The sequence below is a fragment of the Python bivittatus genome, unplaced genomic scaffold, assembly GCF_059951505.1.
Source record: "Python bivittatus isolate LINGU-HERP-01145 unplaced genomic scaffold, Pbiv_v1 ctg000320_np1212, whole genome shotgun sequence".
Lineage (NCBI taxonomy): Eukaryota > Metazoa > Chordata > Lepidosauria > Squamata > Pythonidae > Python > Python bivittatus.
Genome location: NW_028277052.1, coordinates 12,093,657 through 12,237,835, shown reverse-complemented (window position 1 = coordinate 12,237,835; position 144,179 = coordinate 12,093,657). Strand labels below are relative to the sequence as shown.

General features: G+C 39.8%; 2 protein-coding genes and 1 long non-coding RNA gene across 6 annotated transcripts; 1 reads left to right on the top strand and 2 right to left on the bottom strand.

Annotated features, from left to right (window-relative positions):
* Positions 1-21,197: 21,197 nt before the first annotated feature.
* On the bottom strand, positions 21,198-27,288 carry LOC148216202 (uncharacterized). Its single transcript, XR_015795863.1, has 3 exons — positions 27,199-27,288; positions 26,937-27,013; positions 21,198-22,096 (listed from the first exon to the last, which is right to left on the bottom strand). It is a non-coding gene; the product is annotated as an uncharacterized LOC148216202 (long non-coding RNA).
* A 41,335-nt stretch (positions 27,289-68,623) lies between these two features.
* CDON (cell adhesion associated, oncogene regulated) lies at positions 68,624-121,532 on the top strand. Of its 4 annotated transcripts, none has more exons than XM_007427414.3 (20): positions 68,624-68,709; positions 89,032-89,162; positions 89,288-89,560; positions 92,140-92,286; positions 92,467-92,610; positions 93,656-93,943; positions 94,042-94,311; positions 95,026-95,382; positions 96,847-97,136; positions 99,685-99,850; positions 100,552-100,683; positions 103,035-103,241; positions 103,843-104,024; positions 104,593-104,698; positions 105,849-105,971; positions 106,378-106,605; positions 107,507-107,793; positions 110,924-111,003; positions 116,203-116,456; positions 116,953-121,532. In XM_007427414.3, the coding sequence occupies exons 2-20, from the start codon at positions 89,093-89,095 to the stop codon at positions 117,114-117,116; spliced, it is 3,768 nt and encodes a 1,255-aa protein (XP_007427476.1). In that variant the 5' UTR covers positions 68,624-68,709; positions 89,032-89,092; the 3' UTR covers positions 117,117-121,532. The 4 variants fall into 4 exon arrangements, 3 of the variants coding, with proteins under 3 accessions (XP_007427476.1, XP_087995245.1, XP_087995243.1); XM_088139119.1 differs by lacking the exon at positions 68,624-68,709 and adding an exon at positions 70,481-70,779 and having other exon boundaries at positions 89,332-89,560; XR_015795853.1 differs by lacking the exon at positions 68,624-68,709 and adding an exon at positions 70,643-70,779 and having other exon boundaries at positions 116,340-116,456; positions 116,953-117,088.
* A 3,126-nt stretch (positions 121,533-124,658) lies between these two features.
* On the bottom strand, positions 124,659-141,834 carry VSIG10L2 (V-set and immunoglobulin domain containing 10 like 2). The gene is made up of 12 exons (XM_025166191.1): positions 141,756-141,834; positions 139,806-140,153; positions 136,497-136,772; positions 134,458-134,733; positions 132,629-132,889; positions 131,774-132,034; positions 130,566-130,856; positions 129,847-130,152; positions 127,282-127,404; positions 126,669-126,693; positions 125,779-125,924; positions 124,659-124,801 (listed from the first exon to the last, which is right to left on the bottom strand). Exons 1-12 carry the CDS (start codon positions 141,832-141,834, stop codon positions 124,659-124,661), a joined length of 2,535 nt encoding a protein of 844 aa, XP_025021959.1.
* Positions 141,835-144,179: the final 2,345 nt, after the last annotated feature.

The window sequence follows — 144,179 nt, the reverse complement described above, 5'->3', positions numbered from 1 at the left end:
AAACTTGATCTTTGATGAGCGGCATGCCAGGCCTTGGAAAGTTTCTCTGGCTATGAATAATTCTCAGTGTTAAGCCTCTCCCAGACAAGAGAAAAGACTTAAGGAGAAGGCATTTAGGGCTATAAGAACTTCAGAGGGAGATGCACTGAAGAAAAACTAAAGAAGCCATTACGAAAGAACTCCAGTGACTGCTGTGTATCATATGAGAGCCTTATTTATAGTGAAGCCAAGGTTCAATTTCTGGCATCTTTTTCTCTCGCCTGTGCAGTGTAACAGGGTGGAAACCTCTCTTTTGGGCAGCAGTTTCCACCTGTATAGATTTGGTTAACCAGATGTTCTTATAGTAGGCAGTTTGCTTGGGACCTTGTAAGAACTGGCTTTCACACTCTGGCTCCAGCGTAGCCCTGCTGCAAAAGGTTAGCTATTTGACCTTCCCAACAAGGGGTGGCTATTGAAGCTTTTCTTCTGCTTGGATCAGGACTATGCTTGGGCAGCAACAATTTCCTTGGCACAGATATATTTCAGTACATTCCTTGGCTTTGTGCATTCTGAGCACTAAATCCTAGTTCCTGACAGTGGCTCAACCTTAAGAGATTGATTCCCAGCATTTCTACTATGTCTAGTGGCTTTCCAGTGGTTGCCACCTGCAAGTGACGATCTTGCAGAATCAGGGGAGAACCAGGTTCTGAAGTGGTATACCTTTAGAAGCTGACCATGTTGTAAAATCAACGGAGTCCTCAAATTTATGTTGCAGGCTGGACCTAATCAACCTCTTCCAACACATGTGTGCTTCTTCTGTGCCAAGTTTCCTCTGAGGGACAGTCTGTTATATCCTGATGGGTGGTAGAATGGAAATGTTGGAATAGATATTTGAAGAATTTAACATACTCCTTAACTGCATAAGCCAGAAGGAAGATGCCCTGCAGTCAAAAGAAGAAGGAAGATCTAGTTAAGCAGAATAGATTGAATCTGAGTGATTTAGTACCAGCTACATCTGACAAATTACAGTAGCACTGACAGCTTTACAATTTTGTCAACAGGAGGCTCCACCTCATTCCAGCTGTCAAGCAAGAGTGCATGGGAGTCTCCAGGCACAGTGGACTAGTTCTGGCTGTAAAAAATAAATCCAAACTGATGCATTGTGAACCTTCAAGAATACCAGAGACCACTGCACAGACTTTCTGCCAGGATCTTGAGGATTGTTCATATAATTATCATTTCATGTAACTGAGAATTGTTTCTGGTCTGTTCTATAGGTCACCAGGAACAGAAGCGGCTAATCAGATGCACCAGAAACATTTCATAACAGAGGCGTCTGCAAAGGTACCTGGGGGTTAATCACCTTGAAGCAACTATTTAAATTGACTTGACTTGTTGAATTGACCTGAAAATTCAGATCAGATTTAGGTTTGCCCAGAAGCCCCTATTAGCCCTTCCAAACAAAAGAATCTTATATTGCTGCTCTTTTCAAAATAGTTTCAGGAATTTATGCTTCTGATTTCCTTTCTCTGTAGCTGTTGTGCATCCCACTCTCACACAGCCACTATGAAATTCACATCTACAATAAGCAGTGGTTTTCTAATGTAAACACTGGCACTCTCCCATATGGCATCTATCTTCTTGCAAAACCAAATGTCAGAATTCTTACACTGTGCAACACTGTGCAACTTCACCAATGCGGCCAAGTGAATAGCCACTCCCTGAATCTGTGAACTCATGATCCCAAGAAGATGGTCCCAAGAAGATACAGGACAAGCTTGCCTTTAAAGAAAGAGATGTTTATTCCCTGGTTAGTTAAGAAGCAGGTGGGTGTAGATCATGAGCTGTGAGGAATGCTTATTATTATGATATCCTTTGCATCCAAATATAAAGGCAAGCCTTTTCCATAGCAGCATTTTGGCAAAGGAAACAATTATGGTATTTCTTGGAGACATTGTGGGAGGAGAGGCATGTTAGTCTATGGTAGCCAGAAAGCAGAAGGAGTCTGGTAGAACCTTTTCTGACTAACAGATTCTATTAAAAGGCATCAACATTCATGAACTATTGCTCACTTCACCAGAGACATGGAATGGGTACCCAGTTTACCAAGCGCCAGACGAAGTAAGCTGTAGTTCATGTTACTCTGAAAAGGTGCTACCAGACTCTTTCTGGAATTAACTGAGCTAGACCTATCTGTTCTGCTAACCTACTGAATTAACACTTCTGCTATAATTCCACTGTTCCCTCTTCAGTTCTTTTCTTGTGTTCATCTGGTGGCCTGGCCACCTAGGTGTTCTGAATTAACAGCCTTCACTTCTTGGTGTGCTTCAAGCCATTCAGCCATGCAGGGTTATACTTGGACGCCTCTTGGCCTTCTGATATTCAACCACGCAGCAGTGTTCTTCATAGGGCTGGGTGGATGCACTGATGAAATCCCAGCTGATTTATGGTAGTGTATATATTTCATAAATGCATAAATCAAGTGTATAGAGAAATAAATGCAGATCAGAGAGCTGGGGAGGGAGTTCTTAGTTAGTAGGAGCTGATTCTGATTCATCCTGTACAAGGCTGAACTGGTGCAAAGAGCATTGTTTTGCACTTATTGTAGTCCACTTGCATGCCTAATTGCATAGATAGATAGATAGATAGATAGATAGATAGATAGATAGATAGATAGATAGATAGATAGATAGATAGATAGATAATCTCAGATTTGGATGCTTCTTCTGTACATATAGGATACTAAGCGTGATTCGCTTCACTCTTGTGATTCTTCTACCTTCAGAGAGGTGATTCAGTATGCATACAGAATATACTTGTTTTCTGGGGAGTGGGGGGAACCTTATGAGAGAGCTGGAGACTTGTTTTGATATCCCACCAGGTGTGACATCTATTCAATGGGATAGACATGGACATGGTGGCATGTAATCCAGCACTGGTTTCTGCTTCATATAATAGGTGAGGTTTGCTCTGTTTCTTGAAGTCCTGGGCCTGCACATGTTCCCCCGCCTGTGGTTGCTTTGCCTTGTTCTCCAGGGTGTCTGATCTCAGCAGGAGAGAGGAATTCTTTTGCCTGGTCCAGATGGTTCCATTTTTGTTCTCCATCTTCATTACCAAATTCCTTTTCTTTAACGTTTCTTGAAAGCAACTCAGGAATGACTATGACTATTCATCCAGAAATGCTTGGTTGGTTTTGGTTTAGTTTCCTAGAAAAATGATCTCTGGAGAAATGGGGAAGCCCCATTCCATCCTCATCCCCACTTTACCACTTCTTTATTCTCCAGTGGCTTCTCCCTAGGTCTTTTCCTTTAAAATAAATGACTCGATAAATTTGGTAATTTTCTTTCTCCCTCTGTATTTTCCATGATTGTATGCAAATCTATCCACTAATCCTAGTAGTCACAGTGCTGCCTCAGCTCTTCAAGTTTTCTCCCAAACCATATATTTTTCTACCTATGTACACCTATTGGTATATATTTTGAAATTGCTCACAATATTTGGGAAGGTTTGGATGTCAAAGGTTAGTTCCATCCCAAACTGAATATTAGTATTCAGGATTCCTGCCCATCCTTACAAAAATCCTAATATGCTCATTAGTACAAATCCAATTCGAGATAAGACAGCAACTATCAGCAATATATTTCTATATAAATGATGATAATTAATAGTATCTTGCCTTGGTTAGAAGATCTTATGTGTCTTTCAAAGACTTCTTTACTTCCTGTTCATTTCCTCCCTCACTTTTTTAACCTTATCAATATTAGTCTTTTCTTCTTTGTCTCTTTTCAAGAAAGGATAGGCATGTCTGTGTCTGTGTGTTTGTGTATGGCATAGGACCAGTCATCAGACATGTGGTTCCTCTACAACAAGAGTCCCCAAACTTTTCAGCTCATTGACCCCTTCATGAAGTTTCAGATTGTTCGATGGCTGGTGTGGGTCTTCCGGGCTGTGTGGCCGTGTTCTGGAAGTTTTGTTTCCTAACGTTTCAGCATCTGTGACTGGCATCTTCAGAGTGCAGGAGCACAGACAGGAGCAATTCTCTCTGTGCCCAGGATGATGTGACCCTTTTGTGGGTATTTATAGAGATCTGAAGGGAGGGGGAAGGGGGATTGGGGGTTGGGGGGTTGGGGGGCTAGGGGGTTGGGGGGTGGGGGGTTAGGGGGTTAGGGGGGGTGGGGGGGTTGGGTTAACAAGTGGCTCCTTGTTTTGGTGTCAGAATGTGTGTGTATCTTCCTGGGGGTTAGGCAGGGTTTTTTCTTCTATTGAGTTGTTAACAAGTGGCTGCTGAGGGTGATTAGCATGTTCATTGTGTGAACCATTCACACGTCCTGGTTGTTGTTTCAGATTGTTCATCGACCCCCCAGACATTTATTATATGGAAATAATAAATACTACTTTAACTAATAGTACTATGAATAATAATAACAACAACAACAACAACCCCTTGGATAGTCCCATTGACCCTTGGGGGTCAATAATGACCTCTTTAGAGAACCCTGCTCTACAACCACTGAACCACATGAACGAAATCTAAATTCAGTGATCTATGTGGGAAGGGGACTATATTTTTGAGTATGGAAGCACTGGAAAATCAAGGCACTCTTTGCATCAGATGCCTAAAGCAGTACTGTACAGAATAGAAGTACTGTACGTAAATTCACCTGTAGGCCAAAAGAGTTGATCTGCCAGGTTAACAGACTGGGCAAGGTCTGACTGGGCAAGGTCAGGAGCCTCTAGCCCAATGAAGGATGCAGGTTAAGCATCCTTCATTGGGCTAGAGGCTCCTGCCCCAGCTTTCCGGGTCCTGCTTAATACTTTTCTTTTGATCATGCTGGTTTAGAATACTGAAGTGTAACTTTCTGAAAAACAATACCACTGGCTTGAGATCTGAGCATGTGGATTTCTTAAAATCCCACTTTCTTTTTATCAGACTCTTGAGAAGATTATTTCATTTGCTTTCCCCCGACTGGGCACAGCTGTTGCCTGGACAGGATTCCCTCCCCACACATTACATTTGTTTGTTTTTTGTTTTTAACAGAGAAGCTGATGAGGGCTCTTTCCACTTTAGCTTCCATCAACTTTGCTTGATCCATCTTTTGTGAAATCTAAACCTTGGGTTAGCCTCAAATTTCAACCCTACTGCTAAAGTCTTCAAGGCTTGTTGGGCCTGACTGGAATTCCATTGTAACCATATCTTTTGCCTTCATCTGTGGGCAGGCTGAATAAATGCTGGGAACTTAGCAGCACTGAAAGTACTGCAATCAACAAGTACCAGGCAGAGATCCAGTAAAACAATGGCTATATTTGTCTAGGGACCTTGGATATAATATTCTGAATTTACCAAACTATTGAAATCCTTGCCCAGAAGAAGAAAAAATAGCTGAATCAAACTTTCCTAGGATATTTTGAATCCCTGCTGTTCATTTTCTTCTTTTACTGCATATTAAGATCACTCATAAATATTATAATAATATTATGAGACAGTTTTCCAATTATGGCTCTTTATTTTATTCATTTATTTATCGTATTTATATAACTGCCCATCTCACACAAAGCGACTCTTGCTTATTTATGCTCTTTATGCAGAGCTCCTATTTTAATTATGGTTTCTAGAATAAGCCTTAATAGATGTCTGAACCCATCACACTAAGCCTGGTTTATTAAGCAGTCCGAACAGATGACATTTAAACAATGTGTAAACCCAATTATGGACAGATATTAAGTAATTATTTATTGACTAAGTCATAGTTGGCTTATTAATCATAAGCCGTGGCTTAAAAACTCTGTGACTGGGTCCATACTTTGTGTAAAGCTGAAAATAGGCAAGCCCACCTTATGGTTTAAACCATGTTGTGTAAACTCAGCCACTCACTAAATGGAAGGAAATTAGGTTTGCACCCACTGGCTCTGATCCCAACCCCCATGTGTTCAATATCGGTGTGAATAGATTCTACATAGTTGCACACATAGGAGCCGTGTGATCAAGAGCCTTATAAAAGCAGGCCTGGCAAACACTTGCTTGGAGCCTATTCCTATAGAATGACATCTGCTTAAACTCTGTTCCGATTTTTGTCCGACCATGCAGAGATTGAGAACAAGGGAAACTAGGTCAGCTGGCAAATCAGCAGAAAAGAGCCACTTCTAAGCTGAATTAGTTATGAACTGGATTAAAGATTAAGGTGAGTTGTCTTCAAAAAAGGAGGGGGGGAGTTGATTGTAAATCCCACTCTCTATTCTGAATCCTGACACCGTCTATCCCAAGTCACTTCCATTGGAGGCTAAGTGTCAATAAAGTGGCTGTGAAAGATTCATAGCAGTTATGAGATCCCAAATCCTTTTGCCAAGTACAGTGGAACCTCAGGTTATGAATTTAATTCGTTCCGTGACTCTGGTCGCACCCCGAATTGGTCGCACCCCGAAGGAAATTTCCCCAATGTAATTACCGTTAATCCGTTCTGGCGTGGAGGACAGGGAGGTGGCTATTGCTTGGAGGGAGAGTCCCCTCCCTATGACCACGTGTCAGGGGCAGAAAATGGCCGCGGACCACGTGTCAGGGGCGGAAAAATGGCCGCGGACCGTGTCACGGGAGGGAAAATGGCCACGTATCCTGTTCATACCCCAAGGCAGAGTTCGCAAACGGAGGTAAATTTTTGTGGCCGGAGCTGGTCGTAACCCGAAAAGTTCGTTAGCAGAGGCATTCGTAACCCAAGGTACCACTGTATTTCAAGAAAGTAAATTCTATTTTAATTTAACTTCAAAAAGTTAAACTCATACACACAGATGCCCAACACCTATTACATTCTGCCTAAGCATATCATATCTGGACTGCAAAAATCCAGATGGCAGAAAAGAGTAATGTTTCATCTATCTATCTATCTATCTATCTATCTATCTATCTATCTATCTATCTATCTATCTATCTATCTCCCTTCTAAATTCCTTTATTAAGCAAAATGGATCTTCTTGCCCAAGATTACAGCAAAGCTACAAATTCTGATTGGTTAAAGATGAAACATATGGTGATATGTGACAAGTATCTAAAAAATAGATCAAAGCAAGAAAACAGTCTATTCGAGCCATGTCAAGTTATGGGTTAGTGAGTTATGTAAATCTAGACAGAGTAATTTGCAAACTATAACTTATGGTTTAGTGTATTATGGAAACCTAGCTGTGATATATAACTGTGTAATGTACACACACAAACACACACACACAAACACACACACACAAACATATACACACTATATTAGAGGTAGTTATTTACAACATTTAAACGACTCTAAGATCACTTGGCTAGCCAGATTTCTTCAAAGTTCCAGTACCAGTGATTGCTGAAAATCTCCTTAAAAGTCTAATGCAAGTATAGGAGAGTCTGGTTCAGGGACGGTTCTGTATTCCTTCAAGAACAAATTAAGCTTTCTAAAGTCCTTACATGGAGGCAGGGCCCTTCGCTGGAATTTGGCAGAGACTCACATTTTTAACATCAGTTTCAGGATTTTTATATCTTCTCTGTTCTCCTCTGATTTATACTTGAAGTTTTATCTAAGCCACTGGATCTCTCTCCTCCCCCCCCACCCCATGATTTATTTTACCTTCTGTGGCTCAGCAAATAAACGCATTTCATGTTCAGCCCTGCCAAGCAAGTTCTCCTCCCAATGGATTAACCTCTTCACTCAAAAAAAAAAAAAAGAGTATACTTTCTCCTGAGTGCTATAAATATTTGTTTCCCCCCCCCTCCCCATTTTGGTGCTAAAACTGGGATGACTAATTACAAACCATTGAAAAAGAAGAACTGTTTCAATCCTAGACAGAAAGGAAACAGACTTAGATGGAACACGCATGTACTGGTGGATAGAAATGTGTGTGTGTGTTTACTTAACCTGTGCATCATACCTGCAAAAATCTAACTTAGCCCTCTTTATGAGACATGACAGCATCACCCTCTCTACCCTCTCTCCTGTGGCCCCCCACTAATGAAATTACTCCCCAAATATGCTTTTAAATACTTCTAGTACTTTTGGTTTTTTGTAGCTTTTTTTTTGCAGTGGTGAAGAATGACTCTTTCTTATGATGAGAATAGTCCTTATTTATTCACTTTGCTCTCGCTTGTTCATAGGGTTGCCATCCTGGGGTCAAATCCAATTGGCTGTCTAGTCTTATGATGTCATTGTGTCATTCTCAATTGGATGAATCCTTCATGGGAGTTGACATTTCTAAGTAGTTTTGACAGTGAAAGGATTGGCTTCTATTGAATTTGCTTGTTTCTTCCTGAAAATGAAATCTGGTAAATATTCAGCATAGCTCTAAGAATTAAATATTTCTTTCTGGATTGAAAAGTCTCATCGCAACGATCTGACTTATCTGTATTGTGCCATGTGTTATTGCTAGTTTCAACAACATGCCATTTGTAATTAGTACCATCTTTTACTGGGGTTAATTAAACTTGAAGAGAATGATCCAACTTTTGTGGTTCAACAGTTTTGGCTGCTATATTTTAACAATTTTATGATCCTTGAAGAGAGACCTTTGGGGGACATCTGTTCCTAATAACTCTCTATTCATATTTATTTAAGTTATGTTCCATTATTTATTTAGCATCATAATTAAATGCACATATACACATACACAAACACATACATACTTTTAAAAAATGATGGCTATCCAGGAATAAGAGGCAGATGAGAAATCTAGTGGAATATTCAACTTTTGGGGATGTTTCATCCATTTAAAAGATATTTCTTGCCCAGATAAATGAATGCAGTGAATAAAAAATGTATAGAATACTACGGCAAGTTAGCTGTTATATGTAATCAAAAGTTAGCTGCTACAGAATAATCAATCTGGATGTCAAATGCTAAATGCTTATGCAAATAATTTATTTAAATATCATCACCGAATAACAAGATAATATTTTAAAGTTGCTGAGTGGTGTTTTGGTGTGTTTGGCCTCTGTCTCTAATCTGATGCTGTCTAAATGTGTTAGACTACATTTCCATCATCCCCAGACAACATGTCACTGGCCAAGATGTCTGCAGATCCTGGAAGATGCAATCCAATATATTGGGAAAGCACCATACTAGAAAGGCTAAATTAGAGGCTTTTCAGATTAGCCTGTGGGCTGCAACCTGTCGAACTGGAGAAGATACGTTGGGTTGTCCTTTGTCAATATTTACTTAATTAAAGAGAAAAACAGAATGACCAAGGGTGGGGAAAAAAGTAGTGGGAGTGGGAGCAACTTCTGACTTTCTGCCAGCTTCCCCATTGACTTTGCTTGTAGGAAGCTGGCAGGGAGCATCAGAAATCACAATCATGGCCACAACTTTTCCAATACAACTGATCTGAAGATCCTTGAAATTTCAATTTCAAGGGAGTCATGGGTCACAGATTTTGGACACATTCTTTAAGTTAGCCCATTTGAGGTACCTTGCTTCAAAAATTGTTGCCTTATGATGCACCTTTTCAGTCAACTGAAAGTTACAAACAGACAAACAGGAGAGTTTTAGTAGTAGATAGATAGGACAACCAGTGATACAGTCTAAAAGACAAGGCACAGCTAAACCAGGAATTGGCAAGCAGGAGCAAGGAACAAGAAATATGGCAAGGTAAAAGACCAAGCAAGGATACAAACAGAACACAGAGGTTCTTCTTGCTCTGAGAAGATAAACTGGCATCCATATATAGTCTGACCTTCTCCAACTCAGCTCCTTTTAAATATGTGGACTTCAGCTCTCAGTAAATGAAGTCCGCAAATCCAAAGAACTGTTTATTGTCCTTCCCGTCCAAAAGGATCCAGTCGTTCACCCTGGTGAGCAGGATGAATCTTAAGCCAGAGAGTACTTATTGAGAAGCCTGCCATCAGCACATAAGGAAGGAAGTTAAATACAGATCCTGTACTGAACTAGGGCCTAGAAGATCCATAGTCTAATCTGCCAGGGAGCTCTCTTGATAACTGTGGATCAGCTACTATCTCATAGCCTAATCTACATCACAGAGTCGTAACGGTAAAACTGGAAGAAGCTATAATTGCCTTTTATCCAAAGGAGGAATAATATAATATAGGTAGTCCTTGCTTAACAATAGTAATTGGGACCAGAATTTCTGTTGCTAAGCAATGCAGTCATAAAGGGCAATGTCACATGACCACACAGCTTAGTAACAGCAGTTCTGGCAGCTCCCAGTTACTATACTTAAGCAAGGACCTCATGTGATCGCAACTTCCACCTTCCTGTTGGCTCCCCCATTGACTTTACTTGTGGGAAGCCAGCAGGGAAGGTCGCAAATCACAATCACGTGACTGTGGGATGCTGCGATGATTGGAAGTTCAAGAACCGGTTGTAAGTACCACTTGTTCAGCACCATCGCAAGTTTGAACGGTCGCTGAATGAGTGGTTGTTAAACAAGGACCACCTGTACAAACGAGCATATTCACCATCAGAAATCGGCCAAGATATGGTTTCAGGATACATTCATCTTGCTTACATCTCTGTCTTCCTGGCCACTTGACCACAGCTATGAAGACAATAATCTCTAGGGCCTTTCATTGCTCATTCGCACTGTGGCAGCATCTTTTTCAGCTGTACCACCAATGAGGTTGCCTTCATCTGATCAATAGCCCATAAGTTAAATAGTTGTAAGTCATCCTTAGCTGAACTGGTGTTAGAGTAGAACGTTCCCCTTTCTTCCAATATCATCCAAGGATAACCATAAGGTGTACAAACTCTGTTAAACTTTGTCACCTGAGTTTGCAGGGAGGTCAGCTGACTGGAGTGACTTAACATGTAATGGAGACAGGATAGGGATGGCAAAGGGGAAAGCAGATTTCATGCCAGTATAGTATTCTGCTGACTTAGGCACAGCACTTTAATTCAACAGCTGGGAAAGGCCCTCTGTTATACCTCTGTGATAGTGCCACCTCCCTCACCCTAGGCCCCACAATTTAAAGGAAGTAGCTATTTACTCACACATTCTTGAGATCTTTATTTGCTCCATGATCAGAGCCATTATTGACGTCAATAGGGTGTATCACCAAGCTCCAGAGGAACATTTACAGGGCAATTATAATGATCTCTTCCCAACGACTTTTGCTTTTACTGGTGATAAGCATGCACATGTGTATTAAGTTACCCAAATGAATTCCTTAAAAGGAACCTCCCCCCCCAAAAAAAGAAATCTATGGGATGAATGGAACCTTGTCTACACAAGGCTTAAAACCATACTGAGACGCATTGCTGGAAAGATTTCTGCAGTAACACCTAATTTGCAGAACAGGCTGTCTTGCTTTTCTTGTTTTATCTTCCAGATCCAAGGCTTGCCAGATGGCCGACTGACAGGAAACAGATCCCGCTTTCTTACTGATAATAGCAGCACAAGCCTTGCAGTCTTCTTCTCACTGACCAGTTGATTGCATTGCTCAGTTAACCATCAAAACAAAAACAAAAGCAAATACAAAATCAGGGAATCCCCCGCGTCTAAGAACTGCACTTTTTGCAGCAGAAGGTAGCACATGGCTTCTGAGCCATGACTTTATCCATTTCTGAGATGAATCATTAGTACTGATATTTTTAAAAGAGCGAGAGACAGCAGGGGTTGCACCTCTTTCAAGTTATACCCATGGCAGGTGTTCCCATCTCCAGAGTTATACCACACTGTTCAGCTCAAAATATCTCTGTATGGATACTTTTACACTAATACTATATATCTTTTTCTCCTTAAGACCTTTGGAAAGTCAATACAAGTTCTACCACACTGCCACTACGTACTCTGGAGAAAGAGTTGCTGGTTTTCTTCCTCCCTTTGGTTTATTGTTCCTCTTGGTGTTTTTAAACTATCTGGGATTTCACGTCTCTGCTGATGACCAATTCCTCCACATCCTATTCGGACTTCTGGGAACGGAGGGCTGGGACATATTTCATCAGAGTCTGGGAAGGTTATCAGGCAAACAGATGCATTTTAATCTCATGTGCCAGGAGGTACCTGGGTCATTTGTAAACTGACAGCCCTGGAGGAGGGTAAATTTCAGTCAGGAAGAGCCAGAACATTCTTGGCTAAAGTTTGTAGCTCCATGATGGAAATATTGGAAGATCCGCTTAATGCAGACCATCTGGGAGACTCATTGGAGTTACAAAAAATATGGGAAGAAGCATCTGAACAACAACAAAGCATTCATTCCTGGCTGGATTGGTGGTCTTGCCAATGTAGAGGTTTGTGTGCAGATGAGAGCTATTCAGAAATTTGGTATGATATTGCTGTCATTGCTCGTATGACACACCTGTTCATTTTCCCTGTTTTAACACTTTTTTGTAACACTGCAAACAGCACCTAGGAAAAAGCCAACAGCAGCATTAATCCATAACTAGCAGTGTTGCCACAGTCAGTTTATGGTAGTCATGAGGACCTATTGGAAAGTACCAGTGGCATCATGCTTTCCTCCTTACATACATGGTTTATAAACTTTTCTCAATTGCGGTAAACAATACAGCCATCTATAGAGATGTGTATGAATGTTTGCTCAATCCTTTAAAACATGTTTTTAATCCAAAGATAACCACTTTCAAACAGTGCACTTCCAGTGGGATAATCTTTTCTTGTTCATATTTGTGCTTTTGGATGCTCCTTTTCTCAAGGCTAAGATTTTATTTTCTTTCCCTCAAGAAATGAAACTGACTGGCTATAGCTTGACAGCCAGTCTAATAGCTTGAGATCCAGTCCTTAATCTCTCAAGGCATAGACAAATCTAACCACAATTTCTACTGGGAAATGTGATATTATGGACCAAGCTAAATCCAAAAATGCTAGGGAATTCCTGGAAGCTTGACATTTGGGCAGATCAGTCAACAGCAGATGCACAGAGTTAAACCTCACTGACATACAATTTAAAACATACAACCAAAATTTGAAAGATGGAAACAAACAGCCCAGAACACATCCTCCCTACTACCCAACATCCAGATGTGCAAAAAACAGTACCAAGTAAACTACCAGGAAAAAAACAATACCCTAATCAAGGAACCGTCAAAGAAGAAACCACACCTCAACCAAGACTGGCAAGGTAAGCTACTGTATATAAACAGCTGGCAAACCCTATTCCCCTAAGCCTGATCGTGTTACTTTGCCTGGTAATGAAACATCTGCATGGAAACCACCAAGCACAGAGAACCCCAAGAACACAACAGTCTAATAAAGAATCTTATCACCCCATTCTGATCACAGAATTAGGAAAAGCTAGCTTTATCCCTATAAAGGAGACATCAAAAGGAGACAATATTAGAGTTTTTGAGGGGTGATGGTGGTGGCTTTCTTAGAAGGCATTTTACTTCTATATTGTCCATGTTCCAGAGATATCATACAAGCTATATTTAACCACAGGTTTAGGAGCAAGCTCATTACTTTCCACGTAAAGATCAGGACAAAATACAGAGATGTAAACAACTTCTTCTGCTTCTTCTGTTTTCTAACTTTTCTGTATTTTTATGCTTTATTGCCAGATCTCTGATATGTCACTTGAGTGCATGGAGAGAGAATAAATAATAAACCAATCAACCTCTCACCCCTGCCATGGAGATGGCTCATACGGTTTTCCCATTGCCAGATAAGCAGAAATTTAATTGGAGAAAGAGCCCCTGTATCTAACTCAACAAAAATCCAACCTTCTGAGGAGCAATAGTGAAATTAAGTTGTAAGACACTAAAAATGTTCCTTCCGCTTTCTCAGCTTCCTCCTAGCTTCATGGAATTATTTTTCAAAGCTGTAAACCTTTAGTAGCAATTCTCCTCCTCCTCCCTCTGGGGCTTTGGATTTTTACAAATACACCTAAGCTCTGGGACTGAATGTTCACTGGAGCCCAGATTTTTCTCTCGGCATCCCAGGACAATGGTGCTGGAGAAGACTCCTTAGAATACCATGGACAGCCAGGGAAACAAACAAATGGATCATCAAAAAATCAACCTAGGGTTCTCACCTGAGGCACAAATAACTAGGCTCAAATTATCCTACTTCAGATACATTATGAGAAGACCCAGCTCTCTAGAGAATGTAATGTAATGCTGGGAAAGGTAGAAGGAAAGGGAAGATGACGACAATCAGCAGCAAGGTGGATAAACTGAGTTACAGTGGTAATGAGTGGGCAGTTGACAGACCTGAAAGACTGGGTTAGGGACAGATTGTCATGGAGAAAATCTATGTAGTCACTAAGAGTCAACAGTGACTTGATGGCAAATAATCATACTCTGTCCCACCATTCTCCTTCTCTTCCTTCTAGGTCTACTGTTCTTTCAAAAAAGCGCTTAACCCATGTTTTCAAGAAGCCACATAAGACCTGGGAAGTGCTTTGGAAAACACTGGTCAGGCTTTATTCAGGCAGATTCCTGTGTGGAAGTCAGGCAGCTGATCTTTTCTGCACCCCAAGCCAAAATGGCATGAGGGACCGTTCCCAGCAACTGGGAAGCATGTGCAATGAGCTGAAAGTGGCCAATACAAAATGGGCAGATCCCACCCCTGGCTACTCCAGCAACACACTATCGATGAGGCATGTCAGATCATCTCCAGTTCCAATATTGCATTGGGTGAAGAGGAAAAACACTACTTGAAATTTGGAACAGCTAGCTATGACTTCATCTGTGGGCTGGCGATGAAAGTATGTGGATGTGGCATTAAAAACAAAGAATTATTAAGGCATCTCCATGCTGCAGTCAGGGGAGCATCAGAATGAGCCCCAGTGATAGGAGTCATTCCACTACAAAGACCAGGCCAATTCCACAACCTTCTATGGCAGTGTTGTCCAAACTTGGCCACTTTAAGATGAGTGGCTGGCTGGGGAATTCTGGGAGTTGAAGTCCACTCATCTTAAAGTGGCTAAGTTTGGACAACACTGTTCTATGGTTATGGATGGCACAGGGCATCTCTAAAGCACACCAACAAACAAAAAAGAGAGTTTCAAAAGTATGCACAACTCCGCTCTACCCCTCAACAGGTTGAAATCCTTATGCCCAGATGTTAAAATTTAAAAAACCTGGCAAAAAATTGCTGAAGCAGAAATTTGCCTGTAAAGTAGGCACAAAGATCCTCCATCCCATCCAAGAAATGTTCACTCAAAAGTTCTTCTGCTTTAGAGAGAGGAAAAAAAGCAATCTGAAGCTCTTCCTTCTCCAAAAGCTTGAAGGCGAATGAGCACTCTGATCCCAAATGCAGAGCAACGTTCTGTCCATCTTCCCACAAAAAAATAAAAAATCCCAGCTGAAGCTTCAGAAAGTTTGCGCTTTTGCCCCCCTGCCTTCATTATAAACTCTTTTCTCTGACTCAGAGCCTCCCCACTGGGTTTGATGAAGGCTGACATCCATCCTGAGAGGCAGGGAAAGCAAAACCAAGCCTTAACTAAATAACTCCCTGAGATGGAGAGCTTTGGCCCTCTTCCACCACGACTCAGCCTGGCTGCTAATCTGTTATGTCTTTTTCGGTAATTTAGCACATTAGGACTGTCCTGGTTATGTTCTGTTTATTTTTTCTGATCCTCACAAAAACCATATTATAGCTGTAGGCCAGGGTAGGAGGACGAAATGGGAGAGAGATGCCTTGGGCTTAATACTTTTAAGTGGGCTGGGAGAAGAGTAAGGGAAGGTACTATGATTGTGTTTTTGGCCCCACATCTGCTGTACAGCTGTTAAAATTAATGTCCCCATTTAATGAAATAGCTGTTGATGTTGCAGCCCCAGGCCCTGGTATTTAAAAAGATTCGTGAAATCATTTATTCTTTTTTTTTAAGCCCCCCCCCCCATACAACCTGTCTGAAGTTCTCCACCAGCCTTTTTTTTGGGAGGGGGCTTCCTTCTTTCCTCCTTCCACCTTTCCATCATCATTACTCTGTGGTCTGGTTTATAGCAGATGCTGAATCATCCTGTGGTATGTTGGGCTATGGTTTAGTGCCATACATGCTGCTGCCGCTTGCAAACTGTAGTTTATGGTGTGGGCATGAGAAATGTGGCCTGGGAGGCCACATGGAATCTTGCCAGCATCCTCCTTGTGTCCTCCAGAGGACTCCAGAATCACTAGCGCCCAAAACTTAATCTCTTCCTTTTGCTTTGGGGGGAGGGTTGGGGGGCTTAAGGGACAAAATGTAAGCCTTGAAAATGCTTTAGGCACCCATTTATCCTCTTAAATTCCTGAAAGCTTCACCATCTTTGGTCCCGCCCACTTTTGGATGCTATCTTTTGACATGTCACCCAAACCCTCACCCTCAAGTTGATGGGATTTGTTTTGCCTTAGTCTGTGGCTTAATATATTGTGTGAATGAATGCAACCAAATGTACTTTATTCAGTAAGCTACATTAAGCATGTTTTGGCTTAGTGTGATATGTGAACCCACCTTAAAAATCCTGGACATGTTAATTTTCTGCACGCAGGGATGATTGTAAATCAACAGATTGTCAAGCTGTTGTCTATTTCATTTATGCTTTTCTTTTTCTCTCTCTTTTCTTTTTGTTTCTGATTTGCTTCTGCTTTTTGTTTTTCCTTTTAAAATGATCAATAGAGAAAACAAGAAAAAAGTGCATGGGATAGGAAATACCCTTCAAATAAAACTCTTTATCAAGGTTCCCTGCCCCAAACAAGAATGCATATATTCTGTGTTGCAATCAAGCCTCAATTCACACAGGCCTTCTTTCTTCCACTTTCAGAGCAACATTGACTTTTGGAATGGGGAAGTGTGTTTACATTAAAGATTAATGTCAAATAAACAGGAGAGTTAATCTGCTTCCCTAATGTTCTCTTCCCCATTCTGCCCACTCTTGTCCCCTTTGGCATGTTCCGATCAGACATGGAGGAAAGACACTTCTCAGAATGTAGCCACTTCCTCTCTCCATGCTTCAGTTTGTCAGTAGGTCTTGGAGATCAGAGAGGAACTAGGAGTTCTGTTACAAAAAGAAAGAGTAAAAAAGAAATAATAACAACCTCCAGCTTTTGGAAGAAAAAGTATTGATTCAGGGGACCACATAATGTTCTATCACATGGATACTCTTTCACTGGTTCTTCTCTTTGCAACACAGATGATGGAAGGCCCATATTGTTAATGGTAAAGAAGGAAAGGTGTTTTTAACCCTCACCTCTTGTATAGTTTAATTTTCTTACTGAAAATTCAACCCTACCAATTTTCTCCTCTTGAAAAGCCAAGCTGGAATTTCACGAGAGAAGGTTTTCTTCCACCTTCTGCAGAGGCCAGTGGCTTTTTCCAACATTGTTTGTTTGATTATCAAATTTGTACGCCACCCAACTCCCAACAACTCTGGGCAGCTTACAACAACTAAAACAAGAGAAATACAATGAACAAGTGAAAAATAAAAGATGGCAGAACAAATCAGACAGGAATGAAGCAAAGGGTACATTGTGTTATAATCTTAAAGAGAACTTTTATAAAATGATGTATCATTGGTACTTGTTGCCAGAAAAATTATCTAAAATGTACAAAGGTACTTCAAATGTATGTTGGAAATGTGAACAACAGGAAGGGACATTTTATCATCTCTGGTGGACTTGTAAAAAAGCAAAAACATTTGGAATCAGATACATATTTTAATACAGAAGATTATAAAGATTAATATTCAATCATAACCAGAGACTTTCCTTTTGGGCTTGATGGATAAACAGTTGGAAAACACTTACAAAATTTTGTTGTTATATATGATAACAGCAGCGAGGCTTTTATATGCACAGAGGTGGAAAGATATCACCTACAATGGAAGAATGGATGGTGAAGTTGATGGAGTTGGCCAAGATGGTGAAATTGATGGCTTTGATTCGAGATAAGACATTGTATAATTTTAATGCTATCTGGAAATCTTTTTTGGACTTTTTGCAGGAATCAGAAGAAAAATGAAATTATGGTGTATGGATTTGATGATTAGAAATAATATGGGTTAACAGAAATAATGGAAGTTATGTTGTAAACTTAGAGGAAGAGTTTGCTGTTTATTGTTACTTATATCTGTTGCAAGGAGGATTGGAAGTCAATTGTTGGGGGGCTTGTCTCTTCTTTTTTGCACTCTTGATCTTTACTATCCCTTTTTTCCTAATCTTTTTCTTTTTCTTAATATTAGTTCTTGTTAGTTTTTACTGTTCTTCTTTTAAAATTTAATAAAGTTATTATAAAAAAAAGGAATGAAGCAAAGGGGCTTCATTCTCCCTCGCCAAAGGGTTTAACATTTCCCACAATGTCCTCATTGTACTGTCTGTTCAGCAATCTGGAAAGTTTAAAATGGTGCTCCAGAGGTTACAGGGATGGAATTGAAGGAAATTTAATATGATGGATCCTAAATTAAAGTGAAGCAACACTATCAGTGCGCATTCTCTCCACACAGCTGTTTAGGAATAATGGTTGGTGATGCTGAGCTTGCTTTCATTGGTATGGAGTAGGAATATTCACATCTTCAAAAGTGATTCTTGGTGTAGCAATAAATGTGGGCCATGTTTCATGTGCAAAAATCAGAAGGAATGCATAGCCAACACCACTATAGACATTTCAAGATGTTTTAAAGGTAGCAATGGGTGATACAAACTAGTTCATACGTTTGGGGTTACAGGTCCCATTGTCTCTGAATACTGATCACACCAGTTGTGCTTTATGGGAACTTTAATCCAAAACATCTAGCAAACCATATTTGCCTACCCATGTTTTAGGGGTCAACAGTCCAAGGAGAATGTCTGGCCATGGGTCACCATATGGTCACAGTTGAACTCCAGCAAGATTATTGTTTTCATGTGGTACTTGCACCCCATTTTCCTTCTCCCTGTCCCAGAGATCTGCTTCATGGTCACGGTAATCCAAAAGTGAAAAATGTCATCTGGCAAACTTGCGGGAGATGGAATTCTGAGTCACTCCATCATTCTGTCTTTGGGAGTTAATGTTCTCCCTTGGAAGAGAAAACACACTTTGAGATGTTGTCTGTCTTGGCTGGGCTGCCAAACTAAATGCAGCTCTGCTCTGAAGAGTTATTCCTTTCTTTCTCTGGAGAGACTTCTGTCAGTTCTAGAAGGGTGGTGGCTTCCTCCTCCCGCATCCCTTCCAAATCTCGTTTTTGCAAGGGAGGAGGGGAGCGAGGTGGCTGGACTCTCTTGCCCTTATTATTCCAGGGCTAATACTTTCAGCCTGTGTTTATTTAAAGGGAACGGCAAGTCGTCTCCCTTGCATCCCGCACATCCCGCGTGGGTACAAGGGAAGGCGGCCATCGCGGGTATGCGCAAACTGCATGCAACGGCAGTGCGTATAGGGGAAGGGTGTTTGTTTTAGAAGTGTTGCTAGACGGGGGATTGGATGGTTGAGATTGGCAGCAGAGCAGCTTGTGAACAGGCCAAGTGCTGGGTTTGTTTACTTAGCTGAGTGGATCGTTGGAGAGTGGGAGGGAACGAGTTAGAGAGAGCCGTGCAAACCTGACAAGGCAGCTCTCTCAATCAGAACTAAAATAAACCCACAGAAAAGAAGCAATGGCTTCTGGATGGGAAGCACCTTCCACTGCAGAAGAGATTTGGGCTGAGGAGAGGGATGGAAGAGACACTTCCTGTCTTTTGCATCCAGGCACAGTCTTGTCTGGTTATTATTTGTTTGTTTTCAACAAAGCACAAACCGAATCTCGGTCACCTTTCGATATGCACCCGTCTCTGAACGTTGCCAAAAAGCTGGCCAGTTCAGCAACAACAGTGACCTTGGGAGAAAGAAACGCACAGAAATCTGTACCTTTGTGAACGTGGGGCACAAAATAATGCGGGGAAATGCCCATCGGACTCAATCACATAGCGTAATGCAAGGTCCGGAGAGGCGTGCAGAAAACCGCATGCCCGTTTTACTGCAACCGTTTTTCAAAAAACGTTCAGAACAGGAATGGGCCAAGCAGGAAATGAAGAACTGAGAGAAGCCCGAACGGATATTCACAGCAATAAGAAATGGAGAGAAATTCAGATTAGTAAATCTGCCCACCTGTAGCTGAGAACACAGAATCTCCCACTTTTTCATGGGTGAAATCAGGAATAGTCTTCTGATACATCTAAATAACATCTTTATTTGTATACTGACACCTTTACTGCACAGGTTAAAGGACCTCTTTGTCCCAGCTGTTCATTATGAGAACTTCCATGTCCCAGCCAGGGAAATAATCCTGAGCTGGAAAGGAGGTGATATAGCTGGTAGTTTAGCCAGGATTCAACTTGGGGGTGAAATCCAAGGCCCCTTAATCAAGATGAGGTGATTTGTCAATGCCAAGAAAGCTTAGCATCAATGCAGAGACTACTTCTTGCTGTAGCATTCTTTCTTATTTTTAAAGTATTTTATAGTGAGGGTAAGGTCAGATGTGTGTGGGTGTGTGCATATTTTTATTTCAATAATGTTCTTTTCTGTAGCACAACCAATCTGTTCTTCAAGTGCCCTAATTCAAAAACTGGGTTCATATAAACCCAATTTTGACATAGTGTTATGTGTGAACCTTTATACTACAGTTTGTAAACCAACTTTTGTAACTTGGCATGTTGTGCAAACCCAGCCATACCCATCACCCTAAATAAAACAAATAAGTTCAGGCTTTAATTATTGATCATTGGTTGTGATGGGAGAACATTTTATCCTTCTCTTTGGAACCTGTTTTTAGCAAAACAGCAAAAATCTCCAGCTGAGATATCCAACCTAAATGTTGAACATTTAACATACGGTGAGCAGTGAACCCTATGTCCTCACAGTGGTAATGTCCAACAGTCTGTTTTTCATGCTTCAAGCTCATCCCAACTGAATTCTTGTCTTCACTGATTTGGTGTGATTCAAGGCTCACTTTCCCCTGCTGGTTCACACTTAGGCAAGGATGCAGCCCTTCCTATGTTCAACTGGTTTTGCAGATCAAAGAACCGGAGAGGCCAGGTGGCCTTGCTGGATTCTCGGGCATTTGCTGCAAGCTAAGCAGGAAGGTAAGTGGCAGCTAAGATCCTCCCTTCCCTCCCATTTTTTTTTTCCTTTGGAGGGTAAAAGGGAATTAAACAAATTTCTTTCTAATGTGGGAATTATTTCAACAGGTGCTTTGGATTGCATGAAAAGCAGCTGGAGTCCAGGTGCTCTCCTGACTTTAATCAACAACAAAGAGAAAGCTTGGATTCTAAGAAACATGGCTTTCAACCTGCCTGCCCACCGTTGCAATCATTTACCAAGGGGTTATTTACAAGCCAGAATCACAACAGAAGCCAGGGGTGGATAATGGGATATCAGAGCCATATCCAGTACCTTCCATATGCAAGATGCAATGGCTTTTGCTTCGTTTTCGGTTGATGGATTTGATTTAAGCTTCAATTTCTGTTCTAGCAAGCACTCCAGGCCCCACTTTCCACAGCCCAAACAATCTATGGTCCCCAGCCACAAAAGATTGACCCACATGTGTGAGCCCACTGCTGGAAAAGGGGGTTCATCACCTTTTATTCTCTCCAGGGTCTTCTTCAATGTAGAACTGATTCTGAGCTGAGATACCTTTGTCCTTATTACTGATCATACAGTCACTATTCCAGGGGGGTAGAAGAGTCTGAAAGTAAAAGTAATGACACAGTAGATAGTCTGGCATGTATAAAACCTAAGGATTCCTATACTCAATCTGAATGAACATGCCTGGCTGCTGGAATAAGACTAGGACAGTTGCTGCAACCTTTAATGAAGACCTCAGGAATGTATTATAGCATTGGCCAGATAAGCAAGAACATCGCTTCTTACAGTGTCATTGCTAAATATCCATATCCTCTTCTTACCTGTCAGAAATGAATTTCTGAATTCTTGCACATGTTTTCTTTATATCTGTAATTGACTTGGGCTGATTAGGATAACTACTTGGCTACACAATGGGCAGCTTTGTGATTTGGGCTAGAATATGGCTTTCCCAGACTTGCTTTGCAGGGAGTGAAGGGAGGGTGAGTTTCACCCTCTGACTCTTTGATCCAGCCCATTGCTCATGGCATCTAATCGGAGACATCTGAAAATGCATCTTGCGTTTTGCAGAGTTATGGCTCTCCACTTTTTCATCAGCCCTTTGGCTCCTAGCCAGAAGAGATGTTCCGACTTCTTTGCTTGCCAGATGTGATGAGGAAAAGTGGGGGGAGGATGTGTCTGTTGATGCTTGAAAAGAAAAAAAAAAATCCTCGGTTAAATCAAAAAGAAATGTTTGCAATGAGTAAGTGAGGCCTGCCGAAGTTGATCTGTCTTTATAAAGCTAACTTATCCCAGGAGAGAAGTGGTGAGACTGATCCACTCATCTATGTTCTCCTATGGCTGCTGACGGCTTTCATCTGAAACTAATGGTCTGTTTTCTGGAACCTCTTTTCTCCATAGTTTAAATCTCTCTTGCCTTCTTTTTTTTGCATGTGTTTTCACACACATCGCACCCCTATATTCAGTGTTGAGAGTACTTTTTTAAAACTTCACAAAAAGAAAAAAATGATAAACTATTCCTTTAAATTATAAAGCCCCCAGACATGAAAATAGTATCCCCTGAATGAAAACATTGACCTATCCCAGAATGTTGGGCACATGACATGCTTCTCATGAGCTTACTACTTTCTTTTAAGTTTCAGCAACCACAAAACCCTGGATCCCAAATTTTTCAGCCAGTCCTACAGAAATCCCCCTCACACCTTTAAACTTTCTCCAAGGCAGCTCAGAATTGCTCTAGTGGCTCCAAATCAAAGCAACTCATTATTTGCTGATTTATGTAGCACTTCTCTTTACAATTGTATTATTCAGTAGTTTGAATGTTGATTTTCATGGTTGAGATCACGGTTCAACTTATCCTAGAAGGACACATCCAATAGCCATGTCATATCCACCAAAATGCCAGTTTGGTCTAGTGGTGAAGGCACCAGGCTAGAAAGCAGCAGACGGTGAGTTCTAGTCCCACCTTAGGCATGAAAGCCGGCTGGGTGACTCTGGGCCAGTCACTCTCTCTCAGCCCCCCTTCCCCTTTGTTGTTGTGGGGAAAATAGGAGGAGGAAGGATATTAGGTGTGTTCACTGCCTTGAGTTATTTATAAAAATAAGAAAGGCAGGATAAAAAATCTTTTTAAAAAATGGATCTAAGTGATTCCTCTCCCAGGAGCTCCACTTTGTATCATCCTGGGGTCAGTACTCTGCCTGTACGGCCAACCTTTTCTTCCCTATTCAAGGCCTGCCCGGATGGTTTGAGTTACCCTGAGGATTTAAGAACGGATTGTTGCTAGACCAAGTACAAAGGATATATTTATCCCATGGCTTTGCAAAAGACCAGGTGTTATCCTCTTTAATCTTCCAGGTCAAAGGTCAGCATTTCTGACACTGAAGTTATCAAGCAGAAGATGGAATTGGGGTGATTCCCAGGGTGATATGTAGCCTTGGCTCAAAAGGATCTTTTTCTTTCTTTCTTTCTTTCTTTCTTTCTTTCTTTCTTTCTTTCTTTCTTTCTTTCTTTCTTTCTTTCTTATCATCCTTATTTGAGCTATTGATATTCCTCACAGTGGTACAACTCCTCATTAGTACTTAAAATAGTGATAATATGATTGTCAGTCAATGCAAATCTAACATGTAAGAATGTGTTTGAACAGACATACTCTAAGATTAGCTGCCATAGCATTTCCTGCATTTTCTGAAAAAATTCCCAGGGAAAACAAATCCTTGTGATTTCCTTCCTGTTTGTTTTCTGATAGTTAAAAAGATGGAGTTGAATGCTGTGGCCTTGAATTGGGGTATTAGATGGATTATTGACTTATTGTTACTCAGTTGTTCAGATGTTCAGCGTGAAGTATGGTACTAGTGCTGGCCTTAAAGATGACAAGGAATATCGATGTTTTCTATTGTGAGGCTTCTCCAGTGGATTTCTCTTCTGAAATACTTTTCTGTCTCTACACAGGAAATTGGCTTATCAGCCCTAGTGAGGTTTACGCTAACTATTTTTACACATTGTAAACCATTATATAGATTATTTAATCTGGCTTAACGTGTTGTGGCTTATATATAATGATTTGCGGCATAACACAATGTGTGAACCAGTTGTGATTTATTCAGTAAACCATTTTTAAGGCATCATGGCTTAGCATGATGTTCAAAGTAAGCCACTAAACAACAGCATTTCAGTCATGGGTGAGCCCCTACAATGTTTCATACAGAGATATTGGCGGGATCAGAATCAAAATGAGAAAAAAAGCATTGTGTCATCATGACACAAATTCCAGCCCTTTCACAGACATGTGTGATCTCACAACACGCATACAAAAGGAGTAGAGTTTGTGTCACAACAGTGTAACGTTGTTTTAATCATTTGCCCTCCCTTGACCACCCTGCAAGTGCTTCTGGTCAAAGGCATCATAACATTATTATGCAAATGACCCAGATTATATAATTTGCATTTTTGCATGATGGTACATCTGATTTGCTTGTCCTATAGATGCCCATGAACTTAGTGGTCTTTCTCAGATTGAGCAGGGGAGGCTGAGTATTGACTCAGCACTTTCTGCATGTTAAATATACAGGTAGTCCTTCTTTAGTGACCACAACTGGGACCGGCAACAAAGTCATTAAGCGAAGTGGTTGCTACATGAAACCACAACTGTGCTTATGATCTTACTTCAGCTTTCCTTGCTTTACAGACCTGCAAAGGTTATAAATGTGACGATTGGTCACATAGTTACTTTTTCATCACCATCGTAACTGCAAACAGTCGCTAAATGAGGCAGTTGCTAAATGAGGACTACCTCTACATTCTACCACTAAACTATGCTTGCTCCCAGGGCCTTTGCTCAATGCTGCTCTGAGTTTTGTGGCTAGAGATTCTCTTTTATTGTTTGCTTTACTTTATTCTTAGTTTTAAAATAGTTTTTTGGTAGAATCCTATTACTTCTTTGAAAAATAATGGCAAAAATAGTATTTAAGGAGGAAAATGCTGGATGCAAGTTTTTAACTTCTATCAGGAGTATCCTGAGAGTATGTTTAAAAAAAAAAATCAAGATGTTGGCCATATTGTGATAGAAGTTCAGTTTTTTATGTGCATCATAGACTCCCTGAATTCTATGTCCTCGATTTTGCTGGGTGGGTGAGGAGCAGAAGTCTCAGTTTCGTCTGCATACAAAAATTGGTTTGTGGAAGGGCTATTTTGTTGCTGTATTTTAATCTCCAGGGATCCTAAAATCCAAATTGCTTCATGACAATACCATTGACAAAGCACAGCTACGCCTGAAGAAATTTGGAAGGAGAAGCACTTTGCCCTCTGCAGTGGTCCGCATCCTACAAAATGAGTTCCTGGAAGAAATGCAAACATCTGGATATGTTCCCCTCCCTATCCCTTTGCAAAGTGGCTAGCAAAGAATGAAGAACATCTAGGGCAGATACAGAAGAGCACAATTCCTTGGCATTAGCTTGACTGAGAGGCATCAGATGTAAACATTTCATTAGCTATCTCATTCCAATGCTCCATTATAATGAGTGAGTCATTTTAGCTCTCTAGTCAGAGACACTTGCTTCAAAAATCATGTGAGGGAGAACAGATGCGAGTTTGCTAGTTCTCCTCTACTCTGGCACCAACTTGGACTGGACTGGTAGGGGATAGCTCCTATCCACTTTGTTTCCAATATTTAAAACCTGCTACTGCCTAAGATTCCGGAGGCAGTAAATATCCATCAGTATTAGTATCCATTGACAGCTTGATCCTTGTGACCACTGACCAGAAACCTGTCCAATCCACTTTGAAAACAATCAATTGCCAGTAGCAGTGAATCCTGCAATTTAACTGGACAGTGTGAAAAATGTATCTTCTTCCATCAGTCCTGAATCTCCCTGCATTTAGTTCCAGTGGATAACCTTCAGTTCTAGCATGGGAGAAATGCCATGCCATGGATCAGTTTATCTGCCTCTATCATCTCAGGACTTACTCTGCATTATTCCATTCTGAAAAGCCCCAATTGCTGTAGTTTTTCCTTGCAAAGAAGTTGCTCCAGCCTGTAATCATTTTGGTTGGCCTGTTTTGTACATCTAGTTCTACTTTTTAAGTTGTACTGAGTGTGTGTGTGTGTGTGTGTGTATATATATATATATATGTATATACAGTGGTACCTCGGGATACGAACTTAATCCGTTCCGTGACTCTGGTTGCAACTCGAGTTGGTCTCAAGTCGAGGTAAAGTTTCCCATAGGGTTCAATGTAAATCCGGTTAATCCGTTCTGCCCTCCGAATTTGGTCGCAACCCGAGGCAAATTTCCCCATAGGGTTCAATGTAAATCCGGTTAATCCGTTCCGCCCTCCGCCCGAATTTGGTCGCAACCTGAGGCAATTTTCTCTTCAGAGCCTTACTCCTGCCAAGCCTGCTCTGCATTTTCTTTGGAGCCATGCTAACACGCACAGCAAAAACCTTCGCAAAACACCGCAAAACACACCACAAGCCTCACCAAACGTCTCCTTGCTACCGCGACCTCGCCCACAGGAAGCCGCGACCGCGTGGCAGCAGGGAAAACGGCCGCGGATCTGGTTCGTAACTAGAGGCGAGTTCATAACCCGAGGTAAATTTTTCCTGCCGAAGCTGGTCGTAACCCGAAACGTCCGTTAGTAGAGGCGTTCGTATCCCGAGGTACCACTGTATATATATATATATACACATACACATACACACACTCAGTATTGTACAGAATTTGTATAAAGATTTATACAAATTTGTATAAGGTCTTTATTATATCAGTAGTCTTTGTTCCCTTTCAGGTGTAGACCCCAAATGGGGGGAGGGGGGAACACCATGGTTTGCTAATACATGGAACAGTGATGGGGAACCTACCATCTTTGATGGCCGCCAAGTGGCTTCTAGTCCTTTCCCATTGCCCCCCAAATATTCCCAAGATTGTGCCATCAGAACAGGCTGCCACATTTCCATGCTGTCTTCCAAACTGCTGCAGGATGAAAAAAAACACCAGGATTGAGTGTGGCACCTCCAGTAAGCTTAACATACCTTTTCTTCAAAATAAAACATAACTTAACTCCAGCCTCACTCCTCTGCTGATGTCAGTCCCACGCAAAATTCTGCTCCTGAAATAAAAAAGGTGGAAATCAGTAGCTTTCAGGGTCCAAAACTCCCCATTCTTGTCATAGTGTGTTCACATGTGCAGGTAAGCTTTGATTCAGCACAACAGTTACAGCAGGCATTGGCACATTTACAGTATGCTCTGGTCTGTAAGCTCCGACTGGATACACTGTGTGAAGATGATCCATACCTTTCCTTCCCACCATACCAGGAGAATATGGCAAAATTGTGTGCGTCCCACCAGGCGTATCTAACAGCCATAGTTCCTGCTCAACTTTCAGAGTTCCCAGCTGTGCTAAAATATACTCTGTTGCAAGCCGATATGTGGAATTTAAATACATTCCAGCTACGGAACTTCCCCACCAGAGAATTTGTTCCAATGGTTAGTTAACCTCATCTTTCATATAATGTAAGCCAAATCTTGAATTCTCTAGCTTTCGTTCCAGACATCAGATCATGTTCTGTCTTTTGTCCTCTTCAAACTTCCTCAAGCATTTCTCATCTGCCTTCACTGCATGCCCTCCTTAACTCTTTCTGGACATATCTCATCAGCTGCTATCTAGGATGAGATCTGAACATTTTAAAAAATGGGACTCATCTTTTTGTGCGTTAAAAGATCTGTAAACTCTTCTAGTTAAATCTGTACTTACATCTGTAAATAGCATATGGGGATTATGGGGAATGGAGGTGGTTTGTGATTTAAAAAAAAAATGACCACATTGTCTCTTTCTCTGGAGCATATCACAGTAACTATTTCACAAGTTTATTCTTTTCACTTTCTCTCTTAGTTTTGTTTTCGGAAAGGAAAAAATATCTTTTTAAAAGCATATGGTGTGAATTAAAAGGCAGCAGGCGTCATCTGCAATGCAGGTGTCATTTTGTATATTAGCCTCAAGGAGAAACTCCCTTCTGATTTCTTTTTAATAATACCTAAGCTGAAAAGCAACTGGGGTGGTGGCAACTATACCAGTCGCAGTGGGAAGTAGCTTTGGGTTATCAAAAGCACCTCTCAGATCTCTACCTAGAAAGATGGCAAAATTTTAGGTGGCAGAAAGGCTCATAGCTATGGTAAGTTAACATTTCCCAGCCCCACAATAAGAAATTTGATAGGAGGGAATGAGGAATCTAACACGGCAGAGAAATGTGCCAAAATGTTCCCAAGCCTGATGCCTCCTGGGAATATAGGATTATAAAATCCATCCTGCACAGTTGTCAGCCATATTGGCTGGATTGATGGGAACTTTAGTTGAACATTGGAACTAAAACATTTTAAAGTGGGGGGGAAGGAAGGAAGGAAGGAAGGAAGGAAGGAAGGAAGGAAGGAAGGAAGGAAGGAAGGAAGGAAGGAAGGAAGGAAGGAGGGAGAGGGAAGAGGGAGGAAATATTTTAAAAGTACAGATTTGTGCTCTTAAAACCAAAATAAACATCTGTCAGCTATAGCATTTGTGCCAACCATCCGTTAAAAGTGCATTCTTTAAAATCTCTCCCTCACTTAAAAAAATCAGGGGCAACTTAGAGGAGTTTGTGGTTTTAGCTGGGGACAGATTTCTGAAAATGTATATTGTTAGAGATGTACATACGTTAAGGTCAAGATGGCAGCTGCGACAAGCCAACCAAAGCTCCACCTGTGCACCCATGATGCACATAAAATCTTGCCTTAGGATGTGGGGGAAACACATTTTTTAAAAAAATCAAAAGCTACATACAATTCTTTGCAGAGGTATCAAGGGACTGCTTTCCCTGAGGTAAATTTACAGACAGGGTTTTAACTAGCATTGTAAATAAGGAGAGGGGAAAAATGTCAGCCAAAGAATTTGAGGGGAAAAGTTTAACATGGATAGCTAAATTGTTATTATTTCTTTTTTTAAAAATCAACACAGCCAGGTGAAGTCCAGCTGTGGTGGACTTTTTTTTTCCTTGGAAAAACAAAGAAAACTAGCAAATAAGGGTGGGAACAGACCTCACCTTGCATCAAACTATATCCTCATGCAGCACACTAAGCTATAAGATAATTTGCTTTGCTCTGGATGAGGGTGTTGGCTGACTCAGTCACTTAGTTTCTCAACGATAGTTTAATGGCTTAGTGCAGGGTTTCTTAAGCTTTTTTCTCTCAGGACCCCTTCCCACTTTTAAAAATGACGAAGGACCCAAAAAGAGCTTCTGTTAGTATAGGTTACATTTGTCAATATTTACAGTATTAAAAATTAGAATTGATGCATTCACTGCCGCTACTGCTTCTCACTATGGTTTGACGGGATTTTAATATTGTATTGTTTTTCAGCACAAACTGGCAAATAGTTTTGATTTCATGGAGCCCTGAGAGGGTCTTGGTGGACCCCCAGTGGTCCTAGAACACTGGCTGAGTGTATTGCATGAGTCTAGACACGTTGGCTTACTGAATAAAGCACAGTTAAATAAAAAGTGGTTTAATACAATGATGTCTATCTGAACTGCCTGCTGGAGTTGAGTTGTGTGGAGGCTTGGCTCACTGTTTCCCAAGCGAAAGCCCTCCAGAGTGTTTTACTTCAATACTTATAATCCTTGGGGAAGGCTGGTCTAGTTGTAGAAAGGCTGTGTTTACCATTTTGGAGTTTGCATAATGCATGGAGGCCAAAACTAACTAACTGAATGGCCTAGGTCCCCCAAAATCTAATCAAGGTTAAAATTAACCAAACTTAGCATGTTTAGTGAACACAGATGCTAAGTTTGTAGTAGACTTACTTAAGCATCTTATGTAAAAGTGCCTTATTCCCTAATGATGAACACTCGAGTAATTATGCTCTTGTGCCATTGTTTGTTGTTGAACAGCTAATGTGCATGGTGCTTTCATAGAAGTGACAGAGTCCTGTCCAAGTTTGCTTACAGTATAAACGTCAGACTTGGAGGTGGGGGCAGTTGAGGAAGGCATCAGAAAGGAAAAATGAAGGAAGAATACCAGTCCAGTTCTGTTATGGGTATTTAAGCTCAGGAGTACGGAATGAAGATTAGGAGTTCTATCCCAGACATCGTGGTAAAGGCAGGCATGTGAGGAACTGGAAGAAAAGACCTAAAAGTAAGAGAGATTATTTAAGATGGGAAACAAATATCTGAAATTAACTTTATAGAACGATTGAATATGGTGCAAAACTTTCAGCCATCTCAAGGGGAATTGAGGAAGGATTTAGGCGTCCTCCAGATATGGTGTTCTCCAGATGTCTTGGGACTGTAACTCTTGTAGGCTGAGATTTCTGGAAATTTCAGCCCCATCTGGAAGACAAAGGGTTGGGTGACACTGGATTAGGACACCAGATTGGGGAATGCACTGTGAGAACTGCGGCCTTGCAAGCATGCCTCTGATTTCATCAATGAAATGTTGGAAGTTATAAGTTAATTCGTGGCTGTCATTACTCTCAGGGCAATTCTGCTAAGCTGCTTGTCCCCCATGCTGGTCCCATCTGTTTCTTCAGTGAACTTCAGAAATTTCAGCCTGGATGGCAGTAGGTTGGCCAGAGAGCTGGATTGGTGCTAAGTCTCACCACAAGACAGAGCTGACTGCTCATTCTCCTGCTTCTTGACCTTCTCATCCATGCAGGGAAAGCAAGTCTCACTAGCTGACTCCTGCGTAGACGCTTCTATTGTGGCCTGCCTCTTCCTTTTAGGTTTCATGTAGGCTATATCAATTGGAAACATAAATAAATAAACAAACAAACAAATAAAAACAGTTCCCTCCTACTAGTTCCCATGCCTTTCCGTTGCTTTTTCCAAAGTTTGTACACATAGAGGCCCTTACACAACTTCCCACATTATCTCTTTTCACACTAACAGAGACATTTTCGTCTTTTTTTTTTTCTTTTTCTCCATTATGGTACCACTGTAGCTCCAATACCACAATAATCAAGTCAGTAGGTTGTACTTTCACTCCTTTGTTTCTCTGTGAACCATAAACACTTTGCAGCAAGGAAGAACGGATTGTTCAACCTCGTAGAAACAAAGTAGCAGAGAACATAGCTGCCCAACAGCTGAGGACAGTGACCAGCCACTAAGGGGAAGGAGATGCCAGGCACTGCAGAGAGTTGGAGCTGAGCTGCTACTGGACCAGAATGAAGCACTGGAGACCACCCACTCTGAAGGGCTTAAGACAGCTCGTGTCAGAAAATAGCAGTTTTCAATCAAAGCTGGAAAACATGAGTGCGGGCTGCTTTTGCAATGGGCTGGGAGTAAGAAGAGGACACCATCATCCGTTCCTGCACTGAGGAAGTGGTGAGTGACCTGTAACTGCAATGGGCCAAGCAGAAAATGTGGATCTTCCCTCAGAGATGCTGTAAAGGTATGTGGGAATGAGCTTGCGAGACAGACAGAAGAGCTGCAGCCTAGACAACGGTCTGATAAATGAAATCTGAGTCCAAAGGAGGGTAGGGAGTGCAGAAAGCATCCCAGGAGGGACCTCCCTAGTTTTTTGGGAGAGTAGAAAGAAGGGAGGGGAGAGGTACTTTCAGACTTGCAAGATTCTGTTACTGTAACTTACAGTAAAGGTAGGCGCTTCTTGTCAGGACTTCCTCAAAGGGCTGACAGGTGCTGGATAGAAGACATACTTGTGTTAACTGAAAAACCCAGTAGAAGACTAAATCTATATTTCCTGACTTTGGGAAACAGATCAACAAGGAGAATGTACTGCTCCAATAGCTAGAATAGAAATCTCTATTGGCCAAGTTCAGATGCTGTAATCACTGATAGGAGCATCAGCCACTAACTTTAAAAGAGTGATTCTGGAATGGAAACTTCAAATTGGAGTGGAATAATGTAGTCTTGTCCAAACTGGATGCCTTGAAGATCATCCCTATAATTCCTAATCAACGCAACTAAAACAGTCCGAAATAACTGCAGGATATCAGAATATTAAAACTGGAATAAAGCAAAATGGATCAGTATTTAGCTGCTCTCTATTGGCGACAAAGATTTTTTGCAGACAGACCTTGCCTGCAACATTCCCCCTGCATGCCTGTTTTTAAAGGGGTGTCATCACTTCAGCATCTAAATCATGCTTTATTGAAGCAAGCATCCATGGTTTCTGCCAAAGAATGTTGCTGGGTTGTGCTTGATCAAAGGCATGAGGATTGGGCTCCAGATCAATGAAAAGAGCTTCAATGATGCCATCTGATAAACATTAGCTACAGGTGGAGGTTCTCCCTAACCCCTCTTCCTTTGGCCCATAATGGTGTTGCTATCATCATACCCAGCAAGGAAGCAAGTGGTTTTATCTAAGGGGGGGAAAAGCAGAGAAATGTGGACTTATTGTCTTGGTAGTCCATTTTCTTTTTTCTTCTGCATGGGAATTACTCATATCTGCTAACTGGGATTTTGCCATTTGTATGATACTTGTTTATTAAACATATTTTTGTGCTGCTCCAATCAAAGGCTCTTGGCAACTTACACAGAAAAGGTTTGACCTGCAACATCCACAGTACAAAATAAAAACATAACAATAAACACTGCAGTAAAATCACAAAAAAATAAAAACAAAATGGTGACATCAAATCAGGGGAAGGGTCTCCAAAACAGCTCAGTCTTCAAAAGTTTCCAAAAAAACAACAGAGGGGGAATTAGCCTGTTTTCCACAGGGAGGCTGTTCCACAGCATTGGCACCATCACATAAAAGTAGTGCCTCCTTACATCAGCCCTCTGAACCTCCCCAAAGTATGGGTTTTATAGCAGTTTCTCCTGGTAAATTTAATTGGTTGGGTTAATGATAACTGGAGTAGATGGTCCTATGGGTCTTGAGCTGCCAATCTTTGAAGGGCTTTATAGGTCGAAACCAGCATCTTAAAATGGGCCTGGAAACCAACTGGTGAACAATGCAGGGTCTTCAAAAATGGTGTTATATGCTTCTGATGCCAGGAGCCAGAAGGTATGTGGGCAGCTGCATGTTGGACGAGTTTCCCAATACTCTTTAAGGGCAGCCCCAAGTAGAATGCATTGCAATAGTCTCATTGAGTGGTGGTGAGGGTGTGAATTCCTGTAGCCAAGTCCTCCTGCCCCAGATAAAGCATTATGAAGATACACATGGAAGAGTGTGTTGGGAATAGCTATAGGATGAACATAGGACCCAAGGGGAGAAGGAGAAGGCTAAGTTGGACCTGAGGACTCTTTTGAAATGATAACTCTTCAGCAGAAGCCCTTCACACTTGCAAACTGAGAGTTTTCCAGAGTTTTGAGGCATAGCCTACCTGTAAGGTTCTTGCCACCCACCCTCAAACAGAACGCTGTTTCTGATCCTTGTGGAGATGCTTGTATTTTTACTTGGGAAGGGGATGCAAATATGGAACAGGCAGGAGAGAGAATGAAAGCCCTTGGTCCCCAATCAAACATTTTGTAATAATCAGTATTTCTGTTTATAGTCAGTTGGGCTGGACCACGGCCAACCATGTGGATTTTTAATGCAGTTAAATTCACAAACACCAGAAACGCACTCAGGAATTAGTTGCATACCTACTTATATGCTTTGTTTGTTTATGGTTATTAAACAGCTGTTTGGTGTGGCTTTTATCATACTTGTTTGTTGTGTAAACAGTAAATGTGTAACAGATGGATTTTAAAAAAAAAACTTATTACAGTTGCAGGTCTTTCAGTGAGCTCTCAGTGGTTTCCCACCCGTGTCATTGACCAGACTTTGGTTGGTTTTGCTTCAGTAATATCGCAACATTAAGCCATTCCTCTGGACCAAGTTTGTAGAATTTATGTGAATACTTAAGACTAGCAGGAGAGAACCCAGCAAAGTCTTATTTGGGGCTAAAATAGAAAGAACTGAGAGAGAAGAAGGAAACACAGTACTAAAGTTGTCTGATCCTTATGCAACCGTCTGAGAGAATGAATATGTGGGTAAGTAATAAATATTTAAATATTTGCATCTGGAAACTAATTTCCATTCTGTTGTTCTTTCCATGAGATTTTTCTTTCAAAATTGGGAAGAAGAAAAATTCACCAAACCGAATTCACTAGATAGAGGTTATATTGTACAGGCTGGTGAAGGATGGAGGTTTTCTTTTTTTAACAACTAAAACGTTGCAGTGCTCCTGCTCATTTGCTAATATGGGGTCTCTCTCACAGAATTTCATTGACATCTTTCATAGCAAAATTGATTGAAGTGCATGGGATTTTTTCTGAGTAAATAGTTTTTAAATTATTCTGTACCTATAGCAAACATACTCTTTCTTTAACAATTAATTAATAGCCTCTGCAAGGAATGGCCAGTCAATGGTCTATGCCATCAGTCCTATAGAAAAGATCTGAAAGAATCTTTCTTTGGTTCCTGGTGTCTCATCAGTCTGAAATGGCAATAAAGTGGTAAGATACCTTCACAGTTTCATCTGCAGTGAGAAGAAAGAACAGGTTATCATGCTGTTTCATATAATTGTTATTGGAATCACACAGTCCTCAGATGATACAGTTCTATCATAAAGGTTGGGGGAAAAAAAGGTTTCAGCAGGCAATCCAGTCAGTTTTTGTGGATATAAGAGGCAGGTTTGGCATCTCACTTTCCTCAGGCCATGGAAAAACTATCATGGAGGATTCAGATTGTTCTACTACTGAAGACCATAAAGACTATCCAAAATACCAGCTTAGCTTATCCCAATTTTCTATTTGATAATGATTAACTTCCTCTATCTCTTCTTCGAGAACAATTGACATTCCCATACACAATTCACCCATGATCATTCTGGATTCTAAAACTGAACTCAAGCTTGGCCAACATAGGCCAGAAAAGATCAGCATCTCTAGTTCTCTGTGAAGGGGCAGAAGAATTCTGTTGAAAGTTTGAAGCATCTTTGTCCAATTTTATCCAAAGACAGGGGCTCCAGGAAAAAAGAAAAAGAAAAAACACCTCCCTCTTCTCTCACATTCTTTCTCTCTCATATTTCCTTTTTCCTCCCCTGGAGAAAAAAAATGGGTCTCATCTTCTGAGTTGCAGCAAGAATTGGCCTCTGACCCCTTTCAGACACAAGAAAGGTGTCTGCCCTGAAAGACAAGCTTGTGCTGAGCAGCCCAAATGAATAAAGCATGGGAGAAGGGAGGGGGAAGGTTGTTTTATCCAAAACACATGTTTTTGCCACTATTCTAGTTATCTGGAATATTTCCTGCATGTTTGTTGCCATGGCAACTGGCCCCGCATGAAAGACCTATTTACTAGGCTATAGGATAAGAAACAGCCATGTGTTGCCAATTTTTGTCTCTCTCTCTTCCCCCCCCCCTCCCCATTATACGGTCCCCTTCTGCTACATTCCTGGATGGTATAGAGCCTAAAACCCCAATATGAGAGCCATCCCTCCCTTTCGCATCATTCTCCAGTAATTTTGTTTTCTCCTTGAGTGAGGTTTTCTTGGCTCCACATGGAAAGGAACTGGGCAAGAAGCCACACTGGGATGGGGTGGGTGGGTTTTGCTTTGGAGGAAATGTTAAGAAGTGTCTGGTGCCGTAGAGGCGTGATTTGAACAGAGAAAGCTCCAAGAGCAGAGAGGAGTTTACCGATTGAGCTGGAGGTAAGTGATCACTTGCACTCTTGCATGGGGCAAATCTTCTCCCTTAGTTTTTTTCTCCAATGGTCTTTACTCAAGGATGCCTGGGTACTTTGACCCAAGTTTTGCATCTTTCCCTTAGCTGCTTCCCCACTTTCCTTGTGAAGTGAGCAGCCTGTCGACAACCAAGTCTTTAGGAAAACATTTGCTCTGAGAATCGCACATGAGCGAATGAGACAGCCAAACCCAACTGGCTCCTATGCTTCAATGGAGGAGGGAACATATTTGTAAGAGTATCCAAATCTTATTATTAGGTCTTTTTTTCTATGGAGGCCGAAGGAGATGGAAAACCATGGCGGGACTCTTTCAGAAGGCCCCAGAAATGGAGATTTGATCATGGCCTGTTGTTATATTCTAAGCATCCTCATAGCCATTCTCTGAGGAAGTCCTGGAGACTGACTAGGAAGTCCTCAAAAGACTCCCTACCTGCAAAATAAATGAAGTGATACATAGTAGACAGAGCAGAGTTCTGTCTGCTGCCTTTTGGATTCAAAGAGCTGTTCCTCGGTGAATCCAAACCCTCAAGGAGACATCTGCAGCCTAAAATCAGCAGGTGTAAACCTGCTGGGGTATTGTAGTAATTAAAAACAGCCCAGGTAATTTGCCTGGATTAATTATCCTAATAAAAGTCAAATGTTTTTTCCACCTCCGCACCCCACCCAATTTCCCTTCATTGAGTGAATTAGAATAAGTTTGGAGATAAAGGAGTATTGAGGGGTGTAATTTATTCCTGAATAGGTGTGGCACAATCATTGCTGAAACTGTGTTGAGACTGACTCACAGGTTTTGCAGAAAGAGTTTGGTGTTTTTCAGAAGATAGAAGGCAATATCAGCTTTGTTAAGTGACATAATTAAAAATAATGGGTAAAGTTGGCTTGGGCTGTGTGATCACAATTACAGAAATAACCTGTATACAAAGAAACAGAAAGAAAAATGGATGTATGTTAGTGGAAACTATCTGTGAATTCAGCTATTTGCAACAATTCAATCCAAACTTTTACTGCATGTGGGTCTGTAGCAATCCAAACAAATGGGGTTGAGTGAGTTTTAAAGCAATGACTGTGAAAGAAAGCAACTCTAGAATGGACCACCTATCATAATATATGGGGAGTACGATTGTGTAATGGGTTTTAGGAAGTGGCTTTTGGCTTGGAAGGAGCTGGTTTGCTTTGCAAATGCTCAGTTGAGATCAATGTAAGTTGGTTGATCTAACTAAGAACTGATTATCTGTATTGTCTGCCCATCATGGTTCTCCAGCATTTCAGATAACTAGTGTTCTTATTTTAACCTGATTCCAGTCACTGACCAAGGGAATTTGGGGGCACCAATCATATGCTGTGTACCTGAACTAAGGATTCAGTTATTAATAGAGCAATTAATAGAATGGCTGGGTTCACACATTATTGAATTGTAATGTACAGCATCTTCTTGCCATTGGTCATGCTGCCTGGGGCTGTTGTTCAGCAACATAAGAACGTCCAAAGAAGTCCTTTTGAATGATGCCAATAGCCCATCTAATCCAATATTCTGTGTCTCATGGTGGCCGTCTGATGCATCCAGGAAGCTCATGAACATGGACAGATATTCATTCATCTCAGCTGCTTTCTAGTAGCTAACCATTCAAGGATGCTGCCTGTGATTCCAGAAGTAGTAAACAGTCATCAGATGAAATAGATGTTGATAGCCTAACTCTTCTATACCTGAGTCCCTTATAAAACGGTGCAATGATAAATTAGTGTCCATCGCCTTATATGAAGGCAGCAAAATCCACAGTTGACTCTTAATATCTGAAGGGTTTCTGATTTCTCATCTTAGTTCTTTTCTTTGGGTTCCAACAACCCAAACCATTGAACGATTGTTACTCATACAATCAGTTCACCTCATAATGTGGACATCATGACATTCAGTCCATTCTAATCATATTGTTGCCATTTCCTGCCTTTCTCCCACCCACAGAGAGAAATTCTATGTCTTTAATAGCTTCATGAAAGACAGAAATCCAGGAAGTGAAGCTTTACCCATCATTGCATTTCCATGCTGGAAAAAATTCTGTTATTTGTTAGCTTTCTGTTCTTCATGCAGAAATTAAGACCACAACAGACCTGCAAAGGGAGACGAGAAAAGATGGAGGGTGATCTTGGGCTGGTTTTACAGGGAAAACCAGGAAACGCAACCAAATTCAACCAGAAACAGGTAGAATTACACTTGAGTACAGATTTGGTTTCAGAAGGGGGCAATGTAGGTCATCATAATAGCTCTTTCTAGCCCATATTAGCATTATATACCTACAGCTGGGCTCCCCTACTGAAGAAAAAACATTCTTCATATTTTCATATGGATATGAAGTGACTGTTTCCATACCTTTAGCCAGAACAATGCCTCAAGCTATTTCTGAAGAACCAAAATGCCAAAAACATTCATTTTGGCATGTGAACTGCCTGGCAACAGCACAGTGAACTGCCACATGCCAAGGAAAACAGCTCTTGACATTGCCTTAGAAAAATAAATGCCCACATTTCCTTGCAATATGAAATAACTTGAATATTAAAAAGAAACTGAGGCCCAGTCACAGGGTTGAAATAAAAAGGGCAGTGCAGTAGAACTTCTAAGTCAGCAGGCTCATAGAAAAGGGGGAGGGGGACTTGCATTTTTTATGTAATTGGCTCTCGACCTAATCAGTAAGCATGAAAGAAGTACTATACCATTGTCCTACCACCCATTTTTAAAAAATATTTAACTGCAATAGTTCAGGGTGGAGGCCAAAATCCCTGTTGGCATCCTTCAAGAGGCCCCTCTGAGGCCTCTGCAAATGATTGGTGAGTTGAGGACTGGTGCAAATTACTTGGCTGAGTGAAGCAGATGAAGACAGGACAGCTGACCATCCACCATGCCTCCAGGCTGACCAAATTATTCTGGCACCTGAAGCTGAAAATACTCTCTGGGAGTATCAATAAAACAATGTATTAAATAAGGCACTATTCTGCTAGTGTTCTTCAGTGGCTCTATATATCACCGAAGACCCTGTCTTGCTTTTTCAAATGTCAGGGCTGCAGAGCTCCTGGTGTATGAACCTAGCAACCACTCTGTTTTTTAGGAAATATTTGCTGTATATAGTGCGTCCCATAAGGCACAGTGTGGACGTGGAACCTTAACCCTAACTTAACTGGAGACCTTAGGGTTCAAGTGCTATAACCAAACAGGAATGTAAAAAGATTCACAATCTGATTTCTGTTCACTCCTGTCTCCTAGATCCCATCATGCAGATATCCTACTACCTCAATTCAGAATGAAATATGCTGAGAATAGAAGTTTTTTGTAGGCACTGTTGCTGGGCACCAGGCTAGAAACCAGGAGACCATGAGTTCTAGTCCCACCTTAAGCACTAAGCCTGCTTGGTGACTCTGGGCCAGTCATTCTCTCTCCACCCCAGGAAGAAGGAAATAGCAAGCTACTTCTGAAAATGTCACCAAGAAAATTGCAGAGATTTGTCCAGGTAGTTACCAGGAGTCAAGACTGACTTGAAGGCATAAAACTATTATTTATTCATAGTGCCATATAATACTATAGAACCACTGGCTCTGGAGAAGTTGTTGAAACCCAATCTCCAACAAACCCAGACAGCTTGTCCAATGTGAAGGATGCTGCGGTTGTATTTTACTAACATCTGGAAGGTCACAGACTCTCCAACCTTGCTACACAAAATCCTTAGGTTCAAAGATGATGTCATTAACTACTAGTTGTTGGAGAATAACAGAATAGGAGTACTAGGGCTTTCATATGCTGCTTATGAACTACCTAGAGCAGTGTTGTCCAGACTTGGCCACTTTAAGATGAGTGGACTTCAACTCCCAGAATTCCCCAGCCAGCATATGTTGGAGTTGAAGTCCACTCATCTTAAAGTGGCCAGGTTTGGACAACACTGACCTAGAGGTATCTGAATGGCTTAACAAAATGTGCCTTTCAAATATGTTGGAAATACAACTCACAGATTTCCTAGTCAGCACAGTCATCCCAGTGTATCTGGATGGCACCCCTTTGCGGAAGACAATTCTGATGTATTTCAGAATCAAAGCATTGATACAAATGGGTAACTTGATGCCAGGAGAGATTTGGATTGGCTCTGGGCAAGCAGATATCTCTGAGTACTGTTTTGACAACTATGGAACAAAGGTGAGCTGCAGTGTAGCAGTTAATGGGGTTATTTTACATATTAGATGGGGGAATATCTGGATTTGCCATTTAATGTAAACTCAACAGGAAAAGAATCTGCTTGCAGCTCTCTGATCAACATATATGCAGAGCGTAAGATACCTGACATATTCACCCTTGAAACATTTTGATGAACACTTAACGAAATGTGAGAATACATTACAACATTTTGTCACAGGCCTATTTCCACCACGCTTTCACTATGACTACAACTTTATAAGTTTGTGAATTTAAGCAGATGGGTATGCTGCAATTGTGAGTCATTTGAGCTGAGAGAAACCATAATTCTGCAAAAAGTGGCGAGTTTTATAGTGAAACTTGTAGCCTAGCAGTGTTATAAACTGGCCCTATTTTCAGATTTATATTTCTCAGAAGCGTTGTTAAACATTTACAGATGCTGTTTCAGTTTTCAAGAAAGTTAGAAAAATCCCATAATAAAATGGAATAATATCCTTGGGAACCTCAATCAAGTATCAGATTTTGCACTTCATCCGGTGTGTAGAAGATACTTGGAATCACTCCCATTTTATAGGTGTTTGGAGCAGGCCTAGATCTAGGTTTAAGCAAGCAGCTTTGCTATCATCGGGGTAATATGATCTCCCATTTGACTATAACATGCTCACAAATAGTCATATTGCTTCTGCACATCACCAAGCTTTAAAGAGACATTCCTTTCTCCCCTAAATTCTGCTATTGATTCAAAATTCCAAAGCTGCTGTGTGGGAGGGCAAGACAGCACTTTGTGATCATCCATGGTACGTGCCAGGAATTGAGGTGCCCAGACGACCAGGACCTTGTTTATAATAACAGTGGGACGTGTGTAGTAAAAGCAGCCTATAAAAGGCAATGCAAGCTGAAGGTTGTAGAAGAGGAATATAAACATGCAGCTGAAGGTTAGAAGCATATATGCAGGGCTGTGAAGAAATGGGTGTGTAAGTCAGAAGTGGGACAGAGGCTGAATATGGCTTGTTGGGCAGAATTTTGAGTGTTGATGCAGGAGAGCAAGTCCATGTCAATATTCAAAATGCAACAATATTAGGGCTTAAGCTGCAGCCTCTGGATTTGTCCCTTTGAAACCTGAGAAAGAATCTCAGCTTTGCAAAAGTTTGGCAAAATGTTTTGTCCAGTCTGCCTCAGAGTTATATTTAGACATTTTCTTTTCCTGTTTTCAACTCCACAGAAACAAATGTATTTCAATAGATAGATAGATAGATAGATAGATAGATAGATAGATAGATAGATAGATAGATAGACAGACAGACAGACAGACAGACAGACAGACAGACAGACAGACACTTACATGTTTTTGAAATCAAGGTTCAAAATATAAACAATATTACACCAATTCTTGGGATTAGATATTCATAATCAATATTAATAAAACAGAAGGTACTGAGTACACAATTAAATATTCTATACATCCTTAAAAACCAGAGTATTAAAATGATCAATGCAGCTAATCAGCCATGACAATACAAAACAGCCAGAAGACTTCACCATCCCAATTAATAAACAGTGTCTTGATATGTGTATTAAATACGGTATCTCACTTTACAGAAGGTTGGCCCCTGTTTAAAAAGCTGCCAGATTTCAAACTGTGCTCTGTTGGAAGGGCTGTCCAGTCCGCAGCTGGTTTTCAGACTAAAAAGAACAATAAGAAGGGAGAGCTACAGAGGCCTCAAATTTTGTTCATCATAACTTAGCTCCTGGAGAAGCAATCAAGCAGCAGGTATCCGGTCACCAGGTCACCAATGTCCCCCTGTTGTGAGAGGCGTTTTTAATACTGTTAAAATTTGAGTGGTGATGTCTAAATTTGCATCTGTGCATATATGTTAGCATATGTAACTTTTAATGCAAACATAGTCTTTTTTGTTTGTTTTGGTGATTCATGTTCTTTTTTGCATTCATTTATTATAGCTGGGATGTTTTAAAACCTTCATTTACTGAATATCATAGTGACCTGCTTTGTACATACAACTAAGCCATAATGTTTGGGCTTGCACAACATGCTAAGCTGGAAACAAGCTACATTCTGGCTTAGTTTTATGGGCAAATGAGTGCTAAGTGTCATCTGAACATATCTAATGAATCATCACCAGGTCTCCACTGGTTTCCACAATCTGTAGGTGCTTCAGTGCTGAATCTACTCTGTCTTTTTATGGTTCAGTTAGGTGCCAAGCAAAGACATCATTCTTCCCCTGGTTTTACCCTACTTCTCCAGGATGGTGCTACAGTCACCACTGAGAGGAAGTCCTTCCCTTGAGAAATGATTGAAGAATTTCACCTTCCCCTGAAAAACAATAGACAATTAACCTCGTCCACAATTTCTCTGATCCCAAATTTAGTGAGGGATTTTGAAAGGCTATTTTTGCCCAGTTCTAAATCTATTCATTATATTTTAATGATAATGATATAATTTATGCAGTGGGGTCAGAGAGATGTTAAGTTTCAGATTAGTGTGAAACCAGGCTACTGAATCACAGGTTTCTCAAGCTTTTGAACTCATCTCCAGATGCTATGTCCCCCTCTGGCTAAGTGGTACATCGCTTGAATTCTTCATTAGATCACCTGGACATTCTGGGCTCCTATTATTTCTTGTTCAAGAAACTGCCATTAAAATGCCAAAAATGAGCATATCTGAATGAGAGAAGGCCAGAGGCCTTCCAGTCTATGGCACAGGTGTTGAGTCAGAATGCTTCCAGTGGAATTTCTCCAGACTGAGACTAGTGTTACCCAGAGGAGCACCTGCCCTCATTCACCCACAGACAGCACAACATGCAGCCCTGAGGCCATCCACTAGGTCAAAACCTGACCTCTAAAGATGCAGCCACACAGGCTGGAATGTGTTTCCACAGCAACCTGTTGAGTCTGAATTTTCCCCCCTCCCCACTTATCAAGAGGACAGTTTATGTTTTGGCAGCTAAGGGAGCAGCCTGGGAGTGTAACTGGATCCACCACTGGAATTAAAGTAATGGTCTGCATTGCTTAAGAAGCTTGATAGATAGGGTGAGAGAAGGAGAGGCCTAGATGTTCAAGGCTGTGCCTTGGAAGCAAGTGCTGAAAGTAGAAGGACACCTGTCCATATGGTTAGGGAGTCCTCCTGGGTCATTTGTGGTCTGATGCATGGCTAGATGTTAATGGGAGAAAACTGATGAGTGGCAAAGCCAAGCTGCAGGGGCCTAGTACAGTGGACAGGAAGATTTGCATACATTCAGGACCAAGACAAGGAAACCTCCATGTGTTTGTCAGCCCGAATTACAGAAGATACAGCTCATGGCCATTGTCTGCCCTTGAAGTACTCTCTGCAGCTATTGAAAGATCCATGTTCAATATCTGAAGTAATTTCTCTCTTGGTTATTGCAGGCAGGAGAAGACTATTCGCACAGGGTCTCCAGCTGTGTAGCCAAGGGGGCTTTTATCTTTTTTAGCAGCAAGGGCAGCCTTTTATGAGAAACATTGGGTTTTTTCCCCATAGGAAAGATTAGTTCTGGCACAAAAGCCACAAGTGTTTTGGTAATCTGGACAAATTTGTTTCTTTGCTTTGAACTAAGAAAAATATGTGATGCTTTTCGTGGACTAGTGGAGACCAGTACCTGTATACAAAATCTGCTGTTTGTATAGGGCATGGCTGGATGGGTCTTTCAATATTCCAGGACCAAAGATCTTCCAGGGTTTCTGGTTCAGACAGTGAGCCAAACTTCTAAGCAGGGCAGTGGAATTGCCTATGCAGCTCAACCCACACCTGAAATAGGGGGTTTTTTTCCCTGTTGAGCTCTGTATTTCTTTGGAGATAATCTCCAAAGAGTAGACGGTAGGAGTAGCTGAAGCAAACCCTGAGGCAAGCAGAGTCAAATGTTGCTAGGGGGTGGAGATAGACTGAATTCTGGGAATTTTAGAAAGAAAGCTAATGTGAAATGGAATAAGAATTCCACTTTGGATTTCTTAACAGAATGGCCTGGCATCTCCTGTATCCATTCTCATTAACCAGCTGTTGTTACAACTGGATAATGGTCAAGAGCCAGACAATCAATAGGGAGGGAAGTCTTCAGGACGGTGTCTTTCTTTAGCACTGCTGTAATAGCAGCAATCTGGTCAGTCAGAAAAAAAGAAATAGTCCAGGTGTGGGATGGTTAAGGACTAACAAAAAAAGAAGGGGGGAGAGAGAGAGAGGCTTTGTTCCCAAGGTTACCAGGATGCAAACATAGCCCCCGAAATCCTGGATACAAACATGCTTCAGGCAAGGAACAGCTTCTTTACAAACATTCTCTGCTGCCTTTCGGGTTTCATAGTGTGGCTGTTGAATAAATATTTCTTTTTCTCCACGGTGCAGTGACACTTTCATTGTTTCTTCTTCATAAACAAGAAGGCTGGATTTTCACAACTTTGTTTGTCTTGCCTCCGGTGCCATGTTAAAACCAGTATACATAGTAAAAGACTAAAAAGCCAGAACATCCTTCTAGGAAACAATAACGTTATCCTTGTACTATCCAAAAGGGTTTTTTTCCCCACATTTAAAGGGGCTTTAATTTTACAAAAAAAATTGTTGAGGGCAGGGATGTCCCCCGGAGATATCAAAAGAATCAAAATGATGGCTGTGATTGTGCAGTCTTGCAACCAGCCCCTTTTTTACGTGTATCACAGGCCCAGGACAATTTCATGGACAATTTTTCCATTTTTTTCTTTAACCCTAATCCTAACTCAACTATTTTAGAAAGTGATCACCTTGGAGAGTAGTTACTATTTTCTCCAAATCCCATTATAAGATTAGGTTTGCATAACATGCTAGACCCAGAAAAATAGTGCTGTGTGATTTGTTGTTCAGTGTGTTATGGAAATCCAGACTTTCTTTTAGCACATTGGATGAACCAGACCATTATACAAAGCCATAACATGGTTTATCCATTGGACCAGAATGATTTACATGAATTATCTTTTGTTGACCTGCATTTAGAATGTGATGTGAACCCAGCTATCATGTAGCATAATTCCAGGTACATTTTGGAGATGATATGGTGGCTAGGAACTGGCAGCTGCTAGGAAGGAATTAACAGGACAAGGCCATTTGGCTCTGGAAATAGGATGAGAAGAATTTGAGAGTTTTAAACATTCAAACACAAGGGAAAGAAAAGGTCTGTTCCCTGGCCTTTAAGTGATGTTATATTCTCCAAGCAAACATATCACCTGAATGGGGCTTGTTTGAGAAATCGGTCCATCCAGTTAGAGAGGTTTGAATTCTCTTGCATTCAGCCATGTTTGGGATGCTGAATTTGGGTTGCCAATGTTACTGTGTATGTAAACTCAGACAGGCTCCTTCACGCATTCAGCTAAGACATAGTTTTGCTTCAATTGAATAAATTACAATTGGCTACATAAGGTGACACACTAAATCATAAGTCATGGTTACACACTACAATGGCTAGGTTCCCCCATCATGCTATGGCACAAATTAAAACACATTATGGCTTAGTGCAATTTGTGAACCCAGTCAATTTGCAGGCACAGCACAGCCCTTTTCAAACTTACCTGTGGAATTTGGTAACGAAAACCAATGGAAATTTCATTCTGTCTGTTGCTCTGATAACAGCTTAAAATTTTGCCAATTTTAAAGGAGCTAAAAATGAATGTACCCATTCCTACTGAATAATCTTCAAATCTTAAATAAGAGAGAGAGAGAGAAGTCTGGTAGAACGTTTTCTGACAAATGTTATTAAAAGGCATAAGCTCTTGTGATTTTGGGCTCCTGATTTTGGCTCCTGTAAACTAACATGGCTATTGTCGTACAATGTCTTCAAAACTTCAGTGACTGGAAAGAAATAGAAGTCCTACTGAAATGCATTGTGCCATTTTGCTTACCAAATATCCTCTTTAGGCCTGGTATATTGGAAAAAGCTGGTGACAGTAGGCCGTTTTGCTCCATCTGAGGTGAAGTGGAGGGCGTCATGAAGCGGGGGTTTTGTGGTGGTGGTAAGCGGATTTTGGAACATTTTCAAAGTCTATAGTTCTCTAGTGAGAACAATATTCACTGAAGGAGGCTGAGCTGATATTTTATTGTGCTAAGAATTCATAGGAAAGCTAAGTTGCTTTTCTCATTGAGCAGTCTTCTGGATTTTAATGGAGGGTTTACATGTAATAAAGAAACAAAATATCAATGCAATATCCATTGCAATTTAGTACAGACCCTTAAGAAAAGTTGGTAAAAGGCAGAGCATTTGAAAATCTCCCCCACCGCACCAATGCACATAGACAAAACAAGGGGATTTTAAAGGAAATTGGCACAGGTGAGCAGTATAGGTGAGCATAGGCTGCAGTAGTTCCTACAACATGCAGACAGTTTAAATTAAGGCTTTCTCTTAGGAGTTAATGCTACATTTTAACCTTCCTAACACGATCAGCTGTAACTTCCCATCGGGTTTTAGTTAAATTGTTTCTCATTCTTTTAATAAGTTTTCCTATTAGGTCTGCTACTTTCCATCCTTTATGTTAGCCACAAGGTAGATTACTATTTTGAAAAGTTCAGTTCAAAATAGTTCAACTATTTCACAGGCACATTTTTTAAGGGAACTTCCCTGCCTCTAAACTTCTTGACACGCAGTTTACTCAAAGGCAAAAGACCGCTACACTCTGTAAAACACTCACCATGCACTTCAGCTAAAAGGCCACATAGAACATGTTGCTTGATTTAGTGACATTTGAGCAAAGCCAAAGAAATACTTGTGGCAATGTTGGAGAATCAGAGGACTGCAGCTTAAAAAGTGGTCGGTTATTTTTAAAATGAATGTCTCTGTTCACTTGGGTCTGCAGGGGTGTCTGTTCCTAACCACAGTGACAACAAAATGATGAAATGTGTATTGTGATGTCACAACCTAAGCTCCACCCTTTGTACTTGTAGCATGATGTCACGTGCAAGTATGGGAAGGGTGGAGTTTGCATCACAGTAGCATGTCACTTTTTTGTCACTTGTCCTCCTTGCTACTCCTCCACAGAAGCCCACTTCTGTCTGTTGACACAAACCAACCGTTTGCTCTGATTTAGCTTGAAATATTGCCTCTTGCCAGGGTTCTTTCAATCCAGTTGCAATCCACGAGTGACAGGTCCTGGTCTTTGGTCTGATCATAATACAGACTCTTTCAGATCAGAGGGATAAAATCTTAGGCCCTGGAGCCATATAATCCCACCCTCAAACCTTTGGGTGTAGTCTCTAAAACTCCTCCAGAAACTAACACATTCTATTTTTAAAGGAACAAAAGGGTGGATATTATCACAATTACTGGCAAATCAGGAACCTACTAAAGCAGAACAAATTCAAGGCTATTAACTTCCTGGTTACATGGAAATGCAAGAGGATGGGGGAAAGGCATAGTCTGGAAGTATAGTAAAGTAAATTATATTTAAGCACATTATGCACACATTGCCAATGAGAGATTGTACAGATTCCAGCACATCCATGAAGAAGCATAAGTTAATTTTTAAAAATGTATAGAAACTAGATTTGGTATATGTCACTATCACTAAGTATTTATGTCTGCTTTGCAAACAAGAAAAGAAACAAAACATGGATATAACTCCATTTGATTTTATCTTGGATTGTCATTTAAAACAAGGGTGAAAAGAAGAAAAGAAAAAAGTGAAATCCAGATTGCATCTCAATTGCATATATCCCGATGTATCATATATGCAGAATTCCCAATCATTGCTTATTCCCAAAGCTGTTCTGCTTAATTCTTTTGTTCCACCCATTCTGAAAAATGTTCCAGGCGTAGGGCCGGTGTCATAGTGGGGAAATAGAAGCCATCACATTTTACTGTGTCTAAAGCCCCTGGATAGATTACTTTAATCCACTGCCATGTATAAGGTAAAGATACAATAATGAAGTCTCTTTTTCTGTTCCTGGAGGAGTGCAGAGATTTTGTTTGAAGACAGTTCTTAATTTCCTGCTTGGCATGCTTCAAAGCAAAGAGATGCCTTAGGGAGTATACGGAATTGGTTTCTAGCAAAGGTTTTCGATGCAGAACTCCTGGGAAAAGTGACAGCTGCAGCCTTAAATATGATGGTTACTTTATAAATGAGATAAATTACTGGCAAGGGCATGTTGCTGGGCTGAAAAGTTGGGCTTTAAGCATAGAAGGACAGCTCTGTTCCAAGCGATAGAGAAATCTCCCTCAGAATGTTCTGTGTTTGATGGATGTTTTCTTTGAAAAGGCCATTTAATAAGCTAATTTATTTATTGAGCTAAAATGACACACCCAATTAAACAAGCAGCAGGGTTTTTTTTAGTTTCTCCAACCAGTGGATGATATGAGAATCCCTCTTCTAGGAGATTTCTTCTTCACCACATAAGTGTAGATTTTTGTCTTTGGAAATATTGTTTTCGTCAGCACAATTATGGAGATGTATTTGACTGAGGGAAGACCCTACTAAGAGTTCTTGAATAAGATGACAGGCCTGCTTAAAAATATTAGCAGCTAGCCAAAGAACTATTCATTGAATACTTTGATAAGTCAGCACTTGATGAGAGTTGATCCAACATCTGAACTGATTCCATTGGAAAATATATTAGCTGACTTCTGACAATGTGTAATTTCCCTTTGATAGGCAAGGGTCATGTGATGAGAGGCCCCTCCTTAAACCAGGGCCCTAGGGACCTCTGTGTAGATCAAGGTTTCCACAAGGAAACAAAGATAAGCAGTCCAGTTGATCTAGAGCAGTGTTGTCCAAACTTGGCCACTTTAAGATGAGTGGACTTCAACTCCCAGAATTCCCCGGCCAGAATTCTGGGAGTTGAAGTCTACTCATCTTAAAGTGGCCAAGTTTGGACAACACTGCTCTAGAGTTTAGTTGGGAGCCATAGCTGGTTTCTCTGTCATAATGCTTAAGCACAATGCAAAGAACATTTGCAAAATAATGTTACATACAGCAGCAAGAAGAATGTGCCATGTGACATCTCCTGTAGCTGGTGTCCCATTTATATTAAAATGCCCTTTTCCAATCTGGTGCCCTCGAGCTCCCTTGAATTCCCACATGGGTTGCCTTGTTGACAAACAATAGCAAAAACTGCACTAGAATAGGAACATGATATGAATCCTTCAGGTTATGGTTGACTTTATTAGGCTGTAATGTCCGACAGCTAGAACAATATGAAGATAGTGAGTTGTCTATCTGGGCAATTAAAACTTGGGGGAGGATTTGGGTTTGCCCAGTCCTAGTCTAACCTTGAAACCACTATACCACTTTTTTTCCCAAAATTTCTTCCCCCCCCACAAAAAAATACAACTTAAAACCTTTTAGAAATCAGTAAAAACACACCAGAGTCGCAGCCTCTACTCAGCCTCACAAAAGGTATAACCATTTACCAAGCATATAATTTTTGCCCATAATACATTTTCTCCAGCAAATGCTCTGGTGTGGTCGGAAAGCAACTAGGCCCAAACTGAAATAGTTTTTATTATTATTGTTGTTGTTGTTGTTGTATTATTATTATTATTTTGTTGTTCAATCGTTAAGTTGTGTCCGACTCTTCGTGACCCCATGAACCACATTGCTCCAGGCCTTCCTGTCCTTCTCTGCCTCCCTGAGTTTGCTCAGTTTCATGCTCATTGCTTCAGTGATGCTCTCTAACCATCTCATCCTCTGCCGTCCTCTTCTCCTTTTGCCTTCAATCTTTCCCAGCATCAGGGTCTTTTCCAAAGAGTCCTCTCTTCGCATGAGGTGGCCAAAGTGTCTGAGCTTGAGCTTCATTATCAATCCTTCCAATGAGCAGTCAGGGTTGATTTCCTTTAAGATTGACTGGTTTGACCTCCTAGCAGTCCAGTTATTATTATTGCTACCACAGAAATGTTAGCACATAAAACATTCAAATAAGTTTTAGAGACACTGTTGATTTCCATATTCACATTCACATATCTAAGGCAGGTTTTCAAAGGTGGCACCTCCTTCCGGGAGAAGCTGCTGCCTTTCAGAAAAGGAACTACATGTTGTAATGACCTTTCAGAATGTGGAGAAAACCAATTAGTAACCCTCACCACCACCACCATCCTGCCTCTGGTTTCTGTACCCAACCCCCTGGTGACTTTAATGCAAACTTCAAATTATTCTGCTCTTTGATCGTGTCACCAAAAATACCATAATAGAACTGGCAACCAGCCAATAATAATATTCAGATCACTCCTGGAAATTTCAAAACTGTTCATTTCATACGATTCTGAGGCCTATCCTCACAATGGCCATTAAATTTAAAATTGGTATGGAAACCCCATGAGGACATCCGCTGAGCGTGTTAGGTTAAAGTGATGTGGTAAAGGAGGACAGGGCTGTTAATGTTCAGCCTTCCTCATCCATTTACAACCTGTTGAAATTTTAAGGGTCACTTTCTTTGAGGCAACTGAGCTCTCTGACTGCAACAAAAGCTGTCTCCCCAGATGGGTTGGGGTCTGATTTTTCCCACGTGTGTTTAAACATGGAGCCTAGAAAAGTGACTAAGGGAATGAGACAGGAACATTTGGGAGTGTAGCCTGCATGCCTTGTTTCCTTACGCCTCCTGCCCACCCCCTCCCCAGTGCTACTTCCACGTTGATCTGGCTTTAGCAATTTGAAATTGATTATTTTGGTTTCTGTGTCTGCGTAAAGCCCTTCCTTTTCTGCCGGCAAATTAAAATGTGGCCTTGTTCAGGCAGCATGCTTTTAAATTGCTAAGGATTGCCAGGCTGGGCCTAGGGACAATGACAACAAAGAAGAATTCATTAATTCTGAAGTGACAGTGTTTCTTTAAGAGGGGGCTTGTGGTACAGGACAGGGGTCGGATCCCGTTGATTAGGAATCCTGTTCTCATCAATCTCGTGCTTTGTGAGAAGGTAGCGGAAACACAGCTCCAGATTTTGGCTCGCTTCTTAGCCGTTGGCTGAGCTGGGATTGAAATTCTCTTTCTCAGGCTCCCTGTTTCTCCTGGGGGAGGAAAGAGAAAAGCTTGCTTGGCCCTCTGTACAGCCAAAGGTAACGAAGCATCACTACTCCTCGGTGAGAGTGCTGTTCAATATTTAAAATTCTGGATTCCCAAGACGGGGGTTATTCAGCCAGCCTTGGTCCAGTCCTGCCAGATTATCCCAGAGCAGAGTGTGAGATATCTAAGTGGGAGCAGCAAGGCAATGTCAGCTCAGCTCTGTGAGACTCACTCCCATGAATGCCTGAAAGATTCCCTGTACAAACTGCATTAGACGCGCTCCAAAATGTTCATTCCTGATTGGCCACGCTCTGACCCGCAGCTGCATTCCCCTGGCTAGGGAGTGAAAGACGCACAGTGGCCTTTGTTCTGCCAAAATCAGGGCTTGGAACCATGACAGGACGATCATATTACTGAAATGGAGGGTCATCTGGAGAAAAATGATCCTCGCTGGGACTTGGGGGGCATGTCCCTCTTTGGAGGAACAAAAACATGCAGAGTCTCAGGTCTGCTTCCCTAAGACACAGTCAGCGAAACAGAGGTGCAAAACACAGATCTTATTGCGCACAAACACCCTGCTCCTCTTTCATCTAAATCACAGCCAATGGGTAAATATCCCTCTCGCTTTTAATCACACAGCATGCTAAGCCGTAATACCGTCTGCTTGGTTTTGATTCACACGTTGTGTGAACCTAGCTGCACAATTTAGTCTTAGTGTGATGGGTGAAGTCAGTCAATGACTTGTCCAACAAACCATGCTTAAACAAACTATAGCTTCGGGAAATGTTTGAAGTTATCCAATTAACATTTAATGGGCAGTTGAGGCTTGCCAGTGATTTATTTAGCAAACCATGGTTATACAAACTGTGACTCAGCATAACAAATAAATCCAGACTGCGTTAGTCACTGGAAAATGTAAGTGGGAAGATGTTATTGTCCTTATGTCCCATTTGTGGAATGGCCACAAGCATCTAGTTGAATTAGAGAAGCTGCTAGTGTGATCATTTTTAAGTTATTGCAAACATTATTTTTAATCCGATTTTGGATTGGTTTAATGTCCTTCAAACAGAAGACTGACCTCTGAGAAAGAAAGAAAGAAAGAAAGAAAGAAAGAAAGAAAGAAAGAAAGAAAGAAAGAAAGAAAGAAAGAAAGAAAGAAAGAAAGAGAGAGAGAGGGAGGGAGGGAGGGAGGGAGGGAGGGAGGGAGGGAAGGAAGGAAGGAAGGAAGGAAGGAAGGAAGGAAGGAAGGAAGGAAGGAAGGAAGGAAGGAAAGATCTATTTGCCTACTATGAATGCAATGGTTTGAGATAAGAATAAGTTGTCAAGTGAGAAAATCAGCTAACTTGGCTATGTTAATTGAGCAGGAAGTAAAGAACAAACAAGGAATGGATACAGTGAGCTTTGCAGACTTACTGGCAATTTCTAAGCTAATAAAGTAGGGTCTGGGAAGAAAGGGAGAGAAGAGGATAGGGATCTCTGAACCACCTGTATGTGAAGCTGACAAAGCAGATTGGCAAAAGTATCTGCTCATTCATGAGTCATTGGAGACCTCAGAAGTTGAACAGAAATTCTCATGAACGATTCCAGCCATGTAGAATTCTGTGTGAATCTTCCTCGCTGATATAATCTTAGCAGCCAGAAAGAGCAAAATCCTTTGAATTGTGTCTGAAATGACATATGTTGTCTAAGTTCATCTATTTTGCCAAATGTTTTTTCCCAGTCCTTTGTGTCTGTGTGTGTGTGTTCTTTTTTTTTTTTTTTCCTTCCCTTCGACAGTTTTGACTCATTAATCAGTTGTAATCATGGAAAATGTCTGTTGCTCTGTTTGTGAAATCATAGCACATATTACATGTTGCAGTATGGGATAGGGTTGTGCAGAGTTTCAGGTTTGATTCCAAAATGATATTTCAGAGCATACAGGATCATAAGCATAGCGCCTGTCAACAACACTTTAAAACAGCTGCACTTTTTCCTGGGTTTGTATCCTGGCAGCTGCTTTAAAGAGTTGAAGATAGATGGGATGTTTGTGTCTCCTAACACTCTGAAGCAATTTTTGGGAATAAAATCTGAAGCCCTGCACTGCCTTTGTGTGGAATGCTTTCGCTTGTGGTTCTGTCTACTCCACTAGTCATCATCCTCTTCTAGATCATTCCATTCCATTCCATTCTGTATTCCCTCACCTCCACTAGATCACGTTTTCCATCCGATCTCCCTCACTATAATCTCACTGTGTATGCAACTGTTGACTTCTTTTCATCTTATCTGATGCCTTATCAGGTACTGAGTGAAAATGGGTGGCCAACCTGCGAACAAATCCTGGTTTAGTGCAGTCTGTCAACTAAGCCTTGAAGACATCATTCAATGCTTTTTTGTCTATAAGGCAGAGAATAGGGCTCCTCTTTGTAAATTGTTATCTATAATCCATTATAAGTGTCTATAATTGCTTTCATTTAAAAGTTTGTGGCAGGACAAAGCTCAATATCCTACTGTATATACAACCACTGCATTCACATGACACACTGAACCGCAAAGTAGCCAGCCACATTTTAAGCTGATAGATTGTTTGAACCCAGCCATTGTAGTTAGTGTATGGCTTGGGCATAATATAAATCCAAAATATTGGGTTAATTCCATACACCATGGTTAACAATGAGTAAGCATGTTATGAAAGCATAGCCCTCAAAAGGTTGCATATTTCCACTTTAAAATAACTACAGAGGCCACGTTTGTGCTAAAGTCTGCCTCTAGATAGGGATAAATGAATCTATCAATTTCACTTTGAATCAGTTTCTTATTTTCTTAAGAGCTCCTTTTCATTTGCTCCCCACTGGCTTGTGAATTTAGCAAAAAAGAAACTTTCACACAATCAGGCCTGTTTGCCAGTGTTTTCACCTATAGTCACCTTCTGAGCATTACATTTCCATAATGCAGTGCAAGTCTGATCAAACTACATAAGTATAGTACCATAGTATCCACAGGAATGGATTTTTCATACCAGCATTGAACAGCAATGCATTCATACCAGCCCTGGTATGAAAAATACATTCCTGTGCCATGACGGATGGTTGAAACTTATCACAGAGACCACTGGGTGGGATTCAAAGGATAGCATGTTGCCAATAGTCAAGACAAAAGTACCAAGATGCCTTTTCAGTCACACCTGGAGAAGACAACAAACAAAGAAACTGGCTTTTGCAGAAGGCCAGAGAACAACCCACCTTCCAATAGCCCAGTGTTGCCTTTCATCCTTACCTCAGTTAAGTGTATCGAAACACATGTTTTAACTAAAAACATGGTTTCCTCACCATTGGGAGTAACAACAGATAGTCGAAGAGAAGCAAAGTAAGGGACTGTTCACTTCTTTTTCTTTGAAGACTGTTGCTTAATCCCCTGTACATGCTTTACAAAAGGTTTAGTCCCTTCTTTGATGAAGTTCCTCAAGAAGTCTGAATTTTCCTTGCTGATATAATAATTGCAACTGATTTAGGCAAACAGAGCGTACTGAAAGAGAAGAAAGAATAATCAGCTGTTAATTTCCAAAATATGCTCATATTTCCCACAACCTGAAATGCTGTCATTACTTGTCTAGCTTTGACCCAAAGCAGAAAGTGTAGAGCCCCTTAGATACAAGGCCAGAAAGATGTGTTTGTGTACTTGGGCAATCACATTTGACCTGTTTGTGGCTCTTGAAGGGAGTTGTCTTCTCCTGTGATTGCACAGCTGCTTGCCATAGGAAAAGAATTTGGTTTAAAGAATTAAAAACAAGATACTACATATGTGCTCTGCAACCCTAAGAAACAACAAGGAGTATAACAAAACAATATATTTTTACAATAGTTCATCTACTTTCTCTGTCCTCTAATTAACAAAAGCAGCTAAACCAATCAGAAATAGTTCATTTATTGATCATTCTGCTCAGGGATCATAATTTGTTGCTGGCAAACAAGCCACAATTTATAAATCAAAAACTAATCCTGATTAAGTCACTGGGAGGCTATGGGGTGACAAGATATCTCAGGTTGCAGCACCATGGATAGTTCCAACTGCTCCAACAAGGTCTAAGAATACAGTATCTGAACAGCCAGGACTTCGATGCAAACTCCACCCCTTCTCTTAAAGGGGCAGGCCTTCAGCCTAAATCAGTGTTTCTCAATCTTGGCAACTTTAAGATGTGTGGACTTCAACTCCTAGAATTCCCCAGCCAGCATGCTTGCTGGAGAATTCTGGGCACTGGAGTCCACGCATCTTAAAGTTGCCAAGGTTGAGGAACACTGGCCTAAAGCATACAACTCTTTCCTTTTTTCCAACATTTATTGTTAGGTGTGTTGACTGCATTGGTGTACCAGCTTTATGGAGGTGAAGTTCTGGAGGTGGGAATGCTGACTCTTCACTGGTGCTCCAGGAACATCTCTAGAAGCTGTAAAGTCTTCCCACTATGGCTTGCCCTCCAGATGCAGTAGATTATAATGTTTAGAACTCTTAGCCAGCCTTGGTCAGAAGAAGAAAGGGAAAATAAAGCCTGAGCTCCAGAAGTTATTCCCAATCTTTTTTCAATAGCTTGCGCACAGTAGCTGGATCACACCACCAAAATTAGAGGGCAATTTTTTTCCTTTTCTTTTTTTAATGCAAATAAGTAAAATATGAGTATCAAGTCGCATTAAGTTAAACACATCTGTCTTATCTTTACAACCCCAAATTCAAGCCAAACATTTCAATGCTGCATTCTCTAGAGACATCACCATATATCACTGCCATCCCTTCTCTAGTCTTTGGAGACCAATAAAACGAATAACTTTTTAAAAATGATTTTTATTGCTTTTAACAGAAAAGGAAAAGGAAAAGGAACAAAACACAAAAATAGTTATGATAGTTATCAAATATTAAATACTGGAAGCCAACAATTGGTGTTAACTTTCCAATTGGGGCAACTTTGGAATATACATATATAGCACCTTTGGTTGGATGGACAATTTTGGGACCTAAATATACTAGATCTTTAGTATCTCTGGAAACAATTAGGTCAGTTAGAAAGTGATGGAATGTGATGTCTAATTAAAAAAAAAAAAGATTTGACCCCTTTTCTCATGCTAAATTGACTTTATGGGGAAACCCAACATTAAAAATTGGGAAAAAGATGGTGATATGGAAAAATTGGATGAAAGTGGGATTATTGACTTTGGACCAATTGATAGATGATGAAGATGAATGTGTAACATACACTGTGTTAAGAGATAAATACATCTATCAAATGTAACCCAAAAGCAATATTTATAGCTACAACATTTGTTAATAAAACTGTTTGGACCAGCAGCATTTTCAGCTTTTGAGACACCTGGGATACTAGAACAATTTGTTAAATCTTTTAAAACTAAAAAAAACCTGCTATTAGAATTTATAGATATTTGTTATCAATAAATCAATTTGATATGCAGATGCTAAGGAATGAGTGGTATAAAGAATTAGAGGTTCTTATATTACCTAGACAATGGGAGAGTGTCTTAACTTCTATAGCAAGAGTGTCAATGGACCTTAAACTATAACTTATACAACAAAAGATAATGTTTAGAATTTATTGGCCTCCACTATATTTGTATAGAAAAGGACTAAGACAACATTTTGTTGTAGATGTAATCAGGATAATGCTTCTTTAAAACACATGTTTTTACAATATCCTATACTTACTAGGTTTTGGGAGAAAGTAGTAACTATATAAATATGACTGTGCAACAAAAGCTAAAATTTTCAGAGGACAATATTCTCTTGAATTACATACCTACTACATGGAATTTGACAACTGGACAATGTAATGGATTCTCTGTGCCCTTACTATGGCCAGAAGACTGATATTGCAGCATTGGAAAGACCAATAAAAAGAATAGTTAAGAAAAAGTGAAGTCTACAGATGCAAAAAAAAAAAAAAAAAGTTGTCTGCCCCTCTTTTACACCAACAATATGGGAAATTTTCATTTCATTCATTAGAAAGACTTCTTAATAATTTAAAAAAAAAAGCAAGAATAGAAGGACTTCTTAATAAAAAAAAATCAAGAATAGCTTTTGACCGAATTATCTCAAACTTTCCATCTAGTCATTAGCTATCTCTGGTGTAGACTGTGTATGGTAGGCATGAAGAGAAGACCTGTCTGTCATCCCTCCTGAACCATAAAGTGGCTTGTCCTCTGATGTTAATTTAGTTAGATTACGGCCAAAGGGCGTAGCTTGTATCAATGCCAGGTCTTAATGAGCAGCTCATTTGAATCCATGCAAAGTACCAGGAAGCATGGAGACATGCTAATTAAAGTGACTGCTGTTCTTTAATTAAGCAGTAATTCCCTGCAAAGAGGTGATTCTCATGCAAATTGGGCCCCACTGAAGTGATGTAAATGGTTTTGACAATATCTGACCTGCTTTCATTGGAAAGAAGGAGGGGACATTATGTCAGTGTTCATGTACTGGTATTAAGCAAGCAGATAAAAGTTATTCATTTATTGAGCTGTTGGGTTCTCAAGGCTTTGTTGGAGAACAATGGGATCAGGCAACAAGGGTCTCCTTACAATAATATATTTATGAATAATCCCTCTTCCATGCTAAAAGCCTTTTCAGAATGTTCTCAAAATTCAAGGGCATTCAAGACTGCAGATGTAGAGTTAAGGTATGCCAGTAACAATGTGTGTGTGCCTGTGTGAGTTGGGCACATGACAGAAACCCTAGCTGAGAATCTGTAACTGGCAATACCAGCATTTGGAACTGATCAGATGGCATAAAATAGTATGGAAGTTTGTGGGTTCTCTAGAGCTGTTCATCAGGCCAGTTGTTACCAAAAGCAAAGGACTGGAAGAGCTGGAAAATCCAAAAGTAAAATCATATGTTTTAACCATGGATTTTGCAGTTTAAAGTAAGCTCAAGATGAGCTATTTGAATTCATGTTGGTATAAGGCCTAAATCGATTTTGCAAAATTACAAAAGATAGACCTTCTTGCTCCCCAACTCTTTCTGAATACTGAGCTTCCACATACTTAAAGTGTGTTGGCCACTGCAATACCAGCCCGTGTATCAAAGCACACGATGTTATACAGCAGCCATATGTTCTTTCATTGCACAGAGAGGCTGACCTAGCCTTCACTGTACCTCTGCTCCATACTTTTTCCCTCTATATACTCTTCCTTGAAACTGTACACGTGCACACACACACACACACACACTTTCTTTCTTTCATTTCTATATTTTGATCCCTTTTGTAGAACTCTTTGATCCAGATTGTGTCTCAGGGTATGCGTCTTCTTGTGCAAGCAGCCGACAGTTAGGGGTATCCCAGTCAAATGGAAGGTAGGCAGCTTTGTAGGAAGTCCAGCCATCACCAGTGACTTTGGGAAGCTGTAATTTCCTGACCCCTTCTGCTGGGGCCACTGTAGGTAGATTTGAGGAAGGTTTAACCCTCCCCACCCCTTTTTGTCAATCTTTAGACCCAATTCTATGTGTACGCAGGGAAGATGAAAAGTAAATTGGTCACTGAGAGGGAGTTCCTAGAGAAGCCTCATTTTTAATCTCTGCTGGTGTAAGAGTTAATCCTCATTTATGCATTCATAACGTATATCAAGAAATATTAATGTAGTTCCAAACAACTCTGGGCTGTTCTGGAGTACAACTAGCTTCAATCCCACTACTGACTGGTTGAATTATTTGCATGATATACTAACCATGGCTGTAACCTAGTTAATCATGTCACGTGAGCACAACCATGATGAGGCTGGCATGGCAACTTGGCATTCTCCAGACTTTTTTAGATTATACAGTCCTTTCCTAGGTTATGCTGCCTAGCAATGTTGGGGAAAAGTACAAAATATCAAGGGAAAAACACTCAATTATCTCTAGGTTAGACTGTACTTCAATTGGGGTAATGTAGTACTTCTTGACTTAGGTTACAGAGGTGAGCCAGAAATGACCCAATGTTGTTGAAGTACATTATCTTACAGGCTCTTACCACTGGCCATAGTGGCTGAGCTGCTGGGAGTTGTAGCTCAACAACATCTGGAGGGCTCCCTGTTGCTCAGCCATGACTTCAGAGTTTATGGTTCTGTAAGAGTTAAGAGAATTGTACTTTATAGATTAGATAGGGCTGGTTATGGTCTAAATTATGCACAATGGGATGCTCACAGAAATACCAGGAAACAGGTGAAGCTCACAGATCATATCTAATCTTCAAAGATCTTTTCATCTCAGGCTGTCAGGACATCTCAGAGGCTGCCCATATCAGTTCTCCACTTCGACATGGGAACATGCGTTGGCCAATCTGGGGTTCCATAGAACCGTTATGAGGAGCTGTCGAATGCTGGACCTGCTCGGGAGCTGTATTTCGCAGTCTCCTTCCAAAATGTGGTTTTTAAATAATTGAGGTCTTGATCTTGTTTATTTGGCTTTTAATCCACAAAGAATAATTATCCTCGTAGGGGATTTAGTGTTTATTAGAGGAGTGTTTCTTAAGTCCTTAAGCGCATCAAACTGATGAAATGCATCTGTTTTCATGGGGCTTTAAGATGCTGTTCCATCATGTAAGCAAAGAGGAGAATAATGGACAGTGGAAATCTGGAGCATTCCCAAACGGCAAGAGGAACCAATGTGCTATCTGAAGAAGAAAACAAAAACAGAGGCTTGAAGCTTATGGCTTTGTTTATTTTATTCTTGGCCTGTGGAATCCTTTTTCAGGAAAGAAAGAAAGAAGAAAAAACCCTTAAAACAGCAGTAGCTATTTATACAGCCAAGCCCAGAGTAAACATTCTGGGATGGAGTTGTCTTCATTCACAACACAGCAGCCATTTTCATGGATTCATGCCACTTCCTGTTTCCATAGCAACGTAGCTCACCCTGTTTCGCCTTTATCATTTTCCTACTGCTTGAACCTTGTGGAATTCCAAAATTCAACTTCCTTCAACTTTCCAAAATAAGTTTGGCTGAGGAACAGGCTGAGTTGACTCACTCCACATCCCTTATATAATAATAATAATAACAACAACAGCAGCAGCAGCAGCAGCAGCAGCAAATTGAAATAGAATGACTGTGGGGGGAAAAAAGCAAAGATAGTACAATAGTAATAGGCACCTTGGGTGCAATCCCAAAACACCTGGAGCACCATTTGAAAACCATCAGCATTGACACAATCACCATCAGTCAGTTGCAAAAGGCAGCTTTACCTGGAACAGTTCACATCCTGCGACGATACCTTTAACACCCTCAAACAACAACATCTGCCTGTCCCAGGTCCTTGGGAAGGACTCGATAGGTGGATAAAAATGCCAAATCCAGTCTAAACATCTGGCTGACTGCGCGACCAACCATAATGAATATATCTCAAAACTCCCTGAAAGTTTAGTGTGACAAGGGAGAAGTGAAGATGTTGCGTTTGCTTTGGAATCTGAGATTCAGTGGCTTCAGGGCAATGCGTGGCAAAGCCACAATTTGGTGCTGCTCCTAATATTGTGAAGGTCTTCCTGTTTGTTGCATACCTTGTTTTAATGGGTTTTAAGTAAAAACACATCTCCAGGCATTGCCTCCTGGCCCCATCTATTTCACCAGCATCTTTTCGACGTTGCTGTCAGCAGCTCCCTTTTTGAAAAGACTGGACAAGGTAACATGAATGTTCCGTTTCACACACTTTTTTTTAAGAGTACAGGGCCCTTTGAGTAAGTAATATAATATTTTAACACTTAGGGCAGTGCCATTATCCTTTCTGCACTGAGGCATTCTGCAATGGGCTTCCTGCTTTGGATGCTGGTTTTGCAATGCAGGATGCAGGCAGAGTAGCCCTAAGCTAATGAGGATAATTGCTCCTGCAAGAAGATTGTTGTGAATATTGTGCTGTAGGATTTCAGGGTGTGAGATTAAACATCACCCTTTGCTGAACAGTCATCCTTGGAATTCAGCCTTCTAGCGACACAGATTAAACTGGAGCTTTTAAAGGATGAATGTGCAGCTTCAGCAGGATATGCTGCTCCTATTGTGAAAGATGAGCCCCTAGATCAGTGTTTCTCAACCTTGGCAACTTTGAGATATGTGGACCCAGAATGCTGGCTGGGGAATTCTGGGAGTTGAAGTCCACATAACTTAAAGTTGCTAAGGCTGAGAAACACTGCCCTAGCTTCGTTTCTACAGCCATTTAACATATTCAGCCTAATTGTACACTTGTGTATGAGTAATGGTTAGAAAGAGCTATCATTAGGGCTGCCTGATTGGTCTGCAAAAGTCTGGATGCCCACCAGATGTAGCCAGAGTTAGTTTTCAGGGTCTCCTTCCTGCCATCCAGAGGTCTTCTAGAGGTTTGCAGACCAGACTGGGTTGCCATGGCATATGTTTTGATATTTGCCGTGACACAATATTTCAGGACCACATTTTCTGTTAAGATACAGATGAACAGCATTGTTGCTGAGCTTATGTTAATTTGTCTAAGAAATTTCAAGCACTTCTGCCCCATTTTCACAACTTAGGGAACTCCGGATACTTTACGGAGCTGTAAACTGATTCTCATCTGGCTAGGTGCCTTCCTCCTCTTCTCCACACAGAGGGATCTTATGTTCTCTTGTTCAGGTACAAACTATATCCAGGCCAGCTTACCTTTTGGTAAGGTTGGTGCATCTTTATCAGGAGCCCTCTCAGCCAGAGGGAACAACGGTTGGAAATAGTGGACTTTTGAATTCCACGCTAGGCAGTGAAGTTTCTAAAGCAAACAATGTTCTTGATATTGAAAATATGCTAGATGTATATTACAGAGTTGAAGATGCACCCAAGGTCAAATTTGGGAGCAGAGAGATACTTCTTTCAAGAAAAAGATATTTAGTTTGAAGAAGCAACTCTGAAACCATAATTCAATAAACGGACCCTTGTATGTTGAGGTTGTAATTCATTGTCTCTCTCAGCTGAAGATCCATGTTCTAGATTAAACAGGAAGATATCAGTGTCCTGGTTCCAGAATCACCAGTTCAAGGCTAATATTGAGTAAAGGTAATGCTTTTACTTTATTTGAGGGTCATGGATCTTAAAAGTGCTATGATTTAATACTGCAGTTTTGAATTGATTGGGCTTGCTGAAATTATTGCAAGGTAGTTTCTATTCAAAATATGCTAGGTAGCAATAAAGTCCTAGTGTGTCCAAGCATCCTGCTTCACCATTATTTGTTACAGTAAATATTCAAGAAAACAATTATTTTATTAGAGACTATTTCTTATTAACTTTTTTTTTAATTATCTATTCTCAGTTTTGGAAAACAATAGAGTAGAAATGGAACTACATAGAAATTAGATCACCTGTCACAGTAAGACTAAGCCAAAATGTTTAGTTCTAGCTAAATACCTTGTATGAACCCAGTAAATTATGTTTTAATCATAGTCCAACAAACCACAGCCTAGCATAATATGTGAACCAAGTCAGGCCAGATAATTAGGAATTAAAAATAAACCTTCATAATAAATAGTATTATGAATATTAAAAGACATAATATTATTTGTATAAATTAAGAGTACTTCTCTTGTTAAAATATAGGACACATTTCTGGCTGCCATAACTCTGACATAACATATTGTACTGTTGGAAAAGGCTTAGAAAAGGGTAACCAAAACGATCAAGGGAAAATATGTAACATTTTTAGCACTTCCCTTTAGGCACAAGATGAAAAGGGGGCATGAGAATAAAATCTGAAAGGTATGGAGAAAGTGGATAAAGATTCTAATAAGTCATGGTCATCCAATGAAACTGAATAAGATCAATAAACACTGTCATTTTATTTTTATTTTTTAAACATTCATAATGAGGAGGTTTGGCACATCTCCATCTTTCCTTATAATGTCAAGAACAAAAAAGCATTAAGAGTTCTGAAAAGTAAATGTGACTGTGAGTTTGTATGCATGTGGGCATCCTGAAGTTAATACTGAATTAGAAAGAGAAAAAGCAGATTGCAAGCCTACTTGAAGTTTTGGACAGCTAACAATACCATATTCAGTTACTGTAAAATAATTGCTTTGTGTTACAGCATACTCTAGATATGATCTCAAAAAAAAAAAAAAAAATCCTGCCAGTTTTGTATTTTCTGTGCCAATCCTCAGGCTGCCTTTGGAAAGGAGAACCAACTGAAGAAAAACATTGCCAGGTCTTGTTAGGAAAATATTTTCATCATTCAGAGAACTGCCATGCTTGAAAATATAAAAGATATCAAGCAAACCCAATGACTCATATGTACATAGAGTTTACTTTTTTTCTTTCATGAAATGTTCTCTAAATTTGGCAATACAGTTAAATAAAACAAAATACGTCATCATGTTCCATGGGGTGTGTGTGTGTGTGTGTGTATGTGCGTGCGCGCGCGCATGTTCTTTGCTTTTATTTGTTTAAAAATCTTACATGAGGCTTTTATGTTAACAGTTAGGAAACTTTCACCTAGTTAGGCTTGAAGTGAACTTAATGACCTTCTCGGTATTGAACTATTCTTGAGTCACCAAAAGCAAAGAAAGGGGAAAAGAATTGGTTAGTTAACAAGGCAGCTTTGGTACTTATTCTCATGGGATGAACTCAGTTGTAATTTTTCACAACTTTGGCCCTCACTGGCTGGGCTTTTACCTCACACTGTGTCATAGACGGTTTCAATCATGGTTTGTTGAATAAAGCATGGCAGTCTGGGTTACATACAATGCCAGGTTCAAACATTGCACTAATCCAAAATCAAATAAGCCAGTTTATGGCTTAAAACAATGTGTGAACATTCATTAGATTTCTTGTATTATGCTGAAAGGACCAAACAGCAGAGGTCGTTGGCCCTTCAAATTTTTACGACTCAGGTTTAAAACAGGGCTTCTTTCACTTAGATGAAGCCTGAATCCAGCAAGGCAAGTCAGCCTTCCCCGCGTGGATGGGGAATATCTCTGGATCAGTGGATGAATTCATGTTTGACAGACAGAAGATCCTTTGGCTTCAATTTGTGGCATTCCTTATATCAGGCCTTGGAATACTATAGCTAATCCACAATTTGTTTGCACATCACAATAAACCTGGATTACTGAATTCTGAAATCAGCTGGATTTGTTCAACATGCAATCCCTGTTAACAAACCAAACTACCGTATGTGTATTGCAATTTTTGAACTCATCTAATATAAACAATACTATGTTTGATGGATCAGTATTTTAAATAAAGCAGCTTTTTATATTCCTGTTGTTTGAATATGCATGCTACTTTTGCTGCACTTATACAGGCCTGCAAACTGAGGACCATGCAAATGCACAGATGTGCCTAGCAGTTCTTAGGCACAATTGTTACTGTATATCTGTCTGGTACTGGGTTAGGACTGGTTCTCCTCTTGGGCTGTCACGTTATGGCCTGCAGACATGGAAGACAACTATGTGTATTAATAATTAGACTGTTCTAGTTTATAGTTACAGTGACCACACAGCCTTTACTTCAGAAAGCTGTCCTTTAGATTTATTTAATTTAATTATTTGTTTTCTTGGTTTTGCTCTTGAATTTTCCTTTGTAAAGCTAAGTTATAATTAATTTTTTTCATCCTTATGAACCTTTCAGATCTGCCTCTTCTTCATGTTTGTCCTTTATTTTTTCTGAGAAAATATGGTCACTGTATTTATAGTTTATATCGGATGGGAAGCTTGTCTGCAGCTGGTGGCATGGCCAAATTTTGAGAGCACAGTGAAAAAAAAAGGGACTAAAATTAAATATAAAGAAAACCAAACAAGTAGAACAACCAGCCTTAGAATTGACAGTTAAGATATCGGAGTGGAGAATAGCTTCTGCCTTTTAGGATCAAGGCACAAATGACTAGGCTCAAATTATCCTACTTTGGATGCATTATGTGAAGACCCAGCTCTCCGGAAAAGGCTCTGATGCTGGGAAAGGTGGAAGGAAAGAGAAGAAGAGGATGACCAGCAGCAAGGGGGAGAGTCTCAGTTACAGGGGCGATGAGTGAACTGCTGGAAGTCCTGAAAGACCAGGTTAGGGATAGATCATCATGGAGAAAATCTATCTATGTGGTTGCTAGGAGTCGAAAACGTCTCAATGGCACATAATCAATCAGTGAATCAATCAGTCAATCAACGTGTATCAATATCTTCACACATCTTATTACATCATGGTTTGTTTAATCACAGTTTATTCATTAAATCCCATTTCTGGATTCACACAGCATATTAAACCAGAAACCATGGCGTTCAGACCACAACAGCTCTGGTTATACATTAAAACAAACCACATCATGGATTAATTCATGTCCTGTGAATCTGGCCAAACATACTTCCTTATTAAAGGAGGTTGGTGCTCTTTATACATATCTGAGCTGCAATCTTGGAAAGTTACTCGGTAAACTTTCAAATCTCTCACTCCCGGGACACAAGAGCTTATCAGTGATTTTCAGGTTGCGCCTTACTCGTTTTAATGCACTGAAGAAGTGGGGCAGGGGTGTCAAAAGGCAAGTCCTCCTCTCCTCCTCTCCCCCCACCCCTCCATTCAAACCAAAGTCTCAAAGCAGCAGTCCAAAGCCGCCAGTTGGTTCAACTTCCTGTCTCCTGGGGACAGGTCAGGCCAAGTTAAGTGATTTAACTTTCTAGAAGTGTTAAGTTCCCTTTCTTTTTCTTTAGATTTTTGTTTTGTCCCCCCCTCCCACTTAGGCTTAAAGAAAATGTGGGTGTTTCTCCAACCTCCCTCCTCCTTTCTAGTTTAATTCTCCAAGAATGCAGAAGGATGTGTTACCCCAAGGCGCCTAACTTTAATCACAAGGTTTAAAAAAAAAAAGTTGTGAAAGTCCTGTACTGGTGTGGGAAGGGGGGGGGGGACAGCCCTTCTAGGATGCTAATTAGCTCTGGAGTTAAGCTTCTGACAAATCCAGTTGAAATCAATGCCAGATGGGAAACACACACATCCAGGAATGCAGGTAGAAGAATGGAATGGAGGTGGATGAATGGCTTTTGGGATTATGCAACCTCTCCCCTGCTCTCCAGCAGATAGGTAGTGGGAGAGAAAGAACCCTTAATCAGAGACCATAGAAAATTGCATTGTGGCCTGGCTTTTTAGAATCTCTGCCTCGGTTTTCACTATCAGCAGGACTATCCTCTCCTTAAGGAGAAGAAGGAAGAAAGAACCAGTCAGGACAGACGGACAAACAAACACCATGCTGGGGTATTGAGGGCATCTTGGTGGGGAAATGGATTAGAACAGGTCCCTCAGCTCTCCTAATCTCTGCCAAAATATAACCGCTGTCTCTGTGAAGAGGCAAGAAACCATATTTAACAGAGGCCATACAGGAGATTGATATGATCATTATATTGTATTTCTAGCAATTATTTTCCTCAACGCCCTCATGTTTGGGGGGATTTTCATGAAGGACACCTTTAGAGATCCTCTAAACCGAAAGAGGTGGGATATAAAAACAGAGCCTTAAGAAGAAAAGAAAGAAAGAACGTGGATCTGATCTTCTTGGAACATCTGTGTAAACCTGACATGGCTGCACAGTGTGGATGATGGGACCTTGCTGGTTGTTGGTTTCTGGCCAAAGTCTATCCTACCACTTTCTGGTACCATGGCATCAGCTTTCATGGACTAGATGCACTTTATGAGAAAATGCATGTATTGTACCACCGTCTGATTGGCCAAACGCTCTAGTGAAAGAGTTTGTTACTATAACTGGGATAATATTTAAAATGATGTAAGAATCTGTTGTCAATGAATGGGTCAACATTTCTTGACAATATTTCTTGAGGTTATCAGAAACTGATGTTCATGCTTCTCTTAGTTCAGTGTTTTTCAAACTTGGCAGCTTTAAGATGCGTGGACGTCAACTCCCAGAATTCCCCAGCCAGCATGCATGCTGGCTGGGGAATTCTGGGAGTTGACATCCACGCATCTCAAAGTTGCCAAGTTTGAAAAACACTGTTTTAGTTGATAGTTGCAGGAGGAAGAGCTGGACCACATTACATTCCCTTTGGGAGAAGTGAGTGAGGGCAGAAGGAACCCCATTATCTGCTAGCTGGCTGGCTAACATTGCAAGAACTAACGCTTTTGAATGCCAGCTGGTGAGAAATGCTTAAATAATTCACTAATTGTTAGGGAGGTGAGGAGACATAACCTTACATCTGAATACTTTAAAGAAATGTCTTTCACAAGTATGCTGTTGTAACTTATAAACACATTATCTGGATGGAATTTAAACTTTATATTAAGACTCCCTCTTCTCTAATTTTCCATCTTATATTTCAAAATTTAGAAGAGGTGAACATGGGGCATTGGAATGGTTTTGCTACATTTCATGTTTTACTTAACTTGAACCTTTTGTTTTCAATTCACAGTTAACATCAATATAAAAGGCCCACAGTGAAGACTTTTGCTTTGTCTGGTGACGTTAATCCTTGCAAAATGCTTATTTTTAGAAGGCTGGAGAGTCAGCCAAACATGCTACAACCTACAATCTGTCTTCCTTTTTGATGGGTAAAATACGAACGTCCGTTATTTCATGTTTATTGTTAATCTTAAAAACCCCTTAGCAGTCAAGTGCATTCTAAACACAGCCATATGAATCATACCCACACTAGCTAAATCATTTAAACTCTGAACTGTTCATGCTTCGTAGTGACTCTAGGATGAGATTTTATGGTTCAATATAACGGGGAGGAAGCAAGACTGGAATTGCCAATATTAGGGAGTAAGCCCGATCTGGTGCGATGGAATTAATTAGAGATTAGTTAGAGATACCTAACTGGGAAATGTAAGGCATAAGGCATACTGAATACGAGAGGGCTTGCATAAATAAAGTGAACTTGGTTTGATAGCTCCATAGTAGTTAATCTAATCGTATTTGACTATTCAGAAGAAAGGACCCCCCCTTCTCCATCTGCACCGTTCAGCAAAGGCAGAGATACGCAGCCCTTCAGACCACTGTTTTCAAAATGTTCTGCTAATCTTCCGTTCAGAGGTCTAGCAAGAGAGATCAGTCCCTTACAAAGCAGCCTGAAGAGTAGGAAAGGGAAGGAAAAACAAAGACAGAGAGCACGAGGATGGTTATTCCCGCACTGAACTTGGACATACAGATTGCAAACCGCAGTGGTTTGCTTTGCTTGTCACTCTCAACTGAAACCTTAACCCTTCGAGGTAGGCCAAAGTCAGGAAACGGACTCCTTAAGGTGACTGGAACGCTCCCCTGTCCATATACGCTATAGCAAGGTTCCTCAACCCCTCAACCTCAGCAACTTTAAGATGTGTGGACTTCAACTCCCAGAATTCCCCAGCCAGCATGCTGGCTGGGGAATTCTGGGAGTTGAAGTCCACACATCTTAAAGTTGATAAGGTTGAGAAACCCTGGGCTATAATAACAGAAACTTCAAAGCCTGGTTATGTTTTCCTTTCAAGGTGGAGCCAGTCTGAGCTTCTCTCTAATGTTTTCTTTGCTCCCTGAAAACATGTTTTTGTAACTGTCTCTGCATAGTTTCTCCAATGTCTCCTCTCTGGCTCCTCACAGCACCACACAAAACACAATGGCTGTGTGGGCAGACCCACCTCATAGGGTTGTTGTTGTGGGGAAAGGGCTAAAATTAAAGCATCCTCATCTTCGGTCTGGACACACTGAGGGGATTTCCATCTCCATAAGGGGGTAAAAACAATTATTTCTCTAGAATAAAGGAAACAGTTTCTCAACATATGGGTAGGAAAAGCATGCACAGAAAGGGTAATAGAATAGTGTAAATAGTAACTTATGAAAAGTAGTTTTTTTAAAGGTATTTCACATGAAAAAGATGTCATTGCATGTTAGATTTACCCTCTGTACAGGTGCAAAAAGGAGAACCCGCTATGTAAAATGCATTTTAAAATTTCTTCCTTCCCTAGGGAGAGATTTCTAATTACCAAATGTGTGGCTTTATTAATTTACAATATTGGGCTATTTTTAATTTTAGAATTTGTCATGCGTTTCGTCACCGTGGTCTCCAGAGACAGCAGAAGCAAAACGGAGCCTCTGACACAGCATTACATACTGCTGCTGGTAAATATATTTTAACTCAGCTTTACAGATGTCATACAATAAACTTACTATGTCAGTATTCAAGGGTTGACTAGCAGACTTTTACTGATACATTTATTATTACTTTATTTGCAACATTTATATGTATCTCCCATGCAAAAGCAATGTGAGTAGATAGCCAACTTCTCTCCCACCCTAATCTGATCCACCGTACTGATCAGTTTAGTGTTAGTTACCTTCTGCGTTGTGTTGATGGGAAAGTCTTACGCTTACCCAAGTTTGGATCTTGGATCAGCATAAAACACAGTAGCACTGAAGATAATGATTTGGATCGGAGATTTCAGATTCTTCAAGGGTTTTATTTTTGCTTTGCGCATACTTTTGTTTCAGGGCACAGTGCAAGGTTCTGATTTTAAAATAGTTCAGCTCAGCCACTTCCTAAAATCTTACCATTAGAAAAAGTGAGACAATGACCTCAATTGACATGGTAGCATAATATCTTAGAAGAGTGTTTCATGCACCCTCGGTGGTAGCTTGATGCATTTAGGGATGGTAGGGTAGGCACTGTGTAAAAGTGGTATTAAAAGAAGAATGAACTGTCAGGCTGGTAGACTTTTACAGATGGAGTGAGCCCAAGGCAGCCTTTTTTTCCCCCTCCCCTTTCATGGAACAAGATGTTGGGGCCCAGCATTATCTTAATTATCACCTGGATCAACTCAAGGGGACCCTTTCTTAGAATCCTGTTTGCTGGAAAGCAAAGCAGAGTTTTCATAGCTAAATTGACGCTAGTTCACCTAGTTACAGAACTAACCCATTTTCTTCCCATTCACATAGTACAATAAACGAAATAAATAAGCTGGTCCTCACACCATTCTGAGCCACATGGGGGGAAAATAGTGTTACATTTGGCTAGTGGTGTGCAAATGCAGCTTCTCAGTCTTTAAGTGATGGGGTTTAATGGGTTGTGTGAACACAGCCTCTATGTTGTTTATGCCTCATCTCTTGCTACTGTTAAGAAACCTCCTTAAATAATATTAGAAACAATTACTATTAGAAATATTATTAGAAACGTCTAATATTAGAAATATTATGACCTGTCTGGGGGGATATTTAAAGTTAATCCAGTAAGAGCCTTCTTCCACATTTCAGATACTTCGAATATTAAAAACCAGGAATAGTCGTCACTGTACATAAGTGCGATCAACCACAGCCACAGATTTTCCCAAAATTCCAAAAAAGAGTCACATTCATGAGTTAGCTATATAAATTTGATTAAATACATTTTAAAAATGTACTTAACTGCACTTATCAAGTTACTAGACCTCCTTGAGACCCCAACACCCCCTCCTCCTTTTCTTAAAGGCAATGCTCATGTTCAAACTGGGGAGGGGGCTTCTTCCTACGTTTCCTTTACTACATCCCCTCCTTAGCAAATAAGTATTTCCTCGCTCAAAAAATCGTACGCTGCTTGTGTTGTACCAGCGGGGCGAAACTAGACCGGGTTTGAGACTAAAATCGAGCTCTGCTTCGCCCAACCCCTGCAAACCCCCCCTCCCGCTTCCGCTCTATTTGGTATATTCCCATCCAAACCAAAATAGAGGAGAAGGCGGCGGGGGGGAGAGCCAGGAGAGGAGGGAAAGGGATGGAAGGGAAAGCGTCGGTTGGCTGAGCGGAGTTGGGGGCGGGGCCAAGGCGCGAGTCCGGTTTGAAGGCGGCCAGAGGGGCGAGGGAGGAGAAAGGGGAGAGGACGCGGCTGGGGCGGGCGCATGAGCGTGGCCGTGCACGCGAGCGATGGGCGGGGCTTTCTCCGCAGCGGGCGCCTCTGGCCGAGCCGGGCGCGCAGGCTCGGTGGCTCGCGCGTTCTCTCTCGCGTCGCCTCAGCCCGTCCGCCCGTCCGTCAGCGCGTGAGGGAGCTTCGCCTGGAGCGGCGGCGGCGGCGGCAAGACGGGGACCGGGCTGCTGGGTCGGCCGGTCGGAGTTGGATGGAGGGTCCCGTCCGCCTCGCCGGTTCTCTCTGGAATGTCCTGGGGAGCGGCTGTCGAGGGGGAGCGGGGGCTCTCTGGGCGCAGGCAGCGCCGCTGCGGCTGAGAGGTGAGGGGGGACCCTGGTGGGTTGGCAGGCGGCGGGGTGCCGGGGATGGAGGGAGGGAGGGAGGGAGGGAGGCGCGCTCGGGTCGCGCGAACGTGTGCATGTGCTTGCTGGAACCCGGGTGTAGGTCAGGTCAGGAGGGCGAAGCCTTGGGAGCGCGGGGGGGGGGTGTGCTGTCGGGGACCCCGTGGGTTGCGGGACTTTGTTTTGATTCTTCGGGCCGGACGGCTCGTGCGATGGCTGGTGGCTTCGCCGCGGTGGGGTTACCTGCCTCGTGGGGAGGGGGGCGTGTGCGCGCGCGCGCTTGCAAACCCCCACCTTAAAGGACTTGCTGGAGACGGCTGGGTGAAATCAGCACACGGCGTGCACGTGCAAACGCAGAGTGTAGCGGACTTGCGGGCTGGTGGAGGCATCAGCTTTCACAGGCTGACCTGCTGTCTTTCATCACCGTTTCCAGAAAGGCTGGTGACATTAGTCTGGGGTTTTTGGGGAGGGTGATAGGAGGATTAAAGAGCGCCAAGGCACCTTGAAGATAGATTTATCATCGCCACTCTCCATCTTTGGGGTTCCCTTGCTCTTTTGAGAAACAGCTGGCAAGATGCAGGTGTGCATCTCTCTTTTGGATCATAATCAAGGGAAAGGGGGCTTTTGTCTGTGGGGCTGTTTATAAAGCCCCACAGGCTTCCTGAAGCATCGCTGCTTCCAGAGATTTTTACTGCAACAAAATCAGCAGAAGCTCTTGTGACATCTTAAAGATGAGCAGGTATATTGTAGAGTAATTTTTCTAGGTTATACTGCACTTCATTTAATGCATGGAGTTTTATCCTGAAAGACTAGTAGGTATACACCCATGGTTGTGGTTAATCATAAGGAAGATCAAAAGGAAAGGAAATGCAAAGGGTGCCAGCAGTGATAATTCTCTGTATTGTGTAATGGCCATTCAGATGTGCCCATAAGTACCCATGGAGAACTAAATGGAGTGGGAAGTGTTTTTTTTCCCCCCTTTAAATCCTAGGACATTGAAAGGAAGGAGCTGAGAGGTGTTTTTGTGATGCCAAAACATCTGCTCCCTAAAAGGCTAACCCACTGGGCAAGCAGAAGAAAAGTTATCTGTTTGTTTTTCAGCACATACTCTACATGGAATTCTGCCGCAGTGCAAAGTGCATATGCAAAATAACACTGGAGTTTGTCAGGAGTTGCTGTTACTTCCTCCTTCCTATACATAATCAGGCAGAATGTATGGAAGGGAGTTGACCCTGCTTTACTGTTTCTTAACCCATGTGTAGCTTTTGTGTTCTTGACAGAAACTGAAATGAGTTAATTACTCTGTATGTATATCCTCTTGTATTTATTTCCCACAATAAGTTGACCTATGCAAGCCATTGCTTTTTGTGTCCCTGTGAATAGTCTGTCATGGTACTTTTGATGTCAAAATATGTTTTTCCTACTTTAGTTTATCTTAACAATCATTCTTAGTTCTTCATGCATCATATGGAAAATTAGTGAAGTTATTTCTTAGATCTAGAGATTACTTTAGCACTAACAGTGTTACTCCAGAAGCATGTGAGAAATAGAATAACCTTGTGTAAGCTGGAATTTGTTTCTGTTTACTGTGGAGGATGATACTTCATTTCCATAACTCAATCCTAAAGAAGCAGATAATTGGATCCTGTGTAGCCACCATGCCTGCAGTCCTTTTGATACTGACTTGATCAGAAACTTGCTTTTGTTAGAACCAAAAGCAGTCCCTGACACTTCAGTGAGAAACATGATTGAGAGGCTCAGTTGTCAACTTCAAACTGTTCAACTTTTGGCAAAGTTTTTTTTGAATGTGAAATTGTAAGCTACATCTTGTTTTTCTTAAGGAGTATTTATAGCAGCAACATGTTGGGAGGTTTTTATTTGGGCTAAGATGAAACATCACATTTTGTCTGGAAACTTTAACTGTTTTTATGTGCTGCTCAACTAGACAGCATTCTTAGTAGGAGCAGACTGCATTGCTGCTATCTGTTATACACATGTTAAAATTGCATAGTGTCCAAAAAAGCTGTGTGCAAAGAAAAACAAATCTAAAAAGGAAATTTTAGTTTCTTTGTATCCAGTAAATCATCAATATAATTCATTTTGATTTGTGGGTTTACATAAGAACATTCCTTGAGTTAAGTGCTTTCAGCATATTAATTAATCAAAAATACAGAAGATTGAGACATTGGTCGTAGGAGGGTCAGTTCTCATTAATAGGAGTGAAATCTCTTTGATTACAGCTTTACTCTTTTCTTGAAACTTGTATGGCTTGTAACAAATATATTAGCTGTGGGTTTAATTTTATTTTTGGCTGATTTTTAAAATAGTTATTCAAATGCACTTGTACAGAGTCAAAAATGCCCCTTCCCCCAAAGCAGTGAAGAATTGGATCTTGTTGTTCTAGTTTGTAGTTTTTCATTGCACTGGCCATGGTTGCAGGTGGTTTGACTTTGAAATGAATTAAATTGATTTTGTTTAGACAGCATGCTTTGACAAGTTTAGTAATACAGTACTGACTGAGTCTTGTATACAGTGGAATAAAACAGCTGTACTACTTTTGCAAAAGTTAAGGGAACTCAGTACTGAATTCCTGGTGGGAGGCTTATAATCATACATTTCTTCCATGGTATATAAAATTCATACAGAGCCATTTTTGCATCTAGTGAAAAGCGTGAATTTATTTCTCTTAAATATGCACATGCTAGGTGCTGTACCTTTATTTATTGTCATATATAAATGACAACTGTGCTTCAATAACTGAACATTCTTTAGGAGTAATTTAATTTGCATTTTAAACCAGTTTTTTAAACAATATATATAAAATATGTCTGAGTAGGAAGTATTCTATTTATTGATTACATCTTGGGAATTTAAAAGTTCAAGTATAAATATGCAGCATTTCATATGAGCTCTATTATTAGGGGATTTTATTTTAAAAGAAACTGGAAGAAAAAAAAACAATCACTGCTGGTTTGTGTTAATACACAAAGGGCTAACCATGACTAACTACCTTGCTGTTAAAATGAAACCATGCAGTATAGTATAATAGGAAACATTCTATGCAGAATTTATAGCATTTTGTATGATTCTTGTTGAGTTATCCTTCAGTTTTTCAAGCTTAAAACATACAGTATCACTATCATTCACAATATGATAATAGGACTGAGGTGATATTAATGTGGCTCTTTTAAAATCAAACTAATTATATTTGCCTGAAAGAGCCACATTAGTGTGATTCTAGCTCCCTGGTGTTTTTTTGGAGCCCTGGAGACAACCTAGTGAATAGGGTTGAAAATTCATTCTGTATTTGATTAAATGGAACAGACTCACTGCTTCTTACCCCAGCGGGAGCTATGAGATCTCTTGATCCCCGAAGCGGCTCATAGACCCTGGGAATTCCATTAGCAAGCACCTGAAGAATTTCTGCCCTGCAGTGCCTTTTTTTTTTTTGTAAGGGAGCAGGGGGAGTTGGTGGGGGAAATAGAACAAGAAGTATATCACTCTTGATGATAAGTGGGGGAGGCTGAACTGAACTAGAAGAATCCATGTGTTGGCAGATCTAAAATCAAGGCATGACTTAACAGCCCAACCCCAAAGAATACTAATAGTCAGACACTAATGTTTAAAGTCAATCTGTGCAGTACTTGGGGCACTAAATTAGCTCATCCACACTTATTATTGAAATCATCTGATTCCTTGTTTCTCAGTCTGAAGAGGCAAACTAGTGGGAAAGGTATATCAATACAAGCAGTTATACTTGTGAAGTGGGTGAGTGACTCTTTTTTAATGAAATGTAATAGGTAGTGGCATATGCTTTTTGTTGCCTATGTATATAAGTATGATGGTGATTAAAATGTTGTTTAAAAGTACAGCTTTCCAACTCTTAAAATGGTATTAATCTAATAGTTAAAATATAAATTTGTGATGGCCTTGCAGAGCACTATTTTAATTACATGGATTTCTTTAAAGTCTTTTTATGCTGAATTCTTGGTAACTAATTAACTTCTCTTCCAGGATAATACAGTGTTTTCCAATATTTAATCAGTTTCAAGTATTGTTTATTATCTTATTTCTAGAATGTTGATAAAGTATATGTAGTAGATAATTGAAACATATATGTAAAAACAAGTTCTCTCAGGAAGAACATACTTATTTCTATTGAGATTAGCAGTGCTTATTACCAGGTAATAATTCTGTACAAATAGGTGATTCAGAACAAATTAGTAATTTGTATTGGAAGTCTGTTTTATGTGTAAGTAGTTGGTTTAGTTAAGCCACTTTAGATAGGCTTTCTGTTTAAACATTTGTCCCATTTATGCTTCATTTTTATTAATGATATAGAGCCATGGCTGTTAACAATATACCTTACCCAATCATAATTGCAAAAAAAAAAAAAAAATCAGTTAATTAGCCCTCTGTTTTGTGAATATTTTTATGATGAAAATAGTTTCTAGTGTGTACACCCATTCTCTTTGACACAGTCACTCACAATCCCTGCTTCTTTAGCTGCCCCAATATTTTGACATTTCTTTTGACTCAAAAGATTTAGGAAGCTTATTCTTTAATAGCCTACTTGTAGGGCATGTTGCTTTTGAGCTTATATAAACAAAACCTGAAGTTGACACACTGGAGCTCATATAAAACAATAACATTAGAGGGAATTTATTGTTTCAGTGGCTTTTCAATGTTTAGTATTGGTAGATAGGTTAAATATGTAAAGTTGTGAATTGGAATTACAAATTTATCTAAAACTATTTACAGTTTATCATTTGAAATGCTAACACTGATCATATAATTGAATGTACTCTATGCACAAAATGAATTTCTAATGTACGATTTGAAAAATGGTTAATTAACAGCATAATAAAAGCATATGTCATTAGGATATGTTTTAGGATATGTTTAACTGTATTGAATGGCACTAGACCTAATCTTGTATTTTTATTTTTACATCACTAAACATCTGCTATAGTTTTCAAACATATCATTTTAGAAATAGTTGTAGTCAGTTTGCAAGATTACTATATAGCTTTTCTGCATTTTTGCAGCAGTTGAATGAATTTATATCTCTGATCAAATAGTTATTCTGAAAACCTTGCAGATAATTTTCTGCTTACCTGAAAATTTCATCTGTTTGAATTTAATTCTGGTAGACCAATTTATTTTGTTCTCATACCAATTTGTAAATGTTTACAATTCTGTTCATTTCTACAAAATGTTGACTGTTCTGTGCTCCCTCTGCTGGTCAGCTCCAGAACAGTTTGTAAATACCCTGTAATCTCATGTTTTCATAGCATACCTTGTACAATTCTGTTACCTAAAGCTTAAAAACAATTACGCTAATGATTGTCCACAGCTTAAATGAACAAGCATTGCACATGACAAAATTCTGTTAATGAGCCAGAGTTCTTGACTGGTACCATAAGACCCTTTTCTGTTGTTCCCAGTGCAAGTTTGGATTTCAAACTTTGCCCTATTTCTACCATTAAATAATCAAGTCTATTCTTTTAATTTTGGGTGAAAATTATCCAAAAGTTGTTTCAGATAATTTATTCAATACTTCTATTGTCTTCTTCCTCTTTCTGATTCTCCAACTGATTCTCCTTTAAGTTCACAAGGTAAACATCACAGTGTATTGAAGGTGCTGGTGAAATGTTAGGAAACAAAACTTCAAGAACACGGCCACACCGCCCGGAAGACCCACACCAGCCAACCAATGTATTGAAGTTGTTGGTCATTTTATTGTGAGCAAAATACTTAAACGCAGCACAAACGTTTTCCACTCTTGTGATTCCACTATTTCGAGAAGTTTCTGAAGAAAGAATTACAGTTCATTCTTGCAAGTGTACACCACTTGGTAGTAGTCTTCTGCATTTGCCCATTAAACCTCAGCATTTCATTCCGTCCTATGAAGCATTGTTTGCTTTCTGCTATAAATGATTGCCAAATAGCCCAGTATCAAAAGGATTTGCTTTTCAAGGAGATATTCCCATCAGAGTTTATGAGGACTGAATCAAATACTTGAATAATGCTTATAAGTCATGAAATGAAACTGGTGTTACATTTGGAATTGCTTTTGATAAACCAGGGCTTTTTCAACAGCAAAGTAACAAAACACTCACTTCCCTTTCTTTATTCAAATATGCAGCCCATTCTTAATATAGAGGATGGATATTTATTTGGAAATTTACGTATATCTGTATGCCTCATTATCTCTTACCTAGCACTGTATACTTTATGTACTGACAATTAATAGGAACTATCATTAAGATTAATATTTGGTTATGTATTTTGTGGTTACTTCCCTTTTTTCTTTTTTTACTCATTTCTCCATAAATAGGAAGTTAATATGGTAGAATACTGGTATGAAAGAAAACACAACTAATATGCGGGAAGGGTATAAGCTAAGTAGTTGTGAATGAGAAAGTGTGACAGACATGAAGGGAAGGTACCATCCAAAGCATTGGGTAGTAGGCCTGTAGTGTCTCAGAGTGCACTAATTTAAGGCACTGTATTTTTTTTTAGAAAACAGAAAATATTGGCATGCTTCATTAAGGCATTGTGCATCATGGAGGCAGAAAGGCTCTTTGGATAATGGAAGTGTTGGAGGAGGCCATCCATGTGATATAAAACAAAGTTGGAACTTCATTTTCTGGAAGCAGAAGGGAGATGGATTGCTTCATGAGGCAGCTTTGAAGGGATACATCACTCATAAGGGAAGCCCTTTTTCAGAATGTAGCACAATCCTAACATTTGGAATCCAGTTTTGAAAAGTCTCTAGTATTGCTCCTTCTGACCGAAAACTTGAATTGTGAGGGTATGTCAGAAAGAATTGCAGTGAATTAATAAATTAAGGCTAGGCATCATGTAGCCCTGAAATATTATTTTCAAACCCACAAATATGCTGGATAACATTGTTTTTAAATAAAAATACAGTTATATATTTTGAGTGGTCATGCATTGTGGCTTGAAAAACAAAGGCTAGCATGTTGGAGAAGTTAATTTTAGGGAAATATTGGGGATAATGTTTTAAAAATATCCTTTCAATTGTTTAATGTATTTGTTGGTGGAACAGGACTTACCTATCATTAGGGTTTTTTTTAGCATTACATCATACAGTCATAAAATAGTTGTTACCCTTAGTACAAAAAACCCTTTTCAATTAGACATTAATAACTGATTTTATTATAATTTCTTTATTTGATTGTTGTGAGCTGCCCAGAGTCATTGAGAGTCGGGTGGCCTACAAGTTTAATAAATGATTATTAGTGTATTGTTAAAGTCTGATTTCCCTATGAAGCCATTTTACCTGGTATGCTCTATTGGTTTTGATCATTTCATCTTTAAACTAGAAACAACGCCAGCCGATTAAACTACAATCTAAGAAATTGTCTTGTACTTACTATATTTCTGAAAGGAAAACTAGATTTCCCCTCAAATAGTTTATCTCTAAAACTGGAAGGTTGCCTTTAGTTCACTGACAATACAGTAATAAGATTTTTCTGTCTAGTGTTTTGGGGGCAGGGTGGGGGATGGCATCTTCAGAGTTACCTCCTTTTGAATAAGTACAGTATAATATGCCAAAAAAGAAAACAGAATTTGATGGGAACTTGAGTGAGTTAAAAAAGAAATAGAAACTAAAACTTAGCAATTATGTATATGTTATGGTTCAGTCAGATTCAGTCATCTCTATCACCTTGACATTATGTGGAGTTTAAGTTTGAGTTATCTTATTTGTGGTGCCTGCATTTTCCCTGTGGCCATAGATTCACTGGTTTCTAATTACTGGTGATGTAAGTTATTAGTAGATGAGGAGTAACTATAAATTCTGCTGACAGGTGTGTATTTATATATTCCTTTAGGGATCACAAATAGCATAGATTTTTCAAGTTACAACAGAAATTGATAAGCTGCCTGGTTTTAGAATTGCCATAGTTCCCTGACAGTGTCAGTGAAACTATAGTTGCAAGTTAGTATTTCAGAGAAAAACTCAGATACAGTTATAAAAATGCCTGATGGATGGATGGAAATAGCTACAGTTCTTTAGTAGGAAAGAGTAGTGTGTTATTTTGTCAGCAAATGTATGAATCATCCAAAATAACTAGATAATTAATGGTGCTTATTTTAAAATAACATTAATGGGAGTGGAGTTCATATTGGATTTTCATCCTGGTTTTATTGCATACATTAAGTGTCTTCCTGCTTTTTGAAATGCAGGTTACTCTTAATTTCAGATTTTCTATGCAAATGGAAGTAAGAGGTCATTAATTTAGAGTTTCTTCCCAGTCCCGAACTGCTTACATTTTCATACACCCTTCTGACTTGTATACCCTGTTTGTGGTTCCTGCTACAAGCAGAATTATGTGAGTTAATAGAATGAAATTAATATAGACTAGCTTACAAAGAATCATGAAACTAGTAAAAGAGTGATAGTTTTACAATCTCTTTGATCATTATCTGAATTTCACCTTTCATGTAGACCTATAGGTATAAACAGTGAGGTCTAATGTATTTTTTTAGGGAGAAAAGGATGGCTAAACTTTAGTTGTCATCCATATAAGTAAAAATAATTGAATATTTATAGCTCCTAAATTAAGTATTTTATGTCTTATTTTAATATAATTATGAAATATAATTACTGTGTTCTTTTTATGCTGGGTGCTTTGTTTCATGCCACAAACATCTATGGTACTAGAACAGATCTAAAAAAAATTAGTTCCAATTTGTTGGGTGCTACCTTAAAAGTATATATATTCTTCTTATAACCAGTGAAAATTATGTTAACAGGACCATACAATATAAAGGTTGGGACCTCAGAAATCATCTAGTATACTCACCTGCTCACATCAGGAATCCATTATTTATTTATTTATATTTCAAGTTTAGTCACCGCCCATCTCACTCAAAGAGTGACTCTGGGCTGTTTACAATAAAAACAGAATAAATGCTAATTAAAATACACTGTTTAAGAACACTGGTCGGTTGGTTTAAGAAACAGTGTTCTTAAACAAATAATGTATTCCAAGGAATAGATGGTAAATGAAAAGTTATTAGTCTATGGGAACCTCTTCAGGGTGCTAACCAGCTCCATGGTTGGTTACACCTCCTCATGCCCCACGTGAGGGCAGAGCCAGGTCTTCTCCTCTTTTCGGAAGGCTGGGAGAGTGGGGTCCTGCCTCATCTGTGGGGGGAGAGTGTTCCATGGGGCAGGGGCAAAAGCAGAGAAGGTACTCTTCCTGGGCCCTGCCAGTCAACATTATTTCATGGACAGGGTCCACAACATACCTTCTCTGCCTGACCTGGTGGGATGAGTCATTATTATGGGGATGAGACAGTTCCTGAGGTAACTTGGTCCCATGCCATGTAGGGCATTAAAGGTAATGATCAACACCTCAGTTGATAGCCATCCAGCTTTTGTTTAAACACCTCTAGCAAAGGATAGCCTACCATCTCCTGAGGCAGTCTTCCATTGTTGAATAGCACTTACCATTAGGAGATTTTTCCTGATGACCAACCAGTCTACTTTCTTGTAATTTAAACCATTGTTTCTTGTTCTATCTTCTGGTAGAACCCTAAACAATTCTACTCCCTTTCTACACTATAGCTCTTTTGATATGAAGACATAATGTCTGTCTCAGTCTTCTCCAGGCAACCAATACCAAATGCTCCCAACTGGCTCCTCAGAGGGTTTTCCTTTCATAGCCCTAATCCAGTGTTGTCCAAACTTGGCCACTTTAAGATGAGTGGACTTCAGCTCCCAGAATTCCTCAGCCAGCCATGCTGGCTGGGGAATTCTGGGAGTTGAAGTCCACTCATCTTAAAGTGGCCAAGTTTGGACAACACTGCCCTAATCAGTGTTTGTGCTCTAACTTGTGGATTTCTACCCATGGGATCCTGCTTGTACAGCTGCCATAGTAGGTGCTGGTCACCCATTCAGTGTCATTTAACCAGTTGGATTCTCTATTCCTTTCTAAAACATGTTGTTGTGTTTCTTTTTCTAAAATTGAAGGTCTGTAACTCAAATAGTTATATTTTCATATTGTAAATAATACCATAGAGGTATGTATCATGCAGTTCTGAAGCAGGGAAAGTGCTTCATATTTATTATTAGGACTGTTTTGTATTTTAATGAATTTTATCTCTCCTGTAAACCGCCCAGAATAGTTTCAACAAGATGGGTGGTGACAAATTTGATAGATAAATAAATAAATATCTGGTGTGGATGTGCTCACTGTATCTGTCAAGAGTTCCTTAAGAAAGCTGCTTCCCCCCCCCCACCCCCCCGGGTTTGCACAGTAGTCACGCAGTTGCAGGCATATATGCATTTGAGTTAGAAGGATGGGATGGGGAGTGACATTCAGAAAACCTGTAGTATCTCTTATATAAACTGGCCTGCAGAATTAATACCTTCAAAATGAATCATGGTGATACCTTTCAAATGCAGATCTGCAACCTGAAATTATGGACACGTCTGAAATAGAAAAATCCTTTTATGAGTTTGTAATGGCAAGCTTGAGTTGTAATGTTGCAATTATTTATGTTTCCTACTTCAGAATGGCAGGAAACCATGCCACTGAGGAAGCTCTGAGATAGAGGTCACCAGCCTTTTGAACTACTGAAAACATTTGGCATTTAGGAATATGTTGTAGGCACTCTTGGAAAATGGCTGTTAGGGAACTAGCCAATTTACAAATAGCTACCATGGAGGATGCAACTAACTTCTAAACCCCAACTGCCACCCCCTCTTCTAAAGGTCCCACTGTACTACCCTATCTATCCTGTCTTTTTGTGGGGAGTGGGAGGAGGGGTCATACTTCCAAACAAAGCACTGGTCTGCAGTGTGTGTGTGTGTGTGTGTGTGTGTGTGTGTATAAATAAATAAATAAAATTTGTGGCTTAATTGAGGCCCTGAAGCATTCTTGGAAATAAAAATAATTTTAGAGGGTATGAAGCCAGCTTCACATTTTTGAAAAAAGGTTTTGTTTGTTTTAATGTAAAAAATAGAGGAGGGAACCTGCGGACACCAAGGGAGATGTTGGCAAACTCTAGATCTGGGAGCTGTTAAAAGGAGGTGCAGGTTACCCACCTTTGCATTTCCTGCTTTAATCATTGCATACTTGTAAATGTAGAATTTAAGGGTCTCTGTAGGAAGCTGGTTCTTTTATTTGTTTTACAAAAAAAAAATAGTGATAGTTGATCAATGATAGAGTCCATGTAACATGCTACCTTTGCTTTAAATTTGTTCTCTCAAGAAAATGTCATGATTAGTACAGTCTAAACATCTTTTGTAGAACACATCTGTGATCCAAAATGACAAAAAACAGTGCTTAGTTCAAAAAACTACCTGCAATTCATGAGCCAGTTTAAATTGCAGCACTTTTTTTCTTGATAAGCAAGTATCTTCCTTAAAAGGCCTATGCTCTGTTTATGATAAATACAGTAATGCCAAAAGAGATTGATAAGAAAAGTTAAGATTACAGATTTAGTTTTAAAGTAACATTCAGTCACCTTCACAGTGAAGTGAGGATAAGTAACTAATTGTAACAGCCAAGATGTTAGAAATCATTGTTTTTGTGATATCTTTATACCACTAGTAAGGTATAGCATTGTAGGTCAAATAGCCTGTACAGCTAGCTAGATTTCTTAGCCACAGTGAATAATAGTAGGAGCCAAGCAGCATGGACCAGAAGAAAGCCTTTTTATAAGTATACAAGAATTATTTATTTTGTGGTTTACTGTGATATGCAAATGTTTTCTGTTTGGAAGAAGTACTATTGACTTATCTTTTGCTGTTCATAGAACTGCTAAAAATACAGTTAAAGGATTGAACCTTTGAAACCAACACTACCTCCATTTCTTCTTCCCTCACTACTGCTTTAGATCACTTTTACAAGTTTCACATCAGAACTTATATTTTAATCCACTAAAATACAGAAGACATAGTTCCTATTTTGAATAGAATGGTAGGAATTTTAAAATTATTGTTAGTTTGTGATTAAATTAAAACTTACTTTGAACTCAGTCCTTCTCTGAGTGTAATTCAGAACACACTGATGCTTATTGCAGCTGGCAGCTTCTTGCTATTGCCTCTTTCTGTGTGTGACCACCCCACCCCCCCAATGACCTTTCTTGGGGCTGGTCATGGTCCCTTTTCATTGTGATGGGCTAGAAGTGGCTCATGTGGAGTTGATTATTTCCTTGCTTGTCTGGTCTGTTTGGTGCCATAACTTCAAGTCATTTCCATTTTCTTCCTCTGTTTTTGGCTGACCACAGTGAAAGGAAATGCTTTTGCTGGCGACAGGATCAGTTTGCATGCTTGGCTGACTTGATTGAGCCTGTGAAAAGGTGGGAGTGCCTAGTAAATAAACCCCAGAGGTGCTATGTTTCTTTGGTGTAGTTAGTTGTGATTATTAAACTTCTAAAATCTGTCCAAACATATATTTCTCTTATTTTTCAGTCTTCCTTTCACTCATGCTTCTTAATTAAGGACAGGCTTGTTTAGTGGAAAATTGTCTAGTGTGAGAGAATACTAATGTATATTATGCATAATTTGTCAAGAGAGTTTACAATTCTCTAAACAAAATCAGTCCTGCAGTTAGCAGTTAAAACTAATGGGCAACATAACAGTTGTAGCCTACTGCTAATTGCTGTTTACCAAGAAAAAAAAAAGGAAAACCCCCAATGATCTTTGCATGCCAACTGCTCCATTTATTTTGCAGATTCCAGCAAATATTCTGTTGCCTGTGGAAGAGCCAGTTGGGGGAGGGGGGATGTATGATTTCTGTTAAAATGCTGTAGCTTCACTACTTTTTACTTTAAAGGTATCTTGGCATGAAGCTTACAATCCAGTTTCACTTTCCAAGATTAAAATACTGCATGGTTGTAAATGAATTATATATAATTCAGGTTTGGAAACCCTGTGGTCTTCCAGATATTGCAGAAAGCCATAGAGCACTTCCCCTGAAGTAATGGGGCCTTGGCCTAACTTGCTCCTGTAATAGTGCAGGATAGATTTTGATGTTTGTTTATAGCAGTTTAAGAAACATTACATTAGTATTTAATACTAATTCAGGCTGAGTTAAGAATTAGGCATTGTTTGTGAAAGTTAGGACTTATTTTTGAACCTTTTTATGAAGGAGGCTGAAAAGGAGACAGAGGAATAAAATGTACCATCTGAGGACAACAAATAGATAAAAGGATGAGTAGTTCACATTGATTAGGTGGTTAAACTTGTCAACCAGACTTTTGATGATACATGTTGAAGATACTGGTCAATCCGGAAGACCAAGAGGAAAGACCAGTCAATACCCCAGGGAAGTGGGTTGGCTGAGAAAGGTGATCAGTAGAAAAAGAAGGGGTATTAGCAGCCTGGATCCTAAGGAAATATAAGGTCTGGACTTCTAGATCTTTAGAGCAAGAGGTCAGAGGGCTTCCACTACCAAAGTATCTTGATTTGCATTCACCTCTTACCACTTCCCATATCTCTTTGTGAACATTGTGTTTTCTAATTGGGCTGACCATCCAATTGGAGCCTGCACCTGTTGGTTAGAATATTTTGAACAGAATTGTTAAATAAGTCCAAAAGAATGTTGAAATCTCAATTGTGTATTGAATTGAATTCTCTGTGTTGAAGACTTTGTATTGTGGGAAACTGTTTACTTGCTTGAAACTAAATGAAGAACCATAGATATAGGAATTTTGAGTTATCTTTCTCTTACCACATAAGTCATGAGATAGAATTTCACTGGACTTTTCAATGTTCAAGAGCTTGAGTGAGAGAATAAAAGAAGTCTCTGAGAGCCCAGGAGTGTTCTGTGAATGCTGTTAGTTTATGAGTGTGAAGACCAGTGCCTAGTATGCCCTGCTATGAATTGGTACCTGGTATGATCTGAGGTATCAGATAGTCTCCGAAGGAGATGATTAGTCACTCGGCTGACCCACCTAGATTAAAAGTGAAAAACATTACATAATAAATCCTTAAGAAATTTATTAGGCCTTCATTTAGGGAAATGCAGAAGTACCTGGGTGAAGGGTTAGCTGGACATTGGAAAATAATCCTCAATACACAGGAGGATTTATTTGTTAGATTTATAGCCACTTCTTTTGCACAGGAGTTAAAAGTAACAAACATAGTGCTCCCTCCTATGTTTTCTCCCAACAACCATCTTGTGATTCTGAAGTTGGAAATGCTTAATCTTCAAAGACACTAACTCTGTAGAAGGTAGTTCTTACTGCATAGATACAGGTTCTCAGGATTGCTATATAAAACAAATCCATTCCGTGATTGATAAATGTGATTCTTAATCATTTTTTACCATATTGCTTTACACTGTTAGTACTGTGTATTTGATATGTTATAGGTCTGATTTGGCAAGGCACTAACAGTAATGAAAAAGCAAATGCTGAAGCTGATTTATTTCCATCTGCCAGAGTTTACCAGTGTGAGCCAATGGACTGGGAGAAAAACTTTGACTTGAACAATGTATTTAACCCATACATCTGAGAAATTTATTTGGAGACTTTACTTTCTTTTCACATGACTACTAAAGTTGTTTACAAATAAAAAAGATTAGGAAAGCTTGCCTGTTAAATGAAAAATGCTTTTCAAAAGTAGTGATTTAGATATAAGCACTTGTGGTGGGTTTATGACAGAAATAACCTCTGACATGTGTTCACTTATTTTTATTTATAAATTTACTGTGAGAAACCAAATTAAAAAGTAAAAAGGAAATACTTATTTGTAAGACCAATGAAATGAATTAAGAGAAAGAACAAATGAGATAAAATAACAGTGCCTTCAAATCAACTAATATATATGTATATAAACAGTAAGAACAGCAACTACCATTATCATTGGTACAGTCCCCAAAACAACCAATTAATTTGGTTGTTTGAAAATTTAATTTCAACCAGTATCTCAGGTGGCAAATTCATATGTGAGCAATTACAAAAAGAGAACCTAGTTCAAGACTCAGTAAAACATTATGAATAAATTGAGGGGCACATAGAACAGTTATCATAAATCTAGAATCAGCTACTTCTGAAGATGTTATTTTTTATGAGTGCTGTTGCTAACCTTTATAGAGTTCAGCTAGATGCTTTGAGAAATGCATTTTCTTTGGTTATGGATTTTTACTAAATCCTTGCTATAGATAATCCTAACCCTGTATTAGCTTCCCTGTTCGTTTATATTGATCATATTGGCAAATAGCAAAAGTCTGGGGTTTAGCTATTATAGAGTGCCTGTTTACAAATCAGACAACCAAGATTTGCTTGTTAACTATCTATTGGTCCATCAGCTTCTTAAATATAATAAGTAAGCTTGTCAAGCACTGATATAACAAACTGTCTGACTAAATCAATTCAGAATATATTCCGGCAAATGAGCAGACAGGTATCAAAATTGGATATTCAATTTTTGATTGTGCCCATTTATTTATTTATATGTCACATTTATATAGTCACCCATCTCACACAAAGCAATTCTGGGCTGCGTACAACAACATTGCAACATCTGGCTGAAATATTTGTCCAAACCAGGTTTTGCATTATATTATTAATTTCAGGTGTGCATTCTGGAGATACATCTTATCTCGAGAACAAAGCTGTGGAACAAACTCAAAAATACTACAATAGATAGACAGATATTTGTGCTAAAGGGAAACAGTCATGAGAACTCTAAGATAAAAGTTTACTGTAGTATGCAAGGCCACTGCATTGAGGAGAGGTGGGCAGCAATATAAATTGTTTTTTTTTTTTTTTGTCTGCGCTCAGTCATGGCTGACCCTGCAGTGACTGCTTTTGGACAAGTCCTTTGCAGTTTTCAAGGCAACTGTTTTCGGAAGTGGTTTGCCAGAGCCTCCTTCCTAGGGCAGAGCCCAGCTGGCGAGCGCAGGAGGCGGGGTTTCCGTTGCTTAGCGCCCTTTTCGGGCGCACGCGGTTTTTCGCGCTTACCGGCAACTACTCCCCACTCCTTTTTTTGCAAGGCACCGCGCCAGCATTTTTCCTCCTACCGGAGTGAGAGTCCCCATTTATCTACTCACGTAAGTTTTCGAACTGTTGGGTTGACAGGAACTGGGGGGAGGAAACAGGAGCTCACCCTGTTTAACGCGAAGGCTGGACTCGAACCGCCGAAGCGTCAGCCATTTCTGGCCGGCAACTTTCGGCGTCATTAAGCCGCTGCGCCACCGCGTCCCCAATATAAATTGTATAAATAAATAAATAATAAAATGTTTCTAGAGCTATCTTAAAATATGCTAGTCATCAAGGCAATAATTACTCTCCTGCAGCAATAAAATTGTATAAAGCAAAAGTTCTGAGCTTGTTGCCATTTGGTGCACAAAGTTGTGTTTATATGGATGGCTCTACTTTAGAAGCTGTTCAATCCCTCACTCAACTTCCTTTGCCTTTGTTTTGTTAAAGCATGGCTGCATTTCTCTTGGGGCCAGCCTGAGACTTTGCCATCTCAGATTTTGCCTGAAACAAATACTCTGGGGTGAGCCTTTGGTTCACCTCACCCTACTGGATATGTTTTCCTCATCTCTGAGGAGGTAAATTGATTCTGATTTGGCATATTGTGGCCTCATAACAGTATCATTTCTTGGCCCAGTTAATGCCTTAATTAAAGTTAAATAAAGGATTTGGGATTTAGATCTACAAAATGGCAGGCCAAAACCATCCATCCAATTATGGCACAACTGCAGGTTCTCCATGGATGATTCCTAGCTCCCTGTATAACATTTTCCATATTTCACATAGACTTTTTACCTTAGCTTGAATTGATGCACTACTTATTATAGAGACCATAGGGAAATATGCTAGTCTTCCATACAGCAATTGTTTCTCTGTTCAGATGCAGAGCTGAGTCAGTGTACTCCATATATTGTTACATTGCCCATTGTACATTGAAAATTGCAGTCTTCTTTCTGCAAAACCTAATCTGGACAGCTACTATAAAGATTGCCAAATTTTTAGCAATATCTATGGCATGCAGAAGCCAGTTGATATCCCCTTCTCATTATTAATTGTTTCGGGGGGGGGGTCCTTGTATTTAAAATTTTGTACTTGTGTTTTTTTGGTCTGGGATTGTAAATAAACAAATTGATTGAACTACCACATAGATTCTTTCCATGAGGCCCTGGAGTAAGCTATATATTATACTGAGAATACAACTTTGCCTTCCAGCTTTCTTTAATTACATATAGTACAGAGAATTTTGAGAGGAAATTTTGTGGTGACAAGAGGGGTAGGTATGCTTTTCTTCTTATTCTGTTCCCATCCCTGAATGTTAGGGATTTTCTTTTGTTCTGCTGAAAATTTTAACCAGATCAAATTTTAAAACTTTTCATTCACATGGTGAGATTTACTTTTTAGGAATAGGCTGGGGAAATAAGAGATAACCTTTTTATGCACATTGATCACACAGAGATCTCAATTTTTTTCTATGCCTTTGGAATTAAGTAAGATGGAGCTGTGTACCGTTCATTTTTACCGTGGTTAGTGTTCATAACTAGGAACTTTTATTAGGTATACTTTCCTGATTTTTATCGTTTACAGAGGAGTGGCGAACTTGTGCATCTCCACTTGTGCCTCACCAGATGTTGTCACAGGTCCCTCAAACCTGACTTAAAAAATTGTAGCTTTGGCAAAGAACCATGCGTATATGTTTGTATAAATTCATTGTTTCAAAATATTTTCCTGTATGGTCCTAAACCCTTGTTCCTTGTTTCACAAAAGAACTTATGGGAAGAAAAAAATTCAAGTGTTAAGATGTATATATTACCGTTTAAAAGTAGCAGAAGCCAACTAGGCTGAAGCTATTTGGGATTATTTCCTTTTTGTGAGATAGCTAATTTGTTTATAGAATTGTGGAGTGCACTGTGAACTTAAAAATAACAGGATTCATACATGCTTCTGCAAGTAAAAAGACTGATGGTATTAAAGGCTTTCCATTTTGTGTTTTAGTTCTGGTACATATGGTTGAGACTATGTAGCTGTCAACACCTAGCTGGCTGGGTTTGGAAGCTAAGCAGGATCAGCCCAGGTTAGTGCTTGAGATAAGAGATTAGCAGGCATCACCTGGAAGAAGAAATAGCAAGCCACTTTTGTCATGTTGCCAGGATGTGTCCATGAAGTCAAACACCAATTTACCTTTATACATATTTAGGCCTTACGTTTTCACTCATGAAAAATATGCCTCAAAGATGTTACCTACATTTTCTTCTTTTGTAGGTTCTGCATTGATTCATATTACTCTGAAGCTCTTTGCCATCAGCCTTTGTAACCTGGCATTATGCATCCTGATCCAGGATATTTACATGAACTGCTTTTTCTTACAGTTTTCCTTTCAACTGCAGCTTCAGGTAAATTCACTATCCTTGAAGTCATATGTTTCTAATGTTCTCTTTTAGACTGATACATGTCTGCCAGTATTTGACAGTCATGATAAAATCACCATACTTGTGTGTCTTTTTTTTTCCCTCCCTAGATTTGATTCCTCACTTTGTTTCTGAACCTCTTTCTACTGTCCAGAAGCCAGGTGCAACGATAAAACTTTACTGTTCTGCTGAACCCTCTACAGCTCATCTCTCTTGGATATTCAATGGAGAGAAATTGCATAAGAAAATAGAGCAAGTAGACCCACAGCCAGGTTCCCTGACCATTTTCTCTCTTAGTCCTTCAAATTCTGGTACCTACCAGTGTGTTGCTAATAACAGTATTGGTGCAATAATCAGCAGGCCTGCAACAGTGTCTATAGCATGTAAGTTATATTCTAATTGATGGTGAAACTGTACACTTCATAAAAATTTTATTCTTCCTATTGGCCAAATGTATGTGAGCACTTTGTATCTCTAAACAAACCTTATTTCAGAGCAGGACATGATCGCATAGTCACGGCATAAAATTAGAGTGAACTAAAATTGTATGGATGTATCTGAATTGATCTAGAAAGAAGCTTATAAAAATTCTTTTTTAAACACAGACTGGAACAAATGTTTACACAAAGTGAAATCTATATGAAGCTCTACTTAAATATATATCTGACTTTTAAACAAAGAATTTTAATTACTTCTTACTTGGAAGGGAGAAACAAACTAACTTTTTTGTTAATAAAAGTTTATTCATCCCATAGCGATTATTTTATTTCTTTATATTTCAAGTTTAGTCACCGCCCATCTCATTCAGTGAGCGACTCTGGGCAGTTTACAATAAAATAGAAATAAAAACCAATTAAAATACAATAAAAGTAATCAGAAATAAATAATATAATCCAAAGGATAGATGGTATAAATAAATGATTGACCTCTGGGAGCAACTTCAGGGTGCTAACCTGATTATTCCACTTAATTATAAGTTAAAGCTGTGCTGTGCTTTGCGTATGAAAAAAAAAGCTGCTTCAGACAGGGATACACAGGGGTAAGAACAGAGGGGCTTCCCCCCCACCCCCCGCACTCAATCATGACCGATTCTGCGGCGACTGCCTGGACGAGTCCCTGCAGTTTTCATGGCAAGGCTTTTCGGAAGTGGTTTGCCACTGCCTCCTTCCTAGGGTGGAGCCCAGCTGGCAGACACAGGAAGGCGGGATTTCCGTTGCTTCGCATCTTTTTCCGACGTACGTGACTTCCGCGTTACCAGCAAGTGGTCCCGTCTCCCATACAAGGCGCCGCCAATGTTTTTCCTCCCACTGGGGTGAGAGTACCCATTTATCTACTCACAGATGCTTTCGAGCTGCTGGGTTGGCAGAAGCTAAGGATGAAACAGGAGCTCACTCTGCTGCATGGAGCTGGGCTCGAACTGCTGAAGTGTCGCCCGTTTCTGGCCAGCAACTTCCAGCGGTATTAAGCCGCTGCGCCACCACATCCCCATAAGAACAGAGTACCATTCTACAACTCCTCAAATTAAACATGTCTTTTCCTGGGCAGAATGCAGCCACCTGATCCCAGTAAAAAGTGGCTTCTTTAAGGAGTTTTAGGCAGGTGCTATATTTTTCTGCCTTCAAATATGAAGTTTTGCGGAGCCCAATTATTAACTACATTTTACAACTCATTTCAACCCTGCAAATGATCACCTGGTAATTTAAAAAATGTACAAACAAAGATTCCATGCCTCCTTCCCCTCCCCGCCCCCATCTGCACAGAAGACTTATTTCTGAGTGGAGGGTAATTTGACTATTTGGGATCAGAAATAAAATGTCTGAATTATTCCTTTCTTATGCCTGAACTTGATACATTTCCATTATAAATATACTTTGCTTTTGAAGCATGTCCAAAATACCCATAAGAGAAAAACTTCTCATAATTGAGAAGGATAAATGTTTTTATAGAGTACTGACCCATAGCAAGATTCTCTTGAGAGCTTATGAACATTAGTTGGTACTTACAGATGCTAAGAACTGTAGAAAACTGTGAATACATTAAGTGCCTTTTGTATTGTACTAATTGCTGATGAAATGGCTGTAGTAGGACCAGTACTGTATTGAATTGGCATTTAAGCAAATTAGAGATTTCTCAAGTTATAGTTATCAGTTACTTATGGTAGACTAGGATAGAAAACACAGACATTAAAAGGATGTTTTATTGGCAAACATGTTGACTATGTGTTAAGATTCTGTTGATATCCCAGTATCTACCAAAGTAAATTAGTTAATTGATTAATTTGCTACTTTAGTCAGCTGCTGTTACATAGTGCAAAAAGGGCACAAGGTGACTCTATTCAAAATGGCTAGATGTTAAATCTGATAAATTATAAAGTATGTAAAATTTAACCGCTCTGTCTGGCATAATCCATAACATGGATGTAATGTAGGTACAATAAATAACCCTCTGAAGGGCAACATAGAGCACCACTAGTAATTGTCCTCATCAGTCCAGTCTCACAGGGAACGGGTTGGCTGAGGAAAAGTATTTTGTAAATGGGGCAAGCCCTGCATCACTTGGGCACTGTGATACTAGTCAGATAGGTAGTTGGGTTAAAGCTCTTCCTGTTCCCTCCTTAACCAGTTAGGAAATTATATTCTTTCAAAACCTAGAGTTCCACACTTAACCTAGCAATCCTTTCAGCATTGTAAAAAACCAGAGATTCTCAGTTTTGTAGAGAACCTGACAAACTGGAGCTTATCCATTAAGGTACTCTTGCAGCTGGATTTATAATTATCCAGCCAAATTACTGGGGTTGAGAATACATACGAGACTTGCTGTTTTCTTATTTTTTAAGAAGGGGAGACTCAGCATAGCATCCTTTCAGCTGAAAATACCAATTTTTATTAAGTAAAACAGTTTTGATAAAGATATACACAGTCTACCAAAAGTTGAAAGTAAAAAAAAGTTTCATTTTTTCTAGATCTTGATGATTTTGAAACTTCATGGAGAAACACAATTTCCGTGGAAGAAGGGAATACTGCTGTAATAGGTTGCAAGCTACCAAAAAGCAGTCCGAAAGCACAGGTTCGTTTCCGTGTACGGGGAAAATGGCTGGAACAATCAACAGGTAAGTTTCTGTGTCCCTTAGCTTATCATTGAGAACTGCTACAAGAATTAATTTGAACTTTGCATTATATTTGCATTTTAAAGTATGATACAAGTTAAACACTGAGTATTTTACTCAGTAGGAAGTCAGTTTATATTCTTTGTATTCTAATTAAAAATAACTCCACTTTTATTTTATTAGAAAACTACCTTATTCTCCCATCTGGAAATCTGCAAATTTTGAATGTATCTTCAGATGACAAGGGAATTTATAAGTGTGCAGCATATAACCCAGTTACTGATGATCTCAAACTTGAACCTACTGGACATAAGCTCATAATCAGTAGTGAGTATTACATGTAACAGAAGTAAAAATAAATGTCAATGTGCAGTGCCACTGCTTTGCTAGATCTTTAGTCCATCTAATTTGGCTGAATGTTTGCTTGAGGAAAATCCTTCCAGATTATCTTCAGGCCACTACCTGAATACTTCATTACCAGTATTTATCTTCATCATTGTTAAATGCTGTATCTGAATGAGTATTCCCAGGGTTAAGGACGTAAAGCATTTCTAGCCTGTAACTAATATTAGCTGTTATTAAAAGCTGGATTTGCATATCATGGGAAACAGTAACAGTTTTGTATGTATCTAGGGCTCCAGCCCATAGCATGTCCAGCTAGAATTGGGAAAGGGTGAATAAAACCTGGGGTGCTCTGATAGACTAATAGAATGGTTTGCTATAAGGCAGCTTCCCATGTTAAAGTAGTTCAAAACAGGTGAGGTGTGAAGTATGATAAGCACACTGAGGTGCAGTGTGCCCCCACTCTCATGGCCTTCAGGGCGAGCGTGAAATCTTGGCTATGCCAGATGGCCTGCGGGCTGGATGGAGGCCCGCACCAGTGGAAGTGGCTTGTGGGGTAATCGATTCTAACCCCCATCATCTTGAATGTTTTTAGTCTTTTTATGTATAGGTTCTTTTTTTTATACAGTCTGACTTTTAACTAATTAATGTGGGTATTTATTTTTTTAATTGTTTTCTAGTTCTACTCTAACTGAACCACCCAGAGTCACCCTCTGGGGGAGATGGGCAGCGTACAAATTTAATAAATAAACAAACAAATAAACCATAATAATGACTGTTCTAGATGGTAGAATAAGCTTGGCAATTAAAACTTAGGTTCTTTACATGTTTTAAATTTAGCAATTATCAGATAACAGATTACAATTAAATGTTATCTGTTGTGAGCTAAGGTCAACAGTGGATAGTTATGACAAAGTACATAAGCATGGCAAACAAGCAAAATAGTTTTGGGTATAAACAAGTTAGGAATCCAAGGAATTTGAGTTATCAAATTAGAAAAACTCATGCTAACTTTTTCCTCAATTTGCAGACTCTTCCTCAGCGGATTTTCATATTGTTCATCCAACCAGTTCTCAGGCATTGGCAATACCTCAACACAGACCTCTGATGTTGGAGTGTATAGTTAGTGGGCTGCCTATTTCTTACATTCACTGGTATAAAGATGGCAGAGATGTGCTAATTCAGAGCAGATGGAAGCCGTTTCACTCCCATCTTACCATTGATTCTGTGGATGTATCTGATGCTGGAAATTATTCCTGCGTAGTGCAAAATAATTCTGGAGTTGTGAAATATGTCAACTACAGCATAAATGTGCTTGGTATGATGACAATTTTAATTTACAAATTTAGAGTCAAAATGTTGCTGCTATATCAGAATGAGACAGAATATCATGCTTCCTTTTTTTGTTTGTTTTAGAACCTGCTTCTATATCAAGAGGATTGCAGAATCAGCTAGTGTCTTGGGGCAAAAATTTGCATCTTTCCTGTGAAATACATGGAAACCCTTTACCCAATCTTACCTGGTACCATAATGCAATTCCTGTCCGTCTTTCTTCACGGCACTTACTTTCAGGAAACAAACTCAGAATAAATCAAATCACCACAGAAGACACAGGATTGTATCAGTGTTTAGTAAACAATGGCATTGGATTTTCACAGTCCACTGGGAGATTTCATTCCCAAGCAGGTAAAAAGTATATCATGCATTTTTTCTATTCTCCTTTATTCTATACAAAAATGTCCTGTTTGCTTTGTGGGCTATTCTAGCGAGTAAATCTTGATCAATAAATTATGCATCACATTGTAAATGCTGGCCAATTTCTGACACCTGCTAGGAAATCTTTCCCATTGTAAACCTGCCTGATCTCTAAAACTATCCAAGGAGCTTTTACTACAGATGGCACAAAATCCTGTGGTCACTTGTGTATTAAAGTTCTCAGAACTGATGCCTACTGTTTGGAGTGTTGTTCCCTACAACATTTGAAGATCCACATTCCTTTTTTCCCATTCATACCCTTTTCATGCCCTTGTTCTTCTCTTTGTTTTTTAACAAATATTATAAGGTAATTAATTTGATCCCTAACTGCTTTGAGGTAATTTAAGCAGTATGTAAGTGTTTAAAATAAACAAAAATAGCACTCTCCCCTTTTTCCCCCCTACTAGTCTAAGTTTCTTCTATACACTTAGTCCCTGATGATAGTTCAGTTCTCTTGACAAGATCTATTATTGTAATAATATCTGGGCCAGAAGATATATTTGTGGCTCAAAGCAATCTATATGTGTACAGTCAGAAGATTATTATTGCATATTATTCTTTGAAGCTCTTTTCTGTGGATGTCTGAATGTCTGTATATGGATGAATAATAAATTGTATTTTTCTCTGTTTTCATTTTTTAAATAGACAAAAGTTCCAAGCCAGTTATAACATCATTGCCAGCAAGCACCAAAGTGATAGAGGGTGACACAGTATCATTGTGGTGTAATGCCACTGGATTGCCTACCCCTGTAATCCGTTGGTACAACAGGCATGGAGTAATTACCACCCATCCTTCACAGGTGCTCTACTCAAAATCACAGAAGTCATCCCCCCAGGCAAGAACTGATAACTCCATTGCAGACAGAGCCTACTTCATTATGTCTCGCAGTGGGTCAAGTTCCTTATATATCCAGCCTGTTACATCAAAGCATGCTGGGAAATATGTGTGTGAAGCAACAAATGATCATGGGCTTGCTCATTCAGAGGCTTTCCTTACAGTTGGTGAGTGCCATCCAAGTTGCCTAACTAAATAGTGTGCAAGTATTTGGGGCATTTGAGAGCAAGTTTGGACTAACTGAATGCCTAGGAATTGCCACATTGTAAACTCATACAGATTTTATACCCATCAGATTTCTATTTCTACTTGCTTTCATCCATCTGAAACATGATCTTTCTGTGTCAGCCCTTTGTTCTGAGCCAAATTAGATGAATTATTTAAACCATATTTAGTTGTCCATTTTTAAAATTGTAGCCTATATAATCAGCATTTAGAATAACAGACTTGAGATTATAATAAGTTTGTTGTGTTGATGTTTTGAGGTCAGTGAGGTTCAACTTAGTAATGTTGCTGACCCTTTAGTGTTCACTGTGACAGAAGCAAACTTTCTTCCTCCTTCATTTTTAATGAATCAGCTGCCAACAGCAAACTGCTTAGTATTTCAGCAGAGGTAGGCGGCCAGGCAAAAAGTGTTGCACAATGAAATGTTTATTTTATAAATCCTTTCTTTTCTAAACTAAAAAAATGCAATAATCTGAAACCATAAATATGATTAGGCATGTGTCACAATTACAAAGTGAGTCCTGGGAAATAGCATAAATAAATAAACAAGGTGATGTCCTGGGTATCACTACGCTTAAAGGCAACTCCATTTGTGACTATTCCCCCAATTCTTTAGATTAATTTTTTAAAATTGTGGGAAGTTGGTATGTTGCAAAGCATCAGCATCATTTTTATTTATAAGAATGTCTCTGGCCCTGAACAGGCCACAGAGACAGTCTGACAGAGATTCCAGGTACGTGGAAATGTGACCACAACAACTTAGGGGTAATAGGAAGTGCCAGGCAGCAACATCATCCATTTGCTTTTTGTTAATTTCGTGTTTTTTTAGTAGCCATTCCCACAATGAGACATTTTGTGATAATACTCGCAATGTGCTCTCAGAATTTTAAATGTACCCACAACTCAGAAGTGTCATCTGCTGCAGAATCCTTTCTATACTTGACTTGTAAGCAGGTATCATGATATTGGCCCATGAAGTTACTGACAAGTTCCTGAAGGCACTATATTTTGTCCCCCCCCCCGCTTTTTTGGGGGGGGTGCAATTGGCTTCTGTCAGTTTTGGAAAGATTAGTAATATCAGAGTACTTGAAGAATTTTTAGCATTTCTTAGCATTATTTTCAACATATAGTTAGCCATGTTTATAAGAATTTAGAAACCAAATGGACCATTACAAAGGGATAAAAAGCTGTTCTTGTTTGCTGCTATAATCTACTCTCCATCCTTTCTAAAAAAAAGAGAGAGAGATTTAAGTAATAAATCACTTTGTGATATTATACATTTATTCAGTTATGAAGAAATGTAGATGGGAGAAAGGATAGTATAATAAGTCTATATTAAGACTTAAGTGTCATTTGTAAAGATGTTTGAGCCCATGCATATCTTTAATCTTCAAATTCTTCTGTAGTTTCCTATGAAGCTAGTACAAAAGCAGAAGTTCCTCCTTTTGAAGTTGCCCAGAATGATGATGGAGATGGAGATTTTGATTCAGAAATGGGCCTCCCCAATACATCTCCAGCCAAGATTCTTACTGACAAAATTGCTACAGAAAAAACATCCAGTGGCATTTCCCCACCAGAAGCTCCTATCATTCTCAGCCCTCCACAAACGCTTAAGCCAGACCAGTATAACCTGGTCTGGCGATCTGGAAAGGATGGTGGTCGGCCAATTAATGTTTATTTTGTGAAATATCGCAAGGTAAGACTATCCTGGTATTCTGTAAAAAGCAAAGATTAGTTTTTATGGTTTAAAAAAAACTTGGAAAGCTACAGTATCCTGATAGTAATCATAAAAAGAGAAAAAAATAGGGTGCTGCTCTAAATCAGTTTAAAGCATTGGTGGTAATAGTGATTGATGAAAGTTGGCTTGATTTAAATATGTTTCAGCCTTGTATTACAAAGAGATTGAAACTTACATTTTGTAATATGTAAAGGAACTTTTGTGGAGAACCTAAGCATTTCATTTTTTCTGTGCTTTTGTTTTTAAATAGAGTTTTGGTAGCTAGACACTAGATCTATAAATGATACAATTCAACATTAGAATCAGCAAGGTGTTTCCCTAAACCTTAGCCAAAGGACTTTCTGTAAAATTAAGTTTTTGATATCATTCTGATATTAGAACTAGAAACAAAGTATATTCTAATTTAATTAACCGAATTCCTGAAATTTCAAAGGGAGTGTCTTATATAATTTTGTATCTAGCAGTGTTTATTTTATTTAAATATCACGTTCAATTTATAGCCCAAACCCTTTTCCATTCATTTACTCAGTTTGTAGTTGCATTTTACTTGTGTATTTTATTAAGTCTCTCATAATTTTTATTTGATATTAAAGACTGTTCATTTGGTGATTTTTTTTTTCTTTTGGGTGAAGTGCAAGATTATAAATTGTACACAATGTATGTTAGATAAGAATATGTTTAAGGATGCCAGTTACATTACTCTTTAAATACATGTGGTAAATTCTTCAAGACCTCCTTTCCACATTCCTCCTTTTCCTCATTTACTAATCCTCCCCCTGCCACACCTTCCACACCCACAAAAAGTATCTGAGAACTAAGGCTTTCAGAACATTTGTTCAGAATTTTCAAGTGCTTAAAACTCAGCTTTTGGTTTTTAGTAAAAAACAGTTGTGAACTTGTGTAGAATTCCTTCAGTGACTTGACCAGCAGTCACATGCAGATAAGTTCAAGCCACAATGCCTCTCCAATTTAGGCATGGAGAAGAGATAAGAGCCATCAGGAAAAACAGCGATACTTTATTACATACAGATCTTTTTCTCCTGTTCCTCAAACTATTTCCTACGTATTGCAAAGCAAATAATTAAGCATATATTTTCTCTTCATTACAGGTAGTCCTTGCTTAACAACCATTCATTCAGTGACTGTTTGAAGTTACAGCGGTGCTGAACGAATGGTACTTACACCCAGTTCCCAAAGTTACAGCTGTTGCAGCACCCCCGCAGTCATGTGATCAAAATTTGGGTGCTTGGCAGCCCACTCACACTTAAACCACAGGGGCACTTCAACTCCCCCCACCCACCAATCTCCCCCCCAGTTCTGCCCTTTTGACTGCCCTGTACAGCGGCACTCCTCAGCGGTGGCAGCACTGGGGCTGAAGTAGAGGCTCGGGGCTTTCAGCAGCAGCCAGCTGCCACCACCTCCTGCTGCTGATGGCACGCCTGGCCCTATGCGAGGCAGCTGCTGGCTGCTCCAGGCCTTCTTCCTGAGATGTGTGCCATTCTCACAATACATCAGAAGGCCTCAGAAGCTTTCTGAAGACTTTCTGAACTATCACGAGAACGGCGCATGTGACTTGGAGAACAGTATGTGCTATTTGGAGAACAGTGGGTGTGGCCCTCTCATGAGATTTCAGAAGGCCTCAGAAACCTTCCAGAGCATCACAAGAAAGGCACATGCAGCCTCGGGAAGAAGGCCTGGCATAGCCAGCAGCTGCCTCACATTAGGGCCAGGCCACTTGTGCCTCATCGGCACTGGGAGGCAGTGGCAGCTGGCTGAGACTGCTGAAAGGGAGGAAGACAGTGAAGGTCAGCTGGGTGTAGCAGAGCCTGCAGAGGCCAGGGCTTTGCACTGGGGTGCCTGGTCACAGTGTGGGGCTTGAGGCAGCACTCCTTGGTGGGGGCTCCAGTGGCACTGGAGCTGAAATAGAGGCCTGGGGGCAGCAGCAGCTGGCTGAGACTGCTGAAGGCCCTGGGCCTCTAATTCAGCCTCAGCCCCACCGCCGAGAAGTGCCACTGTGCAGGGTGGCGAAAAGAGCAGAGATGGGGGAGGGAGATAGATGAGTGGAGGAAGCTGAAGAGGAGGCACTCCCTTACCTTATTGAGGCTGGGAGAGATCAAGCCAGGAATGGCTTGGATCGGGGTGGGTCCTTACCTGACAACCAGTGGGATTTGGTTACTGACGGCAGTGGGGACAGCTGGGATTGCCGTTGCTAAGCGATATGGTCATGTGGCATTGCACTTTACAACTGCATCACTTAGTGACAGAAATTCCGGGCCCGATTATCATCATACCTCAAAGACTACCTGTACTTCTGTTGATGTGTCAGTTATAAGCATGGAATCCGATAAAGGTTATATAGCATTTAAGTACCTTGTTGACATCTTCCTATAGTAAGATAAATGGAATCTTACATTATATTTTAGCATGCCTATCCCCTTATTTAAATGAAGCAGATTTATAGAGTGTTTTCTTTGCTCTTAGCCTTTTTTGATTCTCCTTTTTACAGTTGGATGGCAATGTTACTAATTGGTATACAATTCGTGTCCCTGGAAGTGAAAATGAACTTAGTCTTACAGAACTGGAACCTTCCAGTCTATATGAAGTTTTGATGGTTGCAAGAAATGATGCTGGTGAAGGTCAGCCTTCCATGCTTACTTTCCGTACTAGCAAAGGTAAGAAACTTTTTGTTATACTACTGATCATTCCCTGAAATATATTTCAGGTGACACATTTTTCTGAAGTTTGTATATGTGAAAACCTCTGACATGTTTCTCCCCCAGAGCAAGCTATATTGTCTATAGTGTCTGTTGTATGGTTGAAATTCCTTACTCAGGACCAGCAGGTGGGTTGGCTGCTAAAACTCTGTGTAGATATCTATTCACAGAATAGGCACTTTTGATACTTGCTCACTTGCAAGTCCCAAATCGTCTCAACAGGTTTCCTCTGCAGGTTACTATAACAAACAGTTCCTTCTCACTCCCCAGAGCAGCAGGGGAAATGCCAAGACAGGGTGAGAATCAGATTCCCCATCCCATGAGCAACTCTATCAAAGATATTCCATATGTGGAAGGGCATTTTTTAAACATGTCACTTTGATATACATCTTTGCTTGTGGATGCTCAAAGTCTCTTCTGAGCTTATTCCATCAACTAACTTTCAGGTGGGAGCTTTCCTTAAGTAGCAGCAATTAAACAAAGCAACATCAGTAGAATATTCAGTCAAATGGAATTTGGTTCAGTATTTTTGTTGCCTGATTGCATAGAACAAGATGTAAAGAAGTGAGATGTAAGTGACTAACACCTGCTAAAAAGGCTCAAAAAGTACCTTAGGACATTTTAAATTATTTATTGAGTATACATTTTTTTTTTCTTAGAAAGATCCTCCTCTTCAAAAACTTCACAGACTCCCTCTCAACCAATTGGCATTCCTCAACATTCTGTCATTCAGGAAGGAACAACCAACAATTTTGGTGTGGTCCTTCCAGATCTACCTCGACATAGCAGTGGTAAGTGCCACCAATAAATTTGAAAATAAACAATATGGTTTTGAAACATTGACTCTAAGCACTTTTTGAATCTTCTGTTAGTTCTGCATTTCCAAGATCACTTGTGTGTTTAATAGAGCAACTTCAAAAGAAAATAAGAGAACATCTTCTCCAAACACTGAACTCTTCCTTCGAGTTTAGTTCAGTGATAGAGTATATGCTTTGCTTGGAGACCATCTAGCTTAAAGATCAGGTAGCAGATGATTCACCAGTGCCTGGAACTTGGAAAATAACAACTGTCTGTCTGTCTATCATAATAAGATGGATGGATAAATAGACTGAACTTGTATGAGGCAGTTTCCTTTGTTCCAGTTAATGATTTTAGGCAGTATTGCCAGAAAACATTTCTGCTCAAAGTTTTGTGAAACTGTTGCTAATGAAAGTAAGTGAATCATCTAATCTAATGACCTTAGACAGCTTTAGATGTTTAAATGCCTTTTTTGGGAAGCAATCAATTCTTCTTTTCTGGACATTGCATGGTTCTGCTGTAATAGCATAATTATGTTTGCTTCAAACATACTTTTTTTTTTGCAATTTGTATGTTATAAGGGCCTTGATTATTCCATTATTTTTCCATGTGATTTGTTTTATGGAGCAGGGGCTTCTTAACTGTGGCCTTGAGTTATATGCCAAGGTGCTGGAATTAAGGGAATTTATAATTAATTAAATGTTTTCTGTTACTAAAACAAATGCTAATATAGGGCATGTTCTGTCACTGGTTGTATTGCCAAAATGTGCAGATTTTATTTATTATAAGATTTATGGGCTATCCTAATTTGTTATGACTCTGGGTGGCTTACAAAATACAATAAAAACACGGCATATATCATAAAAAATGTCCAAAAAATCTAGAACATCACATATCACCAACTCTAAAGCATTTCAAAATAGTTTATTACTGGAAATTGATTTGAAACAAAACAGTCAGATTTCAAATCTTGTATATGATATCCATTTTGTTAAAAAAATTAAAGAGCATTCTGAATTATCTGAGTCAATGTACAAAGGTAAGTTGCAAACTAATCTTAAAAATATACAGTTTTTCAATGTTATACTGTATCTTTCTCTTCCAGATTAAATCTTTTCCTTTCTCCATGGTGTATCTTATATAGTTTGATATAAAACATACAATAAAGATTAAATGTCTGTAATCAGACTTACTAACATTCCTTTTCTCCCTTCTTTCTGTTTCCACTGCTATCTAACTTCAAGTAAGTTCAGTAAGTATTAATGTAATCTGCATGGTTTTGAATACTAGCTTTTTTTCTTTTTTCTTTTTTCTTTTTCTTTTTTCTTTTCTTTTTTTTTTTTTGTGCTTTTGAGTCAGTTTTTGACTCCTGGTGACTGAGTGGACTGGTCCCTGCAATTTTCTTGGCAAGATTTTTTGAAAGCAGTTTGCCATTGCCTTCTTCCTAGGGCTGAGAGAGAGTGACTGGCCAAAGGCCACCCAGCTGGCTTTGTGCCTAAGGCGGGACTAGAACTTACAGTCTCCTGGTTTCTAGCCTGATGCCTTAACTACTACACCAAACTGGCTAAGGACTTAAAGTCTGCTAATACTTCATAGAAATAGTAATAAAGTTTTCATGAATCTAGGAATTTCAGTTTATATTTTAGATTCTCTGTAATGCAAAAACTATTCTGCTTCTTTGAATAAGCTGAATTTATTTTGGTATTAACTGGCTTCTGTATCTGTTTCCATGATTGCGAATTAAGTTATGCAGTTCTCCTTGGTATGCTAATGCTTCAAGATCTATATGTGCTAGATTAATTCACTATTGTCGCATAGTGTTGTCAATAAACTGTAACAGTCAATGCAACTTTTTGTTGATCGATTCCATAAGTAGCTTTGATTCTCTCTTTGAAAACTGAAAAAAAATCATTCTCATTTGCATTTAAGGAAGGATTTTCTAGAGTTAAGTCTAAGTTACAGTGTGTCAGCCATGTAAGGTAGACCAAACTAAGAAACCAATGCCAGTATAGGTCAGGACTGCTTTTACTGTACTATCTACAATAACAGAATTTTGCAAGTCTGAATGTGCTTCCCCGCTCCCTCCCTCTATCTTAGTGTGAACTAGGGAGGGGCCTGTCTGAAACGTTTTTTCAGACTAGTTTCTTGGAATGGGCTTCTCTGCTTCTCTGATTGTTGCCTTGGTAGTGGTTCTTCTTCCTGTCCTTCAAGGCCATTCCCTATTCTCTTTACACATTGGGTATATCTTTTTAACTTGACCGATACATGTTCAAACAACATACAGGCATAGAATAAATGTATGTGTCACAATTTTGTATGAAGATTTGTCCATTTTCTTTTCTAGTTCCTGAGGCACCAGATCGGCCTACTATTTCAACAGCATCAGAAACCTCTGTTTATGTCACTTGGATCCCACGTGCAAATGGTGGATCACCTATCACTGCCTTTAAAGTAGAATATAAACGTGTTAACAGAAATAATGAATGGCTAGTTGCAGCAGATAACATCTCCCCTTCTAAACTTTCAGTGGAAGTTGGCAATTTGGATCCAGGTATTCATATACATGCCTTGTCCTAATGACTGCAGATCATATGCAGTATTAGTGATATGTTGTCCAGATGTGATACAACCTAGCTGAAAATCCTATTGAACCATATCAATCTGATCTTAATGCTGCCAATCTGAATACAGCTCAGGAAGGTTACCAGCTCTGTGGCTTATCAACTGTAAAATCTGTTTCAGCAAGTATTTGTGCAACATTTTTAAATTAAGCATTGTAAGGCTATCTGATGAGATCATTACTATCAGGAGTCATTACAGTCAATGAAAATCTGGCATGTGTGGATCAAGACTATGCCCTGCTACCTATTCGTCCTGATAAAAAGTAATCTGTCTAATATTCAGCCGGGGTAGATGTTAGTTGGGGAAAGGGGTGTTGACAGACCCAGGCCTAGAGCTACATAAATAGGGAATGGACAACATGTGGCTTTCCTGGTGTTGCTGAATTCCTGTTTGCCTAGATACCATGGTGAGCAATGGTAGAAATAGCAGCTCCAACATCTGGAATTCAATATGTTCTTCATTTCTCCTTACCCAGAATGGTGTTTATTTAATCTCCTTCTGTCTCTTTCTTTCTTTTTTTTTCCTAAAAGGAACTGCATATAAATTCCGTGTAATTGCTGTTAATAATTATGGAGAAAGCCCACGAAGTTCTCCCTCACGACTGTATAACGTGGCTGGCTTTACCAACCGATATTCCAACCGCCCCATTGCAGGACCTCATATTGCTTATACTGAAGCAGTCAGTGACACCCAGATCCTGTTAAAGTGGACTGTAAGTATACAGTTCTTCTTCTGGAAATAATGTTTTATGTTTTTGAAAAGATACAATGTGTGTAATAAAACAGTTTTGCTCACTAACCACCTTAGAATAAAGATCTGTACTCTTAGACTCTTGTGGATAGACAGTGCTACATAAAAAGCTTGGAGCATTTAACATGCATTCTATAAATGTAATCTAAACAGGCTGTTGTTTACATACAGTGGTTTTCCTTTTAGCTCATTTATATTGTTTAGTGCAACATGAAAGGTAAAATTGAATGATGAAAATACAATAGAAGATTCAAATGAAAATGACATATTAATGCTGATATCCAATTAAATTTTTTAACTTGGATTCTAAGGAATTATAGTTGTTTCAGTTTTTAATTATTGTATGTATAAGTTAATTTTTTTAAATTGAAGATGAAAATACACTATAAAATTGAACTCTTTCCCTGCTTAGTAGTTTAGTTTAAATTGCTTTTTGTAGTTTAGTTTATCAATGTCATTAAATTTATCTTCTCTACACCCTCCTTCATTCCTTATTCTGAACTCTCAATGTTTAAGTATTTCTGTTTTAGTATATTACTTCAAGTAACAACAACACACCAATCCAAGGATTTTACATTTATTATCGTCCAACGGATAGTGACAATGACAGTGATTACAAGCGAGATATTGTAGAAGGTAAGATCCATGCACACCTAAGTCCCTTGTATTCTGCCTTAATGCATGGAGGTCTGATTAGGCTGGATGTAAATATTATCCTTGAATAATTATAAGGACTGTATAATAATAACTCATTGGATATACTGACTTAGGAATTCTGAGAGTTGTACTCATACTTTTAGAGAGCAACAGGTTAGGAAAAGGCTGATACAGAAGATGCCTATTTGCCAAAAACTTGTCATAAGCCTGAGCATATAAAAGTGATTTATCAGTGATTTCCAGATGGTACCTAAATAAAAAATTGGCTTTGAGTTTAACACAGTAAATCTCACAGATGAACTTTCCGCTGCTTTACTCTGTATGTTTGTGTGTATGTGCGTGTATCTGTGTATGTGCATGTATGTATGTACACACAAAAAAATTTATTAAAAAAATTATATCTGTAAATCAGTAGAGAGCTATATCAAAGTATAATACCAGGAATATTGCCAGCAACAAAAAAGGAAGTCTTCAAGTCAAGCTTGACTCTTGACGACTTCATGTACATGTTGTGAGGTTGTCTTGGTATGGAAGTGGTTTGCAATTGCTATCTTCAGGGTGTGTTTTGGTTTTTGTTTTACTTCCCAGTCTAACCTTTAGCTCTGATATTACCCAGTCTTCCATCCAAGTAGTTACCAGGCTTGGCCCCATTTAGCTTCCAAGCCTAGACAAAATCAGCCAAGCCTCCCTAAATAAACCTAAGATTCAGAATCAGTGAATATAATGAGTCCTAGGCCCCATTATCTCTTTCATAGATTTAAAAAGCTATTGTGGAAAAGCAGGACTTAAACAACAAAACTAATCAAGCATTTCATATATACATTCCTTGGTCATATGCCTAGCCATGCTGTGTGCTGCTCAGATTCCAAAACTTGAACTGTGTTCTGCCAGATTTTCTTGTTACAGTTTGTCGGTTATCTTTCCACCTTTTCATGAAAAAGACAGGTTCTAATTTGGGAATTAATTGCTTTTCCTGCACATATACAAATGCAGAGTTTCATAGATTTTTAACTTTTGTCTCTTAAATTTTAAGAACACTTTCTGTACCTTTTTTTATAACTCACCTCATTTGAAAGAGTATAGTTGTATTAAACAGCATCTCCCTATGCTTCTCCCCCCACCCACCCAGGTACAAAAATATGGCACATGATAAACCATCTACAACCTGAAACATCATATGATATTAAAATGCAGTGCTACAATGAAGGAGGAGAAAGTGACTATAGCAATGTGATGATATGTGAGACTAAAGGTAAGAAACAGTTGTTGCTTCTGATCGTAAATCTGACTTATTGTTATAAACAAACTTGGTCAGTCTCAAAACAAATATTTATCAAAAGGGAAAAAACATTGTGTAACTAGTGTATATCTTATTGTGCCTTTCAGAACTAAAACAGTGCTCTTTAACTGAAGACACGTACAATAATATGGCAATCTTTACCTTCTCATTTTTTGTCATTCTTCTTTGATTGTTTGTGATTATTCATTATATCACAAAACAAATGCATCTAATTAATAGTATTCTGTAACTTATGGGCTTAATAATTTGAAGGCATTTTCAGCTATTGCTGAAGTTCTGCATAAGGCCAGAATGACACTTGCATGAATTTGCCATTTAAGATTTATTCATGAAACCTTTTTGTTTTATTTCCAATTAGTGAAGCGCTTGCCTGGAGCATCTGAATATCCAGTAAAAGACCTTAGTACACCACCTAATTTCCCTGACCGTGGAATTGGGAGCAATGCAGGTCAACCAAATGGTCCAGCCCGGAGTAGCAACATGCTGTATCTCATTGTAGCCTGTGTCCTTGGAGTGATGGTTTTCATTCTGATTGTCTTCATTGCCATGTGTTTATGGAAGAACCGCCAGCAAAATGCCTTGCAAAGTAGGTTACTTTTCATACCTGATCACCTTATTTTATTCTATCATCTATAAGGACTTATTCAATATTACATCTTATCCCTGCTTTATCAGTACTCTGGAAGAACAGATAATGTTTATATCAGTTTACTTTTCTCAGCTTGCAAATCCTCTATAACCCAGGTTGTAACAAAATACTGTGCAGCAGCAGCGAAAATGAAGCACCAACTAATAAAGATCTCCTATGATTATGACTCAGTTTATTTGTTAACCATCTTGGTATCATCCAATATTTTATTTAACTATCTTTATTAGTGTTTATTACTAATAAATTTAGTAATTTAGATAGAGTACTATCTAAAGTAATTAGATAGTAATTACTTTATTACTATCTTTGCTATTCTATTCTATTCTATTCTATTCTATTCTATTCTATTCTATTCTATTCTATTCTATTTTTTTATTATCTTACTAGTGTTTAATATTCCTGGCCTTGGTAGGATTGATTGATTCATAATTACCTTGGCTGACAAAGTTATGAAAATATGTAATCCATAAGTTTTGCTATGTATTTTTATCATGATCTCCACTCAAATGTGAATATAAATAAAGAGAACAAATTTGTAAATATGCAATGAAATCTAATGCTTACTCTGACCCCAAGCCTTCCTGATTTGGCAAATGGGGATTAGCTCCTGCAGGGCTTCAAATTTCCTTTTTCTGAAAAGTGCAACCAACTATGCTATTTGCTTTAAATTACATTTAGGGAGATTCCTCCTGTTATAAGATTTGCTATAAAACGAAACTGTTAATTGACATGGTATATAAACTGAGCAGTGAAAAACAGGCCAAGATCTCCCTCCATTTGCAGTACATCAAAGTTAAGTTGCAATTTCTAGAGAATTTCTTCTTTCTTGCTTCTATAGAGTATGACCCTCCTGGCTATCTCTACCAAGGTACAGATATCAATGGACAAATGGTTCAGTATACAACTCTACCAGGGACAAGCCGTATTAATGGTGGCATACATGGAAACTTTATCAGTAATGGAAAACATAATAATGGATGCCTTCACCTCCATCATAAGGTTCCTAATGGAATAAATGGGATCATGAATGGTGCTATCAATGGAGGAACTGGTGTTTATCCAGGACATTCTAACTCCCTCTCCAGAGCACACATAGAATATGAGCACACCCATCACACAGGAAATGTAAGTAAACTCTATACTTTATAGGTCAGGCTCTTGAAGCTTCGATTCTTATGAACATTAGGAAATGAAAGTGAAGGTATTACTCTGCTTAAGAGATATGTTGTAAATGTCATAGTATCCCAGTATCTTGTTCTTGAAGATCATATCACTGGATTCTGTTAAAGTAGGCTAAAATTACTAAAATTAAAAACTTCATCATGAAAGCAATAAATATGCACTTAAAGATATGCTTTAAAAGTCATCTTTGTTAATATAATAGTTGGAAACCTGAACACGTGCATTTGCTGATAAGCTGTATGTTCTCCCTATACCCTCATTTTTGTATAGATCCTGAGTAACTGAATTCGTAACAGTCAGTGTTTTCTAATGGAAACAGTATTGCTGAATGGAAACATACAAAGATTTTCTAATTCCTATGGTTACTGAGAAGTTCTATTACCAGGCAAAGATGCATGATTTTGTTTAAACTTTCAGAGTTTCTAGAAATTAAAAATTTAGTACATTAAGAATAAGATTATTGTATATAAATTTGTGAAGTTGATTGAATTAACAGGTTCAATTAAGAATTAATATTGCAGATGGGCTAGGTTTGAAGTGTTTTATTTTATATTGCATGTTAATAATTTGATGCTATTTTATCAAGTAGTTAATATGCATATGTAAATCTAATGTGAAGTGCATTAGAGATAATAAGCACATAGTTAGAGGTAATTTGTACTAAGTTTCCATGTTTATTTTTGAGTTGTATCCTGCGGTGTCTTTCTGCCGAGAGAGTAGACATTTCTGGCAGATTAAATCCCTCCTCTCCCAATATTAAAGGATCCCCCACAGCAGATTTAATGGGGACAGGGGGGAAGGAAAAAGGAATTTTAATCATGAGAACAGAAATCTGTTTGAATAATATTGGATGTAGCTTTTTGTGATCTTGAAAGCTGCATTCAAATAATCCTGATCAATTCACTGCCCATTTTCACAACTTAGCATTTATGTCATAATAGTAGTGCCATTTGTCCTTTGGATACCCTTCCCAACCTGTTACATTATCTTGAGATTTTGATGATACTGTAATGTGAGATTAGGGGATTCCTAGCAGACAGGTGATTCACTTTTTTTTTAATTTGCACAGATTTGAGCTGTGCCAAAACCTGTCACTTTGTGGCTAATCTGTGATTCAGAACTAATTTTAAGTAGTGCCTTTAATTACATTTCAGTGTGCCAAAAATGGGGGCTCATAAAGAATTTGTTGTTGTTGTTCTTGCTCAGCCACAGCATAATATCTGCTTTCTAAACAGCTGAGACTGGAGCTAGTGTCTTTTTAAGAACATACTATTCTAATCATGTCTGTTTTGAAAAACACAGTTCTTAGGATGTATTTTTATTAAATAATGCTTTCCTTACCAGTGGTGCTCATGCTGAGCTGAAGACAGTTCAGATAGAGGTTTAAGATACGAGGATGAAGAATGTGGGTTTATATTAAGTTGTTCTTGCTGCTTGAGTAGCAAGAGATCAGGAGGAGCTGCTAGGTTAGAGGTCCTACACAAAACTGTTTGAATGTTTTATGGGAAACAAGGAATGTGTTCAGAAATTAAGTAACATTATCTGTTCTAGTGGGAGGGCGATAAGGCAACTGTTTGCTCTGGTAATTGAAAATAAACATTTCATGGAACAACAGATTGCCAGAAGTACAAGAGTTGCTGTTCAGATAACCTTTTAAGTCTTTCACAGTCTCCTTGTTTTCTTGTTGTAGCACTCTTAGATCCTTAAGACCCATTTAAAAGCTAATTCAAACATTGATTTTAGAAATATTTAAATGTAAGCATAGAGAGGAGCATGGATGCAGCCACTGTGAAATTAAATTAGAGCCTGGGCGGCTGGGTGGGTATACTGAGAACACAAACTTAAAACAGGTGTTAAAGACTTTCCTTTAGATGCTTCTCAAAGGCCTAATTCTCATGTTTAGATTTAACTCTGAGTAACATTATTTCATTTCACACAAGTAGGAAATCTCTACATTCAGCATTCAGTGTGCAGTTATTTCAAAGATTCCAGTGCTTATCTTGGTCAATGTCTTTGAGAATTTTGAAACTATCTTTTGTGGCTATTCATCACTTACTGAGTTTTAGTCAGTTCATATCCTGCTTTTCTTCCTAGGGGTTATGCCCTACATGCCAGAGTCCTGAATAGAAAGTAAGAATCTGCACTGAAACACTGATTTTGCCCTTTGAACTAAAAAAGACCCCTCACAAATGTTATGGAATTGAAAATAGTGTGTACATATATGCAATATTTTCAAATAAGCCTCTTCACAGAATTATAGTTCCCAAGATTCATAGGTGAGGGAAAGCTACCTTTCGCCCCCCCCAAATAGTTTAATTACTTTATCGTATAAGCATGCAGCAACTTGGGAATGATTGTTGTCTTGAGTTTGGCTTCCAGTAAGGGATCTGAATATTTAAAATGCAGATTTATATTACTATCTGTGCTGCCCTGTCTGCAAATATTTCTCAGATCTCCCATATACATAGTATTTAGCAATGAGGTATGTGTGAATAATCGTATTTTTTATTTGCAAAGATTCTACAGCCAAAACCAAGAGCTCAGAGCCCTGCTTGTCCATCACTTTTGGCTGACAAATTAATGCATCTGTAAAAATACAGCAAATTTCAAACCCAGAGTTTAGTCAAGCAAGCTGATCTAATTGGAATAATTGGAAGAAACTGGGACAGATTGATTATATTTCATCAGTCACACATGCAACATCCTGTCTCCACCAACAGACAGTAGTTTCCAGTAAAAAAAAATTCCCTTCATGCCTGTCATCAGTGTGTGTAGCATTTTCAGTTTTTTCAAATTAAATTTGGGCATTTCAAGCTGAAAATAAGGCCAGGGAAATTATGATGTACATGTCTAAGATACAACTTTTTGCTTTGCTCTAGCACATAAACTGAGATTTCTGCCTTATAAAACAGAACTTCTGGCAAGGCTGTATGCTTTTCCTTTCAAATGAATGGCAGTCTTCATTACCGAATGTAATGAAATATATTGTGCCTGCTTGTTTAACTGTCACTTATGGAATCATTTGTGTTTCTTTATTTTAATTTTCAAATATTTCCATTCCCCCATCATCCAGGGTGGTGAAGGATACACATCAGTCCCTCAGACAGACCCTTCAGAGTATCCCAATTGCAGAAACTGTCGTAACAATAACAGGTAATCAAACAAAAGAAAGAACAAAATGATCTTTGGATCTCTGAATTTGAACCTCCACAGCTTAGCAATTCCAACTATGTATTTAGCACTGCATCTTGATATTTGCATTATTACCATTCCAGATTTATACATGGGAGATGCTATATGGTTTCTAGAAACTGGCATCCTTGGTGACCTTCCTGCTTTGAGGAATTTAAATTCCTTAAGTTTTAAGCGCAGGCAGTTCTGTGCAAGTTTGGAAAATGCAACAGTGGCCATGGGATTGGAAAAGGTCAGTTTACGTTCCAATTCCAAAGAAGGGCAATGCCAAAGAATGCTCAAACTATCGCACAATTGCACTCATTTCACATGCTAGCAAGTTTATGCTCAAAATCCTACAAGCTAGGCTTCAGCAGTACGTAAACCGAGAACTACCGGATGTACAAGCTGGGTTTCGAAGAGGCAGAGGAACTAGAGATCAAACTGCCAACATTCGCTGGATCATGGAGAAAGCACGAGAGTTCCAGAAAAACATCTACTTCTGCTTCATTGACTATGCAAAAGCCTTCGATTGTGTGGATCACAACAAACTGTGGCAAATTCTTAAAGAGATGGGAGTACCAGACCATCTTACCTGTCTCCTGAGAAATCTGTATGCGGGCCAAGAAGCAACAGTTAGAACCAGTCACGGAACAACTGATTGGTTCAAAATAGGGAAAGGAGTACAACAAGGCTGTATACTGTCACCCTGCTTATTTAACCTATAGGCAGAGTACATTATGAGAAATGCCAGGCTGGAAGAATCACAAGCCGGAATTAAGATTGCAGGGAGAAACATCAATAACCTCATATATGCAGATGATACCACCCTAATGGCAGAAAGTGAAGAAAAACTAAAGAGCCTCTTGATGAGGGTGAAAGAGGAGAATGCGAAAGCTGGCTTGAAACTCAATATTAAAAAAACTAAGATCATGGCATCTGGACCCATCAATTCCAGGCAAATAGAAGGGGTAGAAATGGAAGCAGTAACAGACTTCATTTATTTGGGCTCCCAGATCACCGCAGCCATGAAATTAAGAGAGGCTTGCTCCTTGGGAGGAAAGCTATGGCAAACCTAGATAGCATATTAAAAAGCAGAGACATCACCTTGCCGACAAAGATCTGTATAGTCAAAGCTATGGTTTTTCCAGGAGTAGTGTATGGCTGTGAGAGCTGGACCATAAAGAAGGCTGAGTGCCAAAGAATTGATGTCTTTGAACTGTGGTGCTGGAGAAGACTCTTCAGAGTCCCCTGGACTGCTAGGAGGTCAGACCAGTCAATCTTAAAGGAAATCAACCCTGACTGCTCATTGGAAGGATTGATAATGAAGCTCAAGCTCAGATACTTTGGTCACCTAATGCGAAGAAAGGACTCTTTGGAAAAGACCCTGATGCTGGGAAAAATTGAAGGCAAAAGGAGAAGAGGATGGCAGAGGATGAGATGGTTAGATAGCATCACTGAAGCAATGAGCATGAAACTGAGCAAACTCAGGGAGGCAGTAAAGGACAGGAAGGCCTGGCGCAATATGGCTCATGGGATCACGGAGAGTCGGACACGACTTAACGACTGAACAACAAAAAGTTTTGTGCTACACTGGGCACCAGACATTAAACAGCTGCAAGATTTGCTTGAACTATTTATTTATTCAATTTTGATGCCACCTGACTTCAGCTCTGGGCTGAACTACAAGATGTTCCCACAGTAGCATTTTGTTTAATTTTAAAATCTCTGCTTTGTAAGTTACGGGCACATTTCTTCATGAAATTAGCGATACCTTAACATACAAAACAGTGCAATCTGTCATATTAATTGCAGTATTGAAATGGAAACACCTTGATAGAAGCAGGCACATTTTGCTCTGAAAAAAGCAGAATAGCTCATCTTGATCTAATTTAGATGCCCTGAATTCCAAGGAAGCACAAAAATAGTTTTCAGCCTTATGGCTGGTTCTTGAAGTAGTGGTTATGCTGGATATAATATTATCATGGTGGTTGTCTCAACTTCACTTTTTTGTGAAAGCTGCCAAGTCCTCTTGCCCTCCTTCACCAACAGAATTATAAAACAAGAGCCTGAGCAGATATATTAAAGGCTTTGGCTTTCTCATCCCCACTGCCAATTTTCTGTTGATGTGTCAGAAGTTGCCTCATAGGAAACTTGGGCTTCATGAAGAAATGCAGTGATAGGGAGGATTCAGAAATCCTAGCCCATTTGTGGAAGATCACCCTGTATTACTTTGGGTCTCACCCATTTTCCAATTTCCCATTAGCAGGTTTTAACCACAGTGGCCAGCTTGAAGCTGTGAGCTGTCTCAGAAACCATAAAGAATTCCCAGAAGGAGTGCTTTGGTCTTGCGTAGTGCACTGCTGTCCCTTGCAAGCCCTTAAACCAAATAAACTCCATATTTGTGGTTGAACACCAGTATTTTACTAGCCATCCTGTTCAAAATAAATGTGAAATAATAGTTCCGCTTTGTATATTTTAAAATGTGTTCCTTGTGTTAGCTGTATATTTTAAGCTTAGTGGCTCATGCAGTAAGGGAAAAACCTTCATGCAAATACTTTAACATATGTTTATAGCAGAATAGAGCCATTTTTTTCTCTTCCATGTCAAACAAGCAAAAATTAACTTATTTAAGTGTAAGCCTTTCTCAATTCTTTTGCTTCAGTTTAAGTAGGCACATAATCTAAAATGGATTGATGGACTACAGCGTTTTATAGTAGCTCTCTACTGGTAGTTGACTCTTCTTTCTTGATATCTTACAAGGCACCCTAGCTTTTCTACATTGAAAACTCATAGAATGACAATCCTGGGATTGTGCAACCTGTGCTTGTAGTTGCCTGCATTATGAATCATACTTGTATTTAGATGTTGATTACTGTAATCACTCAGTCCCCAGCACACTAGCACTTATAATGGGTTGCATTGTGAAAGAGATGCATCAGTTTTCCAATAAAATCAAACTGAAAGACAAAGATTTTATATGGTGCAAAACGTAAGGTGTTGGATTATGGTTCAGGTTCAAATTAACTCTTAGCTATAGAGCTCACTGGGTGGCAAAAATAACAATAAAAGTTAAAATGTGCCAATTCAGCTTGGCAACCAAAAGTCAGATTTTTTTGGTTCTTGCAATATTGCATAAAATACTCAGAATTCAACTATGTTGCATCATAGACAGGTTCCAGTGTGTGTGTGTGCGCGTGTGTGTCTGCTTACAGTTTATATAAATATGAAAAATTAAGAGCATTTTGGGTGTAATACTTGCATTAGAAAAATGGGAGAATGTGGCACTTGTAAAGTATGCAAATTGTAGCCACAGTGACAGGCTCCCTGTTTAAATATGAAGCTGGATTGTATGTTTGAGTATTAAGCTGGTAATTGGGACCTCCTTTGAAGGTGATAAAAGTATGTCTAGAGTATCAGTGTCCTGGTACTGCAGTTATTCACTAGTTTGGGGGAAATAACTGGGGCCTAGAACATCTCTTCTTATTTTTATATAAGTAACAACTAGAGAATATGCTTCTTAGTTTCTGCTTTGTCAACATGTCTTGAGCAGCTAGGCAATTCCTGTTGGCCTCAATTAGGCGAGAGTTGGAGGAATGCATATGGAGAGGATACCTTGTGTCTGGATTCCTGAGCATCCCATATGTTTCCGTTCACAGATTTTCACACCCAGTATCAAGGTGCATGATGATCTGGATTAAATTTTTTGCATTTTCCCACTACACAGAGACCTGAGGGAACATGAAAGACAGAAAGTCTTTAAAGGAAAAACCATGCTGAATGAAACAAACAGTTGTAACAAGAAGAATAGTTCGAATTGTGCTCTGTTTTGCCCCATACAGGCATAGTATTTGCAGAATAAATTTTTATCCACACTCCTCTCTTCACATTCTCCCTCACTTCCCAGTCTGTTAGTCCTTATCACCTGCTAAAAATGATAGCAAGCATCTTGAGAAAATCAGAATTCACCCACTTTTTAATGAAAAATGGGAGGGTATTGTTAAGTGGTTCATTTGGAAATCTTGTAATAATCTGTAGGTTACTGCAGTCATCTTTACAATGAATGAATCTGTAGGAAGAATATGGCTTCATATTCTGTGTAGAGATAAATAACAAAAGCCAGAGTGATCATTCCAGATTATTTTGTTAGATCCACCATTAACTTACATAATCATTTAAGATACCTATTCTTTCTGGATCTCATGCTTTGTATAACAGTTCCTATATCATCCCTAAGTAGATGTAGCTATGATGTGGTTTTTCGCTAAATTTATGTTTAATCACAAATAATATAGTAAAGTACTTGTTAGCATTTACTGTGAATGTTGAGAAAACAACTTCATAACTGCCTTCATGTCTTTGGAAGTGATGATCCATCTGCAAATGTTTAAAGTACTGGCAGTTTCCCAAAATTTTGGATTAGAGTTAGCTAGCATGCCTACAAAGGATTTTAGTTGTAAATTGCCTTTTTTTTTTTTTTTGTTCAAAGGCTGAGTAGCTTCAGCTATAAGAAATTGACTTCCTTCCCTGCTTGACTAGCCTTTCACAATCCAGAACAAGAGAGAATTACCAAAGTGTCTTTCTGGGAAGAATCAGAAGGCATGTTCTCACTTTCTAGGATTACAGTGGAGAAGAATGCCATCATGAATGAAATCATTCTGTCAACAGCAGCTTTTCCAATTCAGAGAGCAAACTGGCACCAAGCTCTCTTGTTATACTGCCAAAGTTACCCCAGTAAAAACTGTCAAGGCAGGCCCTTGAAAAGAAGTATAAAATAGTACTAGTTATGTATATTAATAACTACAATGATAACCATTCTGTATATATTTATGTGACTAGACCAAGTTTAAGATTTTGATGCTAATCATTAATGTTCTAAACAACTTGTGGCTCAGATAACTTAAATAAAATAAAGCTTTTGCTAGCCTTACTATATTTTAGTTACATACTGACCACATTATTATTAACTTTAGTGTTTGATAACTTATTACAAATGTACTATTCATAGTAGGTAAATGATAATACAGGGGCACATTCATGTTGTATATTTCCTGGTGATGTAGTGCATGGCAGGCAAAATAGAAATATTTTGAAGCAATAAAGAATATATTGGTCAGTGAAACATAACATGCAATCTGATCTCTGGTGTTCTTTTTTTTTTTTTTGCTTGAATATTTGTAGGTGTTTCACTAAAACCAGTGGCAGTTTTGGCAACAGTTCTGTATCTGTGATGCCCATTATAGCACCTTATCAGCAAGACAGTTTAGAAATGAAACCATTAAATCACATGATTGTTGCCATGTGCTTGGCATCCACAGTCCCTGGCTGCAACACTGAGGCTGAAGAAAATGACAAGGAGAAGGTAGAGTCACCATCACATCAGGACTCTTGTTGCCAAGAAAATGTGAACCCACTCAGTACAAATTGTATATCAGGTATGTCAGAAAAATGGAAAAATGTACTTGGCTCCTTGGTCACTGGTATTTACTTTTAACTAAAATATTTTAATTCATCTGCACAGAAACCAGAATTAGCGCGAGGGCAAATAGATTAGCATCTTGTGGTTCTGTCTCAGCATACCTGATACTCAATTACTTTTCAGGTTGCTTTGCAAAATTAGGAGCCCTTATAAAAGCAATTTCTTCCGCTTTTCTCATCTGATTAGGTTGTGATGATTGATTCTAATCACTGTGCTGATTTAAAAAAACTTCTGCCAAGAGTAGCTTTAGCTGTACTTCTGCATTTCAACAGCTATAATTAATTAGGCTGGATTCTTATATAGATGCTAGACAAAAATGGCATTAGTGTGGGGCGAAATAGTGATACTATTCACTATTGACAGCCAGTTGGGACTTGCATAAATCTTTTTGATAGCTGAGGTTGTTCAGATAACTGACAAACAGATGCTGATAACTATGTTTTCATTTGCAGATCACAGTGCACATTTGGAGACATCTGATCACATGTTGAACTGGAGCCCCCTTATTCTTCGGCCTGTTTCAAAACATTGTAATGAAAAGATGGAAGTGATTTCAAATGGCGTTACATTGGACAGTTTGGGTGGACATCAACAGCTCCAAATACAGGAGACTTAAGGAAATGGCCTCCCTTGATACTCCAGTAAAGCCAGTAACTGCACAGCAGAATTGCTGGAAGGGACTGACAACAAGAATATTAATTATTAGAATCACTTATTTATTGTTCGTTTTTGAGGTGTAGTGTCCTACGAATGTATGTTTTAAAAAGCCCTTTTGCTGTTATGTATTATTTATCCCTTGAGAAATTCATCCCCCACACATCCTGGATGAAATCATTTTGACAATTTATAATAATATAGATGATGTCTTCCTTGGACAGTTACCATTGGAAAATTACTGCTGCAGTGTGATGTAAAGGTTTTAGCAAATATACACATGGGGTAACTTCAGGCCCAAGTTGGACTGCAGCTTATAATTATACAGCTAAAGGGTATGAATCAAATAGAAGAATTCCAGCCCATCTCAAATGTTACAACATATTAGTGAAATGATTATTACTTTCTGAAATCATATTGATCTGCACTTGTTGATTCTGAACACTGAATGATTCTCAGTAGTTCCAGCAAAGTCTTGCTGGTCAGCAGTTAGGCTTATATAAGTGAATGTAATAAAAGTATAGAGTTCTTCTTCAAGCTGGTTCCTTGATAGTGAGAGGAACAAAACAGGCCTTGTGATATTGTCACAACAACAACAAAGTGGCAGTAGTATTTATAGCTACCTGCTTAGCAATGAGGGGACACTTGTATGTGGCTATTCTTGTAACGGTATGTGGGAAAGACCTTGGGAGACTGTGCAAAGAGATGCTGCCAAGGGAATGTCAGATAAGAGACAACATAGCCCGCAGTTGGATAGTGGGCAGGGCAAGAGGCTCAGAAGACCCTTCCTAGTTTCTTGGGCTGCAAAAGGGAAGGATTGAGCTTTCAGACTTGCAAGATTCTGTCAATGTAGTTTTACAATAAAATAGAATTAGCTTATCTGGTTGTGATTCCTAGCTGGTTTACCCCATGAGGCCGACATCAATCTTGCAAGCTTGAAAGTACAATCCTCCCCATCTCCTTCACAGCCCAAGAAACCAGGGAGGGTCTCTTCTGAGCCTCTTGCCCTGCCCACTATCCAGTTGTGGGCTATCTATTATTTGTCCAATTTATATAGCTGCCCATCTTGCAAAACAAATGACTCTGGGAAGTGTACAACAAAGCTAAAACAAATACCTAAAACAATTATCATTACTATTATTAAAAACATTAGAAACTATAGAAAACAAAACTAAGACAAAGTAGTAGGTGAAGGATGTTAATAATAATGGAGCCACCTCACTAGCTCACCAGTCCCTTGGGGTCCCCAGGCCTGATGGCAGAACCAGGTCTTGAGGGATCTGTGGAAGATCAGAAATGATGGAGCCAGCCTCACCTCGGGGCGGGGGGCAGATTCCACAACACAGCACCACAACAGAAAAGGCCCGCTGCCTAGGGCCCACCAAATGTAACTCCCTCAGCAACAGAACCTGTAACATGCCTTCTCTGCTGAATCTGGTGGGATGGGCGGATGTAATTGGGGAGAGGCGGTCCCTCAGGTAACCTGGTCCCATGCCATGTAGGGCTTTAAAGGTCAACACCAGCACCTTGAACTGAATCTGGAAACAAACTCGTAACCTGTGCAGCCTGTGAAGCAGAGGTGTAACGTGTGTTCTACCAGCAACGCACATAACTGCTTGCACCGCTGCTATGCTTTCTCTTATCTGACTGTTCCCTTGGCAGCATCTCTTTGCCCAGTCTCCCAAAGTCTTTCCCACATACCGTTACAATTCTGTAGCATTGTCCCTTGTTTTCATTCTAAATGTTTTAATTGTCTTCTGGTGTTCCCTTGGTGTGCCTTGGATACATACTGTTCAGTTGTTATGTATTGTGTTAATTTTTTTCTCATAACCTGACAGCGTGCTGTACAAAACATAAGATAGGGAAAGAAGAGGTAAAGAAGAACTTGGGTGTAGCTGCGATATAAGAAAGTTGCCAGAAATGTGATGGATTGCAAATACCCCTCTTGTCTTTCTCTTCTCAAAGAAAATAAAGGGTTTCTATTGCTTAGGGTTGGTTAATTGACGTAATTAATTGCTTGCAAGTTAGGTTTTTATGGAACTGTCATCTGCACTAGCTATCAGTAATTGTATTTCATGGCATTTCCTTTGAAACAAATGATAAAATTACATTATCTTCTACGTGTCACTCTTCACCGAAAGTTAATACTTTTGCGCAGCTTGGAAAGTTGGGATGCAAGATCAGAAGTATTAATCCCCCTTCTTTTGGGAGTATGGAATTGCTGCTTTACCCCAAGGCATCCAGTCGAGTCCAATTTGCCCTTCATTTGTACAGAACCTGATGTGTGTAACAGAAGAGTAGCTGCATAATTCCCCACCCCCCCTTTCAAATTTAACCAATACGTATACAATGTGAAAGATCTAAGAGGCACAGAGTTCTAAATGTACAGTTGCCCCGAGCAATAGGGATTGATTTTATAACTGGAGCAAGGATTGAAAAATAAACCTGGAGGAGGGGGACTGTTACCAAGGGTGATGATGCCGTAATAAAATTGAAAATCTGTTCCAGAAGATAGAATGTGGTGCCTAGCGGTGCCATTGGCCACACTGAATAATGTGTGCATGGTTGTGTGTGTGTGTGTGTGTGTGCACATGTGATTAAAACTGGGCTCTATATTTTTTATAACTGTTGCAGCAGATATCAAATGCCGTGTGTATATATAGTGTGTGATTATTTTATATAATATGTGGTGTATATTATATAATTTTATAAATACGACTCCCTTATAAGAATTTGCAGTGTTGATATGGGTTGCTATGCAAGATAGGATTTTGATGCAAAGTGCTGTTTGCTTTACATTGAAACTTACAGGGCGGCTTTGTGCCGTTTGGTTATACAATTAATTTGGTAAGATTTTAGAAATTACTTTTCAATATTCTTGGAAATGAGGTCACAACTTTGTACACTATTATGATGGCGGGACCAGTATCCCAGCTAGTTTGGATAGAAGTAGAGATCTTTTTGGCAAGACAGATTGTCAAAACACTTTTGCCAGTAGGAATATCAGGGCTCTTCTGTCGTTTCCATCTTTACAGAACCCATTTGATCCAGGAAAGCCCAGATAAGTAATGTAAGCCTTTTATATGTTGAACAGAGATGATATTTGGAGGTGGGGAAATGTCAGCCTCTTACTTAACAGAATCTCATCAAGAATTATTTTTATTATATTGTGACACTGTTTTAAGTGTTTTTCCCTCTTATTGTATTTTATTTATGAAAATGATATATTGTCCTTATATTTTAGGGGGATTGTGTGTTCCTTCCAGTCATAGATGCATATAAATCTTAGAAAGCATATACAGGTGATCCAGTTCCTTAAATCCAAATGCTCATTCGCTTCCCCTACTTAGATTCAGATTAATGTGTTCTGCCCAAGAACCTGTAGGAAAATCTTGTTCAGCAGTATTTTACCTTCCCGTTTTAAGTTGTAATGGCTTTTCAAATTCACTAAACACTTCCATGAGACTTGGGGCATCTCGTTTAATGTATTTAGAATGCCTCTTCTTCCTTCTATACCAGCCTTTGGGTTTACAGAAGGAACGCTGCCACCCGAAAAGCTAGTACAAATCTTGGTCAATTTGTTAAATTCTCTGGCATCTTCATTTATTAAATATCCCTTGAATTGTGGTATGGTATAATCTCATTTGCAGAATTCACTATTAGAATGTATTGCAGCAGAGTTTAAATGCTGTATTTCACTTATAGATTGTTTCTTATTTATCCTTACAAAAAAAGTGCAAATAATGCAAATATGCAACTCAGTAGGAAATGTTTATTGCAGTACTTTTGCCCAGAATTTATTCAACTCATTTTGCTCACCCTTGCTTTTGGCTATTTAAGAATGAGATGAATTGACAAAGCGATTGATACCGATGGATATGTATAAAGCTACTGGTTTGAAGTTGTGGTTAAACCCTGCTCGTTGCCTGAAAGGGTCTTCAGTGTTGCTGTTAATGCCTACACAAAAGGCATTATCGGGAGTTTGTCCCATTAAAATCTGTGTAACTGACTTATGTAAAAGGTGTTTTTGGTGCAATATGGCTTTAATTCGAACTGTTTTCCTGAAGGTGTATGACCTAGTTATGGAGCCTCAAAAAGATGTTATTCTCAGAGCTTCCTCCTCCAGTCTTTGAAAAGTCACTTCACTAAATAAAGTATCGCTGTTTAAGCAAAAAGTGTTATTTCATTTTACTTTGATTTTGCAATTTAATTTAAATTTAAAGATGCATGTATTTTGTGTCATATAAAATGTTATATTTTCCTTTAAAAGTTGTAATATTCTTTTTTAAAAACTGTACAAATGTTTAAATATTGTAGGTTTCGGCAGAATTTTCTTTGTGTTCATAATATTAAAGAGAATTACACTGGTCCTCTCTAATGGTCTGGTGTGAGCATTATTAATACTGTTGTTTCTTGTTGCAGTCTTCCATGGTTTAAAATGCTGGTATCCTGGTACAATGTATAGGAAGCTAACACAACACAACTTTCATTATTTTTTTAAACCCTTTTTAATTGATGTTTCAAATAATGCATCCACAGTTTTCTTCTGACCTTTCTTCCAGTATTGCTTAATAAATTCCCTGAGAGGTAAAATAGTAGCCGTGCAAACTATCTCAAAAGGCAGAAGTTGTGTGGAATTGATGTTCCATTTTTCAAAAGGAATCCAGATGTCCTATGATCATCCTTAATGAGGAAAACTTAATTCTCCATTTTATCTTAGTTCTCATTGATTTAGGAGAAGGGACAATAAAATCCTGTAAATACCCCCCCTCCCCGAAAAGGGTCTCTTTAAAAGCACTTTATCTTGGCTTTCTCCTGCCTTCTCAATTGTCTCATCTTTTCCCCACCCCCACCCAACTTAACTGGTTTTCTTTATTGACTTACGGATTATTTAGAGCTCTGAGATGATTCTTACAACTTTTACAAGCAGGTTTTGGCCAGATATTGTTGCATTTTCCAGCTGCGTGCCAGTGATGGACTGAATCATACCCAATGGAAATATTCCCCTTCCACATTCTTAAATGGAAGGGAATTGTTGCATGCTTTGGGACAGGAGAGCCAACTTTCCAGGGGCTGTAGATGTTTGTTTTTGGCCAACAGGTAAATACATGATTTACAACATAGCAATTGCGGCTGAATCTGTTGGGAGCTCTTCACTAGAGCAACCAAACCTCTAAATGTTCAGTGTGAGGAGCTGACTTATTGGAAAGATGCTGCATACAAAGGAGTTAGCACTGTGTATTAAATTGTGATAGCAAGCAGGAAATCTGATGGTGGGGTGTGGTGAATGAATACATCCCTGCCCCACCAATCCATCAGGTCAACCCATGAATAAATGCTCTGATGTCTGCCCCAGCATTTGTCTTCTGAAGTGATTCATTATTCCATTTGCTCAGGGCTTACTGGCTTCAACAAAAACCAATAAACCAAAACATGATAATGCAAGGACTCCATGGCAGATGAGACAGGATGAGTGCTTGTGAGCTGGCAATTCCCATAATGTTGCTAAATTATCCTTTTACAAGAGAATGGTTGGAATGTGTAGAATTAGCAGTTAACCTCTCATGTTCTCCAGCCCTGGCTTAAACTAGAAAATAATCTGGAGAAATGCAGTCCTTTCTCATTTCTGCAGAGAATATGTTGAAAAAACAGCTGTACATTACTTGGCCATTGATTGAGGGAGCTATATTGCTGAGCAACTAATTTCTAGCAGCTCTAGAAAGAAGATTAAGAATGGAGGATGACAGAGCTGTAGTTCAGCCTCTACAAGGCACCGATTCCACATCTCCACTTCAGCTGCTTCAGTCTGGTTGTGGGGACCACTAGTAGTGTGCTCTGCAGATAATGCAGTAGGAGGTTAGGAATGTCTGTGTTTTATGAACAGTTTGGTGACAATGTTGGACGCAATCTTTTGTGAAGAATTTATAACCTGCCTTTCTAAGCTTGGCTTAAGGAGGCTTGCACAAATCAGTAGAAACAAATGCAGGGCACACACATGCACTCAAGTGACCACAGCACTTGGTTCTGAAAGCCGCCTTACTGTGAATTGTTATCATTCTCCTTACTCTGGAGCTGATGTCATTCCAGACAATTGAAGGGAGAAAAAGAGTAGCCAGTTTCTGTACTGAAGAAACATATACAAGTTATACAAAGGTCTCCCCCTCCATGTCCCCCTCCCCCAATTTGGAACCTGGGAAAAGGAAAAGCTTGGATGTGTTCTCCGAAGAAAAAATCTAAGAAGTTTCAGCTCAGGTCTACACAGCATTAAATTGTTCTCTGGGCCCCTCTCTCCAAACTGAGTGTTGGTAATTCCTACAGACCAAGTTAAATGAATCATGCTGCTTCTTGAATGCAATTTGCAGAAACAGCAAGAAAGAAGATGCTGTATCGATTGTACGAGTTTTGTCCCAGGAACTCCCAATTTTTGATTTCACTATGGCGTAGCTGCCCATTTTCAATTCTGTTTTTGTGCCAGTTTCTGGCCCAAAAGGAGAAGGAGAATATTGAAAACCATATCTGGAAACAATGTGCAAGTGGTTTCCGACTTCATTATTATCTGAAGCTTGACACCCCTTTCCAAAATCAGACTGTGCAGGAGGAATTCTTACAATAGCTTCTATTTGCATAATTTCTTTTATAATCTTCTTCATCAGTGTAATTTTATTACTGGGAGTGGAATCTCAATGTTCTATTTGCGCACATAATCATTTTACCATATATATGGTAGTTGTAATTCAGCAGAGACCAACTGGACCTGCTGGTTTCTCCTTCAATCAGAAACAAACTGGATAACACAACGTATATAGCAAGCCCTGCAAAAGGATGGGCAGTGGGGTCATGAGCCTTTGTCCTGGAGTATTTAAACACCCATTTAATTCAATTTATTTGCTGAATCTTGGGATGGTGAGGGTGAAAGAAGGGCAAAGATTCAAAATAGCGCAGGCTCGTTTCACTTCCATACAGTTCAAGCATTCGAATCCTCCATCTCTAAGAAAACAAGATGTCTCTGCTGTCAGTGCATGAAACAGTTTAACAGTGTCACCAAACATTTACAAGGTTCTTAACATTCAGCATTGGTTGAACCACGAGTTCTGTTCCAGTGTCCCAACTCAGATCTCTGCATCATCTGCAACCACATGAAAATATATTGCCTCAAAGTTATCTAGCTTACCATGCCTGATCCCACAACTTCCCTGCCAGTTTGTCAGTTTACAGAAAAGCACTCCTCCTATTTTTGCAGCACAGTTCTTACTCAAAGATGCATTTTTTTTCTGTGGGTGACAATGACATCTCTTCAGATATGGCCTATTTTTTCAGGATCCTTGCTGGGAAAGTTCTCGCCTAACTCAAGAATTGGAATGACATCCACAGGCTTTTTGGTGCACCACGGGTTCTTCTGTGCATCATAGTTTTTCCCAGTGCTTCTGTCTGTTTTTTGCTGATCCAGAAGGTCTTTATTCAACCTATCCTACCTTGACTACTGAAGATTCAGATTTACTGGCAGTCATGGGGTGGCTGTCACTGTGATTGTAACATTAACTGGATCCTCAGTAGGATCCTTAGGAGCAGGGCTGGGGACGGACACATCTTCCTGTTGGGCCCCTGTTGGATCCTCTGAGGTCACCGTAGCTTCCTTCAGGCTTCCTTCTGCAGAAAACATATATATAAAGAACACATACCTATGAACTGTTGGAAGAAGAGCAATATCTAAATAGTAATTCTGAAGCCCAGATGTTTCCATTTTTTTGTCTCAATGATTTGCAGACTTGTGTTCAGCACCAAAACATAATCAAAGCCTATCAATAACAACTGAGTGTAAGAAGGTTTGTTTTGTAATCAATGTGTTTCATGGGCATGGTCTTCCAGAACAAACTGAGCCACAGAAAGGCCAAAACAGAGGGACGCATGGCCAGACAAAAGGGGAACACACAATAAGCCTGCTATCTTCACCCACATACAAACTAGAAATCTGAAAGAAATCAAGACACTTATGAATCCCTGCCATTTATAAAGTCTCTCTTTGATTACAGGAACAAAGAAACAATTTCTATGCATTTTGAGGAGCTGTGTATTTTTTAAGAATAATTCTCTTTCTCTTCCAAAAAAAGCAAAGCCAGCTGATGTTCAGTTTAAAGGGTGGCTTGCTTCTCCACCAGGGCAAATTTGGGTGAGGATATTCCTTCAGTGATCAAACCCTAAAGAGCCTCTTTTTTCCCTTTTTAAAAAATTAAATATATTGATTGGCTACTTTTCCTGGGAAATTCTGTAGCTGAATATGGAAACTGAGTCTGTGGACAAAAAGGTATTGTGGCCAGTGGCATATCTACACACCCACCTAAATTTGGCTCATAGATGAAAGGTACCTTGAAGGACACCCCTGCATGATGTAGCCTCCTAGGAAAGCAGGACTTGGGTATTACCCAAAAAGCCACATTTACTTGCAAAATTTTGATTTTCTTCTCTAATACCTGACCCAAAGATGCAGTGACTTTCTACCTTCAAGGGTTCTATTCCAGTGCTGCCCAGAAAATATTTCAGGGTCTACACAGTCTGTCTGCTCTTGGGTTTATCCATTCAAATAAGGTAATGTGCTGAGAAATCTCTGAGATTTATCACCAGTTTACCTGCTGGTGTTTCTTGGGTTGCTGGGGAAGTCTTCCCAACTTGGTCACTTGCTCCTCCAACCTGCTCACTGGCTGCATCGCTCATTCCTGTAGACATCTCAGCATCTTCTGGAGTCCTGATATGCTCATGAGTTTCAGTACCAGCCCTAAAGAGAAGGGATGCATTAGCCCATTGCTATGTGCAAGTCCCTACCACCTGCATTGCTATAACCACCACCTTGAGAGCTGGAAAAGATGACCAGTCCAGATACTGTCAAAACTTTGTGAAATCCTTCTGGCCTTTCATAAGGCCCCGAAGACCTAGTTTTCCCCTGGACAGTGGACCAGAGTGATAGATAAGCCTACCCTCAAGGGATGCTATTTAATTATTGTGGGCTGGTCCTGATTGTGTCATTTTTCTTGTGGTTTTGATTCTGTTAAAACGGTATTGGTTTTAATCCTAGATTAGCAACCCAGAGTTACAATCTGTGGATTGGGCAACAATATCAATTGGTTAAATAAATAAATGACAAAGCATGCCTGCACGTATGCATCTCTAAATTATCTAAATCTTCCTTTTAATATCGATGCCATAATAACATCCACTGTGATACAAACTTCTGGAAAATACAAAACTAGAAACTTTAGGGGCAGCACATTTGTTGCAGCTCAGAAGATTCTACTTGATACAGGTGGCTGGTAAAGTTAACCAGCCTTTCTCAAACAGGTCTTCTTCAGATGTGTTGTACTGCAACTCCCATGTTATCTGGGGATGACTGGTGTTGTAGCCCAAGATAGGGAGAGGGGGGAACATTGGAGAAAGCTGCTGTATGAGAGGGAATAAGCAAGAATTCAAGGAGAGAAAGGAAAAAAATAAGAGGCCAAGAAATAAAAAATGAGATGCCACTTACATTCTGAAGAGCAGGTCATGTAACCCTATATGATAAAAGAAAGAAATCCCATTTTAGAAACTATTTTGCAAGAACAGCTAAACTGAACTCTGTCCTAAAAACTACTGCAAGGGAACATTAAGAAGGACTTTAGAGATAGTCTCCCCATGGCAATGTCATGTCATATCTTGTAGGGAGAATTTGCAATTACACTCCCCAGCAACCATCTTAGAACACCGTATTTCCAGCCTGTTAGGGCAAATGGTAAGTACAATATCTGCTTAACGGTGGTTCTCTGCTGTGGTACAACAGCCTATTTTACTATACCCTCTCCATCCCTCAATATAAAACCACTTTAGTCACCTCTTCAGTATTATCTGTTGCTGATTTATCATATAGTCTTTAGTCCACAAAACCTGCTCAAGTGAAGAGAAACGTAACCCTAACTATCTAGAACCTTTGGCCTGCTGGCAAAACTAAAGTCAGGAGACAAACCCTGAAAGGACTTCCCAGAAAGATGAGTGGGCGACTTGACACGTTCTGCCTTTTTGTCCTTGAAGAAAAGCCTCAGGAAGGATTTCCAGAGATCCCATAACCTATCTGCTGATTGCCCCCCACAGCAGCTACCACTTACTTGGATTATTCTCCCGGTTCCGAATAATGTACTGAAAAACTAGAAGAGAGGTGACTGTTGCCACAATCATTCCTGCCACAGCAGCACCAATCACTGCAGGATATGCATTGAAAGGAGGGTCAGCTGCAAGAGAGAAGCAGCAGCAGATGAAGGCAGTGGAGTTCTACCAGGATCAGATCTTCAAGGCTTTGGAGAATGAAGTGCCAGATGTGCATTTCTCCTTTCTGTTATTTTAGCCCCTCCTTCTCCAACCCACTGATTTCCAGATGCCTTGACGTTCAGCTCATCAAATCCTCCATCTGGCTAGAAGTTTGTGGGAGCAGAGGCACATGGGTGAGACGTCTGTTTCATCCTTTAAGAAAAAGGTTCTAGAAGCAATAGTTTGAGCTCCATGGGCTTGTTGTTTATAACATATCTGCCAAGATGAGTTAGTTGGAGAATACCTACTTATTAGAAGGCAAAATGATAACCCACCACTGACTCAACACTGTCTTCTAATACTTCAGCTTCTTCACTTTTCAGATACACACACTTCTGAAGAAAGCGCCAGGGGTAACAACAGCTACCATTCTTATATTCTAAGAAAGCTTATAGGAATCATGTCAGACTCAGAGACCTTCTTGGAAATGGATATGCACTTTTCAGTGTGCCACCCCTCCACCTCACCCTTCATTTTTTAAAATTAAAATTATATAGTTCAGGTAGAATAAGGTTCTTTGCAGGTACCAAGAAACTCTCCACAGGGTTCTTCTTTCTGCAATAGCTACCTGGTATGTTTGCCACATCTGAGCATGTTTTTATGTTTCCTCCTTTCCTTCTCCCTCAGACACAAAGTATTGTTATCTCTCCTGGGAATATTTGTAGTAAATTATTGTATAGGGTAATCATTAATTTGGTTTTTACTGTTTCTTTGAGATATAGCTTGACCTTGTCCATGAAATAGCCCTACTGTAGGTCTGCTTTAAAAACTAGAAGAGTTTCTACTGCCTTTCCTAGGTGTAAAGGCTGTGTTTGTCTGAATGGAGAAGCCCTCTTTGCAAACCATTATCAAAGCACCTCATGTGTAGGACATCTCCCCCCCCTACACACACACACACACCCCATTCCTGGGCAAAGTGATTAAAGCTTTTTAAAGGGGAACTGGTTTGGGGCAATGTCAAAGGGAATGAGGTTAAGCAAGGGTCTCTGTCCTAATTAAATTTGTCCCCCCCCCCTTCCCCTGTAGCTAATTTTAAAGATGATTATTTTCTTAAAATATCAGGAGATCCAATTACGGATCTCTCGTGTTAACAAGTCGTTCTGGCCCTCGGCAACTCTGCATCTTGGGACAATTCTTTCTCTGCCAAAGGAAACCCTCAATGAGGCTTTACACAAACTCTTTTCTGGCCTTTCAGGTCTCCAAGCGATATTCCACCCCACATCTGTTTCCAATCATCTCCGTTTTTCCAAGAGAATACTTTGCTTGTTTTTCTTGAGCATTTCATTTTGCTTTGCACCTTCCAAAAGCTTCCCCAACCTGCACCCAGGCTTGCTTGTTGCAACAGCTGCTGCCCTTATGAGGAGAAAGAATAGGCGGCCATATTTGTCCGAACATGGCAGCATTCAATCAAGAGGCACCGAGAAGACTGGGGGCAGAAAAACAGGGCAACTTTGCTCTTGTGCAGCTTGATCAAATCCGGCTTCTGGCTTGTGCAGGGCAGACCTCAGGCACTGCCATGTGAGTGACATGGAGGGGAATGTGACATCAAGAACAGGAAATGTTGCTAACCTTTCTCCTATTCTCCTCCAACCTAGTAATAATGACATGACCACCACTCTGCCCTTTATCTATATATTCAGGGTGAGTGGAGTTTCTACACAATTACAAATTGTATGCCTAACTATTTTCATCAAGGCAACAGGAACCCTGCACAAGTCAGGGTTCCCATATGCTTATTAATTCAGAGGAAGGCTAGCAGACACAATCTAAAATGCCCATCTGATCAAGCGGCCAGGTTTTTCCTGTTGCATAAGGACATTTCATTTCTTTGTATTTTGTCAACCTTATAGCAAGAGCACAAATCTATCAACATGGGCAGAGATTCTTCACCACAACCAAGCGAGCAAGCCAGGGGATTCCTTTGGAAGGGGCCCAGTAGCACATTCTAAGAAGGTGAAGTACATTTCCCAGAAAAAGAAGAAAAATCCAGAGCAGGAAAGATTAACCTAACCATGCAATTAAGCAGTGATGTCACGCAGAGATGAAAATCCTGCCAAACACCATCTCACCACCACCCCCACCCCCACCCAATCCCCACCTTGAGAGTGGCACGGAGCCACCCATACCACCTAGGTCTGCAGATCTCATGCAACAGAGCAAGGCAGAGAGAGGACAAGCTGAGGCACACCTAATAAAGAGGTAGAATAGCACAATAGAATGCAGAGAGACTCAGAACAGATGCTCTGGAAGAAGCAAGGGCAGAAATGGTTCTTTCTGGTCATTTGGAAGAACAGCTTCCAAAACAGCTGGTTTTCCATACCGCCTGTATGAGAATGTGATCAATATAGCTAGCTACTCTAATGCACCTGGGGTCTTCACTTCAGAGGGATAGCCAGTGGTGCGGTGGTTGACAGCAAGGATCCGGAAGGCATACACCACTGCAGGATCCAGACCACCCAACTTTCGACCACGGACATCAGGGTCAATGTTGTTGGCCACTGTTTCCCAGCTGCTGGCCATCTGCTTTGGGGCGGTCTTTTTTGCTTCCCGCCTCTGGACCACAAAACCAGTCAGGTTTCCTGAACCTTGAGTCTCCCATTCCAGTTCTACCTCTGTACGGTGGCGAGTGTACATCAGTCTGCTGATCGTCACATTGGGTGGGTTGGGGTATTCTGCAAAGAAGAGAAAAGGCTTATTGTTGCTACTTATTTACTAATTGTTGTTCTGGAAGCCCCTCCCCCTTCTAGGGCGGTTGTTTGGTTTGAGAAGCAACCACATGACAGAGAAAAACAAATGCCCGGATCCCCCATTACACCATGGCAATAAAGTGCAAACAATCACTAGAAGAAATTACTGTACAAAGCAATCCAAAACATAAGAATAAGCTATAGAAGCAGGATCCTCTTTTGCAGGGAAGAAAACTTGGGGTGAATTGGAAGACAAATGTGGACATGGTGTTCCCACTCCATGGACTGGTGCTTTCCAGATTTGTTTGTTTGTTGCATTTATATAGCCACCCATCTCACACAAAGCGACTCTGAGCTTTGATAGATCTTAGGGGGCATTGGGGCACACTTGAACTTACTTTTTACCTGGAGGCTGATGGTGGCAGAGGCACTGCCCACAGCATTTATGGCAGCACAACGGTAGATGCCACTGTCCCACATCCATTCTGTGTCCTTGAGGGTCAAATTGAACCAAGTATTCTCCTGTTGCAGTTGGTATTTCCTCGTGCTTGCTGTAATGGCCTGGTTCTTATTATTGTACCAGAAGACTTCTGAGCCCAAATAGGCACCTTGGAGTAAGCAGGCCAACTGGACCTCACCGCCTTCAAACAGTGACACATTGGACCTTTCCACCATAACCTTGGGAGGTTCTGTGCAGAAAACAGAGCAAAGTGAAAACAAAGCACCTTCATGAGCACCATCAGAGCAAAGTGAAGACAAAGCAACATTAGCCTGAAAGAGAGCAGGAACAAGGTTATGACCTTTCCCTCCACTCCATGGAGGTTCTGTGCCTTTAACATCCAGATGGCTGGCAGAAATTCTGTAGATAAATTTCCCAAGAGGGAAATTTCTTTGTCAGAATTCTCCCTCCTACTAAGCTGTAAAGATGCAATGAGCAGGGATGGAAATTGTCAGCTTCAGCCAGCATTACCAGTGGTTAGGGATGATAAGAGCTCCATTCCAACAGTATCTGGAAGGCTTCAGATTCCTAATGCCTTGCTTGGAAGCATGTCTACCTTCCCAACAGAAAAATATAAATTGAGATGGTAGAAAGCATCCAGGTGGGCTGTCTAAAGAAAGAGGTTGGGAACAACCTCATAAATTTACATTCTAGTAAATGACCAGGTTTTGACTAACAATGCCCACTATGGCAGCCATATTGTGAAAGCAACTCTGCATGTTCTCAGAATGACCTACCAGCCCCAAAAATGTACTTGTCCTGGAATTTTCCTCTTTTGCAACAGTCCTCCAACTTCTCTGGAAGAGAACGGACTTCCCCACTATTTGCTACCTGATCTTTTTAAATTGGAGGAAATCTAGGATTGAGCCCTAGATCAAAGGTGGCTCTTGCTTCTTGACTGGTCAGGCCAAGTATAGCACCAGAGAACAATTTTATTATATGATTTGGTTATAACTAAGTAAAGAGACTGGGAGGAAGGGGTTGGCTTGGGGCAGGTAAACCTGATACAGCGGTGCCCTACACACTCTAGTGAGCCAATCAATTCTCCTTGGACCCTTCAGGGGGCAAAAGCTGTTATCCTTTCCTCACCCATATTCAACTGCTTACCCAGCCGGACGCGGCACTCAGCAGCTCTTGCCCACAGAGGGTGAGTTGCCATGCAGGTGAACTCCTTGCCTCCAAGGGTGGTGTTGGGCTTCATGACAAAGATATTGTGTGATGGTTTCAGCCCTCCCAGCACATGGTGCCTCCAGTCTCTCCACCAGAGAGTCACCTGAGGTTCTCCACCTGCCCAGTCACAGGTCAACATGAGGAATTCATTCTGTTTGGTCGCTACCACACTGCAGGTCAGGCTCCCATTTGGAACCCCTGCAATAAATTGTAGGTTAGCTTTTTAGCTACATTAGCATGCCAAGCTCATGAAGGCAACTTCCTGTTCCTTCTTTCCCCACTGTGGTGTCAACACAAAGGTTCAGGAGAAAGTTCCCTTATTATTTCAATTTAATTAAATTTAAACAGGGTTAGCAAACTCATGTTCAAGCCAAATATTTCTTATTCCCTATTTGTAAAGTATAGTTTTTAATGTGACAACTTTGGAAAATCTTTGGGGGTGATACTGAAAGATTTCAGGAGCTTCATATGGCCCTGGAGCCTCAGATTATACTACTCTGCTTTAAGCAATGACTTGATTTACAGAAATTATGAGATTCTGTCTGGACTTAATTTTAAGGAAAATCCAAGTGCTTGGGACTGAATGTTCCAATGCCCTCCACCAGTAGTATAAGGGAGTTAGTAACCATCCTGATCTGCACTGAGTTCTATGTTGCAGGTCCCCATAGTTGCATTTCATTAAAAGAAAAGAAGGAAGACTAATCATTGATTGGTAGCATAATTGGTATTTCAGCATCAACACTTGGGAGTCTCAACATCTGTCTTTGAGAATAGGAGGAGGTTGGTACTCACAGACAGTGGTCCTGCAAACAGCATCCTTTCTCAGTGCCGGATGGGAAGCCAGACATATATATGAAGTCCCATTGGGAACATCTGCACCCCGATGGATTTGAATAGCACTGGAGTAGGTTCCTATGTTGTTTTCTTCTGCCCTCGATTTTACCCACCGCAACCGCACTGAAGGGAATCCCCCTTGCCATGAACAATGCAGAGCAAGGTCTTGGAAATTGGTAGCAGGCAGCGACATGCAGTTGAGCTGTCCCTTGGGCAGATCTGTGCATAGGAGTAAAGATCGTATCAACAGCAACGAGGACTTACTAGTGCCAAAAGCATCCATGGAGGAAATCATTATCCAAAATGGGCTGTGATGGTGGTGAAGAGCAGGGTCCCTTCTCTGCTGTTTTTGGATTAGACCCAAAGGCTGGTTTGACTCACAAGATGTTGACCCACAAGATCTCCCCCATCCCCACACAAATTATGAGGAAAGACATTGCTCTCACAAGCCAGCTTGTACGCAAAGTTGACCAGCAGTTTGTGCATTTCCCTCTCATAATCTCATGACTTCTTGGCCAGTAGCAGGAGATTCAGCAGATATTTCCCTACCCTTTGCATTAGCATACTGGGGAAAGCTTTGATGATAGGACTGATCTCAAATGGCTAGAAGAGGCAGAGAAATCCTGCTGCAAACAGAGAAGTTGGCAACTGCCTGCTTGGAGGTGTTCCTTGATTGGGAAAGAAGCTGGAGGAAAGGATTTATTGCTATCATTCTTTACAAAGCATTACTTTTCCATTGGCAGTTGCACTAAACCATGGAGCTGAGAGTCACATGGGCAAGCTCATAATTTATGGGTTGCCATTTCATATTTTTCTTAAGCTTTGAATTTCCTTGGCCTTCCATCTTTATAAACACTTTCACTTATCTTAACTTGTTTCTTGCTTAAGAATGGAGTCATCAGTGCAATAGCATTACGTGAATGTATTATAAAGTCTTGAAATCTGGGTGGTGGGTGAATATCTTTGAAATGTTCTCCAAGGAAATAACGTCCTACATAAATGCTAGCCCAGATTTCAGGTAAGATTGTTTCCTATCTATGATGATGATTTTACTTTGAAAAGAAGCATTAGGAAAATGAGATTCTCACCCACCTCCACCTCCCAAATTCTTTATGATACTGTCCAGGTAAAGCTACACCACATGATGATGATGCAGACGTACAGTGGCTCTACATTACTTCAGGGAGTCTGAGGATCATGCAGGTTGGTCTTTGAAGTGTTGCTTGGTTTGAAAATTCCTAGCTTAATTTGTCAATGTTGTATCAAACATCTACTTCAATGATCCATCAGGCATCAAACATCACAACAAAGAACCTGCTTTGGTCCACCTGAAAAAAAATCTGGCTGTTTTCTGCTGTAAGATACAAAAGCAACAATAACCAACAACTACTTTCCCCTTGTATTACTTCTTTTAACAAGTTGGCCTCCTTCTCCATGGCTATTCCATACAGAAATCAGTGAATTCTTCCACGTTCGTTTTTTCTTTTGCAAAAAAGAGAATTTGAAGAATTTGACCAGAGAGAACAGAATAGACATAAGGGACTTTGGCCCACATGAAGAGTGCACTATTGATGGTACAGAGCAAGAACTATCCATGAACTGATATTTTACACTGAAATTATGTTGACTTCCCCCCCCGCCCTTTGGCATCTCTTCAGCTGTGCCAGGATGGTAATGTTTGGGATAGTGAAAATTAAAAGGAAAAAAAACCTAGAAGACAGAGGGATAGGAAGCAACAGAACATGCTAAAGTCTCATGCCCAGAGAAGATAGGAAAAGATAACTTACAATAGACAGTCAAGGTGATAGTGGCCTGGGTCCGAGTATTCAGGTGCATGTTTTGGGCTAGGCAAGTGTAGATGCCTGTTTGAGTCCGTGAGATTCTGGTGATCACATACTTCTGTCCGGAGTAGACTTGAGAGCTGTTGTAGAACCAAATGTAGTGGCTGGGAGGATTGGAAGGAGCTAGGCATGTCATGATCACCTCTTCTTGTTCATTGGCCGAGAAGCCATGTTGATTAATTGCAAATGGCTCCACGCTGATCACTGGCTCATCTGGACCATCTATGGAACATTAAAGTAATGAATAGGATGCAGTCTGAAGAAGGCACTTCTGTTAATGAGATGCTGAGCAGGATAGAATTCCACAGTCTGGTGTGGGGTACTCGAACTTCTAATCCAATAAATTCGATATATCAGGATCAGAAGTATAGCAGGCAGGGAAATCTGACCTAAGGCATCTCCAGCTTCAAATTCATAGGTCATTCACTGAACTACGATTTCAGGACCCCTTTGATGGAGGGGATGATTATTAAACTGAAATTGTTACTAGAAAAAGTCCCTCTTAATATTCATATAACACTGTTCCTGAGTGTTCAAGGTCTGTGCAAAATGTTCTCCAAGTACCTTTGACCTACCCACACCCTAAATCTTTAAATCGTTCTGTCCCACCCTGCTCCCCCTGACATACATACCCTAAGTACATTACATCAGTTATTTTTCTTAAATCTCTGAGATGTTTTTCTTCACATCTCTTCTTTTTTATATGCTACTTACAGTAGATGGTGGGGTTTTCAAAAATGGATCGATCCTTTTCCCCAGTGTTTCCCCAATCACCTACCTCACCCTCATGTTCTTTGCTCACCATGTTTCCCCCCTGCCAAACAAAGCAATTTTGAGAAGGTGAATTTAGTTAGAAAACCGGGGTAAAAAAGGAGAAAGTCCTTTCAAAGAGAAGTTTCCTTGATTGCTTTCAGAGAGGTCCAAGGCTGCTTTTAAATGAAAATGTAAACTACCGCCGAGCAAAGGAATTCTGCATTTTTACTACCAGTTTTTCATTCAATGTAATGGAACCAATAGAAGAGAATATGTGTAGCTCAGGGTTGAACTGTGGAGTCCTTGGTGTTCTCTGAGCTTGGTTGTTTTCTTGCAAACATTTCGTTACCCAGTTAGGTAACATCTTCAGTGCTAGTTCAGTGCTGATGCTACCTAGCCGGGTAATAAAACGTTTGCAAGAAAACAACCACGCTCAGAGAACACCAAGCACTCCACAATGTAGTGGAAGTTTAGAGAGTCAGTTTGGTGTAGTAGTTAAGGCATCATGTAGAAACCAGGGAGACTGTGAGTTCTAGTCTTAGGCACAAAGCTAGCTGGGTGGCCTTGAACCAGTCACTCTCAGCCCTAGGAAACAGGCAATGGCAAACCACTTCTGAAATCTTGCCAAGAAAACTGCAGAGACTCGTCCAGGCAGTCTCCAGGAGTCAACACTGACTTGAAAGTGTGCACATGCACACACACAAAAGATCATTTGTTTTAGAACTGTTTTAAAAGAGAGGGAAATATGGTCAAGTTTTTCATGGGTGGAATATGAAGGTTTTGCAAAGGGGACCAAGAGATAGTTGTGAATGCTTAATTCCTCATTGTACTATTCTTTTTCCAATGGTCAGAGGCCTTCTTAGAGTCCTTTCAGTCCCAAGGAAAGACTTTCCATGGGGCTTTTTCAGTTGTGTGGCCATTGCCACTATTGGGGAGTTTTTCCCATGAGAAAAGGATAGAGAATGTCTCTTTCTTCTGGACAAATATGGAGAAGTACACATTTCCTCACTTGGTAAATTGGGTGGAGAATTTCAAAAGGCCAGTTCTAGTTAAAACACTGGGAAATTTAACTTAGTTTCTTGTTCTAGCCATGCACATCCTAAGTCCTATCTGCTTCACTAGGCATTATCTGTTTTATTTAATGATCTAAACCTGGCAAGATTAAGACCTGATAGGCTGCTCACAAAATTACCCACAAATAGAAAAGTTGGCCCCACTGACCAGTTGCTTACAGATAACATCAAGGTACATCCTGTCGCTGGTTTGGCTGTTGACCTCATTGTGGGCTGTGCAGGTGTACCAACCCATATATGTCCGGTTTGCTGAGGTCAGGTTTAAGAGATGTTTCACTTCTTCAGCAAGAACTACCATGCCATCTCGGCTAGTGTGGTGCTGCCAAGAATATGTTATGGGAGGCGTCCCTTCTTTCACTGTACAGATCATCACAACAGGCATGCCTTCCACAGGCGTTGAATTGTTTATCTGCAGAAAGGGCTTGGAGACAGGGACTGGGGAAACCAAATGGAAAGCTTAAGAAATTAAGAAGAGGGTGACATGTTGATGAAGATTCTCAGTCATCCAGGTGGAATTATCTGGAGGTTGAGTCATGGCAGTTGGACTTCTGTTCTTTTGGTGTGATACGTTTCGCTACTTGTTCAAGCAGCTTCTTCAGACAAGCAGCGAAACGTATCACACCAAAAGAAAAGAAGTCCAGTTGCCATGACTCAACCTCCAGATAAGAGGGTGACATGCTCACACCAAGAACTGTGAATGATCTGAACCAATCTTACACTCAAAAATCAATTTCTGGTCCCTCTTCCACCTTTTTCTTTTAAATTAGGAAACTGGTTTAAATTACCCAGAAAACTAGCCAAGGTTTCCATATTACCTCTGGTGATGTATCTAATAAGCTTGAAGCAGAAACATGGACAACTCAATTATTCGCTTAAAAGTTCCCTCCCACTGAAAGGTCAGACTTTAATGTGCTCAGAATTTAGATTACCCACACAGTCAAGTCTCTGAAAAGGGGACGGATTCCATATTCCACAAAAATGTGGCAAAGAAGTAGAAACAGCAACTTGTGGGTGTGTTTTTATGTACCCACAGTTGAGTAAGCACATTACTGTATGCCATAGATGCACAAGAAAGACCAAAGCTGCATCACTTGACCCCCCAAGACCCAACTGAGCCCCAGTTGGCTATCAAATTGGAGTTGTAATTTTTAATATGATTGAATGAGGAAAGATTCAATATGTGACTGCACAATAATCATATCCATCATACATAAATTTGAGTCAACATAAATGAAATGAATCCACATTCAGCTTTTATCATGGCTATTGCTTAGAGCAGCATTCCTCAACCTTGGCAGCTTGAAGATGTGTAGACTTCAACTCCCAGAATTCCCAGCCAGCCATGCTGGGAACTCTGGGAGCTGAAGTCTACACATCTTCAAGCTGCCAAGGTTGAGAAACGCTGACTTAGGGCATATCACTCAATGGCTGTGCAGCTTTTATGATGGAAAAAAAATGCATGTTTCTGGTTTACTTCCAGTGTAGACAAACCAACTTCCCCACTTTTGGGGGGGGAAGGGGGGACAAAAATTCGAAACTAAATTCAGCGTAACTTAAATTATTTAAAGATTGAATACTTTTCTGCTGGATGGCTTTTTTTTTTTTCAAAATAAATAATGAGGATGCGGTAAAGGGCAGGTTTACTTAAGAACATATTTTACTTGACCTCCCACCCTAAAACAAGTGGGAAAAAAGGATTTCAAAGATGCAGTAGCTAGAAGGTTACTTACTCCTGGTTTATATTGCAAATACAGCGGATAGAAGTCTTCAAGGACTTCCACTTCCACTTACATATAGGGCATCATGGGCCTGTTCAGACAAGAGACAGAAATCACAGGCCTGGGTGTTTTTTTGTAATGCCGTTTTTTTAGCACCTGAAAAGTGCAATAGAGAATTCTCTTTCTCTCCCTCCATCTGCTGAAAACTCCAGGCCAACTGCCCAAGGAAAAGAAACAAATCAAGTGGCCTTGTGGTCAAAGACAAGGATGAGGCATTGCTGAACATGAATGACATTAACGTACCTGGAAGAGAGAGTCACCCAGCTGCCAAAGGGTTTTAATAACTGGCATTTGACCAACCTGATCAGGGACAAGAACAGCTGGCCAGTGACCATCAACACTGAAAGGCCATTTGCAACATTTGACCTACACAGAATGTCAAATTAAGACGAAAGAAATCTGGGATGGGGTTTCTACAATACACCAACAAAAAGCAGCTCTTCCCTAATTGGTACACTTCAGGAAGGAATATCGATTTCTTAGTGGAAGAGAGTCACCAGCCCCTTTGCTGTACCCTTTTATCTTGAGAAGCCTCAGCATGTTGATATGCCCCATGTTGAGCTCCATGCACAACCTTGACCATTAAAAACTTGACAAACCCTGTTGCTGTTTGCTCTAGAACAGTGTTTCTCAACCTTGGCCACTTTAAGACGGGTGGACTTCAACTCCCAGAATTCCCCAGCCAGCACTGGCTGGGGAATTCTGAGGTTTGAAGTCCACCCGTCTTAAAGTGGCCAAGGTTGAGAAACACTGCTCTAGACCCCAGATCCCCGGATGGATTTCTGCATCATCAACTGACCTCATTGCAATATGACTCAGCCAGACAGTGTGAGCTCCAGGATGAAGAGGCAGGGGCCACTACAAAACCCTCAGCACCCATTCTTTTGGGAACCGGCACGTCCAAAACCTTTACATACAGTAGCCAATTCAAAGCTGCATGGGTTTTCCATGTAAAAAGTAATGTGGGGGCATTTTCATATGAGTACTTTAAAATCATTGATCAAAATGAAAATGGAACCAAATGGATTTATCAGTGGACACATGCAGGGGTATCCACAGCAAGCCAAGATGTTATCAACAACAACAAAATCATGCATGGTGATGTCATGACATGTACTCCAGAGCTTACATAGCTGCGTACAGCATTGTGATGCAAGTACAAAGGGTGGAGTTTGCATCATAACACATTTCATCATTGGCATCCTTGAATTGTGGGGCAGGAGATTCTAGGGCTCCAATTTGATGTCAGGATCTTGGAGAAAACTGGATCAGGTTGTGTAAGGAGAGATGTTTTATTGTTAAGAAACACTGTGCTTTTAGAGGTGTCAAGGATGATGGAAATAGCCATTGTTTCTTGTTAGCAATGGGAGAAACATGGATCGGATTAGGTGCCTATCACTTTGGGCAATTTCCTTATGAGGTCTGCCTTAATCAATCACAGTGGCTGGATCTAGTTAAGTTCATTCTGCCTTTCTTAAAGGTGAGCTACACTTCTTTTCAGTGAGGAAAGGATTAGTTGGGGTGGAGGGTCTTTGTTTAGAAGCAGGAATAGTTCCTTTGGGTCTGACAGGATTATGTAAAGTGGGGAATTGAACCCAATCCCTCTTCATGTTTGCAAGGTCAGGGGGAAAGTCCTGGAAACAAACTCTCATCTCATTTCAGCCATAACACTCTCTTTTCTGTGACTTACCCAAAACAATGAGCTCAATGTAGAAATAAGCCACTTTGATCTCTCCATCCACTTCATACATGGCTTGGCACATGAAATGCCCTTCAGCAGCTCTTTGCAGCTTCTTAATCTCTAAGGTGTTGTTCCTCAAGTTGACATCCCCCAGAATGGCAGAGGCCTTCTCCACCTTGGACTCAATGCCATTGCTGATGGCCACAGCCCTGGGAATGAGCGAGCCTGGTTTGGTAAAACTCCAGAAGACAACCATGGGCTGGACTATGTCACCACATGTCAGCCTCACTGAGCGATCATGCACCCCTTTGACCACTTGCTCGTCATATTCTGCATCTTCCAAAGGGAGAAGCTGACCTGGAGAGAAGAATGAATCAATCAATCAATCAATCAACAAATCAATTGATCAATCAATGCCAAGCTTTCAGGGCTCTCCAGTGACTCATAAGCAGATTTTTTTTTATGAATAAAGATCAGTTGGCTCTCCACTCATTCAATTTAGGAACATAGGAGCTGCATAGCTCCATATGCTACTGAAAACCAGTTTCTTGAGAAGGCAAATGGAGCACCAAGATAACTTTTATTTATTTAAAACATTTCTAGGCCACTTCTAAGAGAGAAAACCCCTTTGAGTGTGCCTGTCCTGCATAGAGGTTTCCCAGAAATATTTGGCTTGTGGCTGTGGACAAGAAGATGTTGCCTTTGATCTGGTCCAGCAGGGTGCTTCATACGTGTTTATTGCTCAGCCAGCCTTCCTCAGTCTAGCACCTCCATCTGATGGATGTGATAATCTTATGCACCTCTAGTGAAAGTTTCACTGTGTTGACATTAGGTTATATTTGATTGTTTTACAGGCAACCCAACTGATTTGGCTGCTTTAGGCCTGCCTCATTGCACAAATAGCAGCTGCTACAAATTTGTTTGAAATTTTGGCATTCTGTTTTCACAGGATTTTTCAGAGATGCGAATGCCAGCATTAAAGTTCTCCAGCATTGTGTTTGCCCCTTCAGAACTTTGCAAAAAAGAAACAAAGAGAGTCTAAGAAATTGAAAGCATCTTAAACAACGAGACTCATTAAATTGCAGACAATAGGCTGTCTTGAAAAAGAATGCTTAGATTAGGAGAATTCACGCTGAAAAAACAAACACCAAAGCACAGAAATGTATGTGTCAATGAATGAAAGCCAGATCGTTTGCATTTAAAAAAAAATGTTTGATGAAATTTACATTTGTACCTACATAAATTAGGGGAAGAGGCATAGAAAGCATCCGTATGCTACACAACACCGCAAATATAAATAGAAACATTTTCTACAACTTTTTTATTTCAAGAAACACACACACACACAGAGCACCAGATTAGAATACAATACTAACAACTCTGTATCCCTGGCTGAATCTCATCCTTTACCCTGGGATCTTATCCTCCATCGCATCTGAGACTACAATATTTATTTTATTTATTTATTTATATTTCAAAGTTAGATACCCCCCATCTCACGAAAAAGTGGCTCTGGGCAGTTCACAATAAAACAACAATAAATATGAATTAAAATACAATAAGAACAATATAAAAATACAGTAAAAATAGAATAAAACCAAACACATACACAAATAATATCTTCCCAGATGTTGATAATCAGTAAGATGTTAACCTACAGGAGCCTCTTCAAGGTGCTAGCCACCCCCCAGGGTTGGTGGTCCCTTTTTTCGCCCCATGCCAGTTGGCAGATCCAGGTCTTGACTCCCCGAACAAGAGAACAGATCAAAAAATACAAGCAGGAGGCAACCACCCCTGTATCTTAACATCTGCCATCCAAGCCCGTTACCTTATTGTAGGGCTGACCCTGTAAATATCCCACCACTGGGACTCCCAGGTAAAGAAGAAACTTATTTTGCTTGCCTCATCTGTGGACATACATTGCAGCTTGCCTGACAAGATTGCTAACACGTTGCTCACCATAAGCCACCACTGGGAGGATATAAAGGATTTTCAGCAGGCTGTTAAGTTGTAGGTTCTTTGCCAATCCATAATCCATGGCTCCATTTCACTGCACAAGATGAGAGCCAGAAGACAGATACTATTAGTTCCTTCCAGAGCTGCACATCTCCCTAGCATCCAGGGAAGTAATGGACTTGTTCCCCTTCCTGTTTATTCTGCAGGCTGACTAACTTCTGTGACACAGGGGACAGGTCTCTCAGTCTCTTCTTTCAGTCTCTCAAAGATAAAAAATGCAGCCCTCATTAGGCTCGGATTACTCCGAATCATCCCCGATTAATCTTCAATTATTCATTTATTCTTCTTAATCTCATTTCCTTGATCTATTATGCAGGAGGTGCTTTAGCGAAAGAGTGGAAATACAAGTCAACTTCCTTTGGTTTGAGCATCTTGGAGTCGTGGTTTCACTTTAGTGGAAGATATGGACTGAGAATATTAAATTTTTCATAGGAAAACTAAATCATGAACTTCCAGTTCAGAAACCTGTTAGGCAATCATATGCTTTGGACAGTGTTTTTTAATGGCTGAAGAATAGCTTTTGTCTTGATCATCCATGAAGGCACACTCGGGGGCAGGATCAGCATCAGTCTTCCTGGAGCACTGAGGACTGATGCAACTCAATCAAAGCCTTTTAAATTTCCAATATGCCCATATTGAACATACACCAAATCCAAGAAAGCCCTTGGCCAAATAAAATACAAAGTAACCCTCAACGAAGACAATAGTTATATGGAAGAATTCTAATCATTCTTCCCATTATAAATAAATAATATGTATTCTGTCGTGTAGATTCTAGACTTACTTTAAAATATTTCCTCCTGCAAATTTTGTAAAAGCACTTCGTTTAGCTCTCTTGAACATACATTCTACCTACAATACTTTTCTATTTTTCCACTGCAGAGCCCAGCATCCTTCACTATTGGTTGAGGTGTTTGCGGGGGGGGGGGTTTTTGTGAAAAAGTCAGGATAGTGGCTGTGACCCTGTGATCAAAGCCGCATCTCTTCTCTTCATGCATCTTGCAACACAATAAAGAGGAGCAGAGCTTTGATTGTGCCATTGTGGCTGGCAGCTTGACTTTTTTAACCCTGCCCCTTGCAAATGCCCCTGCCATTGGTCATGCTTCCTACAATTGTTAGCTCAACATCTGAATGCCACCGGTTGCCTTCCCCTGTTCCATTGTCTTAGCTTAGAATAATTTTATTCATTTATGCCCATATCTGACCAACACACAAACAAAAAACTCCCGAACAATGCAGCAGAGCTGGTCCTACCATGAGACAGAGTGAGGCAACTGCCTCACCCAGAAGATGGTGTAGGCTGAAAAGTACTGGCAAGGCCTTGAAAGATAGACATTTGAATGCTTAACAGCATACACTTGCTTTCCTTAATTTCACTTGCTGCTTCAGGAATGGCGAAGAGGAAGCTACTTGCCTGTCTTCAGTACTGGACTAATATTCCACTGTCCGTCCTCTTGGCTCCGTTCACTGGAATGGTGGACTCTTGTATCCTTCACCTTAGGTCCCAAATGACTCAAGACAGCTCCATAGTAAAGGATGATATGATACTGGCTATCAAAGACTATGAATTACTGTACTGTAGGCTTCTCCAGAAAAGTGCCAAGATCAAGAAAACGAGAGGTAGTTGCCATGTTATACAATCCAGCAAAAGGGAAGTGTGCTGAGGTTGCATCAATTTGATTTAACAGAAGAATGATTCCACAAGACATTTATGCTTTATTTGGAAGCCAGCCCAACTAAATTCCATATGGTATCTTCTTAAGAAAATATGTCTAAGCCAGCAGCTTTTGTCACATCTCTAAGGCTCTCCCATTGACATCAGAGGATATTAAAGATTTTAACCTTATAAGAATGTAGTTGTGTTGTTGTTCAGTCGTTAAGTCGTGTCCGACTCTTCGTGACCCCATGAACCATATTGTGCCAGGCCTTCCTGTCCTTCACTGCCTCCCTGAGTTTGCTCAGTTTCATGCTCATTGCTTCAGCAATGCTATCTAACCATCTCATCCTCTGCCGTCCTCTTCTCCTTTTGCCTTCAATCTTTCCCAGCATCAGGGTCTTTTCCAAAGACTCCTCTCTTCGCATTAGGTGACCAACGTATCTGAGCTTGAGCTTCATTATCAGTCCTTCCAATGAGCAATCAGGGTTGATTTCCTTTAAGATTGACTGGTTTGACCTCCTAGCAGTCCAGGGGACTCTTAAGAGTCTTCTCCAGCACCACAGTTCAAAGGCATCAATTCTTCGGCGCTCAGCCTTCTTTATGGTCCAGCTCTCACAGCCATACATTACTAATGGAAAAACCATAGCTTTGACTATGCGGATCTTTGTCGGCAAGGTGACGTCTCTGCTTTTTAATATGCTATCTAGGTT

What these genes read in the sequence shown, in the direction of transcription:
- CDON (XM_088139119.1), top strand. Translation starts at nt 70,671, where the DNA reads ATGGAGGGTCCCGTCCGCCTCGCCGGTTCTCTCTGGAATGTCCTGGGG. An exon ending in AGAGGCTTTCCTTACAGTTG is followed by an intron (nt 95,383 to 96,846) that starts GTGAGTGCCATC and finishes ATTCTTCTGTAG; the next exon opens with TTTCCTATGAAGCTAGTACA. An exon ending in AGTTGGCAATTTGGATCCAG is followed by an intron (nt 103,242 to 103,842) that starts GTATTCATATAC and finishes TTTTCCTAAAAG; the next exon opens with GAACTGCATATAAATTCCGT.
- VSIG10L2 (XM_025166191.1), bottom strand. Translation starts at nt 141,834, where the DNA reads ATGGATTATGGATTGGCAAAGAACCTACAACTTAACAGCCTGCTGAAA. An exon ending in TGTTTGCAGGACCACTGTCT is followed by an intron (nt 132,035 to 132,628) that starts GTGAGTACCAAC and finishes AATTTATTGCAG; the next exon opens with GGGTTCCAAATGGGAGCCTG. An exon ending in CTCTGAAGTGAAGACCCCAG is followed by an intron (nt 127,405 to 129,846) that starts GTGCATTAGAGT and finishes TCTCTCTTGCAG; the next exon opens with CTGACCCTCCTTTCAATGCA.